This window comes from Ursus arctos, chromosome X (genome assembly GCF_023065955.2).
Source record: "Ursus arctos isolate Adak ecotype North America chromosome X, UrsArc2.0, whole genome shotgun sequence".
Taxonomy (NCBI): domain Eukaryota; kingdom Metazoa; phylum Chordata; class Mammalia; order Carnivora; family Ursidae; genus Ursus; species Ursus arctos.
In genome coordinates, this window is record NC_079873.1 from 32249692 (window position 1) to 32354669 (window position 104978).

At 39.1% G+C, this 104978-nt stretch overlaps 1 protein-coding gene and 1 pseudogene across 1 annotated transcript; both read left to right on the plus strand.

The window, feature by feature from the left end:
* Positions 1-18988: 18988 nt before the first annotated feature.
* Positions 18989-79466, plus strand: OTC (ornithine transcarbamylase). The gene is made up of 10 exons (XM_026513297.4): positions 18989-19306; positions 31292-31430; positions 32887-32968; positions 41967-42054; positions 60782-60935; positions 62844-62966; positions 68745-68798; positions 68879-69028; positions 71765-71902; positions 78459-79466. The coding sequence occupies exons 1-10, from the start codon at positions 19230-19232 to the stop codon at positions 78516-78518; spliced, it is 1065 nt and encodes a 354-aa protein (XP_026369082.1). The 5' UTR covers positions 18989-19229; the 3' UTR covers positions 78519-79466.
* On the plus strand, positions 42572-54659 carry LOC113265794 (thymosin beta-4-like; annotated as a pseudogene).
* Positions 79467-104978: the final 25512 nt, after the last annotated feature.

The following is a 104978-nucleotide window of genomic DNA, read 5'->3' on the forward strand; positions in this document are numbered from 1 at the left end:
CATTATTAACTTTAAATGTGTTTGAGTATTTAGGAATACAGGAAGCTTGCTAGTGAGAATGCAAATTATTATAATCCCATTACTTAAATAATTTGTCAAAATGAAATAAAGCTGAACTGGTAACTGTGCCCAAAGAGTCTTACATGAAGTTGTTCACAGCAGCACTGTTTATCCTTGAAAAAAGTGGAAATAACCTAAATGTCCATCAGTAGAGGAATGGAAAGACTGTTCACACAGGAATGAATATTGTATAGTAGTTGTAACAAATGAACCAGTTCTACATGTATGGACATGAAGAATTCTAAAAAATGTAATGTTGAGAAAAATAAAATTACAAAGTGATATGCACTATATGATGCTATTTTATTGAAAATAATTTAAACATGAAAAATAGAATATTTTGGGGGCACCTGGGTGGCTCAGTCGGTTAAGCATCTGCCTTTGGCTCAGGGCATGATCCCAGGGTCCTGGGATCAAGCTCTTGTGTGCTCAGCAGGGAGCCTGTTTCTCCCTCTTCCTCTGCCTCTTCCCCTGCTTGTGCTCTCTTACACACTCTTTCTCTCAAATAAATACAGTCTTAAAAAAATAAGAAAGAAAACAATTTTTTCTCTTTAACTCAACTTGATTGGACATAACCGAAATAAAATTAAAGTACCCATGTAAGTGTATACTCAGATGAGCTTTGGCAGAGGTTTTTACCATTACACCATGTGACCACCACCCTAAGCAAGGTAAAGATTTTCCCCTTCCATTACCATCTCCTAGAAAAAAAAAAACCCATTCTGATTTTGCATCAGTCATAAATTAGTATTGTCTTTTGTATAATTTCTTTCATGTCTAGTTTCTTTCACTCAGCATAGTGTTTTTGAAATGGTTTCACGTTGTTGTGTTTATCGGTAATTTGTTCTTTTTTTATGGATATACCTTAATTTATTTATCCATTTACCTTTTGATGGACCTTTGGATCCTTTCCAGTTTAGGGCACTCATAAATAGAGTTGCTATGGCTATTCATGTGTGTGTGTGTGTGTGTGTGTGTGTGTGTGTGTGTGTGTGTGTGTACAAATGCTCAAACTTCTTCTGGGTAGATACCTAGTGCTTATTGTCAGTTTTACACATTGCGAGTATTTTCTCCCAGACTATGGCTTGCTTTTTCCAAATCTTAAAGAGGAGAAAAGGAAAAAATAAATAAAAAGAACCCAACCCCAAAAAAATCAATGGACAAAAAAAAGGAGTATGTACAAAAAAAATTAAACTCAAACATTTGAAAAGACAATGAACTCTACTATTAAAAATGCAAATAAAACCATAAAACTTATTATTTTTCCTATTAAACTGGCAAAGATTAAGAAGATTGCCAGGATATAGTTAGTAGGAGAATAAGCACATTTATTCACAGTTTGTGGGAATTAAAAAAATATATGATCGTTTCAAAAGGTCATTTGGCAATATAAATTACAATTTTTAAAAAAAGGTATATCGTTCTTACTCATCCTAACCATTTCTATAGATAAGTTTTTTCAGAAGTTTTTCCTACAGAAATATAGAAGTTTGCACCAAGAATATGGGCAAGGATATTACTGTAGCATCATTTGTTACAGTAAGAAGGAAAAATAAAGACAACTAAATGACTTCAATAAGCTACTGAATGAATATATTATTGGGCAACCATAAAATGGGATACTACGCAATCACAAAAATCAGTATAATAGTTTTATGTGTACTTAAATGGAAAAATATCAAAGATCAAATTTTAAGCGATAAAAACATGTTGCAAAAAATATGCAGAGTACTATCCCATTTCATAAAAAGTAAATTAACATATATGCATATATGAATAGGTGTGATAAACACATAGGTAAAAATCTGGAGCAACATTTACTACACTGTTTAATAGTAGTTCCCTTTGGGGTGTGGAATTAGAGAGGCCTTCTAATTTCTAAGTCACACATACCTGTACGGGTTTAATTTGTTTTTACAATTAACACAATTTGCTTTTTCAATCAAAACAGAAGGGTTCAAATTGAAAAATGAGAAATCAAACAACTAATAGAAGTTGTCAATCATAATAACTAACATTTCATGAACATTTACTATGTGGGAGGCACAGTTCTAAGTACTTTACATACATTAACTTAGTGAATCCTCACAAAACTCTCTGGGGTATATTTTCTTGAGTCTCCTCATTTTACAGATAAAGACACTGAGGTACAGAGAGGTTAAGTAACTTGCTGTAGGTCAAACAATTAGTAAGAGGTGGAGCCAAGATTTGAACTCATATCTGTTTGGCTAAGGAACCCTAGCTCTCAGGACCATGCTATCTGCCTACTGCGGAAAAATTAAAATATGTCCGGAAGGAAAAAAATAAATTATAAGATCTTAGTTCATACCAATCCTGAACAAACTGGCCATCCACTGATTATTGTACAAGTTTTGAGCATAAAGTAGTAATGATTGTGTCCCTTTATTGGTTTTATTGTATACTACATACCTGATTGAGGCCTTTTACCTACATTATCCCTTTAAACATATGTTCAGAAAGATCTAGCTTCAAAATATATCTGCAAGCTTAGCATAATACCCTCTAGGTCCACCATGTGTCACAAATGGCAACATCTTATCCTTTTTATGGCTGCATAATATTCCTCTGTGTGTGTGTTGTTTCCGTATCTTGGCTATTGTAAATAATGCTGCAATAAACATAGGGGTGTATATATCTTTTTGAATTAGTGTTTTCATGTTCTTTGGGTAAATACCCAGTAGTGAAATTATTGGATCATATGGTATTTCTATTTTTAATTTTTATAGTAAGAGAGACAAATACCATATGATTTCACTCATATGTGGAATCTAAAAAACAAAACAAATGAATAAACAAACAAAAAAGGAGAATCGGACCTATAAATACAGAGAACAGACTGATGGTTGCCAGAGGGACGGGTGATAGGGGGATGGGCAAAATGGGTGAAGGGGAGTGGGAGGTACAGGCTTCCAGCCATGGAATGAATCAGTCATGGTAATAAAAGGTACAGCATAGGAGCATAAGGAATGTAGTCAGTGATACTTTAATAGCATTTTATGGTGACAGATGGTGCCTATATTTTGTGGTGAACATAGCATAATGTATGAATTTATCAAATCTACCTGAAACTGATGTAATACGCGTTTCAACTATGTATATAAATTTATATTTATATAATACCTGCAAACTCATTATGTCTCATCACCTCCACCATCACCTTCCTGTCCCAAAACACCATCCCCTCTCACCTGGACCATTGCCATCACTTCTTAATTGGCGTCCCTGCTTCCATCCTAACAGACTTCACAACCTGGGAGTCAGAAAGATTCTTTTAAGAGCATGACATGCCTTCCTCTTTCTCAAGACCCTCTGATGGCTTCCCTGCTCACTGAAAATAAAAGCCATAGTCCTAACAGTAGTCTACGTCATCTGGCTCATGACCTCACTGAGCTCATCTCCCACCGCAAACCTGCAGCAAGGAATTTTTAAATTGCTTTACAGATGTTAATGATCTATAAGTGATTCTTTTAGCAAATATTGAACCAGGAATCAAACTTAGTTTTATTTGACACTGATGACTGGACTCCCTATATTACACCATGCTCTAATAAAATGGTTAATTTTTTTGCAGTAAAATGACCATTATTTTTGCTAGACATAACAGACATCCAAATGAGACATTTCCCCTTCTGGGAGGTCACTTAGTCTAGCATCACTGAAATTGCTGAGAATGTGCTTTGACCGTCTTGGAAGAAACTCCAGAGCTTGAGGTATGTTTCTGTAAAAAGCTGCAGAAATGTAAATCCTTAACCTTTGCATTTGTATTAGATTTTAGAAAATAGATTTGTTTTGAAAAATAATTTGAAACTTAAGTTGATGTAAAGTATAAAAAAATTTCAAGAAGAAAAATATCCTTTGGGGTGATAAATAAAGTGTGACTATTAAGAAATGGATCTGATGATCTCAGGTGGCTCACACGCTAACCCAGGAGCCAGTTCCTGAAGAAGAGCTGTGAGGGAAATACGGCAGGAGTTGTATGACAAGGCACTTTCCTGGGTGACGACTTTGAAGGATCATGCAATGTGATGAGAATGGCTTATATTATTATGTTCTTATTTTTACCAGATATTGGTCTGAGCACTCTATGTATTAATTATTTAAATCTGCATATTATAGAAGAGAAAACTGGGGACAGAGAAGTTAAGTTACCCAACGTCTCTCAGCTAAAATGCGGTAGCTGAGATTTGAACACATGCAGCCTGGTTCCAGAATCTACACTCCTTAACAACTACACTATACCGCCTTTTAAAAGAGCGCAGAGCAGTGGTCTTCACTTTTTTGGATCGCACATCACTTATAACCAACAAGAAGTCAGAAGATATAAGAGCTCCTTAATGTGGCCCACACAAATCAGTTTTCCTGGGTATATACCTAGTACTTGAAGCTATCAGCTGGTGTGCAGAATCCGTGAGTAGTTTGAGGGATGAATCTCCAAAAAAAATAAAGACAAAGATCGAGGGAAACTACCCAGTAGAAGCAATACACGTGCGCTGACATACTTGTCTGCATGTACTACTGTGAGACTATGTTACATATATTATAAAACATACATGAAAAGATTTCAGATAATCTGATAAAAATTAAAATAACTAAAAGTTCTAACATTTGCTTTGCTCCACTAAAATGGATTGTCTTGAGCATCTCCTGGGGGACATGGGCCTCAATTTCAAAAATAAGCTTGGAATAGCATGGCTTTGAATTGTGGCTTTACCACTTGTTAAGTGAGTCATCTCGGAAAGTTGCCGACTCCTTGCCTCTGATTCTTCACCTGTTAAATCAGGAGAATAGCTACTAATTGGCAAGACTGTATGGTTTAAATGAGATTCTGTGTACAAAATCTGTGGTGCCTGGCTTCCAGTAAGCTCTTCACATATTGTTTACTTTCTCCCATAACTTTAATTCCCAGTGTTTGTTTCATGGTCTGTGTTTTTAGAATTTCATTACTTTGTACATACTCTTAGAATGAAGCCGGAGGCAGCCCTGCAGTTAGGCTTGGTGCATCTAGATGGAGCTAGATTAACAGCTTTTTCATGCTGCATCGTTCCAAACATGGTGCAGCTGTGTCTCTCTGACAGTGAAGAAAACTGTAGGGGAGACATGTGGAAAAACCTACGTGCATTTTCCTTTGTGTAAAACACCATAGGACTTGGGCAAAAGGGAGGGAGGACTTAATGACTGTCCAGACACTTAAAAATGAATGGCCTGACTGTTCAGCAATTGTATGTCTATGAACAGAAGCTTCCTTTTACATCAACTGTTAGCCATTGCCCTTTTTGATTGGGGGTCAGGTTTGAAGACTCTGAGTGGATTTTGAGCTATTTTTATCTATGCCTTTCCATGGGTGGCTTTTTCCTAACAGAGTCCCTTGGCTACATTCAGTCTCATTTATTACCATTCACTGAAAATTTCACCTTTGACCCCAACTCTGGTCTTTTGCTCCTTCTTTATCCTCCTGTCAGAATGCTAAGTCTGTTGGGTTTCTTTGACACAAAGTTAACCAGGAAATGAAGGCATATCAGTCAGGTTTCTGACAAACAGATGACACCCTCTTATTAGGATAATTGGAGAAGGGTTTATTTACAAAGGAACTAATTTCAAAGGGTTGGAAGTGGGTTGGAGCCACCACAAGGCATGGTGCAAGGACCCAGGGCTGATTGCTTTCGCCCCAAAAGATGAAGAGATGGTGAGCTTATTAGAACTTGGAAGGAGAGAGAGATGTGCAGAGTAGGCCACTTTGGGAGGAACAGTGAATTTCTGTTGAGGAACCCAAGGTGACCTCTTGAGAAACCAGAAGGATATATCTTTTGACGTCACTCTACTCCCTCTCTCTACTCTCCAGCTGAGGTTCCAATGGCCAAATCCAACCAGAAGCTAGAAGACACGGGAGCTCATTGATGTAGCCCATGCAAATCAGCTTTCCTGGGTAGATATCTAGCACTCGAGGCTATCAACTAATGCAGAGAATCAGTGGGAAGATTGGGGAATGGGGCTAGTAAAAGAAAAAGGCATAGATCAAGGAAAGCTACCCAGCAGGAGCAATCTGTAGGACACCACTGCTAGACAATGCCACTGCTTCCACCACGCTTCTAATCTCATTGTCCCTTTGTCTTTTGGTCACATTCTTGAGAATGTCCTGGGTGGAAGCATCCAATTGGCCTGGGCTAGTTCATCTACTAGTTCACCCTCTTTGCCAAGGGCAGAGAAGACAGGGAATATTGCTTCCTTTGGCTTCCTTGATGGGAACTGGGCTGCTGCCTTCTTTCAAAACTCACACATTTGGGGATTTCTAGAAATATGGAAAGAGCTCACAAACAAGACAATTCTGTCTCATCTTAAAAAAAGACAAATCTCCATTAACAAATGACCTCCTAGATAGCCTTTATTAATCTGCAACAGTAAGACTATCAGCAAGAGTAGAGAGATTGGTTTTTATTTCCAGTTCTCTGCTTGCTTACTCTCTCTCTCTCTTTCATTTGCTTCCTTCCCCCATTTCCCAATCTTAGGAAGTTCGCTTTATGTCTCTCAATCTTTACATAAGAGAGCAGGAATAAGATTTTTAAATCTAACTGGGGGTTCAAATGCTATGCAGCCAGGAAAATGTATATATTATCCCACCCATAAAAATGTATATAAAATGCCCTAATCAGTGTTTTCCTGATAGAACACCTAAACCTCTTGGCCTGTTAATACCTAAACTTCATTGAACGTATATTTCTATCAATACAATGTTGGTGTTTTTCAGCTGCTATTCATATAGGGAACACTTGTGTCCAGTCTTTAATCTTGCCCCTTCCATGTCCCTAATCATCTGGCCAAACCATTAACAACTGCTTATGAATTCCTATAGATCCATGCCTCAGGGCTTCTCTCCCTGCAAGTTAAATGCCAGTCAAGGTACTCTACTTGAAGTTTTGTCTACTGGGAGCATTTCCCTTCTTTACTCCTTGGACTCAATATAGCTACCCAATCTACAATGAATCTTGAACTGTTGAATCCAGACCAACCCAAAATTACATCTCTCATCCTTGATCAAGCATCCTTTTACTCTATTCTCATACACATTTTCCAGAGGTTTTTTTCAATATAAACTAGAAATCCAGGAGTTCTTTGCCCTCCTTGGCTTCTGACTTTATCATTGACATCCCCCTCCCAGAATCATGGTGAGATCTGACAATCTTGGGAATTGGTGGGGAAGGATGAGGAGAACTGCCTTCATCTTACAAAAGCATCTTCAATCAAGGGAAGAACAGGGTTATTAGACAAGGCAGGAGAGATTTCTTGAGCTGGCAAGGGAGAGTCAGTGAGAATGATGGGTTCAGCATGCTTAGGGTTCTCTAAATCTTCTCATATATTTCCATGTGAATTTTCCAGTTTTCAGTCTAACCCAGATAATGCCACGATATGCACCTCTGAAACCAGGGCTGTGAATACTCCTGATATTGTAACTCATCAGCATACAGGATCAAACCAAAGTCTGAGTTTATCTTTGACCATCTCAGATCTGCTGAGGCAGATGACTTTTTTCACCATTACGCTACTCATTATAAGAAGCAGCTACCTCATTGGCTGTCACTGTACTCTTCATACCCTTCACACTCTTCTCCTTAAATTGTACTCTCAACCAGCATTCCAAGTGACCATAAGCAATTGTTTAATCGGATGTTTTGCCGCTGTATTTCTAAGGGGAGGTTTTAATGTCTGTCAACCAACCCTGATTTTATCACTTTTCCCTGAGGGGCAGTTGCCTGCAGCTTACTTTGTGGTACCAATTCCTGAATCAGCCAGAGTTCTTGCAGGGGAGTGGAGAAGAGGATTAGTAGGAAATCATCAGGGAACCCACAGAATTAACAGAGGATCTGGAGAGGAATGCTTGGGCAAATGGGGGAAATTAGGGAGGTGAGGCAGCCAGAGATTGGGGGAGGATGTTGCTGATGACTTCATTATAGTTCACAGCCACCACTGGGCCTAGTCACCGTGGCAAGAGAGTGTTAGCCATAGGACACAGCCAGAACTGTTGGTAGATTATAGCATTGTAAATCTCATCTCCCTGGCTCTTTTCCTTTAGTCCTTCAAGATTCAAAGCCCCAGGTGAGAATGTCTGCTGGGTTATGTGTCCATGACCTGGCTTTGCAGGGGCTGGAGGGAGGGAGGGAAGTTTTACACTAAGACTCAACACTAAGATTCGCACAATGAGAACTAGAGGGGGTTTCGCATGCTGGGCAGATAAGACCCCTCCTTTTCTGTCAGTCAGTAATGGAAAGAGCTTTCCTTAGCAGTCGAGAAGCTGTTTTTCTATTTCCTGCTCTCTCACTTGCTTTTTCTCTCTTTCTCCCTCCTTTACCTGACTTTGAGAATGTCACTGTACTTCCCTGGTCCTCTGGAGGAGAGTTGGATTAAGATATTCGGGGTCCATCTATGTCTAACATTCCATGATCTCAGACCTCTCAAGAATCTAGTAAGGAAGATACTATGCTTATGTTAAATGTTTAATAAATGCGCAGCTTAAAATCTTTCCTTTTTTCTGATGAGTAGTTCTAAATGGTCAGTTTGACCCAGTTTCTCATTGTCTATGAAACTTCTACATATATCAGCAAGTCATAATATTTCTGGAATTCCTCCTATGACATTAGATATTGAAGCATTCTAACCTTACTTGCCTTTTGACATTTCATGTTGATTTTAATAGCTTCCCCATATCCCCCATCCAAGTTAAGAGGCGTATAAAAATCAAGGTGAACCTTAGGGAGAACAGTGATAAAGGAAGTTAATATTCCAGGAGACCTTATGGTCTTATCAAGGTTCATACATCAGTTTTACTTTAAATCTCTTATCTATCTAATTATTTTACCACTTTGATTAAATGAAGCTAAAATTGGTATTGATGAAAAGAGAAAGCACAAAGAAGCAGATAAGCAAATAATTGAACGTAAATAACTTTTAATTATTCTTACTTAATAGAGTTAAGGAAGAGTGTCAGGTGCCAATATTACTTTGTTAAGTGAAAGGGTAGTACTGGGATGAAAAAGAAAAAAATAGCACAGAATGTTCTGAAAATTATGATCAATTTAAAAATTGTTAAAAACTTTTATATGAGTTGGGTTCCAAAACAACCCTGAATCCTGGGTGGTGGAATATGTCCAGAGCCTCTAGTGGAAACCCAATTCTTTGGATCCTTCACTATGTCTTAGTCATTTGTAGAATCATACTGAAGTTCCCAGGCTTCCCCAAACACAAAGAAATAGGTGGCCTTCCAGGTATGGCAGTTACACCTAGCAACTTCAAAATGTTGTCCCATTTGGAATTACGATAGGAAAACTAGCAAATAGCTTTCACTTTAAGTTGATCAAACAGTTTCTTCTAAACTCAATAATGCATTTAATCTTTGCCCCCTACCTAACCTAAGGTTACCTGGATTATTTATCCTCTGTGTCCAGTGTCCTGCTGTTATGACGCATGGTGCACAAAAATACCTGGTAGTGGGCGCCTGGGTGGCTCAGTCAGTTAAGCGTCTGCCTTCAGCTCAGGTCATGATCCCAGGGTCCTGGGATCGAGCCCCCACATCGGGCTCCCTGCTCAACAGGGAGTCTGCTTCTCCCTCTCCCTCTCCCCCTCCACCCTTCTTGTTCTCTCTCTCTCTTTCTCTCTCTCTCTCAAATAAACAAATAAAATAAAATAAAACACCTGGCATTGATATAAACTAACTCATATAAGACATGAGATGTGAACGGCACATTCATTGCAGAAAAAGAGCTTGTGGGTGGGGGAAGAGTCAATCATATCGTTGGAAACTAAAGGTGATTATGATGGGTTATTCTCATATGAACTTTGCAAAATGTATTGTTGATGTCTCCAGACTTTTTGTGTTCAATTGATTAGGGACACTTACTTTAGAAAATCGACTGGATTGTTTTCATGTCCCTCCTTGCTTTGAACAAACAGGCAATAATTATACATTTTAACTGGCAAAAAGAGTAGTGGCTGGGGTAGCGAAAAGATTTTATGATTTTTTTTTATTACACTGTTTCATTATACAGGAAAGCAATGCTGGCTGTTGGCATTTACAGAGTCCTTTGTATTTTCAAAGCACTTAATCATTAATTACTTTATCGTATTTCCATCTCAAATGGGATACGTTGATTAGCATGGCAGGGTTACAGAAGGAAAATACCATGAGGCAGTAAAAGACTAGAAACATGAAAAGTTAGTTGAAGTACTGAGGGAGAACAAAGTCCCTGGTTTTCCCATCATTGAGGGAGAAAAGGAAAAGAGAGAAGAAAACACATCATAGGTCCTCACTGAAAAACATTGGTTTTATTTCTTTCTTAATTTTGATTAGTTTAAAGGACAATGGTGGAAAAAAAAAAACAAGGTGCACCTCTCTTTTATTTCTAGGAAAGTGACTATAATAAACCAACAACTGGGGTAGGGTGTGGGGGCTCTCACCATATGTTCTGATGCCAGTAACTACTAAAAGCTAACATTTGTTGAACACTGAGCTGGGTAGACTACTGCAGTACAATACAGAGTAGCATACAGTGTAGAGTACTACTATAGTACTCTATAGCCATCAATCACATTTTGTCTTCACAACAAAATCATGAGACAGTACCACCAGTTAACAGAGGACAAAACAGGTTTAGAGAGGCTGAGGAATTTGCTCGCAATAAATAGCTCTTCAATTGTAACTGACTTTGAAATCTGTGAATTAATTCTCTTTGTACGGCTTCCCAGATGATTAAGATTATTCTTTAATGGTAATACACTGGGGAACTATAGAGGATGAGCTGGGAATCCATGAACTCCTTGGTTCTTTGGAAGAAAGGATGTTGAATTCCAGTTGAAGAATCCTGGAGGGTGGAATGGGTCATGGTGAGTGCCTAATCCCCTGTCCCAGACTCCAAATAGTCAACAAAGCTCCAGGAAAAAGGCTTGTTTCTTTGTCACTTTAGAGACAACATTCTCATAGTTTATCTTCTGGACCCTGGTTAGGTTCCATCTTTATAGACCACAAAATTGTTACCAGTAGTGTAGCCTTAAAAAAAGAAGGCTATTGTTTAGCTAGTCACTTAAGGTGAGGGCAGAGCTTAGAAGATACGGTCAAATAAAACAATTACTTAGAAGATGTGGTCAAATAAAACAGTCACGAGCAGATAAAGAGGACTTCACAGGTAGTATCTGGAGAGAGGCACCAACCACAAAGAGGATTTCATCAAGAGCCAGAAGAGGGTGGGGAAGGCATTCACAAAACAGTGATTTTTGAGGACATCCAGGAAATGTGTCCTGGGCTCAAGGTGAGAATATTGCCATGGAAATTACTCTTGGGACAGTGCTTCTAAACCAAGTGCTGGGCAACAGGAAGCAATGCCAATAGCCTCACAGGGCCCCCACATCACTCAAACTCTAGAAGTATCTGGCCGTCCTAGAGAGCATCAGGTATGATTGTTCAGGCCCTTGGTGGACTTTGAATCTCTGTGATTTCCCTGTTTGCTTAATGCCTGATAGCCTTTGGTCTGCTAATAAATCTCCTTTATGCACAGATTGACCTCTGTGCTTCTGAGGGGAGGAATTGGAATCAGCCTATTGGGAAAGAGAAGGCTCTAGGATTCTGGGTGAGAGCTTAAGCAAATAAAAGGGCACCCATAAAAGATAACCTCACCTTTTGCATCTCATCTGCCTCTGACACTAAGGTTGGATCATTAACCATATTTATTTGCTCTTTTCCTAACTCATAAATTGTGTGTGCATTTCCTAATATTGCCCTCTAAGGACAGAATTTACCAGATCACAAAACAAGGAACACCAGGTAGGAAAACTTGAGATTTCTTTCCTTATCTAAGCTCTGAAAAATTTGAAGTCCTGCTTAAAATCACCAACTGCCAGAGTAAATGATTAACAGAAGAGTGACTTCAATGGAAATGTGATTTTATGACGAGAGAAAAAGGAGATTACACTTGAATTTGATAATCAGCTTTTCACGCTCTGGTTCAGAATTTGGGTTTTCATTTAGGACTCTTGTCTACCTTCTTCACATGCATCAGTTGAAAGGATATGGTGGGAAAAGAGGTGGAGAGGGGATCAGAGATAATCTTCACTGATTTCACAATTTCCCCTAGGGCCTGCATGTTTGAACAAATACTTAGCAGTGATGCAGCAAGAAAACACCCCTGAATCAATATTTTGACAAAGTCCTATTACTATCTGTTAATTAAAAAGTAATTTTCAAATTCTCTGTAAAGCAGGAGCTCTGTGGGTGATATATATATATGTATAAATGAGAAAGAAAAACCGTAGCCAGCTGATGGGTGATTTATTTCACCATCATAATTCTAATTTATTTTCTATTGTCAATTCCCATGCATATCCAAGCCGCATAAAAATACGTTCTTACAATAGGACACAGCTTTACAGTTCACAAAGCATTCCAGGGACATTAACATAAAAGGATTTTTTGGATTCTTCAGCAAATTGGATATGACCTAGGACATAGAAGGCTTTTAAGGAAAGGGAAAACGGATTCCTGTATGCCCACCCCTCCAAACCCTCAACCTAAACTTCATACCTCAGACAAAACTTAACTCAGAATGGATCATATATCTAAATGTAATTTGTAAGGTTACAAAACTTTCAGAAGACATAGGAGAAAATCTTTGTGACCTTGGCTTAGGCAAAGAGCTCGTGGATACAGCATTGACAGCATAGTCCATAAAAAGAAAAAATGGTAAGTTGAACTTGATCAAAATTTAAAAATTTGTTCTGCAAAAGACACTATCAAGAGAATGAATAGACAAACTGCTGACTGGAAGAAAATATTTGCAAATCACATATCCAATAAAGATCTTGTATCAAGAATATATAAAGAACTCTCAAAACTAAACAGTAAGAAAACTAATGACTCAATTAAAAAATTAAGTAGGCATGTTGTATGAAATGTAGGAAAGCAGTTGTTCTCATCACAAAGAGAAAAATTTTCCCCCATTTTCTATTCTTTTTATTGTGTGTATATGAGAAGATGGATGTTAGCTGAACCTATTGTGATGATCACTTCTCAACATACATGAATCAAACCATCATGCTGTATGCCTTAAACATATGCAGTGATGTATGTCAATTATTTCTCGATAAAACTGGAAAAAAATAAAGTAGGCAAAAGATTTGAGAGACACTTCACCAAAGAAGATATATGGATGGCAAATAAGCACATGGAAAGATGCTCAACATCATTAGCTTTTAGGGAGATGCAGACTAAAACCTCAATTAGAAACTACTACATACCTATCTGGATGGCAACAATGAAAAATACTGACAATACCAGCGCTAGCAAGGACACAGAGCAATTGGAGCTCTCATGCATTACTAGGGAAACTGCAAAATGGTATAGCCACTCTGGAAAATATTTTGGCAGTTTCTTCAAAAGTTAAATGTATACCTACCACATAATCCAGCCACTCTACTCCTAAATATTTACCCTAGAGAAATCAAACTTATTCACACAAAAACCTATATACAAATGTTTGTGACAGCTCTATTTATAAGTTCTAAAACCAGGAAAAAACCCAAAGTCCTTTAATAGGGAATGAATAAACAAATTATGATACACACAGGAATACTATTCAGCAATAAAAAGGAACAAACTAGTGATAAACACAGTAATACAATGAATCTCAAAGGTACCACACTGAGTGGAAGAAGCTAATGTCAGAAGATTACATTCTGTATGATTCCATTTATGTTACATTCTGTAAATGGGAAAAGCATAGGAGAGAGAGAAAAGATCAGTGTGAGAGGAGGGCATGACTACAAAAGAATTGAAAAGGGAACTCTGGGGGGAGATGGAACTGTTCCATGTCTGATTGTGGTAATGGTTACACGAATCCATATATGTGCTACAACTCATAGCTCTGTGCACCAAAAAAAAAAAAAAAAAAAGAGAGAGAGAGAGAGTTAAGTTTACTGTATGCTAATTAAAAATTTTAAATTACACAACATATTAAGTATATTCATTTAATCAAAATTTAAAAAATGAAGATGGGGCGCCTGGGTGGCACAGTTGGTTAAACATCGGACTCTTGGTTTCTGCTCAGGGTGCAGCACCTTGGTGAACTCAGGGTCATGAGATTGAGCTCTACACGGGGCTTCCCGCTCAGAGCAGAGTCTGCTTGAGATTCTCTCTCCCTCTCCCTCTGCCCTCCTGTTCATGTTCTCTCATGCTCTCTCTCTCTAAAATAAATAAATCTTTTTCAAAAAAGAAGAGAAAAAGAGTATTGTTTTTGTTTGCTGATAAGGAAACTGACTTGCCCGAGGTCATTCAATATATAAACGATAGGTTCTGAACTAGAACCCACACCTTTGAGGGACATTATTATTTCCTTGTTGTTATATGAGAAATAAACCTTCAAAAACCTAAGTCAAATCACGTATTAGTTAGCATGCATTTGGTTATGACAAAAACCTCAATCCAAAGTGACTTCAACAAAAAGGACATTTATTATTTTATATAACAAGGTGTCTAGTGGTAGGGAGGGTCATGCAGTTGGTTGATTTTGCAACTCAATGATGTCATAAATGATAAAGATTCCTTCCTTCCTGACCCCTGGGAAACCACAACTTCATTCTAAGGCTGCTTCTTCTTATGGTCACAGGATGGCTTTTGGTCTTGCTTCTCCTCATGGTCATGGGATGGCCTCTGGTCTCAGATAGGGATACATGATTTTTTTGTTCTTATCTAGCATAAATTAGAGTACCAGAAACAATCCCATAGAGCTTGTAACTAAAGTGTGTACTGCATGCAAATGCTTTATGTTTCTTAGGATCCTAAAGATTCCAGACAACCAGCTATAAAAAGTATTTATGTAATTAGTAGCACTGAAATAAACAGAGTTTCTCACTGCGGTAACAGCCATATGTCTTATTTGTGCAGAGCTGAAATTTGCAATGGATCTTTGGCAATAGCTATGCCAAGGCTCTTAGACACTGTACCTCGTGTTTGGTTGCATGTTAAAGTTTCTCAAGTAGTGTAATAGCTCATTTTGTAAATCTTTATTTAGATAGGTGAGGACTTTGAGGGTCTTAAGGGAATCAAGTGATTTGGCCAAATTCACTATCTGTTAGCAACCCAGCCAGAGGTCACGTTTGATCTTCAAGCATCCTTCCCACAATTCTTTACATCACATTGATTCCCCCTTCAATGCCTGGACTTCACAAGGGAAACAGTAAGCAATTTCAAAGGAATATTGCAAGTTCACACATGATGCTTATAAGCTTTAAATGTCAAGAAACTAACATTCTTTATATCCCCAATGGTAACATTTGGCCATTTGGAATTTTAGACTCAAATGTCAAGTGACAGTATAAACTTGAAATCCTGGAGTCTCATTAACTTTATCATTTCCCTTCTGTCAATATCCTATCAATTGTTCTGATAGGTGGATCTAGTCGCTAAATCTCTCTTGCATCCATCCTGTTTTCTATTTCCACATCCCCAGTATGTGCTCATGTCCTTGTTATAGCACAATAACCTTTGTCTCTTTGCCTCAATTTTCTGTCCACGATACTTCTTACACAATGCTGTTGGATTGATATTTTCAAAATACAATGCAGATAATAACATATGTCCACCTGTCTGCCCCAGCTCTAAAACTTTAGCAATCTTCCTTTGACTACAGATTAATTTCTTAACCTCAAAATCCGGCTTTCAAGGCCCTCAACAATCTGGCTCCAATATTCCTTTCCAAACCTAGAGAGGATTCTCCTTTCTGGGTGGGAGTCACAGGCAGTGGTGTGCTCACAATGGCTTGCAAGAGCCAATCTTACACCTCTCTTCCCAACTCCATGTTCAGTGATGTCACTTTGGTAGCCTGAATCTGGCCATGGTGGGAGCATTTACACCACACAAATCAGTCAATGCCACAGATCAAAGCTTTTTTTCTTTTCTTTTCTTCTTCTTTTTTTGAGAGCTGGTTATTAAACATTTACTAGCACACTACCAGTTTCAAGGTAACCAGGGCTCGATCTGAGAGTGAGGGTTCCATATGGTGTGGGGAACAAGGATGTTAACACTGAAAGCCCAGGTACCAAATAAGAGATAAGAGGGTCTGCAGGAAGAGAACACAAAACAGCATTGAAAAATTGTTGAGAAGGTAGATCTGGGCAAATACTGGGTTCCTATAGAAGCAGATATTGAGAAAGGAATTTGAGGTCAAGTGATTTATTCGGAAGACGATCCTAGGAAGCACTGGTAGGGGAACAAGGGAAGGGAGACAAGGAAGGGATGGCAGCCAATACAGGGTACACCGATGAGCAGGTTACTCCTGTGGATAATCAATGCTCAGTCCCACCAGGGCCCTTTAGGGGATTGTGTAAAATATGCCTCACGGTTGCCACACAGGGGCGAGGGAGTGTCTTCAGGCAGACAGCTGTGGGTGCTCTCATTAAGAAGTGGCAGTTACATGGGGGGAGACTGAATGCAAAGGGGATACAAACAGGACATGGGTTTATGTTTTTCATTATTTCCTGGGTGGTAGTGGGGCCTTATTTAAATGGTCAATGATGAGGTGGATTCATCACTGTGAAAGTTGTTGTTACCCCACACACCCTATTTAGTCCTTCCTCTGGGTCTACTCACAGATTCCTTCCTTTGCTGTAATATCCTTTGTAGCTTCCTCCAGTTTTGACAACTCCATAATTCTTCCCAAGTCATCAGAGATCATTGCCACCTCCTCCAGGAACCTCACCTAATCCCTACCCCAGCCCCCAATGATGGATGAAGAGCAAGCCAAGCTGGAGGTCCCATGGTGCCTGATGCAAGGAAGCAGAGAACAAACCCCTCCCCCTTGGTTAGAATGCCTGGGGTCAGGGAACAGAGACAAATCTGTCCTCTGGAGTCATTCCAAATGGTTGACTCCATTTCCATATGGGAAAGTACGCATCACTCCTGTCTATCACTCAATCCCACAGAGCCCAGAGACCCAGCCTGCAGCAGCTGCACAGCTGTTGTTGGTGGAAGAGAAAAATGAGTGAATGGAGGGCTGGGTAAGCAAAAGGAACGAGGTAGGGAGCCAAACGAGGCAGTTGACGTGGAATCAGAGGAGTCATGGTGTTGGGTCGGTAAAAGCCTCTGGATGAATTCTGAGGACTAAAGTCAAATCGTGTAAGGTGCTTTCCCACTTGTTACCCAGATATCTTGTCTTGTGAGATTCAGTGAAGTTACCTCTAACCTCCTCCCACTTGTGGTGCAGCTTCTCTCTTCCAATCTCGCTAAGGGTTATGAGTAGTTTCGTTTTCTTAGTCCCCTCTGGGGGACTGAGCTCCTTCCTCCATAGAATTACAAGGGTTTCTCAGTTGCTTTGGCATCTCAGAAGTGCTGCCCCCTTTCTGAACCACAGCACGGCGGACACTTGATTTCTCCCCCAGCACTGCTAACACGAGTTGTTTGTGTAGGTAGCACACTTAACTAAGATACAGGCTCTACATTAGCATGCCGTTTGAACTCTTTTCTCTCAGTCTCGCTGCAACAATTTCACTCTCTGAAACCTATCCAACAACTGGCTTCTTTTGCCTCTTCAAAAATGCTTTACAGTCTTTTCCCACAAAGCAGCCATCTCTTCTCCCACTTAGAACATTCACTCTATACCTTCTTACCTTTGTACCCTTGCAAACACTTGCCCCCACTTGGAATATTCTTTCCAGAACAGAAGATTTAGTAAAGGTTTGGACATTTTGGTCTTTCCCTCTCTGTTTCACATCATTCTTTGTAAGTAGAAGGGAATAACATCAAGATTTATTTCCTTGCTGATATTAATTATGACATCACAACCATCCCTGCCCTTGCAGTGGCCATCATTGATTTTTTTTAATTTCATTTTTTTAGATTTTCTTTTTTTATTATTATGTTATGTTAGTCACTGTACAGTACATCATTAGCTTTTGATGTAATGTTCCATGATTCATTGTTTGCGTATAACATCCAGTGCTCCATGCAATACGCGCCCTCCATCATTGATTTTTAAATAACACCTTTTTTTTTTTTTTGCATTGCATAAACTTCTAGCAAGTGCTTACCTGGGTTTGCTAAAGTTGTATAAATTGATCAGAAGAGGCAGCCCCCCACCCCTTTCCTTCCTTCCCTGCCTCCCACCCTTCCCAGATTAGATACTTTCTCTTCATTATGATATGGCAGCGCTTTATCTGGACCTGTCCTATGGGTCTGTATTATGGATAATTATTTACAAACCTTATCACCCTTACTGAAGTGTGAACTCTGTGAGAGTAAGATCAGCTTCCTTCACTGAAATTCCAGCCTAGTCCAATATCTGACACAGGACAGATTTTGAAAATATCTGATGTATAACTGTGGATGAATGAATGAATGTGAAGTGTTGGATGACCCCTTAGTGACCTGGAGAGGCTACCGGGGAGGGGGAGCATATGGTACTCCGTCCCCACTTCTAATGATTGTGGGTTCCTGCTAGAATAGGCAACCTCTAGTTTACTGAAGATCTACTATATGCGAGGCACAATGGGAGCTACGGGACTGAGACCTTTTTACTAGACCACTATCCCCACTCCAGCTTCTTGCCACCAAAAAATAGCTCTAGGGCACTTCTTTCTATTTGTTTTTGTGGGAAAGCTGAGACTTAGAGTTACAAAAGTAATATTACTGGAAATGCTCAGGGATGTCATGTCTATCTCTGGGTTTTGCACTGATGATTCACATTTTCTGAAAGGGTTATTTCTATGTATCTTCACAGCAGCCGGTACTGCAATGCCTTGCATATATTATACGCTCAATGAATACTTGTCAATTGATTTCATACAAGTATGTGACAGCGTAAATATATTATGAAAAATGAGGAGTCTGGGCACCAAAAGAATCTGGATTCATTCTAAACATACACACACACACACACACACACACACACACACACACACACACACACAGTGGTGGAGCTTGGCTTAAAGTTCAGGTGTTCTGTACCCTGCCCTGCAGTATCTCTCACCAGGGGAATTTGATAAGGTAGTTGAAGGGTGATCTTACCTTTGCTCTCTCACTGCAACCGAAATCGTTCTTAGCTTTTAGGTGCACCTCATTGTCTACGTTGGTGAGGCGTTTTCAAGAGCATTAGAATCATCTTTTTCATTATCAAAAGAAGATGCTGTTTAACTTGAGGATCCTGTTGAACAATGCAGCTCTTAGAAACGGTCACAGTCTCGTGGTTCGAAATTTTCGGTAAGTGATGGCCAGAGATTTGAGTCTGACTTGGAAACCATGGTGATGACTGAAGTTCTATTCTGCAGAGGAGTGCAGCCTGAAAAGGCCTCTTTCTTCAGGGTGTAGTGCCGGGTTCTGCCCTTATTTGAGACAGCGGTCTCTAATTCCAGCTGGGCTTCTATTTCTCAGTCATCTGTAATCAGATTTCATAGCAGGTTGGGGGGGCGCTAACTTGGGCAAGTAAAACAGACTAAGTATTCTTGACATCTTCCGTTTGTGTACATTTTAAACGGGCTACTGGCTGAAGAAAATTAGAACTAATTTACACAGGGCCTTCAGCTTGTATTTGGTTTGCTGGAAAATAATCTATCATTCTAGGGAGTGGGGATTAATCAGTTCTCTATAAAAAAAAACAGACCCCAAATAACAACTGGATAAATATTGACAAAGCTGCTGCAAAGGAGCCATAGGTATGATGAGGATAACGATCTTTTTTAAAGTAAAATCCACATTTGAAATCTATCCCGAAAATATTGGTAGCATGTGAAAGGAGGCTGTTTCCAATGAATTCATTATAAAAGCGACACCCTGCTTACAGCTAGTGAACGTGCAGTGGAAGGTGGCTTGGAGTGTCTGTGGGGAAGGGGATGGAGATAATAAGTTAACCAGGGAAGGAAGGCCGTAAAATGTGCACATCGTTGCCAGAAGGCTTCTGGTAATTGCATGTTAACAATCACATAGAATTTTCCCAGAGACTCTTTACAGCCAACCTCCAAACAACCTCACTGACTTCCTAAAGGGAGAAGCTTCTAGTCTGAAGTTTTATCCCACAGTTAGGAAGCAGACCTGTGACAGTGGCCCTTCTCTGGGGCCGCCTGGCAGCTCTGGACTCTCTGGACTCTACCATGAGCACCATTTCTTTGGTGAAGAGAAGACTCTTGGAGGCCAGATGACATTGTAAATTACACTGTAAATTAAGCCTGTAGTATTAGACCTAGATGGGACTACAGAGCCACAGAATACTAGCCTTCTCTTATTTTACAGATAAAGTCAATGAAGCCCAGACAGATTATGGTGTTTACCAATTAGTACTAGAGTTAGACAACATAACCCAAGAATGTGGAGGAAAGCTCAGGTTTTGGAGTCTAAACTAGATTCAAGTCCTGGCACCACCACTTGCTGGCTATATTGACCTTGAGCAAGTCACTAAACTTCTCTGTAATGTTGCTTCACCTATAAAAAGGGAAAAAAGTAATATCTGCTGGGTTTACATCACAAGATGGTTCAACGATTCATTTAATAAATACTCATTGAGCACCTACTTTGTGCCACACTCTATGCATGGTGTTGGAGATACAGTGGCAAAGAAGGTAAAGAAGGTCTTTCATACCAGACACATGAAGTCACAGTCTAGTGATAATCAGTGAGATAATGTGTGTGAAAACTGTAAAGTGACAGACAAATGTTCATTATTTTATTATTCCATCCCACTGAGTTACATCAGATAAAACTATGATGAAATTTTATTCCATAGTTTTTAACAAAGAATCATCACTGAGCTGAAAATAATCAACTGAACGAGTAACCAAAGCTTGGAGCTTAAACTTATACTCTTCTTTGAAAATTACAGTGATGACTGATTTTTAAAATAATGATAACAAGTTCAATTTTTGCAAGCAAAGCCCCTTCCAAATATTTGGGCTTCTTTGGTATTTACTAATATTCTATTGTCTATACCCAATAGCCAGACTGTAATTCACAGAGTCTTGGTTAGCCATCTCTCAGAGTGAATGGGGGCTGAGGCAAAAGCACGGCTAAATCAGCCCAAATCTATACCTGCTATTTGAAAATATGAAAGCCTCGAATCACCCATGTCATTAGAAACTTAAGAGCATAAGCCTCTCGTGAAAATGGGATAATGTTGAAATGGTGTTATCTCATGTGGCATGGGTATTTTTTTTTTCCAACTCTTTTAGTTAGCTATGCTACCTGCCAGTGAGATGAACTCAGAATTGCTGATCTCCACTAAGACCTCTGGCTTTTCATGACCTCTCAACAACAGAGAAAAGCTCCCTGTCAACTCTGCCTGTATTGTACTTTTACTTTGATTTTCAGCCTTCCACTGAGATTCGAGCTCTTTATTTCCCCCATCTCTCTTGGGAAAGGTGGAGAGACCACGCTACAGAACATACCGCGTGATCTTAACACTAGAGCCTAATAAGAAATGTGTGGTTAGGGTGTGGCAATGCCACGAAACAGGGACTGCACAGTTTTGAAGTGAGCAGCCGTATCACCATGGACAGGATAAAAATAACAGCTTAAGTGAGGCTAAAGCCATTCATGCAGGCTCCCGAATCAATCATTTTTAGTCAATTATCATTTCTTTTTTTCTCCAAAATCAATAGGATCAGACACCAAGACTGCCGAAAACACCCAATCCATAGGCTTTTCATCTCACAAACAAGGCTCTAGAGCCTGGCAGTGTTTGGATAATAGACAGTGTCCCATGATTTGTTGCCTATTAGGGAAACCACTTATAGCTTTTAAAGAAACCACTAAAAAAATCTCTTTTTCTATCAGAGAAGACCAATTTGTAATTGCAGTTCAATTTCATCTCACAAATAGAAATTTCTTCAGAGAATATTGAGCTAAGCCACCCAATTTTGTGGAGGTTATGGATTGGGGTGGAGGTGACTGGTTTTCAGGTATTTCATTCCAGACCTCTCTTAAGGGCTTACATAACTCATTATGCTCCCTTCGTCCCACACACATACTATCTCTACACGCATGGACACACAGATGAAGCAATTATAGGCCATCCATGATCTTGCCTAGAGGAGAGAAAACAGTCCTCTTTGATTATTCACATCTTCCGTCATAGCTGGAAATGGCCTTTTTAAAAACATATTTCATAACTTCAGCAAACTATACAAGGTCTGAGATCAGGCACGGAACCAGGTCATCATGTGTCCCTTGGCCAGCAGTAAAATTTGGGTCTATTTCTAGTTTGTTATTTTTAGTAATTTAGTGATTTAATTGAGAAGAAGTAGAGGCAGATACAGTTTCAGGGTTCCAGCCCTTTAATAGCATCTGCACAAAGCTAACCCTCTTCAATTTTCAGATGACAGGAAGTCACACCATTTTAGCTTGACAATCTCAGATTTCTTAGAAACCACCTAGTTACCCAGTTACAACAGTGACTTAAACCACCTATGAGCATGTGGCAACAGTGAGAAAGGTTGCAGGTCAATTTTTAGTAAGAGACTATTATTATTGTTGTTAATGAAGTAAAGAAATTTGGAATAATTAGTGCTTTTTTTTCCCCAAATCAGTAGGATGAGATTCAAGGGTTTTGTGAACATAAAGTCACTCTCCCTTGCGGGCATTGCAGTATGACTTCTTGAGATGGCAAGAAAGGGATGAAATTAAAGGCGGGTCACTGGGAATTCAGATGGCTCCAGTATTGCCCATGAGAAATCTTGCGTTTATAAACTTCGCGAGTATTGTGGAAGACAAAGACAAAATGGATCACTGATTTTGAGTTGATTTTCTTAATTTTTCAGATGAAGAATTGAGGCCAGTGATGGAAAATGATCTTCCCAAGGTTACAGTTGAACTAGAACTAGAATTGGAATAATTAAAACCACTGTCCTTTTTATTCTGCTGCTTTGATTACTTTGATCCTTTCAAACTGATCAAGATGGCCATTCTACCCTTGCACAATCTCCTTTTTAAAAATACAGCCAAAATATCTCAGTAAAGAAAATAAAAACACCAACAAAATATTCCTTAAAGGTTGCCCCAATCTGCAACGTTAAAGAAACACAAAAATATCAGCCATAAGGCCCACTGACTCCCTCTTATGCCTCCAGAAGATAAAGTCTTCATCACAAATTTTCCACAGGGATTAAAATACCATTTAACACTGAATTTTTTCCTATTCTGGCAAAGTCTGTTTCTGACTGATCACATTTTACTCGAATCAAGCACTTTCTCTTCCAACAAAATACAATTATACAAGGGAACACATCCAGATCTCCTCCCGTGCTCCAAATAATTTACCAGAGTTGGAAAACGCAGACTCTTGCAATGAAAGGTTTTATTCTGCCAATACAGAATATGCTTCCATTCTCTAGGTAGAAAGATATTTGGGTAAAGCTAACACAAAGGTCTACTATTACCTTGGCTTAACTTCTTAGCATTTGGTGATTTGAGGTTGAGAAATCTCTGTAATTATTTTTTCAAGGGATAAAATAAATGTAAGGAACTAGTCTTGTCTTTTTCAAAAGCTCTGGCTTTAACCAGACTGCAATGACAGTTTTGACAGAAAATCTGTACATGGTTCCCATTGTTTTCTCCAATATTGTATCCTCCCTATTGTGTGTTGGCTGAAGAATGATAATGTGGTTTAGGTCTGGTTTACCAAGGAGACACACTGAAGTATAAGGAAACCACGTATTTTATGGAAACACTAAAATAGTGATTCTGGCCCTGGTTCAGGTGCTCCAGAACCAGAGTAGGCTGCCTCCAACTGAGGCATAGGGTCTCTATAAGAACTTAGAAGCCATTTGTGCCAGTGCTTTGAGCTGGCTAATTTGAGTATGGATTTATCACCAGAAAGCAAGAAATGCTTGATACAGACCAGAAAAAAAGGGGGCCTGTGGCAGAGGCATTTCAACATGGTACAATTGTGGAACTTTTCTACTTTTCTCGAATTTTTAAATAGCTTAGGAAACAGGTGTGGCAGCTCAATTTCAGAGCCAAGGGGAGGTCTATGAGGAGACAGTAAACAGGATAGGAACTTAAACTTGAACCATTGTGTTTGCTTTCCTTCCACTGATAAATTTTCCTGGTTAGTTCTCGATATCTATGAAAAACAGCTATTTTTCCTATGCAAACATTTCCTGCCCCACCCCCTAAATAGAATCGAGAAAGGTGGTGACTACTGTAATGATTTTCCAATGGTGAACAGTACGACTCCCTTTCACTGGTTGAGATACAATTTTAAAAATTTCCAGGATCTACCTCTCTGCCCATTTTGTCCCCAAGAACACTGGGAACTTATTCTGTACAAGAGGGGCTCATGGACAGAGGGAACCAAAATATTGCTATAGTTTACTGTTACTGTACTTTGGATTTGGCTCTCATGGTGCTATGGGCAAAAGTTTGTCCCACCAGGTCCTCTCTTCAGTTTTTCAGGTTTTTGCACTTGACTCAGACTGCTGTGCCTGAGATCCCAGGTTATAACGCTCTTGTTTCTTTCTTTTTTTTTTTAAGATTTTATTTATTTATTTGACAGAGATAGAGACAGCCAGCGAGAGAGGGAACACAAGCAGGGGGAGTGGGAGAGGAAGAAACAGGCTCATAGCAGAGGAGCCTGATGTGGGGCTCGATCCCATAACGCCGGGATCACGCCCTGAGCCGAAGGCAGACGCTTTAACCGCTATGCCACCCAGGCACCCCAACGCTCTTGTTTCATGTGCATATGTCCAACTGTTGTTCCCAAGAGTGTAAATACTCTACAAGAGTAGTTGAGCCCTGGGGAATTTCAGCTTTAGCAACACGCTAGGCCACAATCAGTTTTCCTCCATGACACTCAAACCTTGTGTTCAGCCTGGGCCACAGCCCATACTTGCTTTTCCCTCAACATTAATTGTCTTATGGGGGCTCTTGGTATCTTTCTTTTGTAATCAGAGTTTGATCAGTATATTGAAAATCCACCATGGCAATTTTCTTTAAATTCATTCTCAGAAATCTGCTGAATTCATTCTTATACAAATTGTTCTACTTCTGCCCAGAGACATAATATCATTCATTCATCCTTTTACCTAAGAAGTATTTATTGAATACCTACTATATCCCAGACATTGCAATAAGTACTGGGTACATATTAATAAATAAAATAGGCAGGATCCCTGCCATCATGGATCATATAGTTCAACGGGAAGGTAAAAAGTAAGTAATATAAACGGGCATGTAAATAAATATTTAAAAACTGTGGTAAGTATCATGAACAAATGAAGGCAAAACAGAAACGACTTGGGGCGCCTGGGTGGCTCAGTCATTAAGCGTCTGCCTTCGGCTCAGGGCGTGATCCTGGAGTCCTGGGATTGAGCCCCACATTAGGCTCCTCTGCTGGGAGCCTGCTTCTTCCTCTCACACTCCCCCTGCCTGTGTTCCCTCTCTCACTGGCTGTCTCTCTGTCTGTCAAATAAAAATAAAATCTTTAAAAAAAAATAGAAACTACTTAGTACAGTCAGGGAAGGAATCTCCCAGGAGGTGGTATTTAAGCCTAAGGATGAGAAGGAGCCAGCATTGAGAGCTGAGGGAATAGTGTTCTGGACAGAAAGAATGGTATGTGGAAGAGTCCTATGATGAGAAAGCATTTGGAGCACAGGCAGTCCTTCCTTTGCAAGGTCCCAATATGCAGGAATTTCAATTAGTGCAGTTGAGTCAAATAACAACCGTCTTTCAAGTATACAGTTCAAGTTTCAGCTGCCATAGTATATTAATTGTGAGTAGTTGCATAAAGTAAAAACCTCATTGCTGGCGCTTTTGTACACAAATCACTATGTAAATAACAGCTGCACATCATGATCAGTGACCAATCGCATCAAGTTTTGGTGATTGCTCACTGTGCATCTGTTATTCAGTTTACATACAAACAGCAAAGACTATAGTTGCACTGCTTTTTTCCCAATGACAAACTGATGTGCCATTTTATAAAAATGAATAACGGAAAGGAGGAATTGTCTGACAGAGACCAAAGTGCAGCAGAGAAATAAAAAATAACACTGCCAGCTACATTTGAATCAAATGGGAATGCATTTATAGAAGAAATAGCTGATGGTGGGACTGTTGACCCTGCTACCGTTAGAGAGGCTCTAGCTATGTAGTCAGAGGAATTCAGTGAAGACAAACTTACCGACTTAAATGAGCAAAGTGGTTGTGACACAAAGTATAAGGATGTGTTCCAGAGGAAGTGACACCAGCAAAACATACATTCAAGGAATTATTAGAGATATTTTACATATTGAAAGTGCAAAGGATAAAATTTTGGAAGTTGACCCAAACTTAGAATGTATGGCAATTCACCAAAGCACAGACAAGATGCTTGCTCTGTAACGTACGCTATATAATAAGAAGACAGCATGATAGCTCAAACTACTCTTGACAGTTTTCACAAAAAATAAAACACTGTAATTCTCAATATTTCTAATGTTTTAAATTGTAGTGTAATAAGTGTATTTGTTTCACTATTTTTTTCATTTCCCTACACATTTATAACTGATAATATGAGAATGTTTAATGTTTTGACAAAAAATTAAGTCACAGAACAATTGTGATTTTTTTCCAACTTATTAAGGTTGCTCTGCATGGTTGCAGATTTAACGGTCATTTACAGTCCCACACTACCATACAAAGCCAGAACGACCTGTATTCAAAAAAAAAAAAAAAAGCTTATCTGCTAATACTTACTGGAGGCACAATCCCAGGGCAAGAGTGAAGGCTATATTATCAGTAACTGCTCTATGGAGATTGGAGTCACAAAGAGGTATTCTTCTGATTACTTGTTGTCTAAAAGAAATAATTTGAAATAAGGTTTCTGTTGCTATATAAATTTTAAAATGAAAGGTCTGGACAAAATGGGAAGATACAAGCAGGATGTTTGTATCTTCTTTTTATCTTTAAACTTGAATCTGTCAATGGAGAAATAACAAGAGCAGCATCTCACAATGCAATCCCAACAGCACATTAACCCAACCCTAAACCCAACCCTAATCCCAACTTCTTGGAGTATAAGGAGAAACCCGAGAAAGATCCGGAGACCTTTTACTTCTAATCTGTCTCCTGCTTATAAGAGCTGGAAATTGGAGCTTTTTTGAAGTAGCTGAAGGTGGTGTTGGGTCTCTTTCACCATTATTTCTTTCATGGGAAGGGGGGAGAAAAATTAAGTTCCATGCATCCTTTCCTTTCTTTTTCAATTCTTTTTCTCTGAGATTCAACACCATCACCACTACCACCACAATGCCAAGATCCATGCTATTCTCTTCAGTGAAACTTGTAGTCCTGTGAGTGTTTAGAAGGAAGTAGATAGAACACAACCCTGCAAGGGCTGAGAGTGTGGGAGGGTATTGAATCCCTTAAGTGTTGCTCTGATGACTAAGCTTTTGTGGGCTCCAAAATTGCCAGGAGAATGAGCTTGAGCTCTCAGCAAAAAATAAGTCCTCAAAATTGGCATATGAGTGGTTTCTCCAATTGTTGATGGGAGTTCAACAACCATAGTGATGTTTCACAAATATTATATGTTGGTTAATTGAACATAATTTTAAAAAATTCTTAAATCCTGGGAAGCAGGGTTTTCCAGCAATGGTTTTTTCCCTTTTAAAAATAATATTGGAGGAAGTCTTAAGCCATGGAATATTAATGTCTTATTTGAGACACAGGGTCAAGAGAGTTTATCCCCTGTGATTTTATCTTACTTGGACCTCATTCCAGAAAAAGAATTATTTGCAAAGATGCCCTAAATATGAATTGGGAAAGTTTAAGCTTTATGCCTCCACTTCAGGTCAGACATATTAAACCTGTTTACAGATCCCCAGATCCAGCTGACTCTAAAAAATGCAAGAATATCAGTCTAAGGGTTTACCTCTCAACAATATCAGTACTTGTATATTCCAAGTGTTGCTTAATATTATCACTAATTAACATTATCAGAACCAAACACATAACCAAAATACATATGTAAAAATACATTTTCTGCCTAAAATCCATGTCTTTAAATTATCAAATTTCTGACTGGTATTATCCAAGTCTTGGGCACAGTTCTGTAAGATTTTTACTAGGGTTCCAGTGGAAGGAAGAAAATGAAGGCCTATTCTAGAAACTTGTTTAGCCAGCAAAATATTTTTGTATATTTACAAATTTATTTTTAAAATATTTGGTTCTTCTCAGTCTAAACTTTTACATTTTTTAAATGTCTTGCTCTGTACATAGTCTATTAGGGTAGTAACACATACATTATATAAATAAGTAAACATACATTGTAGATCCATGTCCAAAATTTATTAATGTTAGGGGTCTGTAATAAAAATAAGTTGTGGGCCACTGCTTTAAAGAAATTTCCATTTAGAGAGTAGATGAGTGACATATTTTTAAAAGTTGTAAGTGACGAATCACTGAAATCTATTTCTAAAACCAATATTGCCCTGTTTGCCAACTAAAATTTAAATAAAAATTTAAAAAATAATTAAAAAATAAAATAAAAGTTGAAGACTATGGTACATCTTTGAAACAAGTATGTTGACCAAAACTTTGATCCATGTATAAGCTGAAAACACTAATTTCTATTGGAATTGAATGTCATTAGTATCTTTTTTTTAAAAGATTTTTAATTTATTCATTTGGGAGGGAGAGAGGAGGCAAGAGTGCAAGCAGGGGGGAGGGGCAAAGGGAGAGGGAGAAGCAGACTCCCCACTGAGCAGGGTGCCTGACACAGGGCTTGATCCCAGGACCCCAAGATCATGACCTGAGCCGAAGGCAGACGCTTCATCGACCGAGCCACCCAGGCACCCCTGTCATTAGTATCTTATATTCAATCAATCAATCAATCAACCATTAGCCAACTAACTCATAAACCCTTGGTCTTCATGCAAGTTCCTTTCCTTACTACCTAGAATCTCTGAAGGGCTTAACATCACAAAAAGTTAACTGAAAAAAATCTACTCATCTATCAAAGACTAAGTGAACCACTCAACTTCGCCAGAAAGTTGGATGTTTAGTGAAATATTCCTTTGTCTAAGTTATTTGACATCATGCAGTGGAAACAACAAATTGAGTGAATTGGTGATTTTCCTATCTATCCTCCTGTCATCATTGCAAGACATACATAAATCCCACCAAAGAATTTACTCTTCATCTCAAGTAGTCCAAGCTCTTTCGTTAGGCTGAAACTGAAGCATGATCATTTTGTGACAATTTTACTTCTAGTAAGATTAATGTTTAGTACCTGTGGTGAACCACAATTTGCCCTTTGTTATTCATAATTTCTAATTGTATACAATAGAATTATTGTTAAATAGAGATAACACTGGGAAAGTGAAAGAATAAACGTTTTCACTTTTGGATACTGATTACCCCAAATAATAATTATTGTCATCACAATGTAACCAAATGTTAAAATGGGACTCTTTCTATTTCAGTTTCTGCTCGGGCCCAATAGGTGTTACTCTTCCCTCATTCCAAAGTGAGATGCTGTGCCACTAAAACTGGAACTAAGGAGATATACAAGAATTAGTCTTGCAACCCACTGGTGACCCCTGCCAGCTTCTAAAATGGACTGCAGAAACCAAGAGATAGGTTGTAGATTAGAAGAGGATCTTTATTTTTTAAAAATATTTTATTTATTTATTTGACAGAGAGAGAGACAGCCAGCGAGAGAGGGAACACAAGCAGGAGGAGTGGGAGAGGGAGAAGCAGGCTCCCAGCAGAGAAGCCTGATGTGGGGCTCGATCCCATAAGGCCAGGATCACACCCTGAGCTGAAGGCAGACGCTTAACGACTGAGCCACCCAGGCGTCCCTAGAAGAGGATCTTTAAAGTGTTGCCACTGTGTATAACAGGGAGAGGTACTCTCCCCTCACCTCAAGCCTAGGGAGCCTAGGCTCCCAGGGCATCGATATCTTTAATAGGAGAGCTTGAGGACACCATACACCAAATCCAGGCCTATACCTGGGACATCTAGAGTAAGGGGGAGAGGCCGCCTAGCTGTTTTGATGGCAGAACAAGAGGGAAGTCTATACTGGAATGAAACTGACTCTTGTCAGAGCAAAGAACATGAAGAGCTTCCCATGAGCCAACACAGACGGAGAAAGGGACCTAGCACGGTATTGTTTCACATGATGGCCAAGAGACCTCCTGTAGGATGGGGAGATCTCTGCAAAAGGAGTCTGGATGCATTCCCCTGGATGGCACGAGAAATGTAATTGTCCACCACCAAGGACTACTGTGAGAAATTCACAACGATCAAGAGTTCTCTGAAGGACCCGCAAAAGCACCCCAGAAGAGAAAGACACAGCCTCAAGCACCTATACCAAGGCTAGATTGCTTGAACAGAAACAGACTTTGCCTGACCCTTAACTCCTCACCTTCCCTAGGCTTTACTTGGAGGGACTAAAGGCAGGGAAATAGAGGAAGCAGCTCATGGTCCCTCTTCCCTCTAGAGGGGGCCAGCTTGAATTAGGCATGAGCTGGAAGAAAAAAAAAAGGTGTTAACTTGCAGTACATTTTTTAAAGTTAAAAAAATCATTATTATTATTACACATTGTTTTACTGAGACTCAGGGGGGAAGAAAGTAAGCACAGAGGATTGTTTAAATTTTATTTTCTGAAAGTTACTAGAAAAGCCACAAGGCCCATTGTATTTGACCAGGGACAAGTAAAGAACAAATTTCCAAGAATAGATTTGAAGGGCGGTAGGGGAAAAAGAATGAAAATGTTTTCTATTGTATGGACACTGTAAATTCTGTTTGTATAATCAATCATATAATCAATCAATAATAATAGCTAAAATTTATCAAATGCTTAGTATATGCCAGACACTGTCTGATTTCCAGGTATTAGATAATTTCATCCTCACTTATAAGATTATTATACTCATTTTCTAGGTCAGAGATAAATTTAGGTGCAGAGAGAGATTAGGTAACTTGCCTGAAGTTGCACAGTTAGTAAGTGGCAAAACCACTGATAATGGCTATTCCCAGCAAATAAGAGTTCAACTCAAATGTTTCTTTTCTCTCAACATCCAAAATACTGGACATCTAAAATGTAAACCAAAGCCATATCAATTTTAATGCATTAGCACTTTGCAGAGACACATGAGACTCCATGTGATTTGCTATGTTTTGTTTCAAGAATAAAACAACGAACCACCATAGGTCATGGAGTTTTTTTTTTTTCTTCTTACATATATATTTCTCCTTATTTTTCTTTTTTCTTTTTTGTAGATGTGGACAACCACTACAAAATAAAGTACAGCTGAAGGGTCGTGACCTCCTCACCCTAAAGGACTTCACAGGAGAAGATATTAAGTATATGTTATGGCTATCAGCAGATCTAAAATTTAGGATAAAACAGAAAGGAGAGGTATGTAGCATTTTCATCTTATTTTCTGATACTACCAGCCAGCCTTTTTAAAGACAGCTTTTCCAAAGAAAGAGGGGAAAGAAAATATATTAAAATTCCTAAACAGTAGGTAAGTAATGAAACCACACAGTCAAGGTAATTGATTATCACTGAGTGTACAGACATATAAAAAGCATAAAAATCAGTTATTCAATGACAAGTCATTGCACCTCTTTCATGTGGAATGTTGAAATTCATTATTAATTGGATCAGAACCTAAGGAATCATTTCTCTGGAAAGATTTTATTTTTATACTTTCATTCTTTTCTCTGTGTGTTTTCTATCAAGTTAAAAATAAGGACAATACTTTTTTTTTCTGGCAACAAATTTCAGTTGTGGATGACTATCAGCTATATGATCATTAGGATAATGTCCAGAAATTCACAACCATGTGACAGTATTAAAAATAATTTAGATTAGCAAAGAAACAATTAAGTGGTAACCAAGTAGGAGAAGAGATGGGATATGGTGCTTAGCTGTGAGCATTATTCTGCATTTTGAGCAATTTATGTTTGAAACACTTAATTAATGCAGCAGCTTCATTTAGGCTGCTTAATTGTGAAAGCATTTTCATGTTCCAAGCTGGTTCAAAAGCACTTTAAAGAGCTGGTTTCAGGTTGAGGAAGTTGGTTACACAACGTTGGTTTTCTTATCTAGTTCACTAGCTCTCCAACGTCAGAAAACAGGAGTGTCTCCAAATGCTATGAGTTGACATTCCCATATAAGACTTCTGAAATAAGGAGAAAAGGTCCCCCAAGACCCCAGGCCTAGTCTTCATACTTTGTGTGTAAGGAAAGTTAGCTGGCAGGAATCTATTTGTTCCAGAACTCATCCTATCAGGAAGTCTATCAAAGAGAAGAGGAAGGAGGAAAAGCCCCACCCCACACCCAAACTCTCCAGATTGTTTCCAAATGACTTCCAGAAACAAAGCCTTTGCACTCCCACAGGGATGCATGATGAAAGTGTCGCTGGGGCTTCTTTAGGAGTCTTAATGCCCCATGTTGTGACAGAGTAGCATTGCTTCTAGCTGAGAAAACACCTCTGAACCAAGCATCTTCTAGGTCATTGAACATTGATGCGAATTTCCATGGATTTAGGTAAAAAGATGGTTCCAGTCGGGAATATTAACATACTTTGGAACAAGTGTTCAGGTTGAACCCAGAGCAACTAATATTTTCTAATTACATGTCAATAAGCTGTAGGAGTTCCTGTTCCCTTCCTCCCTTTGTATAGAACATGAAAAAAAAAACCCACTTTAAATTCACTTTTTAGGTAATATTTTGAATGCTTATTTGGAAGCAGTGATTAATTATTCCACATTTTACGATAATGTAAAGAATAACTTTTGAAACATAATCTCTGATATTGGATATAAAATATGTTTCACTTTAATTGTATTCTTGTCCTTAATTTTCAGTATTTGCCCTTATTACAAGGGAAGTCCTTAGGCATGATTTTTGAAAAAAGAAGTACTCGAACAAGACTGTCCACAGAAACAGGTGAGTCCGCAGACAAACTCCCACTTGTGCTGAAGAGGGGGCCAGAGGGTTAGGATCTGGGAGGAGTCGCCCAGTAGGGGAATTTGTCTGTCTTGTTAGCAAGCACAAAGGGAAAACACTGTCACTGGGAGTAGCAGTGCAAGCCTCTGAGCATTCTTTCCAATTCTCAAAGAAGCTGTAAGCAGAAAGATTAGCGTCATCTGTAGGAATTCCATGAAGAATTGATTACAAGTTCCAAAGAGCTTTTCACGTTCAGTACAAAATGTGAGTGGACACAAATTCTCAGCTCTCAAATTCATGTGGGCAAAAAAATGTATTTTCCTAACAGGTAAAGAATTTTTTCTTGCTTGTTCCAGTTTTGCAGGATGGAGGAAACCAAATCTCCACAATGTTAGGCAATCCTCAGTCATTTCGGGGTTTATTTTGTCAATGTAAGCTCTCCTCTCCCTTTCCCCATAGCCACGGTTAAGCCCTGGAGAGTATGTGAAGAAGACGTCTAGGGCTATGGGGATCTGGGCATTGGTAATCAGGACATCATCAGATATCTACACTGGAGTCCACCGGGACTTCTACATCCCCATTGGACCTTGGCTGTCTCCCATTCACTGGAGTTTGCTTCCCTCGGATTACAAGACCTGAAATATTTCTTGGTTTGACTCTCTCAACCCCTTGGCAGCTCTCCATGTCATACTGGGTACAGAGATACTGCAAGGCTTTCTCTCTCCTTCCTTCTTCAGGCTGGGTGCCAGGGAGTTCTATAACATGTGTTGCTCTGTCTTAAAAGCAAGACAGAGGTGTTATCAGCTCTGGGGTTCCCCAAACTTACCTGAAATTTCCATCATGTTTCAGGACTTGGCCTAGGGGACAGACAGCAGGGTATGGTGTCAAAGGTCCATCCATTTCTATTTCTGTTGCTGCTTCTCTCTTGCTCCTCTTTTTCCACCCTCAGTTCCCAGTATTGGAGGCTAGGTGATAAAGCAGGAAGAAAAAACTGGCTCTGACTATCCAAGATTTCTTTCAAATCTACAGTTTGTGCCTGTAATTGTAAGCTATTGAGACTCAGAATTTCTTTTTTCTCAACTATTATCTCTGTTATGTTTTAAAAAGTCCATTTTGAAACTCAGAAGCCACATACCACCTCTTTCCTTTCTCTCTGCATTTCTGCTCTGTCAGATCTCCCTTGAATCAATAACATGACTGCCCAAATGGACAAATGGATAGGATCAAGGTGGAGGTACCATAAACAAAAACACATTGGTTGATTCTCCAAATATTTCATCCTGTCTACAAGCATCAGAGCTTTCTAGGGTTAATTAATTAATTAATTAATTTTAGAGAGGGAGAGAGAGAGAGAGGAGGGGCAGAGAGAGAATCTTAAGCAGGCTCCACATCCAGGGCAGAACCCAATGTGGGGCTGGATCTCACAACCCTGAGATCATGACCTGAGCGGAGATCAAGAGTCAGATGCTTAACTGACTGAGCCACCCAGGCGCCCCTTAAGAGCTTTCTAGGATTTAGAAGCAAACAACTACTTCATGTAGTTCTTGCCTTGTAATAATCAGTAATGAGGCTTATCAAATATATAACAAAATAAAGTTCAGAGGGATTAAGTGACTTGGTAATACAAATAGCACGAGGATTCAGATCTCAAGTTCACTGTTCTTACTAAGGCACACCCCTTGCCCCTGGAGAGAAGAAAGGAGGGTGAGGGGAACCATATAAGGTGTCACCTAGTTGTTAAGTCCCAGGAAGAAAACAGATGAGAACATTTTTCTCTTTAAAGATGGCTCCTTTAAGAAATCATGTTGACATTTGAAGAAAAATGAATATTGCATAAACCGGTCAGTAATTCTCAAATTCTGCTCCTTTTCAGCACTGACCTTCTATGAGTTGGGCAGAATTTTATTTTATCATTAGTACTTAAGAGAGGTGTTCTGTTTTGAAGTCATCAAAAAAATGGATTAGTACATAGACATTTCTCAACTTTAAGGTTTTTTAAATTAATTTTTTGAAGTTGTTGGGGTTTTCTACAACTTTTTTCTGTTCAGATGTTATGCTATTTTTTATGTCAAATATCCCTGAATAAGTGATCAGTTTTACCATTCACATAAAATGTGGTAGTTAAGCTATTAATAAAACCAAGAGTGAAGACTTAATAAGCCTTCGGGTGCAGACCCCATACCAAGTGCTCCACATTAATTACAGGGATTATCTCACTTAATCCTTATGATAATTCCATAAGGACAAGACCATTGAGGAAAACAGGCTGAAACGGGTTCAGCAAATGGCTCACAGACGCATAGCGAAAAAATGGCAGACCTAGGATTGGAAGCTATGATCACATGTGTTTTTTAAGTATCTAATTTAATTTGAACAGGTAATAGTCATGTTTTATTCTAGTAAAATTGTTTCTACAAATGGCATTAAGCATTTTGTTATATGATGGTTTTCTTTTTTTATAATAATTTTTTATTATGTTATGTTAGTCACCATACAGTATAGCCTTAGTTTTTGATGCAATGTTCCATGATTTATTATTTGCATATAACACCCAGTGCACCATGCAATGGTTTTCTATATAGAAGTGCTCTGAAACCGGCACAATATAACAACAAATACATGAGAAAAGCAACATCTGACCGTAAAAAGTTATGGTTCACAGAATATTCACCATTATCTTCAATAAATATCCATGAGTCTAATTGCACATGGCATTGTGCCAAACTCAACAGGAGGAGACTCTGTCAGAGTAAGTAGTTGCTTTAAATGCTTACGGAAACACTGAACCTCAACCAAACCCATAGTAGAGCATTTCTATAATGTTCGTGTGCATCTTATTCATCATCCTTTGGCACAATTTTCCATCAAAACCTGTTACTCTGGTATTTAGAATGAAAATAGGATGTAATTAAAGCTGTCTATCATTGCCTCAGATTTGTGCCAGCCTCCTCATAGGAAAGTCCTTGAGGATTCCACCCCCAGCCTGAGTTGCAGAGTTACAACCGTATTTCTACTTATCTCAGAGGTCAGAGTAAAATTCGCCACTCAACTTAAGCCATATGAATTGCTCATGTAATATTTTTATTAAAGTGTAACATGCCTACAGAAAAGGGCTCAAATCCTGAAGCATATATAGCTCAACGAATTCTTAGAGTAAACACATCCTAGTAATTAATACCCAGATAGAGAAACAGGACATTAAGAGCGCCCAGAAGCTCTCCCTTGTATCTCTTCTAGTTGCGACTCCCTCTACCCAAGGGTAACCGTGATCCTGGTTTCTAGCATCACAGATTAGTTTTGCCTGGGATGGAATCATTCAGCATATGGTCTTTTGTGTACGGTTTCTTTTGCTCAGCTTTATGTTTGTGAGATGTACTGACGTCGCTGTGTGTAGTTGTAGATGAGTTACTCCTCCCCTGCTCTGTGTGTATGCTTGCCAGGCAAACTGTGCATCTCCTGTGTGTCTACCGATGATTATATTCTTTTATCGCAAATTAATTGAGCAGATAGACAGATACATTTATTAATCTTGGTAAGTGCAGTAGCTGATAGAAAAGATGCACAAGGCATCCTAAGAGATGGTTCTTTTCATTATTGAACTTTGTATTTCACTTTCAAGGTGACAGAGAAGCTGGTGCTTTCCAAGCTATTTCAAATGTACATCTTTACAAAGGTGACAATATAAAAAATTGTGATGCTATTCTCCAGGTATGAAAGTGAAGCACAGAGAGGCTCATGACTGTCTTAGTTCTACCAGCAAGAGTCCTCAGAGCCCTCACATTTCCAGTGCCTGAATTCTATTTATACCCCTCCTTCCAAAGCTTGCACGGATCTGTGAGGAAAAGAGCAAAATCAGATGGACGCTTATTTTCCCAGGCAGAAACTAAGGTATTAACAGAAGAAGCCCTTTGTTCAAAAATATCCAACATGAATGCATAAACAAATGACAGATAAAAGCAGGCTGCTCTGGCTGAAGGGAGAAGAGAGAGGCGAGCCCTGTCCCTCCGCCCTCCTCTTCTCAGCAAGAGTGGCTCCTGGAAGCTGCTCCGGACCCCTGACACTCGCCTGCAGTACTTATCACCAGCCAGGTCTGATAAGCTGGCAAATGCTTGATCTGTGCTTTTAAACTGGGGTCTGAGGCTCCTTTCTGACCAGTGACCACAACTGCAGAGAAAATTCTTTCTCAGAGGTAATGTCTCCCCATCTTATCTCCTTCTAGAACTGCTAAAGGCTTGGACTCCAATTTCTTTTCTTTTTTTTTTTTTTATTATGATATGTTAGTGACCATACAGTACATCATTAGTTTTTGATGTAGTGTTCCACGATTCATTGTTTGCGTATAACACCCAGTGCTCCATGCAATACATGCCCTCCTTAATACCCTTCACCAGGCTAGCCCACCCCCCGCCCCCCTCCCCTCTAAAACGCTCAGTTTGTTTCCTGGTGGACTCCTACTTCTTAACATTTTCTATAACCCCTCTCCCTACTCCTGCCTCGTAAGTCCAGGCTTGATGTGAATCTTCTTTATAGCACAAAGAGGAAAATGAAAAGGCAGCAACCTAATCCTGCATCATTACAGCAAAATGACTTCTAGTCAAAGTAAGAGTATGACTTGGAGCAGACCTGCCAGGAGGTCTTAAACTGTCTGAATGAAACCTTCCTCTGTAGTTTCCAACCCTCAGTGACATTCATTTCTGTGCTAGGCACACAGTAGGTGTACAATAAATACTTTCTTGGTGAATGTGCAGTATTCACATTTGTTTAGGTGATGTTCCCTGTTTAGAAACAGATTAAATACTCAACAGTGATTTGTGATTATAATCATCACTAAAGTCCATCAGCTCACTTCACACATAATAGAAAATTCTGTTCTTTCTGTTAACAATATTAGGTGATGATTGCAAGTGAAAGGAATAGGTCCCCTCCCCAGAGTCAAAATCCTTTCTACATCCATTCAGTAAGTATTTGTTGAGTCCTTACTATGTAGCGGTATTTATTCTAGGTTCTTGAGAGTGATAAATCAGTGAACAAAACAGAGGAAAATTCCTGCCTTTGTTGAGCTTATGTTCTGATGGGTACACAAACAATAAACAATAGACATAATAAATAAGTGGATGATATAGTATGCTGGAAACAAGGAGAAGAATGTTCCTGGAACTGAGGGCAAAACATGTACTCCATTATTTGGACTTGGCTTTTACTTTGAGTGAAATGAAGAATCTTTGGAGGGTTTTGAACAGAGGGACATGATCTAACTTGCATTTTATTTTTTTATTTTTTTAAAGATTTTTATTTATTTATTTGAGATAGAGAGTGAGAGCAAGTGAGAGAGAGAGATAGAGAGACCACAAGTGGGGGGGCACAGAGGGAGAGGGAGATGCAGGGTCTCCACTGAGCAGGGAGCCCAACGCAGGGCTATATCCTAGAACCCTGGGATCATGACTTGAGCCGAAGGCAGATGCTTAACCGACTGAGCCACCCAGGCATCCCTAACTTGCATTTTAAAAGACTCTCTTGGACAGCTCTGTTGAAAATAAACTGCAGGGGTTGGGGGTGGAGACAAGATAGAAGCAATGAAATCCATCCGTAGGTAGCTATAGTACATGGAGGCAAGGCCCAGAGTGGTAGCAGTGGAAGGGGTAAGAGGGACAGATTCTGAATATGTTTTGAAGGAAAAGCCAACAAGATTTCCGATGTATTGGGTAAGAGAAGAGACGTTAAGGATGACTTCAAGGTTTCTGCCTGAGCAACTGTGAGCAGGATGGGCCAGGTAGAGCAGGATAAAGGGGAAGATCAAGAGTTCAGTTTGGAAGGTACTGAGTTTAAGATGTCTGTTAGATACACAAGCAAAGATGTTGAGAAGGCAGTTGGCTATTAGTTTGGAATATGGGAGTGAAATTTACCCTAGAGATATTTGGGAGTCATCAGCATATAGATGGTATTTCAGGCCACGAGACTGGGTATGATTAGAGAGGGAATGAGTATAGATGGAGAGAAGAAGACCAAGGACTGGCCCTGGGGGACATCAACATTAAGAGGTCAAGGAAAAGAGAAGAAACCAGCAATGGGGATTGAGAAGGAACAACTACTAAGGTAGATGTAATAGCAAGAAGGTGTGGTGTCCTGGGCAGTGTATGAAGAAAGTTTATCAAGGAGAAGGTGGTAAACAACTTTGTTAAATGCTGCTAATTCAAGAAAACTGAGAACTGAAATGGCCATTAGATGTATCATTGGTAACTTCAGTGAGAGGAGTAGTTTTGGTGCAGTGTTGCAAGGCGGGGGGGGGGGGTGTCATGCAAAGCCTTATGGGGATAGGTTTGAGGGAAATGAGAAAAGAGGAACTGAAGAGAGAAAGAAAAAACAGTTTTAGTGCAAAGGGAGCAAGGAGTTAAAGGGATACTTAGCAGGGGAAATAGGGACAAGAGAAAATTTGCATTTGTTTTTTTATTAATGAGTGAAAAAATGAGAATAGCATATTCATGATGAAGGTAATGTAAGAGAGAAAGGAAAGAATTTCTAGAGCAATGTTCTTGAGTATGCAAGGAGGCATGGTTTCTAGTACACCCATAGGGCATAAAGAGATCATCTATGCTTAATAGGAAGGAAAGCAGAATATATGGGTACAGATGCTGGCAGGTGGGGAAATGGGTGGTGAAATCTGGAAGTTCTCTGGTTGCTACCATTTTTTTAGTGATGCATGGAGCAGGGCCATCTGCTGAGTGCTGGCTCTACTTTCAAAATACATCAAGAATCCAATCACTTTCTCATCATTTCAGCTGCTACCATCTCGGTCCAAGCTATCAATGCTCACCCAGAGTTTTGCAAATGGGTCTAGGGACTAGTCTCCCTGCTTCCACCCTTCCCCCACTACAGATGTTATATTGAAACATAAGTGCATCATGTGACTCTTCTGCTCTAATCCTCCAAAGGCTTTCTATCTTACTCAGACAAAAGTCAAAGTTGTTGCTTCCTCCCTACCTTCCTTCTGCAACCTCACCTCTTACTACTCTCCTTCTCACACACTGTGTACCTTTCTACCAATCTTCTTGCTGTGCCTTAAAACCACCAGTCATGCTCCTTTCTAAGAACCTCAGGACATGCTCTTTCCATTTTCTAGTATGTTTCAGTGTGGCTTCCTCGACCACATTCAAATTACAACTCATATTCCTTACATTCCCTATCTGCCCTCCCTGCCCTATTTTCCTTATGGCACTTATCAACATCTAACATACAACATATTTAGTTTATTATTCCTATTGGAATGTAAGTTCTGTGTAAGGAGGGAGTTGTACCCTGTTGTTTCTAATGCTTTCCCCAGTGCCTAGAATACCACCAGGCGCATACTTTTAGAATGAACAAATAAATTTCAGAACTATGCTGCGATGCTAGGGTCTACTGTGATCACTCCGCAGAGACAAAATGCGCCTTTAACCAAAGTTTTGTTTGACTGTTGACGATGAGGATGCCACATGTGCACCAGGAGGGTATGAAAAGGTTTGTTACTCACATAATATGGCTTCCTGGGTAGGGTAGGACTGTCTCCCACACTGGTCTCAAAGTGGCATTAGAGAGCAGAGAAATGATACTGGCCTGGGCTTTTATTGTGGGTAGGAGGTGAGGCTGGGGTGAAGATTCCCATGCACAGGGCAGGCCTTGTTTAGTTTGAACCTCCTGCTTGTGCCAAAGGAAAGAGCATGTGCACTTTCTTACCAGCTTGCCCAGATATAGGGCAGAAGGAGAAGGGAGTGTGATGGTTGGCTTGAAAACTGGTAGCAGTTAAACAAAATAAACGGAGTCAGACTCTTTATTACAGGACCCATTGCAAGTAGGATCGTTAGTGTGTTTCATGTTCTCTGATTCTACCTGGGACGTAGCACATCACATCTCCAAGGGATCTCAGGGCTCTAGGCAAATTGCCTGATTTTCCAGATGAAGAAGACTGAGTCCTGTTCCACTATATTGTCTTGTCTTTGCAAATTCCAATGTAAATTGCCTCAGGGGCTGGCTCCCCTATGGCAAGCCCTAGGGCTATAAGTTCTTAAAAACAATCTCGAACAAGGTTTTAAACTCTTGACTCTCAGAACCCTTGTCTATAAAATTCTTATAGTAATATCTACTGTGCTTTTGTTAGAGTGAAGGTTTCAATGGAAGAGTGCTTATAAAGTGCCAGCACATGGTAGTGCTCTGTGAATAGTCATTGCTAGAGTCAGAAATTAGTACCCTCTAGCTAAAAACCATTTGGTCTGGGCATGTTTAAGAGAACACTCTGAAACAGTCTAAGATAGGTAGAATATAATTATTTCATTCCATTTCAGAAGGAACTACTTACTTTATTTTCCTTTTTTTTTTTTTTACCTGCAAACTGTATCAAGGTATAAAACATTCCCATTACCCTAGAATGTTTGCCAATGCTCTTTCCCAGCTACTCACCGTCTCCAGAAGCAACTGCTCTTTTAATTTCTGCCACTCTCTGGTGGTTTTGCCTGTTCCAGAACTTCATATAAATGGAAGTATACATGATCTACTCTTTTGTATGTCGCTTCTTTCATTTAGCCTAATGTTTGTGAGATCCATCCATGTTGTATGCATTAGTAACTCATTCCTTGTCATTACTGACTAGTATTCCATTGCAATCCATGATATCCCACACTACAGTTTATTTTTCCATTTTTCTGGGATTAATATCATCATATATTTTAAAGAACCAAAACCAGGCATGGCCTCCAAAAGGGAACAATGCCCCATTATTGCCAGGTTCTGAACAATAGGGTGGAGAAATGGGCACACATCTGAAGGAGAGTTGAGTGTACAGAAAATTTCATCTACCTCTCTCAGTTCCTCGGTTTGCTTTGCCTGGGAATTCCCTAGCAGAGATGTTAGAGAGCTTTAAAGAGTTTGACTTTTCAATTGAGATGGTGCCAACTCCTCATAATTTTGTTTTCTACTTTAGTTCTTTTTTTTTTCAAAATGCTATTTTTTCCTTTTTCTTTTATTGTAGGCTTTGCACTCCTGGGAGGACACCCTTGTTTTCTTACCACACAAGATATTCATTTGGGTGTGAATGAAAGTCTCACGGACACAGCCCGGTTTGTAAATCTTCTCTTCAAAGCTTATTTCAGAAGTGATGAATTTCAAAAAGAAATATGCTTCTCTTTAAATAAGGTTTCCCCCCCCCCAGCATCCTTTGTACTATTCTGTTTCCTCCTTTCTCTCTTTACCTGATGATCTGAATGCTTCTCCCCTCATCCTCTGGTCACTTTCTGTGGGTTAAGATAATTTTTTTCTTAGCAATTTGAAGAGGTTTCTGATTATAAAATTTCAAACTTAGGGAACCTTAGAAAGTGTTATGTAACTCATATTTGACAGTTGAAGAAATAGATGTCCAGGGAAACTGACATGGTCAATGACTCATAACTAGTTAGCATCAGAGCAGGTAATACTATTAACAGCTAACATTTATTGAGCATTTATTATGTGTTAGGCATGATCTTAACTCATTTAATCCTACAACAACCCAAATAGATTGGCATAAAGAGGTGAAACAACTTAATTAGGAATGTACTAGCTAATATAACATTAAATATCAAAATGTCAGTGGCTAACATGGTGTGGATATTCCTGATTGGTAAGAGGGAAGGATTAATTATTTATGTGGCCCTTCAGGGACTCTGAATGAGAATGGCTTTTGCCATTTTCAACGAGTAGCATCCAAGGTTGTCCTGGGTGTTCACGTCTAGTCAGGACCTAAGGGAAGAGAGTATGGAGATGGGATACTTGCTTCAAACTCATCTTGGCAGAGAAGCGACACAATCAATTCTACTCCCATTCTGTTGGCAAGTACTAGTAGCTCATCCCTACTCAGATAAAAATAGAGGTAAGAAAAGCCTCTTAACGATGATATTACAAAGACTGAAACATAGGACCCCTGATTCCCCATGCAATGCTGTCACCATTATATCATGTTTAGTTGAGAAATACAAAGCAAATGTCTTTGTTTAAATATTTCACCCTTGATATCAAAGACTAATGACTTTTTTTCCTGAAAATGATATGCCATAAGTAACTCCTTGCAATACTACTTTTTACGGCAGTTGCTTTGGTGTATACTAAAGAATCTATCTACCCCATTTGAATTGCTAACAAAATTTGAAATAACTCATCTTTAAGCCTTTTAGTGACATTATTTCAGATGGAACGATGTTAATATTAAGAAGTGTTGTGTTCATCTTCTGGATGCATGGAACTAAAAGAATAAATAAACATAAATGAGTTTTTCTTCCAACTATGCTGCCACTGATTGGGATTACATTTGCCTAATAATTCTGCTTCCACAAAAAGAAACTGTACTTTATTCAAAAGCAAATATTACAATCTGGTTAAGGGATGATGCCAGGGGCACATCCAGGAGAGAAGTTTCAGTGGGGATCCTCCATATAGAACCAAGAGAACAATGGTGAGTAAGTCCTGTGTAAAGTAGTGATTGGAAAAGGACAAAGTTGGAGGAATAGCTGAGCATCCAATAAAGAGTTACGGAGTGCAGACTGGCAGCCAGAAAGAGGTCGGGACCCAGAAATCAGTAGAGTGGGCAGGACCCCCCCCCCAAAGCAAGAAACAAATAACCAAGCATAGCTTGAAAGCCGAGAATGAATATAAACATGTTCTTTGCTGCACTTGCTCTCCACACAACAATTCCCACTGCAAGTCCTTAGAGGAGCTCTACACAGACCCTGAGGAAAACAATCTGCTCACAAGTTCCAACATAATTGGAACCTTTTAGTCTATATACTTAGTTCCACTGCTACATGGATATATGGATACATAAAAGTGGGTCCATAGAATTCATTCTGATCGTTCCATCTTATCCCAAAGACTCTGAATAAAAATAATAGCTCCTCCCTGAAGAGTGGATTTCTTGTGCTATTATCTCTATATCTTTGTAAAAACCTGAAAAATTACATATTATTGGCCCAGTTTTATAGATGACAAAACCATGACTCAGAAAAGTAATGGAGCTTAGCAGCTAAGTCAGCATTCAGATCATGCTTTTTTTTTTTTAAGGCGATGATGTTTTGACTACCCCTACCACCTTTTACATATAGCCCATGAGAGGAGCAGTGAAATACATTATAGGAAGCATTGGCTTGTGTGTCATGAGGTCCCCAAGACTACCCCCATGTTTGATGATTCACTAGGAGGATTCACAGACTCAGCATATAGTCCTAATACTCACAGCTATGATTTATTACAGTGGAAGTATACGCAGCACAATCAGTGAAGGGAAAAGGCACATGTAGCAAAGTCCAAGGGAAACCAGGTGGAAGATTCCAAGAATCCTTTCCCAGTGAAGTTACTCAGGACACATTTAATTCCCTTAGTAATGAGTTGTGACAACACCTATGAAATGTTGCCAACCAGGGAAGATCCTTAGAGACTCAATACCCAGCGTTTTTATTGGGGGCTGGTCACATAGCATCCTCAGTTTGACATGTACCCAAATCCAGACTCTCAGAAGGAAAGCTGGTGTTCACTTTAAACCATATTGTTTGTAAGAAAAAAAAGAAATTAGGCACAGTGAGCCACTTTTAATCAGTCCTAGAAACCCTCCCCAAATCAAAGTTCCCAGATGCTATCCAAAGGCCAACTTTGCACCCTTCTTAACAAAAGAAAAAAAAAGGTTTATTTTATTTATTGGAGAGAGAGAGAGTAGGGGCACGGGCAGATGCGGAGAATCTCAAGCGGACTCCACTTCACGCTCAGCACTGAGCCTGACTTGGGGCTCAATCTCACAACCCTGAGATCATAACCTGAGCCAAAGTCAAGAATCAGACACTTAACCAACTGAGCCACCCAGACACCCCCATGTAGGCCTTTAAAAGGCTATCTATCTGTCAGACATGGCTTGAAAATCACAAGGCTTGAGATCTAGTCTAAGCTTTGCCACTTACCTACTGTGACTCATTGGTGAAAACTTCCCTGGATTTTAGTTTCCTTTTCTATAAAATCAGGGCATTCTGATCTTTAAGGTCCAATTTACACTATCCGGTGCATGTGAATGTATTAGATATCAAGTGATTGTCCTTACACAGAGGTGAAACCCAATGCAGAAAAAATGCAGAATTCTGGGACCCACACTCAGAAATTCTAATTCTGTAGCGAGAGCTCAGATAGTTTTGAGGAATCTATACTTTAACAAGCTCCTCAAATGATACTGTTGCCTGGGTGGCTGGACCACACTTTGCGAATTCCTGAATTGGAAGGCTGTGTAGTAATCCTGGGCTGTTGTGCTGTCAATCTATGCTAGTGTGTGAGTGAAGGGAATGGTAAAGAAGGGACAGCTAATAAAACATATGTATGGTTTCATGATAACTGATTGTGAAGGGTACATTGATAGTGAAGGCAAAATGATTTCACATTGGTTATTCTTAAAATATATGTGGATACATTAGGAGAAGCAGAAAAATAAAAGGAGTTTCTGCTTTGGAGAGCAGGTGCTAGATGAGGTATTAGACATATTGCATTAAAGGCTGAACCTCCAATGCAAATGTCCACAAGCCACTGGAGATAGGCATTGGGTGAAGCTGAAAGCTAGATAAATAGAACTGTAAGCTCACTGGTAGAAAATTAGCTCCAGAATCTCCTTGTGGGAGGATTGTAGAAGGCTGAACCTTGAGGACAGGTGCAGTTAGGGAAGGGCAGGAGGAAATAGTTAGGGTACAAGGAGAATAGGATAGTGCAATAACAGAAGAGCCTGAACTGGGCAATGGGGATGTCAGAAAGGGTGGCACAGTAGCTACTGTGGAATCTGACTTTCTTCGGTGTACCCCATTACTGCTTAATCTGCCAAAATATCTGACAAACAAGGTATGGCTGAGATTCAGAAATTCAATAAATCTAAATTGAAGAAGACAAGAGAAATCCACTGCCTTTCACAGAAGCAATTGAACTGGAGAAGCAAGGAAGTGAATCTTAATGACATCTACCCTGCCAATATGCATCGTACAATCCATAGTAATTGCCTCCTTGCTTTTTGTGGAAGTTCAACTTTGTAAGATGCAAAGAGTTTGGATGAGGTTTAAATGACAGTGCTGGCCTTTTCAAATCAAGAGAATAGTGCACACCTGACACTGACTGATGGTGTTGCTTCTCCATCTGCCTGTCTGGCTACTTTGGGGGCCCGGTGGAATGAAAAAAGTGACTGCCCATTGGTGAAAGGAGAACCTAAGGGGGAATACAGTGAATGTGGCAACAGAAAAAAAAAAAAAAAAAAGACAAAACTGGGCTAGTCTCCTAAAAGCTGTTAAGTGCAATTTCCAAAGTGTTATTTAGTCAAATGATTTAATTATTTGTTTATTCAAAAAATTTATTGAATGCCTAGTTTTTCTTCTAGGAATTGTTTAAGCACTGAGAATAAAATGCTGATCAAGTCAAACAAAATCCTTGTTTGAGTGGAAATTATATTTCAGGGAGAGGAGGCTTTCACTAAACAAATAAATAAAGCATGAATAGAATAGCAGGTTGGGATACGTGCTATGATGACGCAAATGCAGGGTGATCTGTGGGTGGGGTGGGGCTGACTTTAGATAGGGTGGTGAGGAAAGGCCTCTCTCTGAGGAGGTGACAGTTGAGAACTGACTGAAAAGGCAGAGGCAGGTATGCAAACCTGCGGGAAAAGCCTCGCTGGCAGAACAAACTGCTGGTACAAAAGCTTAAGGCAAGAACAAGTTGAATGTATTCAGGAAGAGAAGGACAGCAAGCAATGTTTTAAAATATGCAAGTAAACATATTTTAGATCTTCAAATAATTAAAAAACTACCCTTACAAGTTGGTCCTGTTTCAGCCACCAAAGGAAAGATAGATCAAACCAAAAGTACCTAAATACACATTCAAAATAAAACATATTGCTCTTTACTTTCTTGATTATAAGAATAAAACCTGTCCACTCTTCAAAATATTGTAGGCAAATTCTCCTTAGCTAAGCCTGAGTTCAGTATTGTGTAATATGAGGGTGCTAATGGGGAATAAGGGGAGCACTGAGATGGAGCTGTTGGCTGATATTGTGGAAGAGCTGGTGTGTTGGGGTCCTCAAGATCACCCCCAGGTTCAAGAATTCATTAGTAGGGCTCACTCATAGGACACAGCATATGGTCATACTAATGGCTAAGATCCATTACCAAATCAAACCAAACCAAACCAAACCAAACCAAACAAACAAAAGCATATAAAGTAAAATCAGCAAAGGGAAAAGGTGCGTGGGGCCAAGCCCAGGGGAGACCAGGCAAAAACTTCAAAGGGTCCTCTCCCTGTGGAGCCACACAGGACATGCTTAATTCCCCCCAGCGATGAGTTGTGTCAACACATGTGAAATGTTGTTATCAGGCAAACTTGTTAGACACATAGCGCTCAAGATTTTTATTGAGGGCTGGTGACATAGGCACCCTCAGCCCAGCATAAACCCAAATTCTAGGCTCCCAGAAGGAAGGGAGATGTTCGGTATAATCCATAGTGTTTATACAATTTAGGCAGTGAGCCATCCTTACTATTTCCAGGAATGGTGGAAACACTCCAGAAGTCTAAGTTCCCAGATGCCAGCCAAGGGCCAACCCTGTAAGTAGGCCTTTCAAAGGCAGCCATCTCAGGACTGCTATGTTAACTCATTTTTTGCACCACGAGGCTCTCATCTCTTCTGGATTTTGCTAAATGTCCTTTACCTAGATACACTCTAACTGTTAAGGAGTATATATTGCACCCACGGAAGGACAGCCTCAATATTTGAACTGTTTCCTCAGTTCAGTGTGGATCCCTGTAGGGCCAAGCTCCCAACAGAATCAATCATTGTTCACTTCCCTCTTTTGAAAAGTCTCTCTTGGCAACTCTTTTCCACCCCCTAACATATCATAAAACACAAAAAATACATATTTTTTCATTTAAATTTGCTTCAGATTTGAGGGCATTTTCAGATTTTGTCAATTCTCTGGTGCTCTGCTGGGGTTAAGAGTTGGACGGTCTATTTTTGCCTTCACTCTGGGCTTGTCCTTTTAGATGTGACACCAGAGGTGACACCTTAGCATGACTGAGATCATGGATTCCTTGGAAGTCTAAAACTGGATGGAACTTCATGCATACAAATGACCACGAACTTGGTGGCTTAAAACAACAGAGATTATTTATTCGCCCACAGTTCTGGAGGCTAGAAGTTCAAAATCAATGTGTCAGCAAAGGCATGCTGTCTCTGAAGACTCTGGGTAGAATCCTTCCTTGCCCTGCCTAGCTTCTGATGGCTTTCAGCAATCCTTGGTGTTCCTTGGCTTGTAGCTGCATACTACCAAACTCTGCCTCCATGTTCACCTGGGTATCTTCTCTGTATGTCTCTGTGTATCCCCTCCTCTTCTTTTGAGGACATTGGTTATAGGATGTAGGGCCCACTCTACTCCAGTATGACCTCACCTTAACTCATTATCTCTGTGAAGATCCTATTTCCAAACAAGGTCACATTTTGAGTTTATAGGTGGATATGAATTTAGGGGACACCATTCAACCCACTACACGATCACACATCCACAGGCCCCTGCAAAAGCATAGAAACATTTCAAATCATTGTCATTCTGACGGCTCAAATAATGGAAGTCATATAGGGATTTGTGGATGAGACACAGTCCTCAAGAGAAGGAGTGATTCACTGTCATCGTGAAAGGAATGTTTTTAAAAAGCTGGAATACTATTATTGAAGGTATTTATACCAGTGATATTAAGACCGAAAAAGGCAATCTTTCTTAGATTTCTTACTAAAATGTTTTAAAATATTGTACCTAATTAGGTACTAATAAATTGATATATCTATAAATTGAAAAGATGATAGGTAGATGGTAGACAAAATTCAGTCCTTCACAACATGAGTTATGACTCTTCATAGTATAGAGGCAATTTGCCATAGTATAAACTTCAGGGGCTTAGAAACAGGGTTGGGCTTCTGTTTAAGTCACAACTCATACAACACTGGACTAGTTGCTTCTGAATCTTAGGTTCCTCAGCCATAAAATGGAGATACAAATACTTAATGAGTTACGTGAGGATGAATGAGATAATGCTTATAAAGGACAGGCACACAGAATAAATTCAAGTAATATTGATTGAACCAAGTTATGGCCTGATTCAATCTCAGGAAAGCTCTCATTTAATTTGAGGCATCGCTGTGGGCTCCTAGTCAGCTTACAGTGACCCAACACTGAAATTCCTCTAGCACATTTTGAGGAGGTCATTCTCAATGCCATTATGCCGTACCCATTTATCCCTGAGGTCCTCAAAACTAGGCACTAATACCTAAGTCAAAATAATCTGGCCATTATAGAAGCTTTCATGAATAAATTGCATGTGGCAATTATTCAACATCCCTGGATTTCTTCCAACACCAGCCCATTTGAGAGGAGCCCATCTGGGTTTGCTAAAGGTATCGTTTTTTGTCCTCATTATTCTTATATTGATATAACTAAAATTATAACCTTGGTAGAGATATCAGAGCACTAGAATAGTCTCCCTCCTGGAGGGAGACTCAGTTAACCAGTTTATTCCTTGACCAATTTACATTGGGGATAAAGTCTATGCCTCCTCTAAGGCCTTGGCCTGCTTCAATAAAAAATAAAAATAGGAACTATCCATTTTTTAACAATTATAGATTTCTCAGTGGTATATGCACAGCCAAATATTCCTCCCACTGCTTGTCAGTCAGCTATTCAACTGACTGGAGGTGTCACTGATAACAAACTGGAATTTAGGGGGCACACAGTCTGATTCAATGCAGGATAAGGACAAAAGGAAGAATGTGTGGCAGGACCCCATGAAAATACAAGTACTGTTTGCCTTTGGTTTTTGCAACACATTCACCACGTTCCAGTAAGTTTAGGAACAACTCAACATCTACCAGCATCAGGATTGTTGTATGATTGTCCATCTCACCAATATCCATGTTTGCTCTTAAGATCTGGCCCAGGACACTATTGGTGTTTTCTTTTCTGTTTTGTTGCTTGTTTTATTTTTGGGGTGTTTTGTTTTGTTTTAGTATCTGTTCACCCAACCACATAGACTCTGCATCAGGCCTTCCTGGGTCCATGGGGGACTTTGCTTACGGTATCTTTTGCTTTGTTTTGCTTTGTTTTGTTTTGGCCTTCTAGGGGGTTTTAATTAATCCCTAAAAAAGTTTTGATCTTATACCGAAGGAAAGAATATCAAAGAATAATAGAAATTCGAGGTCAGAAAGGTCTTTATGGGTTCTTTAGATCAGCCATCCTTTTCGTGCCTCCTCCATACCATTTCTTCAAAATTGTCCTTGGTTTGCATGAAAATATCTGCTATCAGGGCACTCTATATACCGTGTGATCTTGTTTCATTTTTATGCAGTCTGACTGTTCTGATGGGAGTTTATACAAACTGCCTGAGAGTTCTCTTCTACATTAACTTGAAATTGGTCTTGTTATGACTCTTGTCAACATTCTTCTGTTCTTTCATCTCTTAAAAACTCATGTATTTTAATATATTCAAAGACTTCAATTCATTGCAGTTATTATTCTTATTGTTACTCAAATTACCCCATACTTGGCCAATGTGATCTGTCCTCAAGTTGGCTACTGGGTCATTTTGACATGTCTATTAGGCTTTGATAACTCCCTTGCTTTTTGATATGGCAAAATGTTCCAGGCTCATCTTGTACATTTCTTTACTAAGGCCAAGAATTAGCCGTTGCTCTAAGAAGCCTTAATTCATTCTCATTTACTTTCAAAATCAAGTTTGGAAGAAATGTTCTTTCTTGAATGATAAGAGGGGTTTTTTTCTGGTTATTACAGTAATCATCCTTTTGGTAAAAAAAATACTAAAAAGAGATAAAAAATATAGATAGAACCAGCAATACTGCCATCATCCTGAAATAATCAAGGTTAACATTTTATCTCCTGAACCATCTTTCCATTTAAAGTCCTATGCCTCTTTTCCTACATAGTAGATGGGGGTGGGGGTAGGGGAAATAGACCACATTTTAAACATTTAAGTAAGATCAAGTTGAATAAATGTTTTAACTTGTGGATTGTTTTTCTAAACCTTAATATTGGCCATCAAACATCCAGAGGAAACTGAAATGTGTTAGAAACTTTAACTTTGGGTAATTTGGATTTTGCAAGAGCTGTTTTGCTACCATCGTTGACAGAGGCCCAAGATTGTCTACAAAGCTGCAGGAATCCACAGATGGCAAACAGAACTCTATATATTCAATGGAAATGAAAAGAGACAAAAAGCAAGTCATTATAGAGCTAGAGAGAGTATTTTAACTTGTCAGCCTTTCATCTGTAGCACATATAACTCAGCTCTTACAATGCTTAAAGCTGGGGTTTTAAATTGATAGACAGCCATAGAAAGCCCAGATTACTGTTAATGGCTCTCTAAGTCCAGCTCTAGTTACAGCTTTGTCATTGTTTCCAGTGAAAAGGTTTTTCTTTTTTTATAAAAAAAGGTCTTTAGTAACCTGGAAGAAGAAAAGTAAGAGTGGTAATTTCTTTATGATTTATAGCAACTTTAAACATTAAGTAGAAAGCAGCGTCATTGACAAAATAATAGAACTAAGTAACTAAAGGTTTCTAATATCTTTGTTTCCATACATGATCCCAGTGTGAAAACAACCTGGGAGCTGTTAGTTTTCCCCTTGTATCATTATTTCTACTTCACCTTCAGCTTCTGTGGTGGAAGGATCGAAATGGCATTTTCTATCAAGCTTCGTTGTACTCCCTTTGGCCCATAGATGTTTTAATGTCCAAGGGGCTTTCTGTGCCCAAAGTCACGGACCCTACTTTTTGTACTTTGTTGACAGTCCAAAATATTAATCTTATGAATTTATCAGGCATTTGGCATTCCTTTAAACATAAAATAGCTAACATTCCTTGGTGGTTCTCAAAGCGTGGTCCCCAAACCAGCGGCTTAAGCCATACCTGGGAGTTTGTTAGAAATGCAAGTTCTTTGGGGCCCCAACCTACACCTACTGAATCAGAAACCCAACTGACTGTGTTCCAACAAGCCCACCCGATGATTTTGATGCATGTTCATGTTTCAGAACAACTGCTTTAAACAGTCACATACTACTTAACCAGTAAATCAAATACATATTAAATGAACAAAACAAGTTTCCTCAACTGTTTACACACTGATTGCAAACTTAATCAAATGCTTTTAAACATTTAACTTCATCTGAAGCTCTAAACATTTTAAAAAGGAAAAGATGACACATAAAATAGCACATTGATTGCAGAGCAGATTAATATTTTAACAACAAAACTGGGCACCACGCTAACAATATCTATGATATTAATTCTTATCCCTACTTTTGTTCTTATCCTTACATGGCCCTGTAATTGAAACTTCTCTACATTGCTGGTTTGTCAGGAATTCTACAAAAGACTACTCTGATACATTTTCAGGCCTTATGTCTGTAATTTTACCAGATTGGAAAGAAAAAAAAAAGCATCTTGGGGGCTAGGAATGCAGGTTAAGTGGATTGCTGAACTTGATTTTGGTTGGGTTGTAGGAACTGGTTGCTTAGTTCAAGATGAACTAAACTCACATGGCTGGCCACTAGGCTGAATATATTTTTAGCACATCGCTTTCACTTTTTATCATGGATCTATATTGGTTTCCTATTGGTGCCTTAACAAATTACCATACACTGAGTGACTTCAAACAACATAAATTTATTATCTTACACTTCTGGAGGTCAGATGTCTAAAACGAGTCCATAGGGTTGTGTACCTTCTGGAGGCTCCAGGGGAGAATCCAAGTCCTTACCCTTTCCAGCCTTGCTCCATCTTCAAAGCCAGCAGCACAGCTAGCTAGCATCTTCTCTCTTTTCTGACCTCTTGCCTCTCTCTTATGAGGGCCTTTGTCATTATTTGGGCCCACCCCAGGATAATCTCTCTGTCTCAAGATCCTTAATTTAATCATATCTACAAAATTTCTTTTGCCATCTAAGGTAACCTAATCACAGGTTCCGGGTATGAGGACATGGGGGGGGGGGGCATTACTCTGTTTACCATAGGATCCTGATTTTAGTTTTTCATATAGATTCTGACTTTTCACAGAAATTAAAAGATAAGGTATTCTTTAAGTTTTATTTTCTTTGCTTTTCATCTCTGGCAGACCCACTGTAATGTTTTCATGATATATTAACCTGGTCTGGTTTGGATATTTTAAAATATATGCCTTTCATAATGACATTGTTTTATAATTAGTTGGGTCATCAAGTTTTATTCCCAGGGAGGCAGGAAGGTGAGTCTGAAAATTTAAATTCTTCTTCAGGACAGTTAACTAAGTTATTTTGGAATAAACTGTCATATTGTCTTTCTAATTGGAAATTGTATATGGCAACTGGTTCTAGTTAACTGCTAGACTCTTCTTCTACTTCACTTTATATAAAACCACAAATGCTGATGGCATCCATCCATTTATGTTACACTTTCTACCATTTCTAGGAATTTGGCTTATAAGTTAATTCTTTGTGATTTACACACATTAGAAATGGTATGTACCTATGCTTTATAAACAGAAATATACTTAACAATACCCCACAAAAGATCTATCTGTAGATATAGTTATATATAAACACTTTCTTAATAAATAAATTCAAATGTACATAGAAATAGTCATTCTTCACTGATACTACAATTATATTTTTGTACATTTTCTTTGTATTAACTCTTTCCTTATTAGCATGATGAACTTTTACAAGCACAACTTGTTTTATTTGATGATTTTTATTACTATAAGTGGTCACAACTTGACAAACGGGAGCTTCTTTAAGTTGATTTTTTTTCCTTTTAGCACTGCCTCTGCCACTTTTAAATCGCTTTTTGCTTCCTGGAAACATCAGGGTGTTATAGACCTATACTGATTTTGTCCAGTCCAAGGACATGGAATTGACTATCCTGTAATAGTTTCTGGTTCCTTTTTTTTTTTTTTAAATAGAATGATATTAAGACCAATTTCTGGGCACTAGGGACACTTATAAGTGTTGAAGGGGAAAAGATTATAGCTATTGCTGCTGCCATGGGACTATTCCTGGTAGTGACTGAGCTGAAAAGAAAATACCTTTTTTTAAAAAAGATTTTATTTATTTATTTGTTTAGAGAGAGAGAGCGCGCAAGTGGGCAGAGGGGGAGAGGGAGAGAGAGAATCTCAAGTAGATTCCATGCTATGTGTGGAGCCTGAGGCAGGGTTCAATCTCACAACCCTGAGATCATGACCTGAGCTGAAATTAACAGTTGGCCACTCAACCAACTGAGTCACCCAGGTGCCCTGAAAATACTTCTTTAATAAGTGTATAAGATCTTGTTCTTTCCAGACAACTATCATATGATTTCTCTCATCTATGGAACATAAGAACTAGGAAGATCGGTAGGAGAAGAAAGGGATAAAGAAAGGGGGGGGTAATCAGAAGGGGGAATGAAACATGAGAGACTATGGACTATGAGAAACAAACTGAGGGCCTCAGAGGGGAGGGGGTGGGGGAATGGGATAGACCGGTGATGGGTAGTAAGGAGGGCACGTATTGCATGGTGCACTGGGTGTTATACGCAACTAATGAATCATCGAGCCTTACATCGGAAACCGGGGATGTACTATATGGTGACTAACATAATATAATAAAAAATCATTAAAAAAAAAATCTTGTTCTTTCCAGTATAGCATATCATGTTGTTAGCTCTCACTTTTCTTATACTATAGGATTTCAGTGACTACTAAGACTTTCCACCTCTCCATTGTTCCATTCCACAGCAGAATATCCCACTTTCCTCCCACCTCCTCTCTCTATTTTTGAGGACAATGGTTCTCAGTCTTGTCTTCATATTGGAGTAACTTGGTAAGCTTTAAAAATATCAATGTGAATCCTCCACCATATCTTCTGTTTCTATCTATTTCCAAAGGGCAGAATATGGGATCAGGATTTTTATAGCTCCATAGGTGATCCTAATGGGTAGCCAAGGTCAAACACCTGTGTTCTAGAACCTCTGTTGGGCAACCTCATTAAAGCAGACCAGGCACTCTCCCATAAGATTCTACCATACAGGTTCCTGGGATACTAACTCCACATTATAAATAGGGCAAGTAAATGCATGCTTGACTTTTGGCTGCTTGGCTTCAAGAGCTCTTGGGATTTTTCAGTGGAGGGAACCACAATTTCCCTTTTCCAATCATCCAGAAAAATTCATGTCTACAGGGCGTTGACTTCTCCAACTGCTCCCCTCATGTCTCCCTCTGTCAGCCTCATCTTTCTTCATTCTTTCCTAACCTTGCTCTAATTCAAGGTTTCCAAGGCCTTGGTTTCCTTATATGTGAGGTTAAGATAACATTTACAATGTAATACACACTACATCTAGCAAAACTCAACAATACACTGTAAAGTTCTTGAAACCGTAAGAGGTTGGCGGCCCATGGTTCTAGCTCCATAAAATTATTTGAGAAGCTACAATAGGAGTAAAATCTGATTTTCCTTCTATGAGATTCTAGAAGGTCAATTGCAATGGTTAATCCAGATTATTTTTATCCTGTTTGTACACACTTTAGGAAGTGATGCATATTTAAAGAAGTCCTTTCCAGTCAAACACTTCTTTACTGCTCTCTCTCATAGGATTTTAGCTATCATAAAATTAACCAATTCTTCTGAAATAGGGAAATGATAAGTGATTATAGTTATAAACCTTAGTGGGATATCCACCTCCATCTAAGTGACTTCGTCATGATAGAATTAAAAGCCTGCATTCTATACTATGAAGCATCAGTGTATCTATACTGGATAGGGAGTTTTTATTAAGATCTTGAAGAAAAGGAAGAAGATTTAAAATTCTTTTAACATAAAGCTTATGCCTTAGGACAGATTCTCAACATTTGTAAGGTTATCTGAGTTACCTGAGAAACTTGGTAATAGTAAAAGACCCAGATTTCTCCCCTTTGTCAGGAGCTTGGGCCTCTGTAGTTTATTAGTTCTTTATTTAGTCCTGATACACACCAAAGTTTGGGAACCATCGCCTTAGAGCATCAGATGGCTCAGGGCCATCTGGTTATTCAAATTAGGGAGGTCTTAATGGAGTGGATTATTAATTTCTTAGGATTTAAGATGTCTTTTTCCTTCAGTTGAACTAGAAAGCATTCCCTGACAGAGATTACGGACAAAATCCTGTTTTTGTGGGCTGCTATCTCTTGATAGGTTTTTTTTTTTTTTTTTTTGGCCTGGTTAGGGTTCTAAGAAAAGAATGGATGGTACTTTTAAAAATATGGTGGCCTCAATTCCGTCTTTATTAGGCATCTCAAACTTAAAATGCAAATTAGTCACCTGGAAACCTTGTTTAAATGCAGCTTCTGATTCAGTAAATCTGGGTGGGGCCTATGATTCTGCAGTTCTTCCTTCCTTCCTTTCTTTTTGATTCTGCAGTTCTAACAAGTTCTCAGGTAATGGTGATGCTGTTGATCTGAGGAGTGAGGTGCTAGCTTTGGTTGTCAACCTTGGATACACATTGGAATCTCCTGGGAAGTTTTTAAAAACACTGATCCTTAGGTCCTATCCCTAGAGATTCTATTTTTCTGACAATAATTGATAGAAATTATGGTCTGGGCACCAAGAATTTTAAAAACTCTCTAGGTGACTTTTATATGTAGCAAATATTTGAAAACCCCGGTCTCAGACAACCATCAAACATCATCTGTTTTTTTTTTTTTAACATCATCTGTTTTGCAAGAGAAACTCTAAAGTGGTTCTTTCATGCTACAATATACAATGTGCTTAGATAGTTAACAGCACTGGTTTCCAAATCTTGACCCCTACACTGATGCCCTGCCACGGGAAGTTTTCGTCAGAAGTGGCCAAATAAAAAACATAAAGACAATATAGTGAATTTCATAACCTAAATTAATTCAATTTCAAGGATCATTCTCTGAGATTAGGTCATTCACACCTCTTTTCGTGTTAAAATGCCCTTTCTTCTATTAAATGAAGATATTAACATATTGTATGTGTATAATTGCTTGTTGTTTTATGCCCCTAATTTGCTAAACAAAAAGTTGGCAACCTTATGATCTCCCTGTGTTTTTGGAAATTGTGCTGATCCATGAAATCTGAAAATCTGGGAACTATGGGTATGAGAAATCTATGAAAATTTGAAAAAAAAATCTGAGTCTAGAAGATACTGTTACAGGGATATGGTTTTCAGTGTTTGATTCTCTAATCCCTGGGGGCAAGGAGCTTTTTTAGTGGTTCTTGAATTCTATAAGCACCAACAGTTTTCTAGAGATTGAGGTAAATAATATATCTCAGATTTGTAAGAGGGACTCGTTTTCCAAATATATGATGATTAAAATACAAATTTATGAAGACCTTACTGAATGTATATTAGCTTTAGTTTTTATGCATTTAAAAAATTTTAAATCTTTTTATTCAAGCATAATTAACATACAGTGTTACTATATTACTTTCAGGTGTACAATATAATGGTTCAACAATTCTATTTCTCAGTGCTCACCAAGATAAGTGTACTCTTATCCCCTTTATCTATTTCACCCATACATCCACCAACCTTCCCCTTCTGGCAGCCACCAGTTTGTTTTCTATATTTAAGAGTCTTTTATTGTTTGTCTCTTTCTTCTTTGTTCATTTGTTTTGTTTCTTAAATTCCACATAAGAGTGAAATCATATGGTATTTGTCTTTCTCTGACTGACTTATTTCACTTAGCATCATACTCTCTAGCTCCATCCATGTTGTTGCAAAAGGCAAGATTTCATTCCTTCTATGGCTGAGTAATATTCCATGGGGTGTGTGTGTGTGTGTGTGTGTGTGTGTGTGTGTGTATCACATCTTCTTTAGCCATTCATGTATTGGTGGACACTTGGGCTGCTTCCATAATTTGGCTATTATAAATAATGCTGCAGTAAACATAAGGGTGCATATATCTTTTTGAATTAATGTTTTTACTTTCTATGGATGAGTACCCAATAATAGAATTACTGGATCATATAGTAATTCTATTTTTAACTTTTTGAGGAACATCCATACTCTTTTCCACAGTAGTTGCACCAATTTGCAATCTTATGAACAGTGCATGAGTGTCCTATTTTTTCTATATCCTTGCCAGCACTTGTTATTTCTCATGTTTTTGTTTTTGATTTTAGCCATTTGGACAGGTGTAAAATGAGACCTCATTATGGTTTTGATTTGCATTTCCCTGATGATGAGTGATATTGAGCATCTTTTCATGTGTCTGTTGGCCATCTGGATGTCTTCTTTAGAAAAATGTCTATTCAGGTCCTCGGCCCATTTTTTAATTGGATTATTTGGGTTTTTTGGTGTTGAGTTGCAATTTCTTTTGACACGGTAATAATATCTACTACTTTTTGCTCTCTTACTATGAATAAGGCATCATACTATACACTTTAAATAGGTAATCTCATTAATCCTCACAACTCAATAGGATAGATATTATTATTATTATTGTTTTAGAGATAAAGAAACTAAGCCACAGAGGAATTAAATAACATTTCCAAGGTCACACAGCTAGTAAGTTACAGAACCAGAATAAGAACCCCAACTGGATACTTTATAATCATGACTATATTTACTCTAACTATTATCATGAGAGGCTTTCCAAATTTTGTTGTCATTAAAAAAAAATTCTTTAAAACTGAAATGGTTAGAAGCCTCTGTTGTAGAGGTTTTCCTTTAAATAGTAAGAAACCAAGATTTTAAACCAAAGGCCATCCTTGCTAGTTGTATAAGGCTGAAGCTTTAGCTGAGGAACCACCATCACTCTGATGCATGGGAAACAATTAAAATCCGGATCCCAAGCTTTCCTTCCAGATATTTTCATGTGCAAAGTTGAGGCAATGTGTTGTAACGGAAAGAACATGGACTTTTTTTACATTTTTATTAAGTTCAATTAGTGTTCAGTGATTCATCAGTTGTGTATAGCACCCAGGGCTCTTCACATCATGTGCCCTCCTTAATACCCATCACCTGGTTACCCCATCCCCTTACGCCCGTCCCTTCTGCAACCCTCAGTTTGTTTCCCCGGAGTCCAGAGTCTCTCATGGTTTGTCTCCCTCTCTGATTTCTTCCCATTCTGTTTTCCCTCCCTAGGAACAACAAATGTTGGCAAAGATGCGGAGAAAGGGGAACCCTCTTATACTGTTCGTAGATTGATTTATTTATTAGAGAGAGAGAAACAAGTGGGGAAAAGGGCAGAGGGAGAAAATCTTTAAGCAGACTCCCTGTGGAGCACAGAGCCTGATGCAGGGCTCGATCTCAGGACCCTGAGATCATGACCTGAGTGGAAACCAAGAGTCAGACACTCAACCGACTGAACCACCTAGGGGCCCCAAGAACATGGACTTTTGACTTAAATTGACTTTGGTTTGAATATGAGCATCTCCAACTTAATTAGCTGTGTGATCTGGGGCAAGTTACTTAACCTCTTTGTGTCTCACGTCCTCCAGTCATAAAATGAGAATAATAATATCCATCTTTCTGTGTGTTGTTTGAATTCATAGCCATGATTTGGTTTGTCTTGCTTTTTTGGTGGATTTTTGTGTTTATGATGTTGAACACTTTCTGTCTTTTTCAGGGATGCTGATAGCTGTGCAGGGTGCAGGGACAAGGGCTGAATGCCTTCTCAGGCTCGGCCCCTACAGGAGTTTATTGTGGGTTGTGTCATTCAAGTTCACAGAGAAGCAGATTCCAAAATGGAATTAGACATGCAAGAGATTTAAGGGGGAAACAACTGTGAAGGATGAAGGAAGGAGGAAGCAGGAGTAGGCAGGGAAAGCCTTCAGACCACAATGCAGGTCTGACCCCAGTGAAGGGAGAAGAGGGAGGAAGGAGTAGGGTAAAAAGAACCTGAGACTATAGCACAGCTCTGAGAAAGTCTCAGCCAGGCCAATGGGGAACCTCAGTGCAAAGACTGCCCATTGGAGCAGTCCCATGTCAGGCAGACTAGCTCAGCTCTGGTGCCCTCACTGGGCTCAGCCATTGGCTGGGGATAGCGTGGGGGGCAGTGTGGCCTTAGTGGAAACACTACAGTGTATCCCAAAAGTGCAGCAGCTGGGACTCCTCCCAGAAAGTTCTCTCTCGTGCGTCAGTCTGTGTGTACACCTTCATGCCTGCCACATGAGTACTTTCAGTTTTACACTGAAAATGTATATATGTCTGTGGGATGATGTCAAAGAAAATGAGCCACATGCCAGGTCATTAATGTTTCTCTGTTTACCTTGTTTTTGGTCTTGTCCCTTTTAACTTTTATCAACAGTCCCTTATCAATTATAATTCATCATCATAACTTGCTGGGCCCACAATTGATTTCTTATCTCTGTAAAAAATAGTAAAATCAGTGGTCACTGGATGAGATCAGTGGAACAACATCTGGCTTCTATAATGACTACATGTTTAATATTGCTTTTTTTAGACTTTATTTATTTATTTGAGAGAGAGAGAGTGTGAGAGAGGAGCATGAGTCGGGGGGAGGGGCAGAGGGAGAGGACGAAGCAGACTTCTGCTGAGCAGGGAATCTGAGGTGGGGCTGGATCCCAGGACCCTGGGATCATGACCTGAGCAGAAGGCAGACACTTAACAGATAGAGCCACCCAGGCGCCCTAATATTAGCTTCTAAATCTGTCAGGTTGATAGGTAGCTGTAACTTAGTAAAAATTCTAATTTATTAGCATTTCTTATTCCTGTTTAAGATCATGTTTAAAGAAGGAATTATTAAGCATGATTAACTTAGATTATCTTTTCTTGTTTCCTGCAGTGTGTTGTCTAGCATGACAGATGCAGTGCTGGCTCGAGTGTATAAACAATCAGATCTAGATATCCTGGCTAAAGAAGCATCCATCCCAATCATCAATGGGCTGTCAGATTTGTACCATCCTATCCAGATCCTGGCTGATTACCTCACGCTCCAGGTTGGCTTATTTCTTTGCCTTACACAAGAGCAAAATAAATAAATTACTCCCAACTAGTTCTAAATAGAACCATTTAAGTCATGATATTGGTGCTTTGTTTTCAAATATCATCTTGGCAAAGAATTATAGCATATGTGTGAATACTAGATCTCCAAGGGAGACAGGGCATTGTTAAAAACAGATCATCAGATCCTTCTGTTCTCATCTCAATTCCCAACCTCTTTTAGCCCCCCCCCATCCCCTCTTCTCTCACTCACTTTGCTTTTTGGTGACATATTTAACATAATAGATGAATAGAGAATGCTGGAGCATACAGAATGGAAAAGCTTTATGTAATCCTACATACAGCCAACTCTGTGGCTTGTAAGTGAAGACTGGTAGAGTATACTTTGAATATTCAAAATGGTCAACTACCACGTCACTTTTTGAGAAGGAAGCCGTTTTCTATCATTTTAATAAACTGATCGTTTGAGACTGGAGTTAAGAACATGTAGAATTTATAGAACTGAGGCAAATTTAGCTGTGTCTCCTTAAATTAGAAACTCGAATAATTTGGAAAATATTCATCTCATTTGGCTTGCCACAGCCAATCTACATGGTCTTGCCACGGGGAATCCTGACAACCATGGTTTCTGTGTGGATAGACTGTTCTGGGAAGATAGGGAAAACTGGATAGGTCCATATCCCCCCTTATTTGAATAAGCCACGCACATATGAATGTGAAGTTAAATTCAAAATGAAATGGAACTCTTTGGTGATGAGGATAAGATTCATGCAGAGAAGATGTTACAGCAATGTTAGATACCAAGTGGCTGCTTGCAGGTGTGGCTTTACATATATGCCAGGTAATTTAATGCTTCCCCCTGGGCATTGTCATTACTAGATTACAAATTCGTTGAAGGACAATAAAATGTCCTATTCATCATATTGTCCCCTGCAGGACCTGGTACAATGCCTTCATATAGAAGATATTCAAAGCAGGAGCTGAATGAATAAATAGCAGCTTATTAAGAACATGGCATCTAAATGAGATGGCCGTGGATTTAAATCCTAGGTTCGCCATGTAATAGTTCTGTGATCTTGAAGTTGCTTAGCGTTTCTCTTTTTAAAATATTATTTTTATGAATACATAAAATCGGTGAAACCTACAGACATTTCAAGAAAAATAAAACAAGCACCTCTGCGCCCATTAGTTTTGTCAAATCTTATTTTAGGATTTTTTTGTTTTTAAATAAAATATTATAAACAGAGTTGAAGCTTACTGTGTAACTCTCCCTGATTCCATTTCCTTTCACCCCACAAAGAAATTATTATCCTGATGTTTGTGTTTATAATTCCCAGGCATGTGTTTATACTTTAACTACACATGTCTATATCTGTAAACAATCAAGATTAATGGGCATGTTTTTTAACTTTATATAAATGAGAACACAGACACCATGTTCCACTGTTACAGATGTATTGTGTTTCCCCATTCTAATACCAAAGAATGCAAGCTCCATAAAGGTAGTGATTTTTTTTTGTCTCCTTTCTTCATTGTTCCATCTCCAGGGCCAAGAAAAGCCTCTGGACATTGATGGCACTCAATTTGTTGAATGAGTGAATGAAGGAATGAATGAACAAATATAACAAAGATTCAGATTTGAAATGCATGAAATCATGAGTCTCTGTATGAGTTCATATGATGTCATCTTTAAGATATTAAGTCATTTTGCTATTTGTTGTGATTGTATATTCATGTTATTGAATTGCTCTGTATAATGCAAAAAAACCCCTAGTAGTTTATTCATTCCAACAAAGCTTTAGAAATGAGGCGAAGACTGACTGTTTCTTTATTTTGGCCCTAATAAGTGTTTCACATAGGTGGATTTCCTCCTGGATGTAATCTCCTCCTCCCTTGCCTCTTAGGAACACTACGGCTCTCTGAAAGGTCTTACCCTCAGCTGGATTGGGGATGGGAACAACATTCTGCATTCCATCATGATGAGTGCTGCAAAATTCGGGATGCACCTTCAGGCAGCTACTCCAAAGGTAGGGGAACTTTCTGCCTTGAGACTAAGCCCCTCTTAAATCATCCCAGATGCAACTACCCCGTGAAAACAAACCTCTCTTCCGTTCAAGGAAAGCACAGGTGAGGCCCAAATTGTAGGCTATGTTACCAGCCTTACTATTACAGCCATGTGGCCTCTTGAGTGCCCATTTCCCTCAAGTGCCCATTTCGCTCAAGTACCCACTTCCCATCTTGGCTGATGCCTTTCATCCGTGAGTCTTTCTTAAAAGTCTCTCTGAATTGTCCCTCTGACTGCCCTGAAACCAGCCATTATGATGACTGGCATCCTCGTGCGCTGCTACCACAAATGCTGAAGAAAACAATGAAATCCAGACAGCATAGAAGTCCCAAGGCATGGAGAGAATGTTGTCATTTTTCTAATACTGCAATTTACTAGAAAAATGTCAATATAATGTGAAGGTCACAGTGATGGCAACTACACCAGCTTAATATTTCAAAGTCAACTCCAGGGGCCCTGCAGCTTTTTAAATCTGAGTCCCACGTGGCTGTGAAAATGCCCCCCATATACTTCCTGCTCTGCTGCTAATCTCACTCAGAATGTACAGGAGGCATGACTTCTTTCATAGGTCCATAGTAACACTTTTGATATGTAAGAAGCTGGTAATATTTGCTGCCTCTGAGAAGGGGAACCAGGAGGTTCAAGGACAGAGATAGGAGGGAGAATTTATTTTCATGGTATATCCTTTTATGTGGTTTGAATCTCTTAATATGTTAATGTTTTACCTACATAGTAACATAAATCCGTAAATAAACACACCTAAATAAAAAAGTATAGATGCCCCTAAGAGAAGCCCTGTGTTAAGATGCGCCCCAGCCTCATACTAAATGACTAGGCCTTTTAGAGGACAAAAATTAACCCTCCAAGAGACTCACACAAACCAGTCCTGAAGGATCCCCACAGAACATTTTAAATACCGCATCACTACTGAGTATTTTCCCCATTATGTTTCTAATTGGCTACTAATATCCAATCAGGAGTTTCTGAAGGGAAAACTCCCCTAAACAGAGACCATCTGGGAAACAAAGTGAAGAGAATTGGCCCTCTCATTACGAGACGACTATTCACAATTACCGTGCACTAGTGTGTTTCTGACCAGGCAGGTGTTTGCCGTTATCTCAGTACTGAGCGTGAGGGTTCACTCTGATAAACTAAGACATCCAGAGGTAAATATGTCAGGACTAAAAATTACTCCCTGCTTCTGCTTCTTGAGTTTGAGATGTTTATTTGCCGATCACCAGGAACATGAATTACACAATGTGGATTAATGGCTGAATTTCTCTAATAAGAATTCCCCAAATCCCCAAGGCTTTCGTGCGCTCTTCACCCCTCCCTGCACCAGTGTTTTGGGCTGGGTTCCCCACAAGGGATGTGATGAGGATTTGTGTACAGGTGATTTATTAAAGAAGTACTCCGGAGGAAGACCTGTAGGAGAATAGGAAAAGGACAGAGAAAGGAAAGAATCTAAGCAAGAGGGCCATTTATAGTGACCAATCATCCCGGTTTGCCTAAGACTGAGGAATTTCCAGGGACATCGGACAATCGGTGCTAAAACTGGGAGAGTCCCAGGCAAACTGGCATGATTTGGTCACTCTAGTGCCATGTCAGTCACCATCCTACAGAAGGAAGCTTCAGTCTGACCCCACAGGTGAGCTCAGGAGTGTAACTTATGCCCCAGAGTTGTCTCAATCTGAGGCAAGGAAGATGGGCTTTCTTTTCTTTTCTTTTTTTTTTTTTAAAGCTTTTGTTTATTTATTTTAAAGAGAGAGAGAGAGAGCAAGAGTGAGGGGAGGGGCAGAGAGAAAATCCCGAGCGGGCTCTGCACTGAGCGCCAAGCCCAAGCCCGTCTCGGGGCTCAATCCCAGGACCCCGAGATCATGACCTGAGCCAAAATCAAGAGTCAGATGCTTAGTCAGCTGATCCACCCAGGCACCCCGGAAGGTGGGCTTTTATCCTTTGAACCAGTCGTTGGTCAAGGGCAGCAAGGGGAGAAAGGGTAGTAAATCCCCTGGCACTTTTGGCAGGAAAAGCAGCTGGGTAGCCAGAGGGCTGTCTTCTGAGGAAGAGCTGCAAGTGCTGTTAAAAGCCCATGGAAATGGAGAGAGGGAGCGAAAGCTGCAAAAAGAAATCCTAGGATGGCATCTGGGTAGAGCACCGGCATTGTCCGCTGCATCCTGCCAAAGAAAAAGAAAGCAAAACGCTTTTCCCTAGTGCTTTTGCAGAACCAGTTTGAGTCAATGCGCCCTGCTGCCTTAGTTTGCAAGGGCTTCCATGACAAAGTACCACAAACTGGGTGGCTTCAAACAACAGAAATTTATTGTTTACAGTTCTGGAGACTAGAAGTCCAAAATCAAGATGGTGGCAGGGCCACGCTCTCTCTGAAGCCTCTAGGAAAGGATCTTCATCTCTCCCTGCAGCCCCAGGATTCCTGGGCTTGCAGCTGTGTCCCTCCAGTCTCTGCTTCCATGTTCTTGCCTTTATGCCTGGGTTTCTCTGTACAAATGCCCCTCTTCACAGGAGGACATCAGTCATGTTAAATGTAGGCCCACCCTAATCCAGTATGACCTAATCTTAACTCATTACGTGTGTGAAGACCCTGGTAAATACGGTTACATTCTGAGGTTCTGGCTGAGAATGAATTTTTGGAGGATATTATTCTACCTAATACACTTGCCATAGAAGAAACGGTGGGCACGGATGATAGCATGAATTAGAAGTCACCCTATTATAGTAAACTATGGGGACTCAGAGCGAGAACTCTTAACAGCAGATAATTCTCTTTCATTCAGCATAAATGGAAATGAAGGGTCAGATCCGACATGGGCTTAAGGCAGTTCTTCTTCACTTTCGGGAAGGGTTAGCACACTGGCACTACAAATCTAGTTTGAAGAAAGGCTTTTTATTAATGCAAACTATGATTGCATTTAGTTTTCATGGTGAAAACATATATTAACAATAACTGTTCCCTGATAGAAGGTGTTTCTGGACAGGCTTTATTCTGTTCGAAAAATATAGGATTTAAAAATTTTATGGTGTGTCAGAGATGTTTTATTAACACCGAAGGGAGAAATTTGAATCTTACAAAGTAATTTCAGTATTGTTCTTATGCAGAAACTTATTTAAATGACAGAGAGCGCTAAAACTTTGTTAAATCTTGGTGGGAGTAAGAGTTTTAAAAAGTCTTTGGGAAAAAAAAAGTCTTTGGGAAAGTGTGATAGTGCAGAAGTTGTTCAGTTAATTTATAAGTAGGCCTATTTCCTTTCAAGATAAAGCCAGGAGATTTATTGTAAATTTAAGAAGCCCTGAAGTTTCCAAGGCCATAATTAATCTATTTCCCCATTCTTCAACTGAGAATAACTTACATGTTCAAGAAAACATAATTTTGTCCTTGATTGTAAAATTGCTCCATAAACTATTGATGGTAATGATTTTAACATTGTTCTAAGTGAATATTTAGACTGAACTGGGTTTGTTAATCACCTTCTTCCTCTGGTTTTAAGATTTATGTAAAAGCCAATGAGTGATTTAGTATTGGAAGCTGAGCTGTGAGTAAAGAATTCCTCTTTGTATTCTCAGTCATGGCCCAGTGCATGCAAGGTTGGGTGATTTTCTAATTTCCAAACCTCTCTGTTGGTTCTCTAAGTACTTATTGATTCCTTCTGTAAGAATGATTATATGTAGGGAGTATAAAACCTGCTCTCTAGAGGGAAGGCTAAATTTTCAGGGCAGGAGGCAAACAGGGTAATGGCCAAGTCTCTTCATTTATGTTTACCAGTATGAATGGTCACAACATTAGTTACTAAATAAGCAAAGCTTTATCAATTACCCTCTCTGAATCCCAATAAAAAAGCTCCAGAACTTATGGCTATTTGAGGGTGGTAAAGCTGCTAAAATGTCTGCAGCCATCATCAGCAGCATCATGTGTAGTTTCTTTCAAGAATTTTTTAATGAGAAGCAACTACGGTAGACACGTGCAAATAGATGCGGTTTCAAATGAACGAACCTGAACATGCCTTTTGCAGGTTGAGATTCCTGGGAGTAGACTCTGAGACAGAGTTTGGTGTGCAGGATGTTTATTAGGGCATGCGCTTGAGAGCAACACCTGTGGAAGGGAAGGGAAGGAAGCAGGAGCGGGCAGAGGAAGAAGCCGAGCCGCAATGCAGGCCCAACAACAGCCTCGTCTGACCTTACAGACTTCTAGATCTGAGATGGCCATTTAGAGCTGTTCCAAGTTGGGAGGAGGGAGTCAAGTTTCCATTCCCTCCTGTCAGTCATTGAATGTAGGTCGCCCCAGAAGGGTATGTGACCTTGGATGAGTCAGCTCTCTGCAGCTGAGGCAGTGCCCAAAGAGGGCTGGCGGCTGAAAGCCATCCTCTGGCAGCAGGCCCAGCAGCTGGGGAAATAAGTCCTTTATTCATGAAGGGGGGATCTGAGTGGCATATCACAGTGTGCACCATAATGCTCCACTGAGAATTTATAAAAACCAACTTATAATAAATGCTAAGAATTCAGGAAAATGAGAAGGATGGAGAAAGGTGAGAATAATTGCGGTGTTTGGACTGACAATATCTCCATATGGAAGGTCCAGAGGTGAGGCTGGGCTAGAGGTTTGACAAAAGAAGAGCTGACATGTTCCAACAAAGACACCCAGGAGGGGACAGGGGGAGGTGTTCAAAGGTGAAAGGCTGAGATGGCAGAAAAGGGCAAGACATGTACTGGGATAACAATAAGATTGGCTTTCCTGAAGCAAGATGTTGAGAAGAATTAAAAGAGACAGAAACAGGGAATGTGGGGAGGGGAGCCTTGATACTCTTAATCAGCTTCGACTTAAGGAACAAGTGGTAAACATTGCAGGCTTCAGAGAAAACAATCCTTGCTGCTGTGTACGGAACAGATTGGAGGGTGAGGATGGAGGCAGTGGGGCTACCTGGGGGATCTGGAATAGCTCGGGGGGGGCGCTTTAGTGCCCCCATAACGTCCCCTCACCTAGAGTTGAGACTAGGCCCAGCAAGCGAGGCTCCTCGGGTGAGCCATTTGTACTCGCAAAGACTGACAGTCCTGCTTAAACTCTGTGGCCCAGGCACCTCTCTTGCTTCACCCAAGCCCCGACCCTGCTCTTGCCAAACCATCCCAAACAAATATATTTGAGCCAAACCGGCATACATGTGGTGTAAAATGCCACTTCAAAGCACGTGCCCTGCACTCAGAAGTCTTGCACATGGCCTGTGAGTATTTAGCTGGGGTGCTTAGGGAAGGTTCTTTTGAGGAGGAGACATTTGAGCTGAGACCTGAAAGCGTTATCCACATGAAATAAGTGGAGATAAGCATTCCAGACAAAAAAGCATTAAAAAAAAAAAACCCACACAGCTTGTGGAAAGATGAAGACAAAATGGCATCAGCTTGTAGAATTATGTATATAATCCTCTATGCTACTAGAGGAACGAGAAGAGGCGCTACCAAGAGCTGGAAAGCACCACGCCCTGTTTATCTTGATAATTAAGGAGCTCAAGGATAATAAGAGAAAGATGGGGCAGCTGGTTACCTTGTTAAATTCCCCAAAGCACCATGAAGGTTTGGAATTCTCGATGTAAACATCGTATTCCACTGAAGGCGGCTGAGCTACAACTTGAAGGAGCAAAGGGAAGGACAGGGAGAATACTGCTGAGAGGGAAATAATGCATATATGACAGCCTCATACAAAACAATTGCCTAATTAACAGTTGAATTCTTCCCCCTGCAGGGTTATGAGCCAGATCCCAGTGTGACCAAGTTGGCAGAGCAGTATGCCAAGGAGGTATGCTCCTTATATGTAAACTTAGAATGGCCTTTCTCTGTCCCATGAAGTTGTTTAACTGGCATGCTTGTGTATGCTAGAACGGCACCAAGCTGTCGCTGACAAATGATCCCTTGGAAGCGGCTCGTGGAGGCAATGTATTAATTACAGACACGTGGATAAGCATGGGACAAGAAGAGGAGAAGAAAAAGCGGCTCCAGGCTTTCCAAGGTTACCAGGTTACAATGAAGGTACAAATTGATGCTCTCTGAAGGTTCATTAATTCCATTCATAAAGGGCTGAACCATCTAATCACTCGTTCACTTTAGGGACAGCAGACTGTCCTTTCCTTCCCTATAAAGGACTTGCTGACTGCATCCTCCGGGGATTTCTCTCTTCCTGAAGCTTAGCTATGTCCTTTGGAAAGACACTTTGGTACTGGATGCAGGAATTTGCAAGCCGGGCAGAAGAGAGAAGCAAGCTTCTCCCTCTCACAGCAATGGAGGCATGCAGGCATCGGAATGCCTAGCTCCGTATGTGTCTAGAGACACTGTTACTTCTGTTGCATGTGGTTTCTTCTGATTTCTCCTCTAAGAAAAGCTGCATAATTGTGTTCTTCAGGCTAGTCCTTGCCTCTGGTCGTTAAGGACTCTCGAGTCCAGTTTAGCTTTGCTTACTGTTTCCAGGGCATTCCCAGGAGAATCCTATCTACTCTGACGCCTTTCATTAAGATCTGAAGCAATGCTTCTCAGTGTTGAACATGCCTCAGGATTGCCTGGAGCTGTTAATACACAGCTGGCAGGACCCCACTCCCCTGGGGTTCTGAATTAGTAGGTCAGAGGTGGGACCCGAGAAGTGGCATTTGTACCAAGTTCCCAGATGATGCAAAGCTCATGCTCCAGGGCGACACTTTGAGAACTGCTGTTCTGCAGGAATACTCTACCAGGCAAGTGTACCTTGGGATTTTGTCAGCAGAGAAGCTAGTCTGTTTGGGTGGAGAAAGGGATTGAGCAAACACAATAGATATTTCATTGATAAAGCAATATATAAATACAAGTTCCTTATTTATCCATGTCAATAGAATGAAGTTTAGAAAATAAAAAAATGAAAGTGTCTTTCCTTCATCCCTTCAACAGTGACTATTCCCAGAGGGAGCCACTGTTCAACAATTTGACGTGTCTCTTTGCAGACCTTTTCTGTGTATTTATAGATGCCTTCACATACACACACAATTATTGACTTCTCATAAATGGCATATTAGACATACTGTTCTGATTTACTTTTCCCACTTAACAAAACTTAGATTTTCTTGTCCATTTATTTAGATATTTTTCAGTCTTTTAAATGGTTGCATAAAATTCCAAAGTCTGGGTGGACTATGATTTATGTTGATAAATTAGGCTATTTCCAATGATCCCAATTACAAACAATGCCACAGTGAATATCCTTATACATATTTCTTTGTGCAAGTATTATTGGAAAATAGATCCCTGGAAAAAGAATTTCTGGGTAAAGTGGTATATACTTTTAAAGATAGATAAATGCTGCTAAATAGCCATCCAAAAAGAATTGATAATTCATACTCTCTCCACACTCTTTCCATTCTTAGTTGTTATTTACACTTTTAATTTTTAAAATCCGTATCTCATGTTTTTTAAATTTTGCATTTCCTTGAGTACTAATGAAGCTAAATATCTTTTCATGTTTACTGGCCATTTCCATGTGATTTTCTATAAAATGCTATCATATCCTTAGCCCATTTTCTATTTTTTGGCTATTATTGGTTATAGGAATTATTTATACATTATGGCTAATCCCTCGTCATATATGTGGCAAATACGTTTGTGGAGAAATTCTAAATTCCTTGTGGTTTACCTTGTACTTGCCTTGACAAACCTGAGGCCTTTTTGTGGTGCTTGGACTATAGGCTTGAAGAACATTCATCTTACTGATGTATGACTGACTCAAATGTTATTCCTTTCCCATGTTACTTTGCCATTATTTTAAAAATTCAGAAGGTTCTGAACCTTGAACGAGTATGGGAAGTAAAACAAAATTTTAGTACAAAGGCAGTAATTTTGAGGTAAGAAATTATGAGGGAATGCAGTTCTGAATCTGTAAGTGAACAATGGAAATGGATGGAAAAATGTACCTTTCAGAACTTAATGGCTGGAGAAAATTAAAGTGTTAGGACTTTTGCATTAAGAAGGAAACCTCTGGTGCATAGTGCCCATAATCCTGTTTAATGCACTCCTATCTCAGCATGCTCTCTTTCAAAAGTGTTTTAATTAGTGATGAAGTATGCTTCAACCACTAAAAACCGTAACTTGGAGATAAGCTCAAAATATAACATAATCCCATAAAAGCAACTTTTAAAATATATTGGGGCATAATGGGTGACTTTTGCTGTCAGCCTCATATTGTACCGATAGAGCTCTTTATTGAAATGTCCACAATCCCTCTAGACGAGAACCAGAAAACTGAGTTAGTGGTTTAATTTGGAGTAATGATCTCCCAAATCCAAAAAAATGACCATAAAATTCCATAAGTTGAAAGTTTCCCTTTGGCGCTTTGAATTTAAACCGCTGCTCTGCCTCGTTGTCTCTCCCTTTGCATTTGGTCTCTGACTCCGCACCATAGGAGAAGAAAGGGATAAAGAAGGGGGGTAATCAGAAGGGGGAATGAAGCATGAGAGACTGTGGACTCTGCGAAACAAATTGAGGGCTTCAGAGGGGAGGGGGTGGGGGAATGGGATAGGCTGGTGATGGGTAGTAAGGAGGGCACGTATTGCATGGTGCACTGAGTGTTACATGCAACTAATGAATCATGGAACTTTACATCAAAAACTAGGGATGTACTGTATGGTGTCTAACATAATACAATAAAAATGTATAAAAAAATAAAATAAATAAATAAATATTGAAGAAGAGAAATGTGATAGCCACATATACTAGTCAAAACACAGTCTCATCCCATCTCTTCTTTAGACTGCTAAAGTTGCTGCCTCTGACTGGACATTTTTACACTGCTTGCCCAGAAAGCCCGAAGAAGTGGATGATGAAGTGTTTTATTCTCCACGATCACTAGTATTCCCAGAGGCTGAAAACAGGAAGTGGACAATCATGGTAAGCAAGAAATGGGGAATGGAAGCTAAGAAGGGGTTCTCTGTGTGGCTCTAACTTGGTCATTCATGGCTTTTGGTAAATAATAAGCAACCCAGATTATCCACCTACATGACATGCTCATATGGCATCTATTTTTTCCCCAGAAAGTCTGTAATAGATTATTATTGCTTCTTAGGATTTATATTGTACTTTTAATGGTGTAAAATTGATCTCCTTCCAAATATATCTATTTTATTTTATTATTATTTTTAAGACAGAGCGAGAGCGAGCGGGGGGAGGGGCAGAGGGAGGGGGAGAGAGAAAATCACAAGCTTGCCCCATGCCTAGCACAGAGTCCCACATGGGGCTCAATCTCATGACCCTGAGATCATGACCTGAGCTGAAATCAAGAGTTGGGTACTCAACTGAGTGAGCCACCCAGGTGCCCCCAAATATATCTATTTTAATAAAAATTCTAACTGCTCTTGATTAGCCTGAACACCAACCACCATTGCCTGCCAACCGTTATATTGTATAATTCTCATTTTACAATCCCCTTGTTAATGTTTATAGAGGCCCCTAATTCAGTGCCTGGCACAAAATGAGTATTCAAAGAAATCTTATTTCCCCTCTCTTCTCTTTCTTCATTTCATGACTTACCTAGATCATTGTTTTGGTTCTCTACTTGACTTTGGCCCTATAGATATATCTGTTTAAGATACTGAACATTTCTGGAACTGCAACAAAACTAATCTTAAAAAATACCGGTCCCCTTAACATAAGTTTTATCTTCATCATTGCTATTCTAGGAAATATTAACCTCACATCTGTGTGTTACAATATTTCAAACATCATCTTCTTCTCTGGAAAACTAATATTCAAGTGCCATAATTTAGTACCACTGTTTTTTAGTTTTTAGTGATTTAACTGATCTCAATTATTGTACCAGCTGGGGTCTTACTGGCAAACAGGGTCCACTCTGGGTAAGATAAAACGATAATATAGGAATTTATTAAAAGACATTAAGCAGTACCCAGAATCTCCAGGGAAAAAAGGTGCAGCAAATCATTCTTGGATACCACATATTCAGAAACAACATAGGCAGGAAAATCGCCCAGCAACACTGTGGTTTTTTAGTAGCCAAACACCACTGACACAGCTACCCAAAGCCTGGTACCTAAGGCCCCTGAAACTAAATGCCAGATACTCTATTATCGCTGCCCCAGCTGAACCAGATACCCCCACCTGCATATAGACCAGAAGATCTAATCTCCCAGAGGATGGCTTCCACTGCATACTGTTCACTTATAGCTCTTAAGACTTGAGTAGATATAGTTGAGTGGCAAGTCTGCCCCTTAGCTTCTGGGAAATGTAGTTTATAGCTTTCAACTTCTGGAGTACAAAAAACAAGAGGGAAAAGACTCTGGTAATTTTTTTTTTTATCTAATAGGAATACATTTTATCTAAATGGGAATAGATAGGGTTATTGTGAGCATTAAAATAATACACGTAGAGCATTTAATATGGTATCTAATACACTGTAAATGTTATTATAATTATTATCACTGACATCATCTTCATTGTTGACCTAATACAGTGACCAGCAGGGGTTCAAGCTCCACTATGGCTGCTTGAAAGCCAATCATGATTCCCTTTCCAATGGAAAGTTATATGTCAGGCCTAATTTGTCATATCTAATAAGAGGGAAGATTTTTTTTTTTTTTACTGTGCCTTCCCGCTTGCCACCTCTGTCACTAGCTTTGACCAAAATGGCAACTCCCACGTTATCCAGACCAGCGCTTCTAAAGCTTTAATGTCTATTTGAATCACCTAAGGATCTTGTTAAAGTGCAGCTACAGATTCAGTAGGCCCGAGATGGAGCCCGAGATCCAGCATTTCTAACAAGCACCTAGGGAATGCAGATGTTGCTGTCCTGCAGACCACATTTTGAGTAGCAAACATCTAGACGGCAAAAGAGAAAATGTGAGCTCTCCAACCACGTACCTCAGGAAGAGACATGGCAAAAAATTTTCCTCAAGCTCTATTCTTTCTCAGAAGATGATTGAAGTTACAAAGATAAATCAACCTAAATCTGTTAAAATATGACCTTTGTAGAAATTCAGTGGGGGAAAATTTAAAGAAATGTTGCTAAAATATCATTTAGGGAGATGCTCTGCACTTCTGAATTCTTGAAGAGCTTATTAAACAACATCTTTAAATTGAATTTACTTTAAAAAATTAAATACATCATGTATTCACATTGTTGATATGCTTACAAGGATAAATATATATATATATATATATATATATATATATACATATGCATATACATAGATAGATAGATACACACACACATACATACAAAAGGGAAATTTTATGCCCACCTATTTTCCATCTGTCTAAGCCCTACCACCATCTCTCCATACCCCACCTTCCTGAAGTGTCCACTATTATTAGGGGAAAATATATTTTAAAGCAAACAAGAGGCATAGCCATGTTAAAATGAAGGTAGAGTATCTAATATAGAAAGGATACTTGCCTGGGAGTGAGGAGACTTGCACCCTAACTGCGTTCTTTATATGCTACATACTTTATATACTTTATATAGTCTTTAATGCTAGTCAGCTGTGCCATCTTGGATAAGTATTACCTCTCTGGGTCCTGGTTTCCTCACAAATAAGATAAATAGATCAATCTATATAGATGGCAAATAATTTTTAACCATAGGTCCTCAATCTCACCAACAAGCTACTTGAAGTTCCATGTTCAGAAGGTTCTAAGCCTGCCTGTGGTCTCAGAAGGTGGCATAACTGACTAGTGATACCTGACATGGATTCTGGAAGAAAGGTGGTGACACACATGCTACACTCTTCAAGTCACTGAGCTAGACGATTGGAGGTCCCATTGAATGAAGTTCATGTCGGCAATCATATACTATGCATCTACTGGGTGCCAGTCCTTCTGCCAGGCATTGGAGATTAAAAAAAAAACAACAAATAGTATGCAGTCCCCACTCAGCATGTACAATTCATCTTCAAGAGAGATGAGACCCTAGAAATTGTGTAGTCTAAATTCTTATTTTACATGCAGAGAAATGATTCTTAAATAGTTTACTTAGAATGGCATTTAGGCTCAACACTACTGAGATAGATTTCTCTGGGATGTTCTCAAGGCACAACACTTGTTTTCCTCTAGAACTTCCCTATCCAATGCAATAGCTACTAGGCACATGTGGCTATTTCTATTTAAATTTAAACTAATTAAAATATAATACAATGTATGAGTGAATTCCTCAGACATACTGAGCACATTTTAAGTGCTCAATAGCCACACTTGGCTGGTGCCTACATTATTTGTATTTGACAGCGCATAGAACATTTTGATAATTGCAGAATGTTCTACTGGACAGGACTACTGTCTAGAGAATGATTTCCACACATAATTTCATTTAAAATCAGGATAAAAGAAAAAAGGAAAAATACCATCTAGCCTCAAGTTCTAACATCCATAATGACTGATGGCAAGTATATAACTAAATAGGGTGAGGCTCGTTCTAAAAGCATATAATATTTGAAAAGCAAATGCATACACTTTCAGTACTTAGAGGAGCTTTGCAAGGCCTCCATGTTGGGTGAATTCTAGCTGTGCTGTTCAGAACATTCTAGTATTCACATCATTCTCTCCATAGTGCACAGGCTTTTGGATCCCTTTGTTTTGTTTTCTTTTGTTTTTTAAATATACCCTCTCCTCCCCACAAAGGTTGCTTTTGTATTTTTCAATGATTAGTAAGGCTGTAGGACTCATAAAATGTCAGGTACCTTTCTTTCTCTGCAAAAGAGCTGATACTTCAAAGCACTGCTATCAGGATGATCCTTAGATATACGAGACCGCTGCAAATCTAATTCACAGTATTTTAGTCCTTTATTTCTCTCCAACTTAGGGGTGCCAGACCAAATCCAGGACACCCAGTTAAATTGGAATTTTAGATAAACAACAAATAATTTTTTAGTATAGCTATGTCCCATGCAATATTTGGAACATACTTATAGTTTTAAAAAATGTTGCTTTCTGGGGCACCTGGTTGGCTCAGTCGTTGAGTGTCTGCCTTTGGCCCAGGGCGTGATCCCAGGGTCCTGGGATCAAGCCCCGCATTGGGCTCCCTGCTCCACTGGGAGCCTGCTTTTTCCTCTCCCACTCCCCCTGCTTGTGTTCCCTCTCTCACTGGCTATGTCTCTCTCTGTCAAATAAATAAATAAATAAAATCTTTAAAAAAATGTTGCTTTCTGAAATGCCAATTTAACTGTCTGTATGTAATTGTTTGTTTATTTAACCAAATCTGGCAAATCTACTCCAAATTGACTTTCTAAGATTTAACATTTGAAAATAAATTTGACACATGCAATGACAATTAACAATAAAACAAAACCTGAGATGTGATCCTAGAAACCCATAAACAAGCTTAAAATATTCTACCTGGAAGATGTTCTTATCCCAGAGTTTGGCCTTCCTAGTTTCTTCTTGTCATTCAGATCTCAAATGCCATTCCTTTAACAAGGCCTTCCCTCACCACCCACTCTTAAGAGGATCTCCAGCCTCCTTTATCCCATTATTTTATTTTATTTTATTTATTTTATTTTATTTTATTTAAAGGTTTTTTATTTATTCATTTGACAGAGAGAGAGCATGAGCAGGGGGGAAGGTCAGAGAGGGAGAAGCAGACTCCCTGCTGAGCAGGGTACCCAACGTAGGGCTCGATCCCAGAACCCCAGGATCATGACCTGAGCCAAAAGCAGATGCCCAATCAACTGAGCCACCCAGGTGCCCCTCCACTTTTTATTTTGTTTTCTAATAGCATTTATTACTCCTTAATATTTTCTTGCTTGTTGCCTGTCCCCCTACTATAATGAAAACTCCTTTATAAGAGCATCGACCTTGTCTATAATGTTTTTCATTATACCTGGAATGGTGCCTGACACCCTAAATATGGGCTCAAAACATTTTTGGGGCCTAAGGGCGATCTAGGGTATTGGTTCTAGAACACAGACTTTGGAAATCAAGTTAAAGTTCTGGCTCTCTGTGTGATCTTGAGCAAGCATAAGTCCAGTGTACTCATATGATAGTGGAGATAAAAATAGGAACAACTTCATGAGTTTATGAGGATTAAATGAGGTAAGAGTCATCTGAGCATAGTGGATAAGGTCTTAGGGATAGGCAGATGCAGATCCATCGCCTACCACTACCATTCAGGAAAATACCTATACCTTCCTCCTCTGGATTTTCTCTGTCTTACACTTCACACAAGTAGGGAAGGATATTAAGTGGTATGATGCATATAAAGCACTCAGTACAGGGCCCAACACATGGTAACGGTTCAATAAATACATTCAATGAATCCTATGAAATATAAGACCTGCATTTCTGATGAAGGGTAGGGACACATGTACACTATGGTCAAAAGGAAACAGTAAGTACCTATAAGGCAGTAAAACTACCTCCTAGGGGGAAGTCAGAGAAACCTAAGTCCCAACCCAGTTGTGTACTATCTGTTGTTTCCAGGATTTTCCTATCTATAAATGATAATAACATAAGTTACCTTAGATGCTTATTGCATGAAATGAGATAATACATAGACATTTCTAACTTACCTAGCAGCACCTAGCACAGTGCCTGGCAAATATTTCTTAAGTGACCAACACATGATAAGGCAGTTAGTCTGGTACATAGTAAACATTCAGTAAGCATTTGTCATGGTTGTTTCTGATATTATTACTACTGTCATTGTGGAAGTTGGGGAGAGTAAAAGTGCAAATTACCATTTGTGGGTGACAGCCTAATGGGAAGCTATACTCTTGGTTATAAATATTCCATCATGAGGACCCAGATTCAGATAGACATTATTTGTTAGCCCAAATGATTTACTTCTTTTTTTTAAGATTTTTAAAATTTTTTTATTTTTATTTATTCGACAGAGATAGAGACAGTCAGCGAGAGAGGGAACACAAGCAGGGGGAGTGGGAGAGGAAGAAGCAGGCTCATAGCGGAGGAGCCTGATGTGGGGCTCGATCCCATAACGCCGGGATCACTCCCTGAGCCGAAGGCAGACGCTTAACCGCTGTGCCACCCAGGCGCCCCTACTTTTCTTAATCTACATCTGATTGATTTTAAACTTCTCTAGGTTACAAGTGACCAAACCACAGCATAAACATCAGGATGAGAGGGATTATATTTCTCTAAAACCAGCCAATACCTAGGTTTCACTTATGACTGGGAAATCCAATCATGGCTACCACCATGGTATCTCATTTCAACTCTCTCACCTGCTAGTCCTGGAATGAGGCCTAAGTAAGCACGGTGTTTCTGCATTTATTTGGGTCAGGCTGATCCTTCCTGACCTTCCTCTATCCAAATAAAAATAAATATTAATTCAAACTGTCCCCTTATCATTTCCTTGGGAAAACACATTTTAACCACAGGCCTTCAAAGCGGCAATCCAGTTCCTCTTCCTTAGGTCCCTAAGCAAACTCTTGCTAATGTTTACCCATTTCTTTCTTTCTCTTTCTTTGTTGTGCCATCCCAGGCTGTCATGGTGTCCCTGCTGACAGATTATTCACCTCAGCTTCAGAAACCAAAGTTTTGATGCAGTGATGTTTGTCAAGAGAGAAACAACGTTCTTCAGTAACTGAATGAGTCAATTTATGGAGGAAGGAGAAGAGAATCTAAGAAATAAATCCTGATACGTAGTATAGGTGAATGATATGATACTGCTTTGCCATTGTGAAACCTTCCTGAAGGCCTTAATTTAAGTGCTACATGTACTACAATATATGGCTTGACTTGGTTTAAACTCTCTAATGCACAATTTCTGAGTTACACTTGGGTATCATATTAATAGTCATATACATTTGCTTCAACTAAACATAAAATACTGCGTTCATAACACATAATGTCTAAGCCATTAAATGTAATCTATGTTTATTACCTTAATAAATTATCACCCATGCTAATTTATAAGTAAACATATACCAGGCAGTCAGCTGCTGGTAGATCTGTGAGCTGTGTTCATATCCCCCAGGACCAACAAGGAAGCCAAATGATCCATCTTGCTGATGTAGTACAGTTTTCAGGCAAATGAGGCGGACAGACATTCACTTATGGAGGCAAATTATGAAATTCTCAGAAAACAGCTATAACCATGCCCAAACTTGAGTTTTTTTCCAGTCATATGTGGGAAAGGATTTTTCAAGAGCACACATCTCTTCTCCGTAATGAACACTTGATGTCAAAAGCCTGAAGAAGCCTTTGTGAACAAGTGGTAAAACCATGGAAACCTAGCTGGGAACATAAGCTCCATGGCAGAGTGGTATTTTCGTAGGTTCAAATTCTCTAGCAGGACTGATTTAATTTTTTCATGTTTGTGCTTATCATGCATCTACTCACACCACACGCTGGATGTGTCTATAAATCCACTGCTTGCCCCATTTTAGTCCATTCTTTTCTCTATAATTTTTGTTCAGGATAATAAAAATTTGCATCACTGGATTATTATAATGTAATTAAAGCTACATGCTTTTGTGGGTGACCAAAATTTGTATTGTTGAATTATTATGATACAAATTAAACATTTTAGTTAAAATATTAAATAACATAAGTGGAACTTTAAGAAAATAATGTATTTTGCAGAGGACAAAAAAGTAACCATCCTTACATTCCACCTCTACTATTAGAAGAATGTTTCCAGGCTGGTTGACAGATATTCTTTAGCAGATAACTATGACTTCAATGAGTAAGAGATGAATTACAAACTAGATTTGCAACGAACGTGCAATAAAACATATTTTTAGGGGGAAAAGGGGCTGATAATGTTACAAGAGAAAAATCAATTTTTCTAGTAAATATCAAAGTTGACTTTCTTGTCTATGGTAATTTCTTGAGACCACTTAAGAAAGAAAGAGTAGAGTTTAACAGACTATCTTCTTTCAGTAGAGAGTACAGAATGACTTAACCAGAAGGTGCCATGTAGACTGCGGAGGCTCTCCCTCAAACTACCTACGTACAAAGGACATAATCCTGAGTATCCTTCCACTTTCTAAATGGTTGCACATGGCACGGCACTTAAAAACTACAAAAAACAGAACACAATTAAAAACATATCTCTTTACAGGTTACTCTCTGAACCAAATGGAAGATATAATCTTCTTCACTCAATCAGAAAGAACATCTAATCATTTTCTTGTCATAATGTAGTCACTTTACCTCAAAAAAGCCCCAAAGTTTTCTTTTTTTGTATACATACAAGTTAATATCTTTCTCAACCCCAAACTAGAGGAATTGATTTGCTTTCTTAACTCTTCATCTTAAGAAGACATTATTTATAATATTAGGAATAAAGAAAAAGGGGAAGGAAGATTTAGCTTTAATTTTTCCAGAGCTATTTTTAATCCCCTTTTCTTTTCATGCTTTCTTCCCTCATCACCTTTCCTATGTATCTAATGCATCAACAAAGATTAACAAAAACTCCAGCAATGACCCTTGGGTCTCAGGTATACATAATAGATCCTATCCGCTTTCTTCTAGGCTTTCTTCACCGCAATATTGGAAGTAAAACATCAAGTAATTACGCTGCAATGATTTCAGTGTTCGAGAAGAATCAACAGGGTTTTTTTCTCCAATTATAAGTTTCTAGGAACTTTAGGAAAGTAATTCATTGTCAGATATTTCTAATGGATATTGCATTAATGATTTGACTATAGTAGAATTCTCAGGCATATCTGCACAGATTAGCATGGCAACGCCACATTAGACCTCCTACACAAGCAAGTGACCCTAGAACCTCAGTTAAAATGGCAGGGACCCCTTGGCCCAACGCCAAAGTTTCAAGGCAAATCTCATGTGATAAAAATGAACAAAGAATACATACAGAGAAGGTATATCTAGAATATATTTTGGGGGGGGGGTGCCTTTCTGTTTTAGAAGCTCTCACCAACTCTAGATTATGGAGATGGTTGAGGTACATCTTCAGACATGGCACCACTCAGCAGTTTTGTAGGATTGATGCCTTTTTACAGATATAAAAGGTCATATCAAGGAATGGAAAACCAGTTCAGTCACAATGATCAGACTTCTAGAACTGGGAACACCATATACTGATGTGAAAGTTGTGCTTTGTGCAAAGGTCTCAGATGAAAAGGTGTGAGTAATGCTGAAACCTGGTTTGCACATCAGTTACGGAGTCTTGTGCTTCCTTACAGGCCTTATAGCCAGGAGGAAGGAGTGACTTTTTTGTAAGCTGTCCACCCAGGGGGGGACACTTTTCAGCATTTCATAAGCCTGAAGAGGTGTTTTATTTTAAGTCACACAAGGGGCCAGTATCTGGTAGGGGTGGTCTTACCATCAACTATTTACATTAAGAATTTTATTTCAGTACCAACTTGTACTTGATTGAAATAAGACACGTAGGGACACTTCAGTGTCTTGCCTCAGGTTCTGCCACAGTTTCATAAAGACTTCACAACGCAAGTGAAAGTGTCTGTTTATCTTTGTGTGGCAAATGCATGACACAGATCATTGAAGCAGGACTTTGAAATCAACTCTGCAACTCTTTAATCTTTTGAAGAAATTCATCCCTTGTCCAGAAAATTTAATATCAATTAATGGTAAAAGAATCTTCATCAATAATGAAACTGAAAAGAAGAGGGAATGAAAGGTAATGGATCACAAAGGTAGACTTAGGGAACTCAGTGACTTACTAAAATGTAAGAATTTGTATCATAGGAGTCCCAGAAGATGAAGAGAGAGAAAAAGGGGCAAAAGGTTTATTTGAACAAATTATAGATGAAAACTTCCCTAATCTGGGGAAGGACACAGATGTCAAAATCCAAGAAGCACAGATAACACATTAAATTCAACAAAAGTTGGCCATTGCCAAGGCATATCATAGTCAAATTCACAAAATACACAGACAAAGAAAGAATCCTGAAAGCAGCAAGGGAAAAAAAAGCCCTTAACCTACAAGGGAAGACTGATCAGGTTCGCAGCAGATCTGTCCACAAAAACTTTGCAGGCCAGAAAAAAGTGGCAGGATATATTCAAGGTGCTGAATGGGAAAAATATGCAGGCAAGAATTCATTTTTTTAAGATTTATTTATTTATTTGAGAGAGAGAGAGAGCATAAGCAGGAGGGGCAAAGGGAGAGGGAGAAAGAACCCCAAGCAGACTCCACGCTGAGCACAGAGCCTGATGCAGGGCTTGATCTGACAACCATGAGATCACATCCTGAGCCAAAACCAAGAGCCAGACACTTTTTTTAAAATTACAATAATTTTTTTATTATATTATGTTAGTCACCATACAGTACATCCCTGGTTTTTGATGTAAAGTTCCATGATTCATTATTTGCATATAACACCCAGTGTTATATGCAATACGTGCCCTCCTTACTACCCATCACCAGCCTATCCCATTCCCCCACCCCCTCCCCTCTGAAGCCCTCAGTTTGTTTCTCAGAGTCCATAGTCTCCCATGCTTCACTCCCCCTCTGATTACCCCCCCTTTCTTTATCCCTTTCTTCTCCTACCGATCTTCCTAGTTCTTATGTTCCATAGATGAGAGAAACCATATGATACTTGTCTTTCTCTGCTTGACTTATTTCACTTAGCATTATCTCCTCCAGTGCTGTCCATGTTGCAGCAAATGTTGAGAAATCGTTCTTCTTGAAAGAGTCAGACACTTAACCAACTGCACCACTCAGGCACCCCTGCAGCCAAGAATTCTTTATCCAGCAAGGCTGTCATTCAGAATAGAAGCAGAAATAAAGAGTTTCCCAGACAAACAAAAACTAAAGGAGTTTGTGACCACTAAACCAGCACAGCAAGAAATTTTAAGGGGGACTCTCTGAGTGGAGGAAAACAAAGACCAAAAGCAACAAAGATGAGAAAGGACAAGAAAACATCACCAGAAACACCAACTCTACAGGTAACATAATGACACTAAATTCATATCTTTCACTAATCACTATGAATGTAAATGGACTAAATGCTCCAATCAAAAGACACAGGGTATCAGAATGTATAAAAAAAACAAGATCCATCTATATGCTGCCTATAAGAGACTCATTTTAGACCCAACAACACCTGCAGACTGAAAGTAAGGGGATGGAGAACCATCTATCAGGCTAATGGATGTCAAAAGAAAGCCAGAGTAGCCATGCTTGTATCAGACAAACTAGATTTTATTTATTTTTTAAAAGATTTTATTTATTTGAGAGAGAGAGAGAGAGAGAGCAAACAGGGGGAGGAGCAGAGGGAGAGGGAGAAGGAGGTAATCAGCAGACTTCATGCTGAGAGCAGAGTCCAACATGGGGCTCCATCCCACAACCTTGAGATCATGACCTGAGCCAAAACTATGAGTCAGGTGCCTAACTGACTGAGCCACCCAGGTGTCCCCAAATTAGACTTTAAAACAAGGGCTGTAACAAAAGATGAAGAAGGACATTATATCATAATTAAGGGTTCTATCCATCAAGAAGATCTAACAATTGTAAATATTTATGCCCCCAACTTGGGAGGACCCAAAAATATAAATCAATTAATAACAAACATAAAGAAATTCATTGATAATAATACAATAATAGTAGGGGACTTTAACAACTCACTTACAGCAAAGGACAGATCATCTAAGCACATCAACAAGGAAACAATGGCTTTGAATGACACACTGGACTGGATGGACTTAACAGAAATATTCAGAACATTTAATCCTAAAGCAGCAAAATACACATTCTTTTCAAGTGCACATGGAAGATTCTCCAGAAGAAATCACAAACTGGGTCACAAATCAGCCTTCAACAAGTACAAAAAGATCGATATCACACCATGCCTATTTTTAGACCACAACGCTATGAAACTTGAAGTCAACCACAAGAAAAAAATTGGAAAGACCTCAAATACATGGAGGTTAAAGAACATCCTGCTAAAGAATGAATGGGTAAACCAGGAAATTAAAGAAGAAGTTTAAAAATCCATGGAAGCAAATGAAAATGAAAACAAAACAGTCCAAAACCTTTGGGTTGCAGTAAAGGCAGTCCTAAGAGGGATGTATATTGCAGTAAGGGCCTTCCTCAAAAAGCAAGAAGAGTCTCAAATACACAACCTAACCTTATACCTAAAGGAGCTAGAAAATGAACAGCAAATAAAGCCTAAAGCCAGCAGATGAAGGGAAATAATAAAGATTAGAGCAGAAATAAATGATATAGAAACAAAAAAAACCCCACAGTAGAACAGATTAATGAAACTAAGAGCTGGTTCTTTGAAAGAATTAATAAAATTGATAAACCCCTAGCCAGACTTATCAAAAAGAAAAGAGAAAGGACTCAAATAAATAAAATCACAAATGAAAGAGGAGAGATCACAACCAACACCACAGAAATACAAACAATTATTAGAGAATACTATGAAAAATGATATGCAACTAATGAATCATTGAACACTACATTAAACTAATGATGTACTGTATGTTGGCTAAAAAAAAAACAAATGTAAAAATCAAGAAGTCAATTTCCATAAATAAGAGAGAAGTCATAGAGTCATCAAATGAAAAGAGTTTATTTAGTGAATCAAATAAATACTATAAAACAAGGGAAAAAAAGAAAATTATAAGCCAACAAACTGGGCCATCAGAAAGAAATGGACGAATTCCTAGAAACTTGCAAACTACAAAAACTGAAACAGGAAGAAATAGAAAACTTCAACAGGCCCATCACCAGCAAAGACATTGAATCAGTAATCAAAAATCTCCCAACAAAGAAGAGTCCTGTGCCAGATGGCTTCCCAGGGGAATTCTACCAGACATTTAAAGAAGAGTTAATACCTATTCTTCTCAAACTGTTCCAAGAAATAGAAATCGAAGGAAAACTTCCAAACTCATTCTACAAAGCCAACATCGCCTTGATTCCAAAACCAGACAAAGACCCCACTAAAAAGGAGAATTACAGGCCAATATCCCTGATGAACATGTATGCAAAAATTCTCAATAAAACCCTAGCAAATCAAATTCAATAGTACATTAAAAGAATTGTTCTCCACAATCAAGTGGGATTTATTCCTGGGCTGCAGGGGTGGTTCAGTATTTGCAAATCAATGTGATACACCATATTGATAAAAGAAAGGATAAGAACCATAAGATCATGTCAATAGAAGCAGAAAAAGCATTTGACAAAATACAGCGTCCTTTCCTGATAAAACCCTCAACAAAGTACGGATAGATGGAACATACGTCAACATCATAAAGGCCATATACGAAAGGCCAGAGCTAGTATCATTCACAAAAGAGAGAAACTGAGAACATTTCCCCTAGGGTCAGGAACAAGACAAGGATATCCACTCTCACCATTACTACTTAACATAGAACTGGAAGTCTTAGCCTCAGCAATCAGACAGCAAAAAGAAATAAAAAGCATCCAAATTGGCAAGGAAGAAGTCAAATTTTTACCATTTGTAGATGACATAATACTCTATGTAGAAAACCCAAAAGACTCCACCAAAAATTTTCTAGAATTCATACATGAATTTGGCAAAGTTGCAGGATATAAAATCAATGTGCAGAAATCTGTTGCATTTCTATACACCAGTAACAAGGCAGCAGAATAAGAAATCAAGGAATTGATCCCATTTGCAACTGCACCAAAAACAGTAAGATTACCTAGGAATAAACCTAACTAAAGAAGTAAAATATTTGTACTCTGAAAACTATAGAACACTTATGAAAGAAATTGAAGAGGACACAAAGAAACAGAAAAGCATTCCATGCCCATGGATTGGAAGAACAAACATGGTTATAATGTCTATACTACCTAAAGCAATCTACACATTTAATGTAATCCCGATGAAAATACCATCAGCATTTTCCACAGAGCTAGAACAAACATTCCTAAAATTTGTATGGAACCACAAAAGACCCTGAATCACCAAAGCAATTCTGAAAAAGAGAAGCAAAACTGGAGGCACCACGATTCCGGATTTCAAGGTATATTACAAAGCCGTAGTCATCAAGACAGCATGGTACTAGCACAAAAACAGACACATAGATCAATGGAACAGAATAAAGAACCCAGAAACGGACCCACAACTTTATGGTCAAATAATCTTTGACAAGGCAGGAAAGAATATCCAATGGAAAAAAGTAAGTCTCTTCAACAAATGATGTTGCAAAAACAGGACAGCAACATGAAGAATGAAACGGGACCACTTTCTTATATCAAGCACAAAAATAAATTCAAAATGAATGAAAGACCTACACATGAGATAGGAAACTATCAAAATCCTAGAGGAAAACGCAGGCAGTAACCTCTTTGACCTCAGCCATAGCAACTTCTTACTAGACATGTCACTGGAGGCAAGAGAAACAAAAACAAAAATGAACTACTGGGACTTCATCAAGATAAAAAGCTTTTGCACAGTGAAGGAAACAACCAACAAAACCAAAAGGTAGCCTATGGAATGTGAGAAGATATTTGCAAATGACATATCTGATAAAGGGTTAGTATTCAAAATCTATAAAGAACTTATCAAACAACACCCAAAAAACAAACAACCCCGTTAGGAAACGGGTAGAAGACATGGATAAATATATTTCCAAGGAAGACATCCAGATGGCCAATAGACACATGAAAAGATGCTCGACATCACTCATCCTCAGGGAAATACAAATCAAAACCACAATGAGGTACCACCTCACACCTGTCAGAATGGCTAAAATTAACAACACAAGAAACAACATGTGTTGGCAAGGATGCAGAGAAAGCAGAACCCTCTTGCACTGTTGGGAATGCAAAACGCTGTAGCCACTCTGGAACACAGTTTGGAAGTTCCTCAAAAAGTTATGATCCAGCAATTTTACTACTAGGTATTTACCCAAAGGATACAAAAATACAGATTCAAAGTGGGTACATGCACCCTGATGTTTAGAGCAGCATTATCAACAATAGCCAAACCATGGAGAGAGCCCAAATGTCCACCGACTGATGAATGGATAAAGAAAATGTGGTGTGTGTGCATATATACATATATATATAATGCAACATTACTCAACTATCAAGAAAGAATGAAATCTTGCCATTTGCAATGACATGGATGGAAATAGAGTGTATTATGCTAAGTGAAATAAGTCGGGGAAAGACAAATACCATACGATCTCACTCATATGTGGAATTTAAGAAAGAAAACAGATGAATATATAGGAAGTGGGAAAAGAAAAAAGGGGAGAGGGAAACAAACTATAAGAGACTCTTTTTTTAAAAAGATTTATTTATTTATTTATCAGAGAAAGGGGGAGACAGAGAGAGAGGGAGAGAGCACAAGCAGGGGGAGCAGCAGGCAGAGGGAGAAGCAGGCTCCCCGAGCAAGGAGCCCGATGTGGGACTCGATCCCAGGACCCCAAGATCATGACTCGAGCCGAAGGCAGACACTCAACTGACTGAGCCACCCAGGCGTCCGCAGAAGAGACTCTTCACAATAGAGAACAAACTGAGGGTTGATGGAGGGAGGTGGGTGGGGGATGAGCTAGATGGGTGATGGGTATTAAAGAGGGCACTTGTTATGATGAGCACTGGGTATTGTATTAAGTGATGAATCACTGAATTCTATGCCAGAAACCAATATTGCACTGTATGTTAACTGAAATTTAAAAAGGGGGGGGCACCTGGGTACCTCAGTTGGTTAAGCATCTGCTTTCAGCTCAGGTCATGACCCCAGGGTCCTGCTTAGGAGGGAAAGTGCTTCTCCCTTTCCCTCTGCCCACCCCCCCCACTCCTCTCTCTCTATCAAATAAATAAATAAATAAATAAATAAAATCTTTTTTTAAAAAAAGAATCTTGATCAGAGCAAATGGAAGTGAATTCCTGATATGGATGAAATCTTTTCAGTTTCAATAGTGCCTGAGTTCTATCAATGACACCAGACTTAATTTCTAATCAATGCTTTTGTAAAACTGGTTCCCGAAGAATGCAAGCATAACAAGTGCCTTCTGGAGCAAAATCATTAGGCAAATGAATTTTTAAATTGGAACGAAGTTTAGAAATAAGCCAGACTGTCCTTTCATTTTGCAGAAGTAGAAAATAGGAAATAAGAACAAAATGTTCCTAGGATAGAAATATATTCTATAGGGAGGGATAATGCATATGTTTAACACCCTCTGCTAACTAGCTGGAATCCTACAAATGTAGCCACTTGACCTGATTTACCTTATAGGCTGAGTGGAGAACAGAAAGCTGGCTGGTCCAAGATTATGGTTCTGTGAGGCCAACGGATAGAGAGGAGAGTTCATACCTGAGGCAGGCATGGATATAGATACCCAAGGATTTGAACAGAGATCCAAACAAATATTGACGTGGTAGATACTGTTGGTCCCCCATCCAGATCCCTTTTATCTAGGTTTGCCCCTCCCCCAACTGCTGTCAGGGTTGTCTGTTAATGGCTCACAGCTGCCCTGAAGTGCTACTCTCAGCTACCAGGAACCACTTAGCCTAGGAGATTAGACTCTCACCCTCATCCCACCACAACCCACAGTCAGTAAGTGACCGAGAGAGGGGTATAAAAAGACTTGGCTCCCTTCCCTCCAGGTAGGACCAACTCTGGTAAAATTCATGCCCAGAGCTCCCCATGGATCAGGCTGAAGCGAGTATCTGTTTAAGAACACATCCTCGGTTAGCTTCCCCTGCTGCTTAACCTATGTCCCTTCTCCTGAGAATGCTTTCTCAATAGATTACTTGCACAAGAATCCCCATCTCAGGCTCTGCTTGTAGGGAATCTGATCTAAGATATCCCCAAATAAGATTTTTTAGAGGCCTATACTGCTCATCCTTCAGGCATCAAGGGAGGAGTAGGGAGTTAAGAAGCCATTAGGTGAAGAGCCCGTGGTCAGCAAGCAAAAACTTTTCTGGTTACTAGGATCAGCCTTTCTTAGAAGGAAGCAGAACATTATACTTAGCAAATATTATTTTCCTACTACATGTACAAATTCCTAATAAGGAATTTATTAGCTGCCTGGAATAGGAGACCAATTTGCTTTCCCCACAGAAGAGGAGAGCTGAATTAACTGACACAATATTTCTGGTTTATTTCTGTAATATTTTAGTATCTTTATAGTCTTTGTTTAGTTGGCCTGCCCTTTGTGTTTGCTTCTTGACTTCCCCCAAAGCTTCTTATTTAGCTGGTCTGGATGGGGGCCTGAGAATCTGTGTTTTTAACAAGTTCCCAGAAATGCTGCTGCTGCTGCTCCAGGGACCACACTTTGAGAATCATTGGTCTGAGGCAATTCTAAAGACTTAGTTGAAGTATTTTTATCCCCACATCCATAAAGTCCCACCAAAAAGCATTTGACACAACCCAGATCCTCTATTAATCTGTCTTTGGAGCTACTGAGGCCTGGATTTCATATCTCCTCTGCTATATAATAGCTATCTACCTGCTCTTCTTATCTGTAAAATGGGAATAACAATGCCCATCTCATAGTATGTTGGGAGGATTAAATGAAGTAACATATAAAAGACTATTTGGCTTAGAGCAAGTGCTAAATAAATATTAGCCCCTTTTTATTTGATCTATTATTTCTAATAATATTTTTCTTTGGCCCTTCATCACAAAATTATATTCCATCATCAGAAATATATTGCGTAGAATAGTTGGTGTCCCCCCAAAATGCAAGGAATGAGCTTGTTCTGAAGTTGGCAGAACCCAGATGATGCTTCAGTTGAGCTATGTCTCTCCAGGAGCTGGTTTGTGAATATGTTACCCAGGTGAGCGACCTGGCTCTTTGCCAAGTCAAATCATTGATGCCAACAAGTTCAAAACTCTAATAAAAGTGACTAGACTCTTTGCTTAGGAAAGCACGATGGGAATGTACATTTATGTGAAATAAACTAGAGGCATGTGGCAATTGTCAGACTTGGGGTCTAGTTGATAAAAGGAGAAAGGGATTAGAAAGAACTCATCAGGATTTATCTATCTTTGAGGCTAGAACTCCCCAAAGAAAGAAGTTTTCAAACTGTTAAGGCAGCAGTTCTTGAACATTTTGGTCTAGGACCTCTTTATACTCTCATAAATTATGAAGCTCTCAAGAGCTTTTGTTTGTGTGGGATAATATGTAGCTCACATACAGTAGAAATTAAAACAGAAAGTTTAGAAATAATTATTTATTGGTTCATTTAAAAATAGCAATAGTAAACCCATTACAAGTTAACATAAATAATATATTTTTATAAAAAATAACTGTATTTTCCAAAACAAAGTTAACAAATAGAATGGCTGACACTGTGTTATACTTCTGCACATGTCTCTGATGCCTGCCTTAATAGAAGTCAGCTGAATTCTCATATCTGCTTCTGCATTCCATCTGTGGTGCTATGTTGGTTTGAAGTATAGGAAGAACATCCAGCCTCACACAGATAAGTAGTTGAAAAGGGAGGGCTATTTTAATAGCATTTTCAAATAATCATGGATATTCTTTGATGATATACTGAACTCCTTGAAGATTAATTGCAATTTGGAATCTGAAACCACATCAGTGAACTTTTTTCTATACTGTTACATTAAGTTTCATGCCTGTCTTGCACTTTGAATAGATTTTTATCCACGTCAGATTCCACATTGGTCATTTGGAAAATATTAGTTCACTGAATTATGCAGATCTTCCCAAATGATGGTGTATTACATTACATAAAATTTTAAAAATCACATTTGTTAATATCACCACTGCTATGGTCTGAATGTGTCTTCCCAAATTTCATATATTGAAATCCTAACCCCCAAAGATTATGATATTGGGAGGTGGGGCCTTTGGGAGGTGTTTAAGTCATGAGGGTTCTCCATTCATGAATGGAATTAGTATCTTATAAAGAGACCCCACAGAGCTCCCTAGCCTTTTCTACCATTAGGGCACAGCTAAAAGCCAGCTGTCTATGAATTGGGAAGTGGGCCCTCACCAGACATTGAATCTGCCAGCACCTTAATCTTGTACTTTCAGGACTGTGAGAAGTAAATGCCTGCTGTTTATAAGCTACCCAGTGCGTAGTGGTTTGTTACAGAACCCAAATGGACTAAGATAATCACCTCTCTCATTAGAAAAATCTTTAAGTATTGCAAAGCAGATACAAGTTTTACACAAACCTAATTTTCTCTTGGAAGCTCAAATTTTATCTTTGGCAATAAATACTGTCAGTTAGTTTCCTTGAAGTGACAGGTCTATCTCGTTCATTTTCAAGATATCTGCCAAATACCCAAGACCTAATGACCATAGTTTGTCAGTTGTTGTTTTTTTTTTTTCCCAATTAAAACTGGTGTACCATACAAAAGGCAGCTAGTTGAACACACGACTCAAAGAATTGCACAGGTGCTTTTCTTCAAGACAATTACAATATTTTGTAATGCTTATGTCTCATGTCATTACACAGAATATTAAAGAGACATGTATTCAAGGGTTGAAATTTAATATTAATGATATTTACTGCTTCATCAAGGATATTCATAAGTGAATCTGGCTTTTAAGAACACTGCCTGAATGTGCTAGTGAAGCATAAAATGACTTTTGGTTCTACTGCTTTGATTTGTGCTAAGGTGTCAGCAGTTTTACCCACCATTCCTTTTGTACCATCCATTAATGGTGCTGGTCCAGAGACCAACCATTGTGAAGCAAGGTCCCATACTGCCTTCAGGGATCCAAGGGAGGCCACGTGGGAAGAACTCTGGAACACTCATTCCTGATTAAATCACAGCAGCTGACTGTACTCTGATTTTATCTGTAATTAGTAGCATCCCTAAAAAGATTCTGGTGGAAAATAAAAAGTTTATGACTCACTTCTATAAAGCAAGTCTTGGCTGCACTAACTATGGATAAAATCCACATTGAAATTTTTTTTATTCATCCTGTGCATACCAAGCCATCTATTGTTTTGAGTGCCAGCTTTGTGCCACGCACTGGGTTGGGCACTGGAGATATAGTAATTGACAAAAAGGACATCATCCCTGACCACATGGTGCTTATAGTCTAGCAGGAGACAACCAATAACATGTAAACAGACATTGTGATAGAGCTAAAGGAAACAAATGGGATTCTCTAATAGAGAACAAAGGTGTGAAAGGATGGATACACATTTGAATCAGTAGTTCTCAAGCTTTGGTGAGCATGAGAATAACCTGGAGAGCTAACACAGAATACAGAGGCCCTGACTTATTGAAGTAGGGAGGGCCTGGGCCACTGTAGTTTTACCAAGTGATTTTCTAAAATTCGAGTAGTGCTGCTTTAAATACAGTGCCCAGAGCAAGCCTCTCAGAGAAGGGGATCTTAAAACTGAGCCCTGACTGATGAAAATAATTGGGGGGGGGCGTGGCAGTGCACAAGGTTTTTACTGTATTTGGGTTAGATTTGTCTGAGGTGATGCCAATTCTTCCACAGCTGTAGGCTGAGCTTTAGGGCTGGTAAGTTCATTTATTGCTTAAGTGAGCCCATTCTGTTTCTTATTACAAAAATATTTTGTCACTTTAGTGAACTACAAGTGTCTATAACAAACAGTTTTATGAGAAGAACTGGTTACACTAAACATTTTGTATTTACAAGCCTTGTCATAGAACATCTCTCTGAAGATATTATCCCATTAACAAGGGACACAGCACATATCTTTATTTTTAAAAATTTATGCCCCTACTGGCTACTTTCCAACAGTGCCTTGTTACACGTCACTGGAATGTAAATATCCTCTGACTTCTCTTTGTTATCTTCCTGAGACTTGTATAGTCATCATGACACTTTGAATTAATTCTCAAAGTGCTTATGCTAATAAGATTATCTCCCCTCAAGGCTTTTCATTAAATATAATTGTAAAAATTACATTTCTTTAACTAAAATCAGTAAAAGAAATTAAAGTATTTAATTTCTGATCCTCATATAATTAAGTGAAAAATGGAGGATAAGAGTATTCCAGCTAGAGGGAATAGTATACAGGTTTGGCCCTGAGGAGAAAAAGGGCTTGGCTTCTTCAAAGAACTGGAAGAAGATGGTTATAGCTAGAGTGTAGTGAGCAAGGGAGAGAGGAGCACAAGACAAGTCTGGAAAGCTCAACAGGGGTTAGTCCATGTAGGCCTTTGAGGCCAACACAAGGATTTTGGTTTTTATTCTAAATGTAATGAGAAGCCAGTGGTAGGACATATCCATTATGAGTGTTCTGTGATGACAGCTATGAGTTGAATGTATTGTAAAATAGTGTCATTGTACACAAATATACTGTTATCTGGATTATCCATGGATCTCTTAGATATTTGGTGGGTATGAGTTAGTCCTTAAAGTCTACTCAACTATTGACAAACCAATAAGATGGCATATCCATAACTTTAAACCTGAAAACTAAATATCTGACTGAATTTGAGCCTTTGAACAATCTACAACAGATCTGCTTTTAAAAGGAGGATCCTGGAAGACAAATGTTGACAGAACCAGCTCCAGAGTCCTAAGCTCCATTTTATTACTCCATCTTTTTATTTCTCCATTGTTAATTTTTGCCCTCCTCTGTTTCTCCGAATTCATCTTTCTGTTAGTCTTCCAGTGGGTCACTTCCCCCAATCTCCCTTTCTTCCTCCTTGAAAAGACATCTTAAGTGCACTATAGCCTAAGGGATAAATGTGGGCTATTCAAATCCTACCTCTCTTCTTATTAGCTGGATGACCTTGTCTAAGTCCTATAACATCTCTAAGCCTCAGATTCCTCATCTGTAAACGGAGGATAATAATAGTGCCTACTTATAGATATAAATGTGCAAATTCAGGGAAAACAGTGTATGGCCTGCTGCATAGCACATGCTCAAAAATGTTACTAATATATCTTTAATTGTCTAATTAAATTTTCCATTTATATCGTCCTCTCACATTTGGAGCTCTTTCTCTTCAAGAAGTATATATTTTCAAATCTACCATGCCACCTTTCATTCTGTTGTTACTCTATAAATAATTTGCTGTCTGCTTAATACAACTGTGAAATGCCACAAGACTTCAGAGAAGGGAGCAAATACCTCCCTTAGGACTGATAAGAAAACCCTTCAGGTCAGCAGATGGATATGACTCCATCACTGAAGGACTGGCAACATTTGAATAGGCAAAACAAAAAAAGGCATTCAAGTTGACAGGATTGTGATCAAATGTGTGAGATGGGAATGTGTAAGATGAGAATGCTTGTTTGATGGTCAGTGAGTAGTCCAAATTGTTAGAGATGGAGGATTTGTGTGTTGAAGTATTTGGAAAAGTATGTTAGTGCAAAACTGAGGAGCACCTTCATCAATAAGGTACTAAGTTTAGAATTTTTCCTACAAGCTTTGGAGAGCTATTGAACAGTTTGACATGAGAGAAGGACATAATCTAAGAGGTCTTTCATCAATATGGATCTGATGATACTGTGTAGATTTATTTGGAAACTAGTTTCATGGATATTTTACTGCCTGAACTGGAGTAGCAGTTCAGAGAAATAGAGGATTTGATCCAGAAGAAAACAGATGGGATTTGGCAATTGAACCTGAAAGTTAAGGAGAAGAATAAACACTTTGAACTTGAAATAATTATGAAACATATAAAAGCAGGTCACTTTGCCTCTTTGCCTCTGTAATTCCATCTTTAAAGCAGTGTTAATAACATATAATCTCTCAGCTACACTGGGATGAAAAGAACATAAGCAAGATACTCAGTGTGAAGCATGACTATGATAATAGATGCAAGGACCCCTAGCCCCTTACCCAGCACGAGGAAAGCAATGAATAAACACTTGTTCATTTTTAATTATTTTGATACCTTGGAAATAGAGCCCCACATTCAAATCAAGGCAGTTTTATACAGTAACACTAGATCAGGGAAAGGATTAAAGGAGATGCTAGATCTGTATTTCTTGTCTTCAAATCCTGATTTACACATTAATACATTAAACAAACATATTTTCTGCTCATGGGACTAAGAGTAGAATAAAGCAGGGAAACTACTTAGTTATAATTATTAATGGTTTCCCTGTCTTTCCTCTTTCATAAGTAAAAGCTCAGAACAGCAGAACCTCATGGATGTAAACATCTGTTTCTCTGACCTAGCAAAGTCCAAGTTCTTTGATAATTAAATCATTAATCCTTTAATTGCCATTGAAAAGAAGTTATACATATTTAAGTAAGAGTAGACAGTTATTCTCAGTAATAAAATACAGGGTCCATTTCTTCCTCTGAAGATGACTCCTTCTCTGATCCCTGAGGTGATCATTTCCCCCCTCATCCCACTTCAGTTTGGGCCACAGACTCGACTTTCAGTTTCCAAGAATCATTTCCAGTGGCTTTTCTAAGGACCTTTGGAATTGTAAATCTGTTATTTCTAGAGGTCTGCTTCCAAAGAACCAAGAATACTGTATTACGTAGTCAATAAAATAAATTCACATCAAAACCCTGTGTATCTAGCAGGGTAAAACCATGCCAAGCTCCCTAAGAGCTTCTGAGAGCACTGACATGGCTTTTTCTTGCCAGGTAATATCCCAATTAGTCTTATTTAAAAGTGGAGAATCACTACCAGAATGATTAAAATTTAAAGGAATTACAATACCTATTGTCTGTGAGGCTAGAATAGGATAAGGAATAACTAAAACTCTCACACTTTGCCGATGGGAAGGTAAACTGGTGCAACCACATGACAGAACTATTTGACAATATCTAGCAAAGCCGAACATACATATGTCCCATGACCCAGCAATTTCACTTCTGGAAATGCAGTCAAGAGAAATGAGTGTCCATGTCCATCAAAAGACATGTTCAAGAATCTGTAGCAGCTTTTTCCATAATAGTCCCAAACTGGCAACAACCCTAATACCTATCAATAGTAAAATGGGTCAGTAAATGATAGCATATTCATGCAATATAATACTACATAGCAATGAAAACAAATGAAACATAGATGAAACTCACGGACATAATGCAGAGTCAACCCAGGCACAAGGGAGCTCATAAAATTAAAGGACAGGCAGTTAATTTAAGGTTATATAAGTCAGAAGAGTGGTTACTTTTACATGGATGGGTACTGACTGGGAAGGAGCATGAGGGAGCCTTGGGGTTTTTGAAGTGATTTATATTTTGATCTAATTGGTGGTTACATAGGTGTATGTGAAAACTCACTGAGCCATTCTTTTAATATTTGTGCACTATGAAGTGTAAAACTTTATCTCAATTACAATAATAAATAAATAAATAAATAAATAAAATAAATAAATAAATAAATAAATAAATAAATAAATACGTTTATATTTTTGAACATTAAAAAAGGTAGGGGGATCCAAAGCACAGGAATTAAATGAGTTGCCCAAGGTCATCCTTTGTCTGGATTTGAATAAGTATTCCACTGCATTGCTTCAACTACACTGCTTACCAAAGTGGAATTACATTTTGAAAACATTTTATTTGGTTATAGAAATTGGGCATCCTGCTTATTAGAATGAAAGTCTGAACCTTATGTAATTGGCAGATGCACCCATTTTCTGCTCTTCCAAACTATGAAACAAGACAGGGCTTCAAGATTGAAAAGCCATTGTTTCCCAATCCTAGTGCTAAAACTATCCCCAGAATGGGACTATTTTGGCTGGGATCCTTATTGGCTACCCATCCAACATATTCAGATTATCTATAATGTATTTACTACTGTACCTTATATTAAGAGGATATAGGCTCCTCGCTTTTTAACGAAGAGGCTATAATACATCCTTAAGAAAGTCACAGTGTCTTTTGAAGATGTGTTGCTTATCTTTCAGATAAAGGCCCATAGAAGTCTCTTGTTAAATGAGATCAGCAATAAATTCTGTAAATGGGTGTTCTTAACTATCCATGTGTTCCAACGAATGGACTTGAAGAGGTCCATGAACCCCATGAAATTATACACATTTCTCCATGTATATATTAGTATTTTTCTGTGAAGAGTAATAAAGCTTCTGTGGTGGCCATGAAAATGGACCTCTCAAATCCACTTCAAGGACCATAAGTGACTGATGGTCCCAGCTGTTGCACTCTGAAATCCATCACTGTGTTGATGCCAAGGTCATGCTTCCCATAGCCTGCTCCAAGCCAATGCTGTGGGACTTCTCTGATGGCACCTCTGGCTCAAGGACTCCCCGACAGCTTTGCAGAATGCCTTCAGAACTGCACTGCAGTCTAAGACCCAAACTTCCTCCCTTCCTTCCCCCTTCTCTCTCTCTTTCACCCAGAGTCAGATCTGCTTTGAGAGTTGCAGCCCCTCTGGGTTCTCTCCCTATTTCCTCTCACAGTCACAATCCCCAATAAATCTCTTATATGGCTATTTCCATTGTGAGGCCTGGACTACATAAGTAGTACCAGGAGTCTGAGAATATAGGCACTAAGATATACAATTAAAACTTGGTCATTCGCTGCCCTGCAAGTGAATATGACACTGTCCTGGTTGGTAGGTGGGGCACAGATTATCCCTGGCACAAAGTGGTGACTCAATTGCTACAGATTTCACAGGTGGTTATCCCAGTGGAGGAGTCCAGGTGTCACGGGCATGCTGGAATACTCTTTTCAAAGTAAAAAAAAGTGCTTTATTTTATATCTTCTACCACAGAGAAGCACAGCATCTGGGAGGCTCTTTGGGTTCTGGAGGTAGCTTGTTACACTCCTAGGAATATTCTTCTGACATGGAAGACTGCCAGCTTTCAGTAGGGTCCAGAGCAGGAAAAGGTTCTGCAGCAGGTCCAGGTTTTTTTTAACACCATATGGTCTGCTGGATTGTATGCTCAAGTGAAAAGACCTTATGGTTTTACAAAATATCAGTGGTGGAAAATGGTATGGTATGGAACTTATGGCAAGGTCCAGCAGGAGAAAAGCAATGCAGGCCCTGGGAATCCGAAGCAAGGGCCATCCATGGCAGAAAATGAAATGCCTTTTGAGAAACAAGTCCTGATATGTTCCTGGGCTCCAGGAGAGACAAAATGTTTGACTATAGGTACCAAGTGACCATGCAGATGGAGCTGCCCATTGAGTTGAGTTTTTTTCTGAACTGTCAAGTTATAAAGTCAGATAGCATCAGCCCATAATAACATGGAAATGGTACATCCAGGATGGGACCTGGGCAAGATGAGAGGAAACAAGTAAACGGCATGAGCAGGCATCCCAAGTACCCATGTCACCCATAAGAGTCATACCAGTGCCCCACCAAGGCTTGAACCTATAGCCATATAGGAGAGGGTTCTCATTATGACCAGCCGAAGGAAGAGAATAAAGCTCTTGCTTGGTTTATAGATAGTTTGGTTCAGTGTGTGAGTGAAAGCTGATAACGGATGGCGGCTATATTATACTATGTTTAGGAGTATCCCTGAATAATAATGAGAGGAAAAATCTTCCCAATGGAAAATGAATGGTGCATCTGGTCATCCACTTTGTGTGGAAGGAAAGATGGTCTGAGATGAGAAAAGTTAGATTCATGGGCAGTGGCCAATGGCCTGGGAGGAAAGACTCAAAGATCAGTTACAAGAAGTTCTGGGGTAGAGCAATGTGGATGGAAATATAAGAATGGGTACAAAATGTGAAGATATTTGCATCACATGTAAATGTCCACCAGAAAGCATACACCACAGAAGAGGCAACAGACAACCAAGGAGGAAAAATGACTCAGGTAGTTGACATCAGCTAGCCTCTGTCATCAGCCACTTCAGAATTGGCATGATAGGCATATTCATGAAGCAGCCATGGTGACCAAGATACAGGCCAATAACATGGATTCCCACTTATCAAAGCTGATCTAATTACTGCTGCCTCTGAATGTCCACCCTGTTGGCAATAGACACCCATACTGAACTCCCAGGTATGGCACTTCCCTTGGTCAGTTGGTGTTAAGTCAACCCATCCTGGAAGGGTAGGTATGGGTTCATCTTTCCTGACTGTAGAGCCTCAGCCAGTAGCACTATCCAGGGGATTAGGGAAGGCCTGATACACAAGCATGCAACATAGCATCTGACCAGAGGATTCATTTTACAGCAAAGGTGGGGTGGACGTGAGCTATAACCATGGGATCCACTGGTCATATCATGCACCATATTATCCAGAAGCAGCCAGCCTCATAAAACACTGGAATGGTTTTTGAAAGGAGTAACTAAAGTACCAGTTTTGAGGCAACACTCTAAAAAACAGGGGACCTTCAGGACACAGAGTGTATATTGAATCAGAGACCTCTATCTGGTGCCGTGTCCCCAGCAGGAAGAATACATGGATCCAGTGGTGCCTGGGTGGCGCAGTTGGTTAAGCATCTGACTCTTGGTTTTGGCTCAGGTTGTGATCTCAGGATGGTGAGATCAAGCCCTGTGTCAGGCTCTGCACTCAGTGCACAGAATCTACTTAGAGTTTCTCTCTTCTTCTCCCTCTGTCCCTCCCCTGCTCTCTAAAAATTAAAAAAAAAATTAATAATAAAAAAAGAATACATGGATCCAGAGACTAAGGGGTTGAAGTATGAGTGGCTCTACTTACCACTGGAGGGCTGCTTCCAGTCCCATTAACTCTAGGCATGACACGGTTGGTGGTCACGGTCTTCAAAAAAGGCACACTCTTGCCAGAGGATGCAGAAAGGGTCCCGCTGAACTCTAAGCTATGGCTACTACCAGGACACTTCGGATGTCTTGTGCACAAGGATCAGAAGGCAAGAAGAGGAGTCACAGTCATGGCAAGAGTTAACTGACACTGATTACCAGGAAGAAGTAGGGCTGCTTTTACATAATGACAGTAGGGAGGAATATGTGTGTTACCCAGGTGATACACTTGGGCACCTCTTGGTATACTCTTATACCCAGTTATAACTATGAATGGGAAAGTGTAGTGATTCTAGCTTCAGAAGAGTATGATTCCTAAAGGCTTAGAAATCTCAGGAGTGAAAGTTTTGGTTATACCATCAGGTAAAGCTAGTAAGGCCTACAGAGATGAAACTTGAGGGTTAGGGAAATTTAGAATGGATAGCAGAGGAGAGAGAGGATGAATTCTAATTGCAGCTCCAAGACCAACTGTAGCAAAAGAGGTTACAATTTGCCCCACTAACCCTCCTTTTCTGAGATTTCCCCTCAGGAAAAGAGGCCCGTGGTGGAGGATCTGTTCTCTGAATTTGTGTGAGGTAATTCTGTGCAGCACAAGAAGTAGACAGGCAGCCATGAGAATGCCCTTTCTAGACCTCTGACTGTAGGGAGCAGAAGTGACCCATAGCCCTATTGTCTCCCAGCCAGTGAGTGAATACGGTAGGAATACTAAGGCAGGCATGTTCCTGGCAGATGTAGGATTCCTATGACAGGCCAACTTTGGCTCAAGGACTCCTGAAGAACCTTGCTGAACTCTCTGAAAACTTCCACCTAACCTTCCTTCCCTTCCTTTCTCCTCTACAGGGTGGTCAGATCAGATATCCTCAGTCTGACAGCTGTCCTAGCCTCCCCTGTTCTGCCCTTCCCCCTCATATTCCCTCAAGAGCCTTTCTCTCAATAAATCTCTTGCACAACTAATCCCATCTTAGAGGACTTGAGTCAACACAGCTTTCATCAGGTACTCAAAAGTTCTGTGACCTAAAAAAGGTTATTACCCATATGTTAGATGCTGAGTTTGCATTCGTGCCTTGGAAGAACCAGGAACAGAATTTGGAAAAGTCCCTGACTCAGATCAATGGTTTCATTCTTGCTATGTCAAGGTGAATACGATTGTGCTGATGCATCTGAGAAGATGAGTCAACACTGGGAATAAGTTTAGGTCCAACAGTGATTTCTCTTCTCTCTGGCCAGACAGGTCACCTTTCCAACAGAGTCAGCTTTATTATATAATCTATGGGGATTCAGTGGAATGTCGCAAAAGCAATTAAGCTAGAGAAATAGTCTGCTTTAAATTTACTTATTAAAATAATATATTAAAGAGAATAAAAATCCTTCCCAAATCATCCAAGTTGCAATACTATCAGTCACTCCAAGAACTTGAAGTATACCACAAACACAATGGCTTTCTCCATCCTGAAAAATGCAGTGATGAGGGAAGATGATTGTGAACCATTTCTGGAGAAAATTAAATACATACATTTTAGATTTTAGACAGTTAGCTTTTTTATAAAAATGTGCACTCCCCAACCACACTTGAGCTTTCTCCATGACATTAATTGTGTTTTGCTGTCAGGGAGGGGGACAATGTCTACCTAATAGATCTGTTACCCATGGGGGAGAGTTTCAGAGGCTGGCAACATCCTCCTCTCTTATTAATGACAAGACTGAGTCAGAGTACTCTACCCTGACGCATTTTTTTCATAGGTATGTTATAGAGAATAATCTTAAGATTTCTCTTTCACAGCATAATAAAAAACAAATTTTTGTTTTTAAAAAACAAGCAAAATTTGTACTCTGTCCACTTTCTGTCCCACTCTTGTCCTGGTAAAATTCCCTGGGTCTTTGCTCCTCAAAACAGCAAAATAAAAAGTTTATTTTCAAAAATTCCAATGTCTGAGACCTCTTCAAGGTGTCAGCCCAACTTAAAGTAGCTGAGGGTATGACTCTTCTCGGGTAATGCTGGGGGAAAGGAGAGGCTGAAGTTGGGGTCCAGGATATAAGTGGAGTGAAGCCTTTTTCAAAGCATAAAAAGTTCCAAATGACCCTTCCTCAAGAGTGATATGTCTGGGGGAGCACCCTGGTGTTCAGAGCAGGATAGTAGGATGAAGAAACTGCTGGAATATCAGTAGGTTCATTGGATATTTTCCTCATTCTTACATCCATAGCTGATCTAGTTGCCAAAATCAACTGGGCATTCTCTTAGGGACAAAAAAAATACTAGAGGTACATGCCAGCTTTGCAATTTAATTAATCTGGAGACCCAATTCAGCAAGTGACCCTAGTGGAAGCATTTAATTTCTTGCACCTAAATTTATCCATTTGTAGAACTAAGATAATGTTACTTACCTCTTCCTCATTCCATAGGTTCTTATGAAGGGTAAAGATACCTTGATTTTAATTTAATCAGGTTATAATGGACAAAATAAAGTGTCAAATGTGATTCACAGGAATCTTTCAACATCAACCACGTTGGTTTTGTATTCATCAAAAGAAAACTTAGTATCCTTAGCCAATAGTATTTTTCACAGAATTAGAATAATCCTAAAATTTGTATGAAACCATAAAAGACTCCAAATAGCTGAAGCAATCTTAAGGAAGAAGAATAAAACTGAAGGTATCACAATCCCAGACTTAAAACTATATTATAATGCTGAAGTAATCAAAACAACATGACACTGGCACAAAAATAGATGCATAGATCAATAAAATAGGATAGAGAACCCAGAAACAAACTCACACTTATATTGTCAATTAATCTGTGACAAAGGTGGTAAGAATATACAATGGGGGAAAAGACAATCTCTTCAATAAATGGTGTTGGGAAAACTGGACAGCTACATGCAAAAGAAGGAAAATGGTCCATTCTCTTAAAACATACACGAAAATAAACTCAAAATGAACTAAAGATCTAAATATGAAACCTGAAACCATAAAACTCCTAAAAGAAAATATAGGCAGTAGTCTCTTTGATATCAGCCTTAGCAACATTTTTCTAGTTATGTCTCCTCAAGCAAGGGAACAAAAGCAAAAATAAACTATTGGAACTACACCAAAATAAAAAGCTTTTGTCCAGCAAAGGAAAGCATCAACAAAACAAAAAGGCAACCTACTGAATGGGAGTAGGCATTTGCAAATGATATATCTAATAAGGCATTAATATCCAAAATATATAAAGAGCCAATACAACTCAACACCAAAAAAACCCCTAATAATCTAACTTCAAAATGGGCAGAGGACCTAAATAGATATTTTTCCAAAGACATACAGATGGCCGACAGGCACATGAAAAGATGCTCAGCATCACTGATCATCAGGGAAATGCAAATCAAAACCACAATGAGCTATCACCTCACACCTGTCAGAATGGCTAGTACCAAAAGACAAAAAATAACAGCTGTTGGCAAGGATATGGAGAATGGGATCCCTTGTGCACTGCTGGTGGGAATGTAAATTGGTGCAGCCACTAAGGAAGATAGTATGGAGGTTCCCCCAAAACTCAGAAATAGAAATAACATACTATTCAGCAATTCCACTGCTGGGTATGTACCCAAAGAAAACAAAAACACTAATTCAAAAAGGTATCTGTACCCCTATGTTCATTGCAGCGCTATTTATAATAGCCAAGATACGGAAGTAAGCTAAGTGTCCACTGATAGATACATTAATAAAGCAGATATGGTGTACACACACACACACACACACACACACACACACACACACACACTGGAATATCACTCAGTCATAAAAGAGAATGAAATCTTGTCATTTGTGACAACATGAATGGACCCAGAAGGTATTACTTTAAGTGAAATAAGTCAGACAGAGAAAGACAAATACCATATGATTTTACCTGTATGTGGAATCTAAGAAAACAAAGAATAAACACAAACAGAAACAGACTCATAAATACAGAGAACAAACTGGTGGTTGCCAGAGGGGAACAGAGTAGGGGGAATGGGCAAAATAGGTGAAGGAGATTAAGAGGTACAAATTTCCAGTTGTAAAATAAATAATCGAAATAAATAAATAATCACAAGGATGAAAGGCACACACAAAAAGGAAAGAACGTAAAGCGTGGTAGCTCTGACAGACTCTAAAGATGCAGCTTGAAACATTCTTTGAGAACCTTGAAGAGGGAAAGGGACAAAATAAAATGTTACTAGTTAATTATTACTAGTTTAAAGACAACAATATTAGTGTTATAAAACCATTCCCTACATGGTGTTGCTCTCAGAAGAGCATGTTTCACGCAACTAAGGGTAAATTTTAAATAGGTTAATTTTTTTTTTTTTTTGCTTATATTTCAGCAACTCCATGAAGGGAAACACATAGTCCTCAGCAGTAAGTCTTAAAATTCCCTTTTGTATTCCTTTCCTATACACTCCCATCACACACCACAGGTGCCCCCTTATCTCTCTCCTTCCAACCAACATTTCGACATTAGCAACCAATGTTTACAAGGATGATTAGTCCACATCTAGCAACTCATGATTCCACAAAACTCTTATCTATACATTCTGCTTCACCATTTTTTTCTGCCTGCAGCACAGAAGCTCTCAAACCGATTTGTCATCAGAAGTCCTTCCTTGGTAGGCCGGTGATGGGTATTAAGGAGGGCACATATTGCATGGTGCACTGGGTGTTATACGCAAATAATGAATCATGGAACATTACATCAAAAACTAAGGATATACTGTATGGTGACTAACATAACATAATAAAAAATTATTATATAAAAAAAAGAAGTCCTTCCTTGGAAGGCTTAGAAAAAGGAATGAACAAGAAAAGGGTTCATTTTTTAAAGGCATGGGGAGGGTAATAGCCATAAACTCTCAAATGCCAAGAGTTTTTACTCCATTGCACTATAATCTGGCTTGCACCTACCACATTACATATTTAAAAATGTTAAAATATTTCCTGAATGGTTTTCTCTACTAGCATATAAAGAGTAATGGTTCTCAGTGGAGGAAGAAGAAAGCCATTTGACATGGAAATAACAATACACTCTGTCTCTAGTTGGCCAGCTGCAGCTACACTAGCAATTGAGTTGAATGTTTTCCAAGGCTTCATTCACTAAGAATTGTTCATAATGATGTCTAGGAGAGGAGTTTTTCCTTCTAAATTTCACAAGCATCTTTCTAAAACAAAAAAAGAGAGAGAAATTATATATATATATACATATATAATTATATATGTATATATTTTATGTAGAGAGAGTATTATGAAATAAAGTTTTAATAATAGATGGTATACATTAAATAACTTCTTTGGACATGGTGTGTATGTGTGTGTGTGTGTGTAGCACAATTGGCCATTTCAGATAGGTAGGTCAGGTTTGGGGAATATAGGTTCATGTGCTAGGAACTAGTTCTTATATTAGAGCACATATTGTATTCTACCTTGTATTATTACTATTTGTTAACAGACTTGTCTCCATTAGCTCATAAATCTCTTAAATACAATGGCAGTATCTTTTATTTCTTTG

What these genes read in the sequence shown, in the direction of transcription:
- OTC (XM_026513297.4), top strand. Translation starts at nt 19,230, where the DNA reads ATGCTGTTTAACTTGAGGATCCTGTTGAACAATGCAGCTCTTAGAAAC. An exon ending in AAGACTGTCCACAGAAACAG is followed by an intron (nt 32,969 to 41,966) that starts GTGAGTCCGCAG and finishes CTTTTATTGTAG; the next exon opens with GCTTTGCACTCCTGGGAGGA. An exon ending in ACAGGAAGTGGACAATCATG is followed by an intron (nt 71,903 to 78,458) that starts GTAAGCAAGAAA and finishes GTGCCATCCCAG; the next exon opens with GCTGTCATGGTGTCCCTGCT.